The sequence below is a fragment of the Oncorhynchus gorbuscha genome, linkage group LG06 (genome assembly GCF_021184085.1).
Source record: "Oncorhynchus gorbuscha isolate QuinsamMale2020 ecotype Even-year linkage group LG06, OgorEven_v1.0, whole genome shotgun sequence".
NCBI lineage: Eukaryota > Metazoa > Chordata > Actinopteri > Salmoniformes > Salmonidae > Oncorhynchus > Oncorhynchus gorbuscha.
Genome location: NC_060178.1, coordinates 81,864,884 through 81,976,534, shown reverse-complemented (window position 1 = coordinate 81,976,534; position 111,651 = coordinate 81,864,884). Strand labels below are relative to the sequence as shown.

The 111,651-nt window shown below is 41.2% G+C and overlaps 5 protein-coding genes and 1 long non-coding RNA gene across 9 annotated transcripts; 2 read left to right on the top strand and 4 right to left on the bottom strand.

Moving 5' to 3' along the window:
• Window positions 1-16,368: 16,368 nt before the first annotated feature.
• Window positions 16,369-28,544, top strand: LOC124038414 (transmembrane protein 14A-like). Its single transcript, XM_046354270.1, has 5 exons — window positions 16,369-16,525; window positions 26,812-26,894; window positions 26,994-27,095; window positions 27,227-27,314; window positions 27,456-28,544. Exons 2-5 carry the CDS (start codon window positions 26,819-26,821, stop codon window positions 27,502-27,504), a joined length of 315 nt encoding a protein of 104 aa, XP_046210226.1. The 5' UTR covers window positions 16,369-16,525; window positions 26,812-26,818; the 3' UTR covers window positions 27,505-28,544.
• Window positions 27,593-30,262, bottom strand: LOC124038413 (glutathione S-transferase 3-like). Of its 2 annotated transcripts, none has more exons than XM_046354268.1 (7): window positions 30,109-30,262; window positions 29,585-29,688; window positions 29,364-29,415; window positions 29,142-29,274; window positions 28,876-29,017; window positions 28,592-28,717; window positions 27,593-28,091 (listed from the first exon to the last, which is right to left on the bottom strand). In XM_046354268.1, exons 2-7 carry the CDS (start codon window positions 29,669-29,671, stop codon window positions 27,963-27,965), a joined length of 669 nt encoding a protein of 222 aa, XP_046210224.1. In that variant the 5' UTR covers window positions 29,672-29,688; window positions 30,109-30,262; the 3' UTR covers window positions 27,593-27,962. The 2 variants fall into 2 exon arrangements, with proteins under 2 accessions (XP_046210224.1, XP_046210225.1); XM_046354269.1 differs by lacking the exon at window positions 30,109-30,262 and adding an exon at window positions 29,909-29,933.
• A 5,639-nt stretch (window positions 30,263-35,901) lies between these two features.
• Window positions 35,902-48,003, bottom strand: LOC124038411 (serine/threonine-protein kinase ICK-like). Of its 2 annotated transcripts, none has more exons than XM_046354264.1 (14): window positions 47,487-48,003; window positions 45,626-45,905; window positions 44,153-44,207; window positions 41,639-41,760; window positions 41,407-41,486; window positions 41,158-41,290; window positions 39,450-39,621; window positions 39,022-39,189; window positions 38,431-38,778; window positions 38,044-38,246; window positions 37,808-37,968; window positions 37,287-37,403; window positions 37,043-37,150; window positions 35,902-36,949 (listed from the first exon to the last, which is right to left on the bottom strand). In XM_046354264.1, exons 2-14 carry the CDS (start codon window positions 45,724-45,726, stop codon window positions 36,798-36,800), a joined length of 1,920 nt encoding a protein of 639 aa, XP_046210220.1. In that variant the 5' UTR covers window positions 45,727-45,905; window positions 47,487-48,003; the 3' UTR covers window positions 35,902-36,797. The 2 variants fall into 2 exon arrangements, with proteins under 2 accessions (XP_046210220.1, XP_046210221.1); XM_046354265.1 differs by having other exon boundaries at window positions 47,491-48,003.
• Window positions 48,004-49,261: 1,258 nt separating this feature from the next.
• Window positions 49,262-56,476, top strand: LOC124038412 (F-box only protein 9-like). 2 transcript variants are annotated; one of them, XM_046354267.1, is made up of 13 exons: window positions 49,274-49,630; window positions 50,608-50,685; window positions 51,290-51,424; window positions 52,768-52,825; window positions 53,251-53,338; window positions 53,458-53,585; window positions 53,872-53,986; window positions 54,184-54,302; window positions 54,510-54,600; window positions 54,693-54,788; window positions 54,916-55,009; window positions 55,668-55,828; window positions 55,989-56,476. In XM_046354267.1, the coding sequence occupies exons 1-13, from the start codon at window positions 49,628-49,630 to the stop codon at window positions 56,095-56,097; spliced, it is 1,275 nt and encodes a 424-aa protein (XP_046210223.1). In that variant the 5' UTR covers window positions 49,274-49,627; the 3' UTR covers window positions 56,098-56,476. The 2 variants fall into 2 exon arrangements, with proteins under 2 accessions (XP_046210222.1, XP_046210223.1); XM_046354266.1 differs by lacking the exons at window positions 55,668-55,828; window positions 55,989-56,476 and adding an exon at window positions 55,134-55,660 and having other exon boundaries at window positions 49,262-49,630.
• Window positions 56,477-62,434: 5,958 nt separating this feature from the next.
• Window positions 62,435-79,396, bottom strand: LOC124038410 (elongation of very long chain fatty acids protein 5-like). Its single transcript, XM_046354262.1, has 8 exons — window positions 79,244-79,396; window positions 77,974-78,038; window positions 77,370-77,557; window positions 67,961-68,038; window positions 66,610-66,781; window positions 64,232-64,356; window positions 63,732-63,866; window positions 62,435-63,526 (listed from the first exon to the last, which is right to left on the bottom strand). The coding sequence occupies exons 2-8, from the start codon at window positions 78,029-78,031 to the stop codon at window positions 63,395-63,397; spliced, it is 888 nt and encodes a 295-aa protein (XP_046210218.1). The 5' UTR covers window positions 78,032-78,038; window positions 79,244-79,396; the 3' UTR covers window positions 62,435-63,394.
• Window positions 79,397-79,819: 423 nt separating this feature from the next.
• On the bottom strand, window positions 79,820-80,373 carry LOC124037273. Its single transcript, XR_006839153.1, has 2 exons — window positions 80,315-80,373; window positions 79,820-80,183 (listed from the first exon to the last, which is right to left on the bottom strand). It is a non-coding gene; the product is annotated as an uncharacterized LOC124037273 (long non-coding RNA).
• Between the last annotated feature and the right edge of the window lie 31,278 nt (window positions 80,374-111,651).

Sequence of the window (111,651 nt, the reverse complement as noted above, 5' to 3'; positions counted from 1 at the left end):
GTTCATGTGCAAAGGATTAGTATTTAAATTGTTATTATTATCAACTCTGTAGTGACTTCTCAGGTGAACCCCACTCCCCCTTTTGTCTAAGAATGTATGCACGCATGACTGTTAGTCGCTTTGGATAAAAGCGTCTGCTAAATGGCATATATTATTATATATTATTATATTATAACAAGCCGCCATGCCGGTTTAGCCCACTAGGGCACATTCTCCTATCATTTCTTGTTACCATATTTAGTTTGTTTGTGTGTGCACTTCTGTGATTATTTAGTTAGTTAATAAATAAATGATTTAAGACAATTGATGTATGGATGACTCAGTGAAGACTGGGTTTGTGCAGATAACCAACAATTTACGACGTTTGGAATGAGACTAACGTGAGGTAAAGTAAATAATGAATTAATCAGAAGACTATTGATCAGATATGAAAATATCTGAAATGTTATATTAGGAAATTATAACTTTGTAATCTGAATATTTTCCTTGGTGCCCCGACTTCCTAGTTAATTACAGTTACATGATTAATCAGTTTGATCGCGTAATACTAATTACATAGAATCTTTGATAAAAACGATAAGTCTTCAGTTTAATGATAGCAAAGACACGACAGCTGAAACACCTGCATTTTGGAGCTGCCTTACTCAAGAAAACAAAAAAGAGACCATGTTTGTATGCGACTTTATTAACTCAATTATATATTTTTTTACATTGTTTGCAAACTGATATGTGACACGTATGAATGCCAAGATAACATGTAAAACAGGCAAGCCCCCCAAAAAAAGTTGTTTATTTTTTGGGCTAAAAATGTGGGGCTCAAAACAGTTGGGGTTGCCACTGCAAATAGGTCATGTGTCCACGATTAGTTAATAGCTACTACTTGGCCAGTGATCTAGCTAACTATATTAAAGCAATTAGCTCAATTCTGTGGTCAGTGGCTAAACTAAATTGAAAAGATTAAAAGATTTGTCCGAAAACAAACTAGTCGCCAGTTATTGTTGCCTGTGGTGTAATCATTTCTAACCAATTGGCTAATGTAGCCTCTGTGCCCATGAGCTCCCAAGTCTAGATAGCTGTGTCTTTTGGAATCCACGATTAGCTTGTTGGCTACTGCATGGCCAGTGTGAGCCAGCAGGCTACATTTCAGTCAGTAGCTATCCTTCTAAATGCGGTGGTCACAGTGGTGTAAAGTACTTAAGTAAAAAATACTTTAAAGTACTACTTAAGTAGTTAAGTAGTTCGTTGTGGTATCTGTACTTTACTATTTCTATTTTTGACTATTTTTCCTTCTACATTCCTACATTTACTCCATACATTTATCCTGACACCCAAAGTACTAGTTACATTTTGACAGGAAAATGGTCCAATTCACACACTAATCAAGAGAACATCCCTGGTCATCCCTACTGCCTGTGATCTGGCAGACTTAACTAAACTCAAATGCTTTGTTTGTAAATTACGTCTGAGTGCCCCTGACTATCTGTAAATAAAAAATTCAATTCCACCATCTGGTTTGCTTATTACGGTATAAGGACCTCTATACCAGGCGGTGTCAGAGGAAGACCCAAAAAATGGTCAAAGACTCCAGCCACCCTAGTCATAGACTGTTCCCTCTGCTACCGCACGGGAAGCGGTACCGTAGTGCAAAGTTTAGGTCCAAAATGCTTCTTAAAGCCTTCTACCCCCAAGCCATAAGACTCCTGAGCAGCTAATCAAATGACTACCCAGACTATTTGCATTGTCCCCTCCACCCCTCTGTTACACTGCTGCTACTCTCTGTTTATTATCTACGCATAGTCATTTTAACTCTACCTACATGTACATATTACCTCAATTACCTCAACTAACCTGTGCCCCCGCACATTGACTCTGTACCGGTACCCCCTGTATATAGCCTCACTACTCTTATTTTACTTCTGCTCTTTAATGATTTGTTATTTTTATTTACATTTATCTATTATTTACTTAACACTTATTTTTCTTAAAACTGCATTGTTGGTTAAGGGTTTGTAAGTAGGTATTTCACTGTAAGGTTGTATTCAGCGCATGTGACAAATACATTTTGATTTCATTTCATTTGAATCAGCTGTCACGGATCCCCTGGTCCTGATGCTCATTCTGTTCACCAGTTCTGGAGGTCTAAGTCACCAGATTTCTAGGCTTCACTGAACGGAATTCATCATCAACCCTTGACTGTCATATCTGATTACACACACCTGGTTCCCATTTCCCCTGATTAGTATGTTATATATGTGCCTTCTGTCTTTGTTGGTTATTGTTCCCATGTCCGTTGGTTGTGTGAGTACCTATGCGTTGGTGCAGCTGTTATGCTGAGACCATATGGCTACTGGTAATGCACAGGCCTGAGTAGCCTCGTTTCACTGCCAAAAATAAAATTAAAGCTTCTAGTGTTCAGCGAAACAACAACACTATGTCAAATACAGGGAGCCTAGTCAAATAATTAACAAACAATCACATTAACCGTTACTCTATCACAGGAACTGTAGCCAAACGTAGCTGCTGCTCATTCCGTTTGCTCGAAAATTGATAAATGGTTTTAAAAAATGCCCGCATCCATAGAGACACATACCAGCTCTACTGTTAGTAACATCCTGTTGACGACACAAGCTGTTCCGCTTCCACGAGCACAACCAATGCTAGCATCAGTAATTCTACACTTGTTGTTAGCCCAGCTAGCATGGACACTGACAGTTGTGAAACTGATGCAGCCAAAGAGCTGCTGCCCCCTTACCCGGGAAAGCACCGAACAACAGACAGGGACAATGGACCATCGAAGAGGTGCAAATATGATGAGAACTACCTTTATTTGGGGTTCACTTAGATTGGGAGTAGTGTTATCTGTGCAAAAGTACTATCTCACAACTCAATGAAACCTTCGCTCTTGTGCAGACATTTAGAAACAAAACATGCCAATTTGAAAAATAAGCCACAGGAGTTTTTGAGATTCGAGTAGTAAGACATGTATAAAAGCAACAGATACCATTAATAACAAGGGGCTAGAAGCGTCTTATATGGTGAGCTACCGAGTGGCTAGGACAGGCAAGCTCCATACTTATGTGGAGGATTTAATTCTTCCTGCTGTCGCAGATATGGCTGGGATGATGCTGAGGGAAAAGGCTAAAAAAAACTATACAGACAATTTCTTCATCAAACAACACTGTTTCACAACGCATCAGTGACATGTCAGGAGATGTTTTGAAACAATTGTCGCTTCGCATACAAGCCAGGGAATTCTATGCATTACAGCTAGATGAGTCAACAGATGTGGCGGGCCTGGCACAGCTCCTGGTATATGTCCGTTACATTTATGGAGGGTCAATTAAGGAAGACATCCTCTTCTGTAAACCACTGTAAACCAGGACAACATGAGAGGATATTTATTTAAGTATATTTAAGTATTAAGTATTGGACAGCTTTGTGACATCAAATGGACTTTGGTGGTCAAGATGCATTGGTATCTGTACTGATGGCAGCATCCACCGAGAGGCTCTTGCTGCCAAGGGAATGCCTGACTGCTTGAAAGACATTTTGGACACTACAGTGAAAATGGTTAACTTTGTTAAAGCAAGGCCCCTGAACTCTTGTGTATTTTCTGCAACATGCAATATTGGCAGCAAGCATGTAACGCTTTTACAACATACATTGTATAATTTTGTGTGTGCAAATTAACTAAAGCTTACAGACAATGTCAAATGTGATATAGCGAAGCACCTGAGTGAGTTTGGTGCGCAATTACGCAGGTACTTTCCCGAAACGGATGACACAAACAACTGGATTCATTTTCCCTTTCATGCCCTGCCTCCAGTTCACTTACCGATATCTGAACAAGAGAGCCTCATTGAAATTGCAAAACAGGTTCTGTGAAAATGGAATTGAATCAGAAGCCACTGCCAGATTTCTGGATAGGGCTGCGCTCAGAGTACCCTGCCTTGGCAAATTGCGCTGTTAAGACACTGATGCTCTTTGCAAACACATACCTATGTGAGAGTGGATTCTCAGCCCTCACTAGCATGAAAACTAAATACAGGCACAGACTGTGTGTGGAAATGTATTTAAGACAGACTCTCTCCAATACAACCCAACATTGCAGAATTATGTGCAGCCTTTCAAGAACACACTTCTCATGAACCTAGGATGAGTTATTCACAATATTCAATTACGTTTTATATGTAAGATGGCTAAATAAAGAGCAAAATTATTGATTATTATTATATTATTGCTAGAGCCCTGGTCCTAGGAACTCTTTGTCACATCCCGCGAGCCAGGTTGTGACAAAAACTCACACTCATTCTTATGTTTAATAAATGTATGGTCGTATACTGTGTGTGTGGCAGTCTTACAATGATGGGGGAAAAAACATTTGAGAGTGCGCTGACCCTGGTGCTAAAGGGGCTACACAGCTGGTGGTTGAATGTTTGAAGGGGTACGGTACTATTAAACGTTTGGGAACCACTGCATTTACACGTTCTGAGAAGCTTTATAATAAACTAGACAAAATAACTGTCTTTCAAACTAGATACTAATTAGTTCAAACAAGATCATTCCAAGAGTCTAAGTTTTAGTAGATTTTTTTGCCTTGGGCTTCAGGGCTTCCATATGTCTTTGTAGGAGGACTCTTATTTAGAAAATTAAATAAAACCAAGATTATGCTGCCAGCATAATATTCTGCTGCCAGGAGAACAGTAATTAAGTGATCGGTGAAAGTCCGAAGTGCATGCACAAGTTATGTGCTCACAACCATCTGCACCATTTCCTGTTCTCTCCAATTCCCCAATAGTGTGTGATTGCAGCCCACAATTTGGGGCGTTCCTTCATGTGGTTATTCCCCGACCCTTGAGCATCCCATTGGTTCCTGCATGAACACCCTCCCCTCGAGCATCCCATTGATTGGGTGGGCCTGAAGAAATTTGGGTGGGTAGAGAAACAGTTAACCTCTTGCAATTCTATACATAGACCTACATAGGGGCAACGAGAAAAATGTGCCATTTTATAGCTAATCTCATGCTATTCTACACATTTTGCCATGAGGCTGAGAGAACATTTAGCATTTTTAAAGTTAAATAAAGCTAAAATATAGGTGATAAAGTCACTATATGAGCTGTCTTGTTTGCTAAATTAACAAATGAAGTAGGCAGTGACATGGTGCATATAGCCATTGTTACACCCTGACCTTAGTTATCTTTGTTTTCTTTATTATTTTGGTTAGGTCAGGGTGTGACGAGGGTGGTATGTGTGTTTTTGTATTCTATGGGGTTTTGGTATGTCTAGGTATATGTAGGTCTATGGTGGCCTGAATTGGTTCCCAATCAGAGACAGCTGTTTATCGTTGTCTCTGATTGGGGATCCGATTTAGGTTGCCATTTTCCATTTTGGTTTTGTGGGTTATTGTCTATGTGTAGTTGCATGTCAGCACTCGGTTTAGCATAGCGTCATATTCATTTTGTTCGTTTTTTTAAGTGTTCTTCGTTAATTAAAGAAGAATGTATTCTTATCCCGCTGCGCCTTGGTCTCATCATTACAAAGAACATGACAGAATAACCCACCAAACCAGGACCAAGCAGCGTGAAAAGGAGGAACAGCGCTTAATGGGGAAATGGACCTGGGAGGAGATATTAGATGGAGCAGGACCCTGGACACAGCCGGGCGAGTATCGCCGTCCTAAGAAGGGGTTAGAGGCAGCTAAAGCGGAACGGCGATACTACGAGGATAAATACAGGAGAATAGAGGAACAGCGACGACATGAAGGTACACGGCTAGCACGGAAGCCTGAGAGGCAGCCCCAATAAATACAAAAAATTTTTTTGGGGGGGGAACAGGAGAAGATTGCATGAGTCAGATAGGAGACCTGAGCCAACTCCTCGTGGGGAGCGTGTAACTGGTCAGGCACCGTGTTATGCAGAGATGTGCAAGGTGTCTCCAGTGTGCTATTCTAGCCCGGTGCGCTCTATTCCAGCTCCTCGCATGTGCTGGGCTAGAATTGGCATCCAGCCAGGACTTATTGAGCCAGCTCTATGTTCTGGATCTCCAATGCGTCTCCACGGTCCAGTGTATCCTGTGCCTCCTCCTCATACTCGCCCTGAGGTGTGTGTCACCAGCCCAGTAACACCAGTGCCAACACCATGCACCAGGCTTCCCGTGTGCCTCCAGAGCCCAGTACGTCCTGTTCCTCCACCCCCACTCGCCTTGAGGTGCGTGTCCCCAGCCAGGTACCACCAGTTCCGGCACCACGCACCAGGCCTACAGTGCGCCTCCATGGTCCAGTACACCCTGTTCCTGCTCCTCGCACTCGCCCTGAGATGCGTGTCCCCAGCCCGCTACCACCAGTGCCGGCACCACGCACCAGGCCTACAGTGCGCCCTGTTTTAACAAGGTTTGCCTTGTTAAAAGTTCATTTGTGGAACTTCTTTCCTGCTTAATGAGTTTGAGCCAATCAATTGTGTTGTGACAAGGTGGGGGTGGTATACAGAAGATAGCCTTATTTGGAAAAAGACCAAGTCCATATTATGGTAAGAACAGCTAAAATAAGCAAAGAGAAACGACAGTCCATCATTACTTTAAGACATAAAGGTCAGTCAATCTGGAAAATTTCAAGAAGTTTTTAAGTTTCTTCAAGGCAGTCGCAAAGAACATCAAGCCCTATGATGAAACTGGCTCTCATGAGGACCCCCAGAGGAAAGGAAGATCCAGAGTTACCTCTGCGGCAGAGGATAAGTTAATTAATATAACTGAACGTCAGATTGCAGCCCAAATAAATGCTTCACAGAGTAACAGATACATCTCAATATCAACTGTTCAGAGAAGACTGCTTGAATCAGGCCTTCATGCAAAGAAACAACTACAAAAGGACACCAATAAGAAGAGACTTGCTTGGGCCAAGAAACACGAGCAGTGGACATTTGAGATTAATGGTTCCAACCGCCGTGTCTTTGTGAGACGCAGAGTAGGTGAACGGATGATCTCCACATATGTAGTTCCCACCGCGAAGCATGGAGGAAGTGTGATGGTGTGGGGGTGCTTTTCTGGTGACACTGACAGTGATTTATTTAGAATTAAAGGCACACTTAAAGCACTAAATAAACTTCAGTTGGTGCTAAATACGGCTGCTAGAATCCTGACTAGAACCAAAACATTTGATCATATTACTCTAGTGCTAGCCTCTCTACACTGGCTTCCTGTCAAAGCAAGGGCTGATTTCAAGGTTTTACTGCTAACCTACAAAGCATTACATGGGCTTGCTCCTACCTATCTCTCTGATTTGGTCCTGCCGTACATACCTACACGTACGCTAGGGTCACAAGATGCAGGCCTCCTAATTGGCCCTAGAATTTCTAAGCAAACAGCTGGAGGCAGGGCTTTCTCCTATAGAGCTCCATTTTTATGGAACGGTCTGCCTACTCATGTCAGAGACGCAAACTCGGTCTCAACCTTTAAGTCTTTACTGAAGACTCATCTCTTCAGTGGATCATATGATAGAGTGTAGTCTGGCCCAGGAGTGGAAAGGTGAACGGAAAGGCTCTGGAGCAACGAACCGCCCTTGCTGTCTCTGGCCGGTTCCCCTCTTTCCACTGAGATTCTCTGCCTCTAACCCTATTACAGGGGCTGAGTCACTGGCTTACTGGGGCTCTCTCATGCTGTCCCTGGAAGGGGTGCGTCACCTGAGTGGGTTGATTCACTGATGTGGTCATCCTGTCTGGGTTGGCGCCCCCCCCTTGGGTTGTGCCATGGCGGAGATCTTTGTGGGCTATACTTAGCCTTGTCTCAGGATGGTAAGTTGGTGGTTGAAGATATCCCTCTAGTGGTGTGGGGGCTGTGCTTTGGCAAAGTGGGTGGGGTTATATCCTTCCTGTTTGGCCCTGTCCGGGGGTGTTCTTGGATGGGGCCACAGTGTCTCCTGACCCCTCCTGTCTCAGCCTCCAGTATTTATGCTGCAGTAGTTTATGTGTCGGGGGGCTAGGGTCAGTTTGTTATATCTGGTGTACTTCTCCTGTCCTATCCGGTGTCCTGTGTGAATCTAAGTGTGCGTTCTCTAATTCTCTCTCTTTCTTTCTCTCTCTCGGAGGACCTGAGCCCTAGGACCATGCCCCAGGACTACCTGACATGATGACTCCTTGCTGTCCCCAGTCCACCTGGCCGTGCTGCTGCTCCAGTTTCAACTGACCTGAGCCCTAGGACCATGCCCCAGGACTACCTGACATGATGACTCCTTGCTGTCCCCAGTCCACCTGACCGTGCTGCTGCTCCAGTTTCAACTGTTCTGCCTTATTATTATACGACCATGCTGGTCATTTATGAACATTTGAACATCTTGGCCATGTTCTGTTATAATATCCACCCGGCACAGCCAGAAGAGGACTGGCCACCCCACATAGCCTGGTTCCTCTCTAGGTTTCTTCCTAGGTTTTGGCCTTTCTAGGGAGTTTTTCCTAGCCACCGTGCTTCTACCCCTGCATTGTTTGCTGTTTGGGGCTTTAGGCTGGGGTTTTGTACAGCACTTTGAGATATCAGCTGATGTACGAAGGGCTATATAAATAAATTTGATTTGATTTAACCAGCATGGCTACCACAACATTATGCAGTGATACACCATCCCATCTGTTTTGCACTTAGTGGGACTATCCTTTATTTTTCAACAAGAAAATGACCCAGACCACGAGAAACAAAATTATCTGGTCTGATCAAATCAAATCAAATCTTATTGGTCACACATACAGTATGGTTAGCAGATGTTTTTACGAGTGTAGCGAAATGCTTGTGCTTCTAGTTCTGACAGTGCAGCAATATCTAACATGTCAACAATTCCACAACAACTACCTAATACACAGAAATCTAAGTAAAAAATAAGAATATATACATATAAATATATGGTTGAGCGGCATAGTCAAGATGCAATTGACAGTAATATAATATAATATATGCCATCTTAGCAGACACTTTTATCCAAAGCGACTTACAGTCATGTGTGCATACATTCTACGTATGGGTGATCCCGGGAATCGAACCCACTACCCTGGCGTTACAAGCGCCATGCTCTACCAACTGAGCTACAGTCCCCCCCCAGTATATACATATGAGATGAGTAATATAAGATATGTAATTCTGGCCTGACGACTCCTTGCTGTCCCCAGTCCATCTGGCCGTGCTGCTGCTCCAGTTTCAACTGTTCTGCCTGCGGCTATGGAATCCTGACCTGTTCACCGGACATGCTACCTTGTACCAGACCTGCTGTTTAAAACTCTCAAGAGACAGAAGGAGCGGTAGAGATACTCTGAATGATTGGCTATGAAAAGCCAACTGACATCTACTCCTGAGGTGCTGACCTGTTGCACCCTCTACAACCACTGTGATTATTATTACCTGGCCCTGCTGGTCATCTATGAACATTTTAACATCTTGGCCATGTTCTGTTATAATCGACAACCCGGCACAGCCAGAAAAGGACTGGCCACCCCTCATAGCCTGTTTCTTCCTAGGTTCCAAGCCTTTCTAGGGAGTTTTTCCTAGCCACTGTGCTTCTACACCTGCATAGCTTGCTGTTTGGGGTTTTAGGCTGGGCTTCTGTACAGCACTTTGTGACATCAGCTGATGTAAGAAGGGCTATATAAATACATTTGATTTGATTTGATTTTAGCTTTATAAATACATTTGATTGAAATTGGATTGATTTAAACATTATTAAAGTGGCATTATTAAAGTGACTAGTGATCCATTTATTAAAGTGGCCAATGATTTCAAGTCTGTATGGAGGCAGTAGCCTCTCTGTGTTAGTGATGGCTGTTTAACAGTCTGATGGCCTTGAGATAAAAGCTATTGTTCAGTCTCTCGGTCCCAGCTTTGATGCACCTGTACTGACCTCGCCTTCTGGATGGTAGCAGGGTGAACAGTCAGTGGCTCGGGTGGTTGTTGTCCTTGATTATCTTTTTGGCCGTCAGGAAGCCCAGGACCAATTGCACAGGGCGGGGTTGAGACCCAGGGTACTTTGGTGTTGAATGCTAAGGTATAGTCAATGAGCTGCATTCTTACATAGGTATTCCTCTTGTCCAGATGGGATAGTGCAGTGTGATGGCGATTGCATCGTTTATGTGGACCTATTGGGGTGGGGGAGATATGAGTCTCCAGCTTCAGTGATTTTTGCAGTTTGTTCCAGTCATTGGCAGCAGAGAACTGGAAGGAAAGGTGGCCAAAGGAGGAATTGGCTTTGGGGGTGACCAGTGAAATATACCTGCTGGAGCGCATGTTACGGGTGGGTGCTGCGATGGTGACCAGTGAGCTGAGATGAGGCGGGATTTTACCTAGACTGAAAGATGACCTGGAGCCAGTGGGCTTGGCGACAAATATGAAGCGAGTGACAGCCAACGAGAGCATACAGGTTGCAGTGGTGGGTAGTATATGGGTCTTTGGTGACAAAACGGATGGCACTGTGATAGACTGCATCCAATTTGCTGAGTAGAGTGTTGGAGGCTATTTTGTAAATGACATCGCCAAAGTCAAGGATCAGTAGGATAGTCAGTTTTACGAGGGTATGTTTGGCAGCATGAGTGAAGGATAATTTGTTGAAAAATAGGAAGCCGATTCTAGATTTTATTTTGGACTGGAGATGCTTAATGTGAGTCTGAAAGGAAAGTTTACAGTCTAACCAGACACCTAGGTATTTGTAATTGTCCACATATTCAGAACCGTCCAGAGTAGTGATGCTGACGGGCGGTCAGGTGTCGGCAGCGAACAGTTGAAGAGCGTGCATTTAGTTTTACTTGCATTTAAGATCAGTTGGAGGCCATGGAAGGAGAGTTGTATGGCATTGAAGCTCGTCTGGAGGTTAGTTAACAGTGTCCAAAGAACGGCCAGAAGTATACAGAATGGTGTTGTCTGGATAGAAGTGGATCAGAGAATCACCAGCAGCAATGCGACATCAATGATATATACAGAGAAAAGTGTCAACTCGCGAATTTAATCCTGTGGCATCCCAATAGAGACTGCCAGAAGTCCGGACAACAGGCCGTCCGATTTGACACACTGAACAGCAGGGTAGGATAGATATAGTTCTGTAGCAGTTTGGGTCTAGAGTGTCTCCCCCTTTGAAGAGGTGGATGACCGCGGTAGCTTTCCAATCTTTGGGGATCTCAGACAATACGAAAGAGAGGTTGTAAAGGCTAGTAATAGGGGTTTCAACAATTGCGGCGGATCATTTTAGAAAGAGAGGATCCAGATTGTTTTGCCCGGCTGATTTGTTGGTGGCCAGATTTTGCAGCTTTTTCAGAACATCAGCTATCTGGATTTGGGTGAAGGGGAAATGGGGGAGGCTTGGGCAAGTTGCTGTGGGGGGTACAGGGCTGTTGACTGAGGTAGGGGTAGCCAGGTGGTAAGCATGGCCAGCCAAAGAGAAATGTTTATTGAAATTCTCAATTATCGTGGATTTATCGGTGGTGACAGTGTTTCCTAGCCTCAGTGCAGTGGGCAGCTGGGAGGAAGTGCTCTTATTCTCCATGGACTTTACAGTGTCCCAGAACTTTTTGGAGTTTGTGTTACAGGATGCAAATTTCTGTTTGAAAAAGCTAGCCTTTGCTTTCCTATCTGCGTGTGTATATTGGTTCCGAACTTCTCTGAAAAGTTGTATATCACGGGGGCTATTTGATGCTAATGCAGTACGCCACAGGATGTTTTTGTGCTGGTCAAGGGCAGTCAGGTCTGGAGTGAACCAAGGGCTATATCTGTTCCTGGTTCTACATTTTTTGAAAAGGACATGCTTATTTAAGATGGTGAGGAAAGCAATTTTAAAGAATAACCAGGCATCCTCTACTGACGGAATGAGGTCAATATCCATCCAGGATACCCAGGCCAGGTCGATTAGAAAGGCCTGCTCGCTGAAGTGCTTTAGGGAGCATTTGACAGTGACCGCAGACCCATTACAGACGCAGGCAATGAGACAGTGATCGCTGAGATCCTGGTTGAAGACAGCAGAGGTGTATTTGGAGGGCAGGTTGGTTAGGATGATATCTATGAGGGTGCCCGTGTTTACAGATTTAGGGTTGTACCTGGTAGTTTCATTGATCATTTGTGTGAGATTGAGGGCATCAAGCTTAGATTGTAGGATGGCCGGGGTGTTAAGCATGTCCCAGTTTAGGTCACCTAACAGCATGAGCTCTGAAGATAGTTGGGGGCAATCAATTCACATATGGTGTCAATCAATTCACATATGGTGTCAATCAATTCACATATGGTGTCCAAGGCACAGCTGGGGGCGGCCCATCAGGAAGTCCATGATCCAGTTGCAGAGGGAAGGGGTTTAGTCCCAGGGTCCTTATCTTAGTGATGAGCTTTGAGGGCACTATGGTGTTGAATGCTGAGCTGTCGTCAATGAATCTCACCTGTGGATCTGTTGGGGCGGTATGCAAGTTGAAGTGGGTCTAGGGTTTCTGGAATAATTGTGTTGATGTGAGCCATGACCAGCATTTCAAAACACTTCATAGCTACAGACGTCAGTGCTACGGGTCGGGAGTCATTTAGGCAGGTTACCTTGGTGTTCTTGGGCACAGGGGCTATGGTGGTCTGCTTGAAACATGTTAGTATTACAGACCCAGTCGGGGACAGGTTGAAAATGTCAGTGAAGACACTTGCCAGTTGGTCAGCGCATGCTCGGAGTATATGTACTGATAATGCGTCTGGTCCTGCGGCCTTGTGAATGTTGACCTGTTTAAAGGTCTTACTCACATTGGCCAAGGAGAGTGTAATCACACAGTCATCCGGAACAGCTGATGCTCTCATGCATGCTTCAGTGTTGCTTGCCTCAAAGCAAACACTACCGTTGGTAGGATACAGGAAGGATACAGTGGGGCAAAAAAGTATTTAGTCAGCCACCAATTGTGCAAGTTCTCCCACTTAAAAAGATGAGAGAGGCCTGTAATTGTCATCATAGGTACTGCAACAATGACAGACAAAATTAGAAGAAAAAAATTGCATGGAAAAAAAAATCAAGAAAATCACATTGTAGGATTTTTAATGAATTTATTTGCAAATTATGGTGAAAATTCACCACCTTGGTATGACGCCCATGAATAAGATCTGATGCAACCAATTACCTTCAGAAGTCACATAATTAGTTAAATAAAGTCCACCTGTGTGCAATCTAAGTGTCACGTGATCTCAGTATATCTATACCTGTTCTGAAAGGCCCCAGAGTCTGCAACACAACTAAGCAAGCGGCACCATGAAGATCAAGGTGCTCTCCAAACAGGTCAGGGACAAAGTTGTGGAGAAATACAGATCAGGGTTGGGTTATAAAAAAATATAAGAAACTTTGAACATCCCACAGAGCACCATTATTAAAAAATGGAAAGAATATGGCATTACAACAAACCTGCCAAGAGAGGGCCGCCCACCAAAACTCACAAACTAGGCAAGAAGGGCATTATCAGAGAGGCAATAAAGAGACCAAAGATAACCCTGAAGAAGCTGCAAAGCTCCACAGCGGAGTTTGGAGTATCTGTCCATAGGACCATCTTAAGCCATACACTCCACAGAGCTTAGCTTTATGGAAGAGTGGCCATAAAAAGCCATTGCTTAAAGAAAAACATTGGTGTTCACCAAAAGGCATGTGGGAGACCCCCGGAACATAAGAAGAAAGAAGGTACTCTGATCAGATGAGACTAAAATTGTCTGGCGCAAACCCAATCACTCTTATCACCCTGAGAACACCATCCCCACAGTGAAGCATGGTGGTGGCAGCATCATGCTGTGGGCATGTTTTTCATTGGCAGCGACTGGGAAACTGGTCAGAATTGAAGGAATGATGCATAGTGCTAAATACAGGGAAATTATTGAGGGAAACCTGTTTCAGTCTTCCAGAGATTTGAAACTGGGACGGAGGTTCACCTTCCAGCAGGTAAATGACCCTAAGCATACTGCTAAAGCAACACTCGAGTGGTTTAAGAGGAAACATTTAAATGTCTTGGAATGGCCTAGTCAAAGCCCGGACCTCATTCCAATTGAGAATCTGTGGTATGACATAAAGATTGCTGTACACCAGTGGAACCTATCCAACTTGAAGGAGCTAGAGCAGTTCTGCCTTGAAGAATGGGCAAAGATCCCAGTGGCTAGATGTGCCAAGCTTATAGAGACATACCCCAAGAGACTTGCAACTATAATTGCTGCAAAAGGTGACTCTACAAAGTATTGACTTTCAGGGGGTGAAAGTTATGCACGCACACATTTTCAGTTTTTTTGTCTTATTCCCTGTTTGTATCACAATAAAAAAATTGCTTGTTCAAAGTGGTAGGCATGTCGTGTAAATCAAATGATACAAATCCATTTTAATTCCAGGTTGTAAGGCAACAAAATAGGAAAAATGCCAAGGGGGGTGAATACTTTTGCAAGCCACTGTAGCTATGCAGCGACGCTCCCCATCTAATTTGACAGAGCTTGAAAGGATCTGCAGAGAGGAATAGGAGAAACTCCCCAAATACAGGTGTGCCAAGCTTGTGGTGTCATACCCGTGAACACTCGAGGCTGTAATCGCTGCCAAAGGTGCTTCAAAAAAGTACTGAGTAAAGGGTCTGAATACTTATGTAATTGTGATGTTTCAGTTTCTAATGTTTAATACATGTGAAAAAATGTAAAAACAAAAAGGTTTTTGATTTGTCATTGTGGGGTACTGTGTGTAGAAAGATAAGAGGAAAAAAAATATGTCATATATTTTTGAATGAGGCTGTAATGTAATAAAATGTGGAAAAAGTCAAGGGGTCTGAATGCTTTCCGAATGCACTGTATACAATATCTTTCAAACGTTTGGGGCCCTTAGAAATGTCCTTGTTTTTGAAAGAAAATCACATTTTTTGTCCATTAATATAACATGAAATTGATCAGAAATACAGTGTAGGCATTGTTAATGTTGTAAATGATTATTGTAGCTGGAAACTGCAGATTTTTAATGTAATATCTACATAGGTGTACAGAGGCCCATTATCAGCAACCATCACTTCTGTGTTCCAATGGCAAATTGTGTTAGCTGATCCAAGTTTATTATTTTAAAGGGCTAATTGATCATTAGATAACCCTTTTGCAATTATGTTAGTGTAGAAGTGTGATTTTGTTCCCTTAGATTATGCACCAAGTTGCACACAAGGATCAATTCAAATAGGCCAGGTTAAGAGGGGATGTTAATAATTTGATAATAATAATAATAATTCAGTGTGTTTTTTAAATTTAATTACAGCTGCATAGAGCTAATGTTATTCTTTGGTGTACAAACACTTTTTCATATCAATATTGTACATACATGTAATTATAAAAGTATTGTATATTTTTGGGTTTGGCCCATCGGGGGTTATCTGTATTTCCGTACCCCCTTGTTGTTCTCTTTTGCCTGACCTTTGGCTGACAAGGTATGTTGTCCTTGGCCCCGGAATTGTTCAATATAAAATCATGGTAATGTTACACAATGTACTGTTATGCTACCATAAGTTTGTTACAATGTGGATAATATAAAGAATTATGTTAACAAGTTTCAAAAAGCTCGCTAACTAGGGTATCTATTGTAACTTGTGAGTACTTGGGACAGTGTTTGAGTGAGTGTGTGCTTGCACAGGTGCCTGAGAGCTAGGACTGCGCCAAGGGTTAACATAATGTGTGTTGTCTCTTCGTGTGCAGGTATGCCTTTTATTTTGGCCGAATCATGTTCTGTATCATTTTACTTGTATTGTATGGCGTGTTGTTGTGCACTGAATGTGTGCACGCAGCTCCTGTTATTTCCTTTTGGTGCTCTTTTGCCTGACCTTCAGCTAGCAAGGTGCCTGAGAGCTAGGACTGTGCCAAGGGTTAACATAATGTGGTCTCTTCGTGTGGAGGGCAAATAAAAAATAATTAAACTAGCAGACCTCCAGTTGTGGCAGGGTCCTAATTAAAAGTACACACTGCAGAACGAACCACGCTACATTAGCACAGCTGACAACAGTTCTGCTGATTAAATAAACAATAAAACTGGCCTTTTTTTAGACTAGTTGACTATCTGGAGCATCAGCATTTGTAGGTTCGATTACAGGCTCAAAATGGCCATAAACAAAGGATTTTCTTCTGAAACACGTCAGTCTATTCTTGTTCTGAGAAATGAAGGCTATTCCATGTGAGAAATTGCCAAGAAACTGAAGATCTCGTACAACGCTGTGTAATACTCCCTTCACAGAACAGCGCAAACTAGCACTAACCAGAATAGAAAGAGGAGTGGGAGGCCCCAGTGCACAACTGAGCAAGAGGACAAGTACATTAGAGCGTCTAGTTTGAGAAACATACGCCTCACATGTCCTCAACTGTCAGCTTCATTAAATAGTAAAATGTAATATATTTTGCGAGCTTTTATTTGGAAGTTTTCCTCATTACCATATGAAAGTGACGTCATCGTTAGTGCTGCTTGCAGAATAGTCGTGATCCCTTCCTACTGCCGAACAGTAAACATTGGGACCACAAGCGTCTACGCTTTCTAGCTAATTTGTTTTACGTTTAAATGAGCAAATACCAGGTAAGTTTATTATTTTCAAATCTGAGTAGTATGCAAACATATCAAGTGGTGTTTTGTCAAGTGTTGTGTACCTTTCTGTTCGCTAGCTAGCTATTATTTTGTAGCCTAACGTTGGACTAACTGAACGTTACTCTTTGCAGTCCAAGTACCCCACATGGTGTCTTTATCATTGAGTCAGTGCCACTTTGGTTTGTTTTTTGACAATAATTTCCCACTCCGGGTTAGGTGGACGTCATATTGTATTTGTATCTCCCCTTTTCTTTGGCCTAGTATATGGATCAGACAACGTCGTTTTTATTGATCTGTTTGTAAGCGTCAGCAGAGTAGGCTACCCTGTAGTTTGTCATATTACAAAACATTATGCTGTCTCCAGTCAGTGTGTAGTAGAATTGCATGAAATGTATTTGATAAACCTAATCTATGACACTACTCGCTCCATTGAACAGTCTTTTTTTCGAACAGTGATTGAGTTATTATTAGCCTAAATTATCACTATCCAATTATAATCATCACATTAGTAATAGTAGGATATTTTACATACGTCTGCAAATGCGAGGATTCGTGGAATTACTTTATTATAATGGTGCATGTTTATGTTGAAACGTTTACTTCCTCTATCTTGGTACCCACGCGCCGCCTATGTTAAGCAACTCTCGCCCAGACATTAGTTTGCAGCTTCTGGTTTAATTTCCAAAATAAATGTCTGGAGCTTGTTGTAGAACTGCATTCGATAATGCCGTTTATACCAGTAGATGCCATAGTATATATAGGCTTGGGCCTTCAACAAATTACTTGTGTGATAATGATAAAGAAACAGAAGAGCCTTGTCTAGAATAACCACCTGAGCTGCAAAATATAAAGTAAATAAGATTTAGGCCAGGCCTATTTTATTTATTTATATTTTGTATATTTTATTTCACCATTATTTAACCATGTAGGCCAGTTGAGAACAAGTTCTCATCTACAACTGCATCCTGGCCAAGATAAAGCAAAGCAGTGCGGCAAAAACACACGTACAGTCAATAACACAATAGAAAAAATCTATATACAGTGTGTGCAAATGTAGTAAGATTAGGGAGGTAAAGCAGTAAATAGGCCATAGTGGTGAAATAATTACAGTTTAGCATTAACACTGGAATGATAGATGTGCAGATGATGATGTGCAAGTAGAGATACTGGGGTGCAAAATAGCAAACATAAATAACAATATGGGGATGAGGTACTTGGGTGGGCTATTTACAGATGGGCTGTGTACAGGTGCAATGATCAGTAAGCTTCTCTGACAGCTGATTCTTAAAAGTTATTGAGGGAGATATAAGTCTCCAGCTTCAGTGATTTTTGCAATTCCTTCCAGTCATTGGCAGCAGAGAACTGGAAGGAAAGGGGGCCAAAAGAGGAGTTGGCTTTGGGGATGACCAGTGAAATATACCTGCTGGAGTGCGTGCTACGGGTGGGTGTTGCTATGGTGACCAGTGAGCTGAAATAAGGCAGGGCTTTACCTAGCAAAGACATAGATGACCTGGAGCCAGTGGATTTGGCGACGAATATGAAGCAAAGGCTAGCCAAAGAGAACATACAGGTCGCAGTGGTGGGCAGTGTATATGGGGCTTTGGTGACAAAACGGATGGCACTGTGATAGACCGAATCCAGTTTGCTGAGTAGAGTGTTGGAGACCATTTTGTAAATTACATTGCCGAAGTCAAGGATCGATAGGTGATAAGAGAATGATGTTCTCCAGGTACATCACCCAATTTAATTATATTACTCTGTCTGCAAACCAGAATTTGTAAGATCCTGGTCGAATGAAACAGACTGAGGACCAGCTAAATGGTCAAAAAGGTTTATTCACGGAACGTTCTGAAGTCAAGAATACAAATCAATTCATTTTTATACTGACTTCTCACGCCTACACATATGCACACACATACACACAAACATACGCACACACATACACACAAACATATGCACACACATGTCCTGCTACGCACACACTGTCTGTCTCACTTCCCAGCCGACAGAGATGGTGACTTTGTCCTTGAGATGTACTCCCCGTTCTCTCCCAAATCTCTAGTCAGGTCGGCACCAAGCTCAGACAGTCTGTGTTTAAAATACCAAAAAGGCATATTGTTTTACCCTAATTCTGACTAGGACTACACATTTATTGATTATGATTTCATACATTCTAATCAATTCCATACAATTATATGTTTCAGGGCAGAATATCGATAATCATTCAATTAACAGACAATTTTTACCTATCAGTAGGATAGTCAGTTTTACGAGGGTATCAAATCAAATCAAATCAAATTTTATTTGTCACATACACATGGTTAGCAGATGGTAATGCGAGTGTAGCGAAATGCTTGTGCTTCCAGTTCCGACAATGCAGTGATAACCAACAAGTAATCTAACTAACAATTCCAAAACTACTGTCTTATACACAGTGTAAGGGGATAAGGAACATGTACATAAGGATATATGAATGAGTGATGGTACAGAGCAGCATACAGTAGATGGTATCGAGTACAGTATATACATATGAGATGAGTGTGTAGACAAAGTAAACAAAGTGGCATAGTTAAAGTGGCTAGTGATACATGTGTTACATAAGGATGCAGTCGATGATGTAGAGTACAGTATATACATATGCATATGAGATGAATAATGTAGGGTGAGTAACATTCTATAAGGTAGCATTGTTTAAAGTGGCTAGTGATATATTTACATCATTTCCCATCAATTCCCATTATTAAAATGGCTGGAGTTGGGTCAGTGTCAATGACAGTGTGTTGGCAGCAGCCACTCAGTGTTAGTGGTGGCTGTTTAACAGTCTGATGGCCTTGAGATAGAAGCTGTTTTTCAGTCTCTCGGTCCCAGCTTTGATGCACCTGTACTGACCTCGCCTTCTGGATGATAGCGGGGTGAACAGGCAGTGGTTCGGGTGGTTGATGTCCTTGATGATCTTTATGGCCTTCCTGTAACAACGGGTGGTGTAGGTGTCCTGGAGGGCAGGTAGTTTGCCCCCGGTGATGCGTTGTGCAGTCCTCACTACCCTCTGGAGAGCCTTACGGTTGAGGGCGGAGCAGTTTGTTTGGCAGCATGAGTGAAGGAGGCTTTGTTGCAAAATAGGAAGCAGATTCTAGATTTAATTTTGTATTGGAGATGCTTAATGTGGGTTTGGAAGGAGAGTTTACAGTCTAACCAGACACCTAGGTATTTGTAATTGTCCACATATTCAGAACCGTCCAGAGTAGTGATGCTGGACGGGCGGGCAGGTGCCGGCAGTGATTGGTTGCATTTAGTTTTACTTGCATTTAAGAGCAGTTGGAGGCCACGGAAGGAGTGTTGTATGGTATTGAATCTCGTCTGGAGTAGAGGTCGACCGATACCGATTTATTGGAGGACCAAAAAAAAGCTGATACAGATTAATCGGCCAATTTTTATTTATTTATTTGTAATAATGACAATTACAACAATACTGAATGAACACTTATTTTAACTTAATATAATACATCAATAAAAATCCATTAAGCCTCATAAATAATGAAACATGTTCAATTTGGTTTAACCTCTTGGTCCTACCTGGCACGCAGGTGTCCCATCTAGAGCTCTGGAAATGCAAATGCGCTACGCTAAATGCTAATAGTATTAGTTAAAACTCAAACGTTCATTAAAATACACATGCAGGGTATTGAATTAAAGCTACACTCGTTGTGAATCCAGGCAACAAGTCAGATTTTTTAAATTATTTTCGGCAAAATCATGAGAAGCTATTATCTGATAGCATGTAACACCCCAAAAGACCCGCAGGGGACGTAAACAAAATAATTAGCATATTCTGCGCTACACAAACCGCACAATAAAATATAAAACATTCATTACCTTTGACCATCTTCTTTGTTGGCACTCCTAGATGTCCCATAATCACTATTGGGTCTTTTTTCCGATTAAATCGGTCCATATATAGCCTAGATATCGATCTATGAAGACTGTGTGATAAACGGAAAAAATAGCGTTTCATAACGTAACGTCATTTTTCTAAATTCAAAAAGTCAACGATAAACTTTCACAAAACACTTCGAAATACTTTTGTAATGCAACGTTAGGTATTAGTACACGTTAATAAGCGATAAAATTAATCAGGAGGCGATGTCAATTCTGTAGGTGTCTGTTTCGAAAAAATGTCTTTGAGAGAGCTCGACCAAAACATCCGGTCGAAGACCGGAGGGAATCGATTCCCTTGATTCGGTTAGACCAAGAATCAATTGCGAATCAAATGACAAGACTCTAGACAACGTGTGGAAGCTGTAGGCACTGCAACCTCAGCCTCATTTAATTCGATTCACTTTGAACAATTCCTTGAAGTTGCGGATGGCTATTTATTTCCATTTTCAGTGATCAGATATTCCTGCACTTTTCGATGAAACGCACGTTCTGTTATAGTCACAGCCGTGATTTAACCAGTTTTATAAACGTCTGAGTGTTTTCTATCCACACATACTAATCATATGCATATACTATATTCCTGGCCTGAGTAGCAGGGCGCTGAAATGTTGCGCGATTTTTAACAGAATGTTCGAAAAGGTAGAGGGTCGACTTAACAGGTTAAAGAATGCAAAAACAAAGTGTTGGAGAAGAAAGTAAAAGTGCAATTTGTGCCATGTAAGAAAGCTAACGTTTAAGTTCCTTGCTTAGAACATGAGAACATATGAAAGTTGGTGGTTCCTTTTAACATGAGACTTCAATATTCCAAGGTAAGAGGTTTTAGGTTGTAGTTAATATAGTATTTATAGGACTATTTCCCTCTATACCATTTGTATTTCATATACCTTTGACTATTGGATGTTCTTATAGGCACTTTAGTATTGCCAGTGTAACAGTATAGCTTCCGTCCCTCTCCTCGCCCCTACCTGGGCTCGAACCAGGAACACATCGACAACAGCCACCATCGAAGTAGCGTTACCCATGCAGAGCAAGGGGAACAACTACTCGAAGTCTCAGAGTGAGTGACGTTTGAAACGCTATTAGCGTGCACCCCGCTAACTAGCTAGCCATTTCACATCGGTTACACCAGCCTAATCTCGGGAGTTGATAAGCTTGAAGTCATAAACAGCTCAATGCTTGAAGCATTGCGAAGAGCTGCTGGAAAAACGCATGAAAGTGCTGTTTGAATGAATGCTTACGAGCCTGCTGCTGTCTACCACCGCTCAATCAGACTGCTCTATCAAATATCACATCATAGACTTAATTATAATATAATAACACACAAATATGAGCCTTTGGTCATTAATATGGTCGATTCCGGAAACTATCATTTCGAAAACAAAATGTTTATTATTTCAGTGAAATACGGAACTGTTTGGTATTTTATCTAACGGGTGGCATCCCTAAGTCTAAATATTCCTGTTACATTGTACAATCTTCAATGTTATGTCATAATTTCTTAAAATTCTGGCAAATTAGTTCGCAATGAGCCAGGCTGCCCAAACTGTTGCATATACCCTGACTGCGTGCAATGAACGCAAGAGAAGTGACACAATTTCACCTGTTTAATATTGCCTGCTAACCTGGATTTCTTTTAGCTAATTATGCAGGTTTAAAAATATATACTTCTGTGTATTTATTTTAAGAAAGGCTTTGGTGTTTATGGTTAGGTACAGTCGTGCAACGATTGTGCTTTTTTCGCAAATGCGCTTTTGTTAAATCATCCCCCTGCATTGCATCGATTATATGCAAAGCAGGACACGCTAAATAAACTAGTAATATCATCAACCATGTGTAGTTAACTAGTGATTAAAAATTATCAATTTTTTAATAAGATGCGTTTAATGCTAGCTAGCAACTTACCTTGGCTTCTTACTGCATTCGCGTAACAGGCAGGCTCCTCGTGGAGTGCAATGAGAGGCAGGTGGTTAGCGCGTTGGACTAGTTAACTGTAAGGTTGCAAGATTGAATCCTGGAGCTGACCGGGTACAAATCTGCCGTTCTGCCCCTGAACAAGGCAGTTAACCTACCGTTCCTAGTTAAGAATGTGTTCTTAACTGACTTGCCTAGTTAAATAAAGGCGTTTTTTTTTTAAATAACGATTTCCAATTGTTATAGAAACTTTAAATCGGCCCTAATTAATCAGCCATTATGATTAATCAGTCGACCTCTAGTCTGGAGGTTTGTTAACACAGTGTCCAAAGAAGGGCCAGAAGTATACAGAATGGTGTTGTCTGCGTAAAGGTGGATCAGAGAATCACCAGCAGCAAGAGCGTCATCATTGATCTATACAGTCTTTTCGGCGAAAGCAGAACATATCATTATGTTAGGTCAGCAACTAGTCACAGAAAGCATTCAGACATTTTCCAACCAAAGAGGTGTCACAAAAAGCAGAAATATAGATAAAATTAATCACTAACCTTTGACGATCTTCATCAGATGACACTCCCAGGACTCAATGTTACACAATACATGTATGTTTTGTTCGATCAAGTTCATATTTATATCCAAAAACCTCAGTTTACATTGGTGCCATGTTCAGAAATGCATGTTTTACATAGAATTAAAGATAAACTTGTTCTTAATGCAACCGATGTGCCAGATTTCAAAAAAGCTTTACGGCAAAAGCACAATATTCAATCATCTGAGAACAGCGTTCAGCCACAAAAGCAAGCCATACAGTTACCCATCAAATTGTGGAGGCAACAAAAGTCATAAATAGCATTATAAATATTAACTTACCTTTGCACTCCCAGGACTCCCACTTCCATAAGAAATGTTCAATTACGTCCATAATTATGTCCAAATACCTGCGTTTTGTTCACACATTTAGTTCACTATTCCAAAGGCACATTGCGCGAGCGCAGAATCCAGACAAAAAGTCAAGAGTTCCATTACAGTTTGTAGAAACATGTCAAACGATGTTTACAATCAATTCTTAGGCTCTTCTTTTAATAAATCTTCAATAATATTCCAACCGGACAATAGCGTATTCATTACAGAGGAAAAAGAGGGAACGGCACACCCGCGTGACCGCGCAGTAATCACCTGATTGGCCTCAGCCTAGTCCACTTGTTGGAACAGCTCTTATCCGACACCCTTCCGCAATAGAAGCATCAAACAACTTTCTAAAGACTGTTGACATCTGCTGGAAGCCTTGGGAAGTGCAATCTGGCCCCATAGACACAGCATATTGGATAGGTAATCACTTAAATGAAACTACAAAACTTCAGATTTCCCACTTCCTGGTTGGATTTGTCTCAGGTTTTTGCCTGCCATATGAGTTCTGTTATACTTCACAGACATCATTCAAACAGTTTTAGAAATTTCAGAGTGTTTTCTATCCAATACTAATAATAATATGCATATATTCGCATCTGGGACAGAGTAGCAGGCAGTTTACTCTGGGCACCTTATTCATCCAAGCTACTCAATACTGCCCCCCTGTCACCAAGACGTTAATGGTCATATAATTGCATACTTTATTTTTATAGTCGCGTGGGGCTATTTTGGTGATCATGTAACCTAATGAATCACACGTTTTCCAGTATTTGGGAGCACGGACTGTAGGCCTCATATTAGGCATTTCGACTGTTATATTAAGGAATTCCACTCTATATATGCTTGTTATAGCCATTTGCGTTGTACAACCCCATCACGCAGAGGCTATATCCATTTCAATAAATGAGACAAAACTAAATATTGATTAAGTCTTGGCTGTAACCTGTCCTGAGCGAAATAGCCAAGGGGTCCCAAATGGTCAAGACTATCTATAGCCTATTCTTATTGCGAGATCTTTTTTCCCTATCAGTCACTGACGTGCTGCTTCAACTATTTTTTTCACATTTATTTAGAGGCTGTATTTAGAGGCCTGTGAGCTTGTCTCTTTGTTTTATTTGATTTAACCTTTATTAAACTTGGCAAGTCCGTTAAGAACACATTATTATGTACAATGAAGGACTACTATGACGGCCTACTATATAATAAAAACAGTTCAACACAAATAGAGTTACAAAATGATTCCGCAAGACACCAGTACCCAAAATGAAGTACCCAAAATACTCTAAATTGCAATGCCTACAAGTTGAATGACTAATTTCTTTATTTGGATAGGCCTATATTAAACATTTAATTATTAAAGTGAACACGCATGCATTTCAATAAACAAATGGATAAGACTGTTCTATTCTCTTTGATTTGGTTCCTATTGCAACTCAGACAAATGACTGAATGGATGACATACTGACTAACTGAACTGAAGGATGAAAGTAAATGTTCAAATACGTTGGAATGATGAGTTGCACGCATCATGCATGCTCTACACTTTATTTGGCTAGTAGGCAAATAGGCCTACGTTAGGGTAAAATTACTATAAACGCATGACTCCAGAAGGTCATCTTCTGAGGCTGAGGGTTGCTTTTCCTCAAGGCGCATTGTGCTGTGGTGCTGCATGGAGTTCACAAGCTCTTCAACTGGGCAGCAGTGTCACAATGGGAGGAATGGCCTATACGTAGACTGCCTAAGCTCCACTGCAACATTTAACGTCGCTTTGGATAAGAGCGTCTGCTAAATGACTTAAATGTAATGTAAATGTAACCTCCAGTACTCTGCTGCCTGTGTCTGGAACGAATTGCAAAAATCGCTGAAGTTGGAGACTTTTATCTCCCTTACCAACTTCAAACATCTGCTATCTGAGCAGCTAACCGATCGCTGCAGCTGTACATAGTCTATTGGTAAATAGCCCACCCATTTTCACCTACCTCATCCCCATACTGTTTTTATTTATTTACTTTTCTGCTCTTTTGCACACCAATATCTCTACCTGTACATGACCATCTGATCATTTATCACTCCAGTGTTAATCTGCAAAATTGTAATTATTCGCCTACCTCCTCATGCCTTTTGCACACAATGTATATAGACTCCCCTTTTTTTCTACTGTGTTATTGACTTGTTAATTGTTTACTCCATGTGTAACTCTGTGTTGTCTGTTCACACTGCTATGCTTTATCTTGGCCATGTCGCAGTTGCAAATGAGAACTTGTTCTCAACTAGCCTACCTGGTTAAATAAAGGGGAAAAAAATAAATTCAATGTCCATATGTTCATGACCCGATTCATATAAATGATGTCAAATTATTTGAAATTCATATTAACTCCTACAGAATATGCTTTAGCAAGATTTTGAGTGATGAAATAAATATCAAAATATTATATAAAAAAATATTGAGTGGCAAAGACTCCAGTGGTCATAAATAATTCATATATTCACCAAACATCTATTATAATTCTGTGTTTCATTATTCCTGGTATATACTACTGGTTAGGATTTCAGACAGAGCCCAGAGAATGGGATGGTACAATACTGAATTAGTCATATTTTGATAAGGTGCATGGATGGGGATGTCCACTTCACCCAGCGACATGCCCATGCTGTGGAGATACACCTAGCGGACTGGAACTTAACTGTTGTAGGCATAATACATCTAGTGCTATCTAGACTTGTACTGGCAAACAAATCCATTACCATAGCTACCTAAATGTGAAGTCAACTCAACAGGAGTAATAGAGAATGGAGACTTTTAACTTGAAAACGTGCAGAATACCTTTTTCCGGGTTCCCTGACTTCTGTTTTTTTTGTTTTTATTCTGCGTTATGCTTGTTCGAGTAGCACTCCTAACAGACCGTTTGGTGTACGTTTTTTGTTGGTGAGATGAAACTGCCAAAACTCTGAAAGGTATTATTGTACATCAGAATTGCAACACAAGATTTGTTCAAGCCTAAAGGTCTATAATCATTACATGGTGTTTGTATGTTCACAGATTAAATTGCACATTTACATTCCTGTAATTTTAGCAGCAAAAATAAAACATCTGACTGGCTGGTGGACCAAAAATTAAATGTTAAATGTTAAATGTTATGACCTGGTGAGTGTCTGGGTTAGTTTTCATGCACAATCTTTCACTTGAGAAATACTACAGATGATCCATTATATAGACCAGATACTGTACTGGCCGTTATAAAAATTAAAAGATATGTCTTCAAAAATGGAAGGCAGTCGGGACCATTCTAGCCAATGAGAGGGCAGATGAACAATCTGATTTTGGACCCAGATATCCCTCGCTTTGACTCTTCCTCTCTAGAAAAACTGCTCCAATGCTAGGGCATCTTTTTTTCTTGATTTTCAAGCGAAGGGCTATCTGAGCACATTCTTTCGGTTCGCCTAGTCGAAGCCAGCCGAACCGAAATATGCGGAAGCCTTAAGAAGATTTATTGATGTGTCCCAATACTCCTGTTCCACAGCACTGCAATGGCAATTGACTGGCTTGGATTTGGCTATGCTGCAGCCATAGCCCTGGGGGGATTCATGGGGTACAAGAAAAAAGGTAGGAGTTTCCAGCGAAGCATTTCAAAATACACAAAGCAACATGAATTTGTCTCATTGACCTTGTAAAGTAATATATATATTTTTTTCTTTACTACAGGTAGTGTCATGTCACTGATAGCTGGGATATTGTTTGGCAGCATGGCTGCCTATGGGGCCTTAATGATTTCATATGACCCAACCAAGACTTTCTACTCCCTCGGTAAGTATGCCTGCTTTGCTGGGATGTGTAGGTCACCAAAAACCTGAATGAAATATTATAATTTATTATTTTAGGCCTTGACATGTCTTTAAATAGCATTTCATAAATGTATAAATCTGTATTTTTTTCAGTTGCCTCAGGAGCGTTGACAATAGTGATGGGAATGAGATTCAAGAAATCTGGGAAAATAATGCCAGCTGGCATCATGACAGGACTAAGGTGAGAATCACCAAATGTGCACTATACTCAGTATTGGTTACATTTAACTTATTTTCATTGTATTTTTGACTCTGTTGGAATGTTTCAAATTAATTAACGTGTACAATCAATGAAGTTATCATATCTGGTTTCTTTATTCAGTTTGCTGATGGTCCTGCGACTTCTCTTCATGGGCGTGATTGTAATGTGATTTGAACAACACAACTGTCTAAAGTGAGACTGAAAATATCACTGCAAGGGATGAAGTTCCATTTGCACATTGTTTGTGCTTGCCAAAATTGTTTTTGTAATGATTTATTCAATGAATATGGGAACAGAAATACAGTACCATTTACTACTTGATCTGAATAAATGTTATAGCACTGAAGGTGTGACTACTTACTTAGTTTGGCAATCATGTTTAGCTGCCTCACTGTAAATAACCTAATAAATGTTTGATATAAATGATTGAATAGCTCAGAACAGACATGTAGTGTTTAATTACAGCTGATATTTTGTTTAACAGCCTTTTTTGTGTATTATTGAAAAACAAATATTTGTTCTACTTGAACAATTTGGTCCTTACTCATACATGTTACAGATTATTCCAGACTGTCATTTCTTGTATCTAATATTCACTTCAACTCTTTACATTGTTTTCGATAAGCATCAGTGCTTGAAGTTGAACACCTCATACACAGTCTTTACATATAAGTCATCTGGTTGAGGCTTTCTCTTGCTGCCTGGCTGCAGGAACTTCTGAATGGCTGGTAGGCTTTTCATCCTCCCTTGAAAAGCCTGAAAAAAAAAAAAACATTTTTACCCAATCAAGAATTAATCAAATGAAGTATCTTATGGCTCTTTTGACCTTTATTTCAAATATGCTGCTGACTATGTCCTAATTATCTCTCCTTCCTCCCAAAGTGTGCCTGGGTTCACTTCCCTTAATCGATTTGAAAGGAAATGACAGTCAAATAAATATGCCTCCACCAATCCAATGTTTTTAGATTTGTGGGAAGTAGTGAATGAGGGCATACTTGAGATTATTGGGAAACACCCAGGGTGTTGCAGCAGTACAGTACGTTTAAAAATAGACAGGGTGTTGTAGCAGTACATTTGAAACAGTATGGCCAGACTTATGTTTATCTGTATGAAAATGTGCAGCAGGTATGCAATATTCATATGCTTTTTGGGTTATGTGAACCTGTAATATGTTTTGACGAGATGCACTTAAAATGTATCAAGACTTGTCTCAACTTATTTTGTCAAGAACAAAATACATTTGTAATAAACTTTACCTTAACAACAGGGAATTTGGAGAGAATTGTAGGAAATTTCTCCTCCAACATCAAGGTGATTTCAAGTAGCTGGACATCAGCACAGCTCAACTGATAACCCACCAGGTACTGGGAGCTAGCAAGAGCCTGTAAGAAATCAGTGCACACCCTCACATTAGACAATACATGAACTTGTACAGACGTGCCAACCTTTTCATTTAGCAGACATGGTATTTCGCAATGATAATAAAACTGCTTAGGTTCAGGTTACTTTAATGAGCTCTACCCTTCCTAGCATGCAGTACCTTTTCGAACACGGGAATGTAGCGGCTTGTAGCTTTCCTCTCAATGTCCTCCAGTTTAGTTTTCTTGGCGTCAGGTGAAATGAATGGCAACATCATTATCATTTCCATCAAGTCCCTCACACCTTCAGAATACATGTCAATCCTAAAGGTAAATCAAAACCAAACCCTTAGCAGAATTACCCCCCTTTTGTAAGAACAGCTACCATTATGCCTCTAACACAGCCAAACAAGTCAATAAAAGTTATGACATTAAAATTCATACATACATGACTCGTTCTTTTAGGTCATTTCCGTAAAGATTGTATTTCCCTGCTATGTAGTTTAGGATAGCCTTGGTTTGAACCAGCTTCATTCCATCAATTTCCACCAATGGAACTTGCTCAAACATGAGTGCTCCATCTGGGGGGGAGGGGGAAGGTCCAACAATTAAACACCCTTCAACACAATGAGCATGTTATCGGAGTTATTAACACCGTGAACAAACTTACCACTCAACAGCTTTACATATTCCTCGTGCTTTGTCATATTCACTTCTTCAAACTATGGATATAAAATGTATATTTTCAGAACGACATCAGTTTAGTGATCCATCTGTGTGCATCACCTGTAGGCCTGTCCACTATTTCACTTAGGGTAGGTCTACTTGAAAATGCAAGTCCTGTAAACAGCCCACAGCCACATTTGTTTTGTATTTGTTCAGCCTACTTACCTCAACTCCAGCAACTGCTAAAAGCCATCGAATTGACTCCATTTTCCCCCTGCCATTGAAATAAGTCAACACCACTTTTCCAGACATGGTGAAATTGAAGTTTACTACAAAAAGGAAACAACCACACTCCATTACACTTTCATGTGCAAATGCAGTAATGTTGTGTTTGATACATTGCATTAGATTTAGTGTATGCAGGCAAATCCCTGTCTGTTTGCTAAAAGTAATGACAGTGTCAAATAAATTACTGTGCATTTTAATCAGACTACTTAAACTTTTTTAAATTGAACTAGGCAAGTCAGTTTAGAACAAATTCTTATTTACAAAGACGGTCTATACTGGCCAAACCCAGACAACGCTGGGCCAATTGTGCACCGCCCTATGGGACTCCCAATCACAGTCGGTTGTTATACAGCCTCCTCAACTAGAACCTATAAAGTTGAGAGAAAAAAAGCCTACAAAACATATGGTTGTCTGTTTAATTATCAACCTACAATTTTAAGATAAGTTTAAGAAGTACTGACCTTGTGTGTCGGAGAGAAGTATGAACCTGTGTGAACACCAAAAAAGTTAACTTGCAAAGTTATGTAATGCCACACCTTTGGAACTCCTTCCGGACAATCTCAGGGCTGTTCAGACTGTTGTAGCTTTTAAACCTTTCCGCTTAGACTTTGATATTGTTATACACTGTATATTTGCTTTGTTTAAAAATATATATTTTTTTACTTTTATTTTATGAACTTTGAGATTATTCTTGTATAATAAAAAGTGCTTTACAAATGGCATAAATTATTATTATAATTAATGACGTAGCAGGTGGGGACGTCTCTTCTGCACTGTTCAACAAATCCAGTAAATGTGGAGGAGGAGTTAAGATGGAGTGTCGCCTTGTTAATGGTCAACACTAGTTACCACAGCCACAACGTATTAAACCCTGACTATTTCTACAATTTCTCTTTTTAAAATGAGATTTTAAACCTCAACCACACTGCTAATCTTATACATAACCATAATTTAAGAAAGTTACTCTGTGTCGTTTACTGTGGGACAAATGAAGCATAGTGGGCAGAACAAGCAAGGAGGTGTGCAAAGCCAAGCATGAGCTGGCGAGAGACTATTGGCGCCTTGTTCCGAAGTGCGCGTGTGAACAAACTCCATTCGACCCTGCACTCTTTCTAAACACTGCATTAAGTCTGTTACAAACACAGTGCGCTGAGTAGAGTATTGGAAGCTATTTTGTAGATGACATCGCCGAAGTTGAGGATCGGTAGGATAGTCCGTTTTACTAGGTTAAGTTTGGTGGCGTGAGTGTAGGAGGCTTTGTTGCGGAATAGAAAGCCGACTCTAGATTTGATTTTAGATTGGAGATGTTTGATATGAGTCTGGAAGGACAGTTTACAGTCTAGCCAGACACCTAGGTACTTATAGATATCCACATATTCTAGGTCGGAACCATCCAGGGTGGTGATGCTAGTCGGGCGTGTGGGTGCAGGCAGCGAATGGTTGAAAAGCATGCATTTGGTTTTACTAGCGTTTAAGAGCAGTTGGAGGCCACGGAAGGAGTGTTGTATGGCATTGAAGCTCGTTTGGAGGTTAGATAGCACAGTGTCCAAGGAAGGGCCAGAAGTATACAGAATGGTGTCGTCTGCGTAGAGGTGGATCAGGGAATCGCCCGCAGCAAGAGCAACATCATTGGTATACACAGAGAAAAGAGTCGGCCCGAGAATTTAACCCTGTTGCACCCCCATAGAGACTGCCAGAGGACCGGACAACATGCCCTCCGATTTGACACACTGAACTCTGTCTGCAAAGTAGTTGGTGAACCAGGCAAGGCAGTCATTAGAAAAACCGAGGCTACTGAGTCTGCCAATAAGAATATGGTGATTGACAGAGTCGAAAGCCTTGGCCAGGTCGATGCAGACGGCTGCACAGTACTGTCTTTTATCGATGGAGGTTATGATATCGTTTAGTACCTTGAGCGTGGCTGAGGTGCACCCGTGACCGGCTCGGAAACCAGATTGCACAGTGGAGAAGGTACGGTGGGATTCGAGATGGTCAGTTATCTGTTTGTTGACTTGGCTTTCGAAGACCTTAGATAGGCAGGGCAGGATGGATATAGGTCTGTAACAGTTTGGGTCCAGGGTGTCTCTCCCTTTGAAGAGGGGGATGACTGCGGCAGCTTTCCAATCCTTGGGGATCTCAGATGATATGAAAGAGAGGTTGAACAGGCTGGTAATAGGGGTTGCGACAATGGCGGCGGATAGTTTCAGAAATAGAGTGTCCTGATTGTCAAGCCCAGCTGATTTGTACGGGTCCAGTTTTTGCAGCTTTTTCAGAACATCTGCTATCTGGATTTGGGTAAAGGAGAAGCTGGGGAGGCTTGGGCGAGTAACTGCGGGGGGGGGGGGGGGTTGTTGGCCGAGTCTGGAGTAGCCACGAGGAAGGCATGGCCAGCCGTTGAGAAATGCTTGTTGGAGTTTTCGATTATCATGGATTTATCGGTGGTGACCGTGTTCCCTAGCCTCAGTGCAGTGGGCAGCTGGGGGGGGGGGGGGGGGGGTGCTCTTGTTCTCCATGGACTTTACAGTGTCCTAGAACTTTTTGGAGTTAGAGCTACAGGATGCCAATTTCTGCTTGAAAAAGCTGGCCTTAGCTTTCCTGATTGACTGCGTGTATTGGTTCCTGACTTCCCTGAACAGTTGCATATCGCGGGGAATTAGAATTCAGTATTTCAGTCTATGATCACCAGGTGAGTGTACAAAAATATCTGAAAGTAAATTGACACATGTACCAAAAAAAAAGATGTTGATGTATTTAAATCTGAAATATTGCCAGATTGGTTTTCAATATTGTAAATTGTAACGTATCCCTTGATGGTATTTGTTAGTTCGACGTTATTCATTGTATCATAAGACATACAATAAATATATATTCAACCACAAGGGTGTACGAATGAGCTATGATTATTTTTTAAATCATAATAGAGGACTAATAATATTTCAGTGTAGATAAGGGAAGGCCTGTTTAAAATGAAAATATGCCAGCCAGACAAGCCAGTGTATGAATAAAACATATTTGCATATTAATGGAGTGGAAATTAGCTGACTTTGGGATCTGTAAGGTAAGTAACAATGTGTGTGGTGGTGGGGGGGCATTGAAATTCTTTGATTTTTTACCCTGATGCCTGTTTATGAATAGGAATGCATTCTGCCTAATTGGTAACAAATATGATGTAGGATCCTACTACGGATTTTGTTTGTAAAATCCAGATTAAATATGTCTTCATGTTTATCAAATCTGAAGGCGATTGTGGGCTAAATCAATGGCAAACAGCTGAAATGTTTAGGGTTATTCATGATCTGTGGTTAAAACAGGCTGGGGTGTTTTCGGTTCGGTTTAGTCTTATGGTTTATGCGTAAGAACGCAACTGCACTGAAATGAATAGCCTGATTCAATGGGATTCTCCTGAGTGATACATGTTTTTTTCTGTTAAGCTGTTTGGTCTATGGTCTATGTACAGACCTTTAGAGAGTCTAACTTTTTGGTATTTTGCGGTTGGCATAGCTCTAAATTGCAGAGAATTTAATAAACCAACAACGTTTTCCTGTGATGTTTGAGGCTGAACAAGATCTTCGATAGGCTAGTGGGCCTAGATTGCTTTATATCATCTGGACCATTGATTTTCCTATGGCTAAGCAAACAAGTGGTAGCGTATGTTTTTTGCCTGTCTATAACAAGGGTTAGGCCTATATCCTCACTTACCCCCTCAATTCAAACCTTGCTTTTAACCATAAAACATCGCCACAGAAATGTATAGCCTAAGGATTGCATTGTGACAGTGATTGTGTCTGTTAATCCGGTAAACTGGGAAGTGGGGAAAAAACGGGGTCAAATCATGACATCAGGGATTTTTTAGGTCAGAGAAAGATGCCAGAGTTTCTGATTGGAATTCCGAGTTGGATGACCGTTTAAAACCAAAACAATCAGTCAGCCCATTTTTTCAGAGTTCCCAGTTGTCTTGAACGCACTGAAGTTGGAAGTCAGAGATTGCCGACTTCCGAGTTGTTTTGAATGCGCCACTAGAGATGTAGGCTACCTCTTCTTTTTACCTCCAACAAAGAAGCCCTTGTTGATGTGAGAAATAGGCATATCTACACAGTAATGGTGGATGGCTACGATATCAACTAGCCTAATAGGTTTTGAATTGAGGTCAAAGCCCTATTTTAGCAAAAACATTTTTGACCTCTGTCATTGCCAACAAAGGGTATATAACAAAGTATTGAGATAAACGTTTGTTATTGACCAAATACTTATTTTCCACCATAATTTGCAAATAAATTCATAAAAAATACTACAATGTGATTTTCTGGATTTTTTTCCTCATTTTGTCTGTCATAGTTGAAGTGTACCTATGATGAAAATTACAGGCCTCTCTCATATTTTTAAGTAGGAGAACTTGCACAATTGGTAGCTGACTAAATACTTTTTTGCCCCACTGTATATGGTAGATACATGGGGCTTGAACTATGTTTTTCTGAGCAAATTCTCTATTGAATTAACATATTTGCATAAACCTTGAATTAATTAATCTTTTTTTGGGTGATATGGGGGTTGGATAATATATTTTGACATTAGAAAGAAAACCATCTCCCGACTTCACTCCTTGACTTTTCAGTCGGTTGCTTCAACCTTACCACTCAAACAAGTCCGATGTCATGGTAATGTTGGCTAGCTAAACTCATTCGTAGAAACAATTAATTAGGTCTGTCATCTCGCGCCGAACTGCGCAAGTGCAGGCAGTCAACTCAAAGACACTCCTTCGGTGTAAAGTTGTTTTTGATGAAAAGGAAATCTTGTCAGTTTTTCACTTTCACAAGTGTGAGGTTCTGTGTTATGCACTATAGCCCATTACCATATCATATGTGATTGAATATTATCTGCTGTTGGCTTGTGTGGATGTATGTGTTATGCAACATAGCTGACTTGAGACATTGTTAACAGTTTCAGGGCCATGGGCCTTTCTCGTGATGGAAAAATACAGAATAATATAAAAAACAGGAACGGTGCAATGAGTTGCGGGGGACACAAACAGAACGTAGTGTAGGTAACAAATGGTCTTTTGTTAGATAACAGGAGCCAGGTGTGTGATAACTGTATCGCGAGTATGAGCGCACAGATATTCTACACAACATGCCTGACCTCTGAAGCGCCTAGGGGGCTGGGACTAGATCGTGCGCCAACAATCAACGATAGGCTGGGTGAGTTTAAACCACGCCCAGTCTCTACTCTGTGACAGGCCGGCTCGGAAGCAGGAACTACTTCTGTCAGAGTATATTATAATAACTTGGGTCAGGAACAAGTCAGTTCTCTGTTCTACCCTGCGTGGTTACAGCGAACCCGTATATACAACATTTGCATTTACCACTTATTGCTTAGCTAATAAAAAGTACATATAGTACACAATCGGTGACTCAGTGTTATATTTATCCCGATACCAGATTCGATTGACTAGTAATAACACAAGGTCGGAGTAATAACACGTTCAAGTACTTAAGACGTTGACTCGAATCTAGGTTGTGCTGTTAGATTGAGAAAATTAACTAAGGATGAATATTTGTGTTTAGAAGTCAAAATATCATAAACATTTTAAAATGTTTTTTTTTGGTCAAGGTTGGTAGTGTGTTTTAAGATCAATTGTAGAAATTGGCAGGTTTATTAGTGTGGCAACCCAATGGGAGGACTGGAGATGTGCATGTCAGCGTAGCATCATGGGTAAGATAATAATAATAAATGCCATTTAGCAGACGCTTTTATCCAAAGCGACTTACAGTCATGTGTGCATACATTCTACGTATGGGTGGTCCCGGGGATCGAACCCACTACCCTGGCGTTACAAGCGCCATGCTCTACCAACTGAGCTACAGAAGGACCAAGATAACACATACATTGTGAATAAACATTAAATCACATTTTCTCTGACGATTTCGCGCCTACATTTCCTCAAGAGATGTCATAACACGCCGTTTTTAAATGTTAACATTTCAAAACGTAACTACAATTCGTATGGGTCTTTCTCAATATTTAAAGCAATGGGCTAACTAAATCTTATTGAATGTGAGAACAAGTGAGCCTAGGCTAGATTTTGCACATGGAGTAATGAGTAGGGTTCTATTTTAAATGCATAAGTAATTTTAAACATTTTTTTATTTAAAAAAATTCTGCCTTCCAAATTAAACTAGTTTGAAAATTCAAACATATTTTATGGGAAAGATGTTTCTGGACGATGCTTTAACAAATTAAAGCAATTAACAAAATTAGAGAGTCTATCCACCAATGAGTTTATTGAATATAAAAAAACAGAATTGATGTCAAAGACAAGACCTTACAGCTTGTCCAAAAACAGTTATCAAGAAAAGAATGTGTCATTACAATACCACAAAACATTTTTTTTGCAATGGCATTTGGTAACTAGCAGTTATGTTTGTACAATTTGGCCCAGCAGATAAACCAAGTCAACAGTATGGCCTCTCGCTCTCTCAATAAATAAAAAAGAGCCATGTAATTCAATACAAAATAATATTAATGCTAATAGTGTTAGCAATTCTGCTTGAAATAAGAACAGTTGTTTAAAAAAAAAAATGAACAATGAATAAAATCTAAAAGAATGCATCAAATACAAGTGTTTTTCTGTATTGCATTACAGAATGTTTCATGAAAGAAAGCCACCAAGATAAATATATTAAGACAAAAACAAGACAAATCGGCAACATAAAAACAGGGTTCAGCCAAAATATCACAGTGATATTTGCAATATAAAATGCATAAAGACTGGATAGGTCATTTAAACATCATGGAGGCGTTTTACAAAATCTATGGAATAAACATTCTACAAAGGCAACAAAGGGGGTGAGAAAGCGATGCAATAAACAAACCTGGTAGGGAATTTGTCACCGAACAAAATTTTAAAATAAATCTATTGCATGTGATAACACCAACTTGTTGCTGAGTGCATTTAGCCATATAATACACATACATTGAAAATGTTGTACATTGAACAATATATACACAGAATAATACAAAACCAAGATTATTGCTGTATAACACATACATACTTTGATATGAAAAACTGATGTTTTCCTTTTATAGGGAAAAGAGAATATCAGGAATACAGACATCTGTACCAGGCCATAACACAAATGCCCCAAAGAGGCCACTAGCGGTGTCCATATTTGGCAGACCAGTCTGTGCGCCCATGGATGGCCTGTACTGGGGGGCGAGACCGTAGGCCAGATGTAGTCTTGGTGGGTGACGGCACATAGGAGGCACCCACCTTACTTCTGCTTGACGACCTCCAGGTTGCATAATCTGTGACAGCAGGGACAAGCCACATTATTAAATTACTACACAGCACTAAGCCTGGGTTGACAACTGTGCATTGAGACTACAAAGATCACTCACTTGATGCTGCTGAGTCCCCTATAGGTCCAAGTTGCACTCTTTGACCGGCAGAGTCAACCTCTTTTTTGAAATGGGATGGTACATATCCACTTGGAAGTGTATTTGAACCTGCGATTGGGCCATCAAAGATAAAAGGACATTTAAGTTACATTTTTGCTGTAAACACAGACAGAAATCACCCTAGTTTATAGCACAGCCCTGTTTAGTAAGGTGACAGGACGTTGGTCCCAACCCAAACCGTTACCATGAGTGTTTCTGCTAGGAAATGTCCCTCCTACAGGAATACTGCTGCTGCCCCAGAGGTTGCTTTCACTGTAGCCTTTGTTGGAATTTATTGCCATATTCTTTTTGGTACTTAAACCTGCAGGTGAGATACGAGAGATTAGGAAGTAGAAGTTGAGAAAGTTTGCAATGTAACTTAATTCACAACAAGCTGCCGCTTGTGGCTCAACAAGACTAAATCATCATGACTCAGCAACATTAACAAATCCTTAGATTATCATTGATAAATCAAGTGATGAAAATAATGTAGTTTCACCCCGATTTAAAAATAATAATTTGTCATTCTATATCAGAGCATGTACATGCATATGTCTCTGATTTGGTAGACAAATGGCAAATAAAGCAAGTTCAAAGTCTACTGATAAAAAAGGTTCAATGCCAAATAATGAGTGACCCCATTTTATGATATACATAAGCAGTAACTAGACGTTCTTTACTGAAAATATGAATTTGTAAAGGTGGTCATGTTTTTGTATTTTCTACCTGGTAGATATCTTGACTGCTTCAAGTAATGCTGTTTGGCAGAGGCTGTCCTCAAAGGCTCCTGGTAGGACATGGCCTTGTTCAGATTCAAAGGTGCATTGTCACCTGTCGACACCTGCCCCTTAACTTTGGGGTTGCTGACATCCAAAACATTTCCGTACCTGAAAGACAAAGCAGAAATACATAAAGCCTTTATCTGAAAATATCAAACTGATAACAAATGGGGACAGTCTCACCTGCTCAAAGTCTCCTCTCTTCGTTTTTCAGTAGGAAAGTTTGTTTTGCAGAGAACACTTAGAGAGGTCAACTCTGTGTCCTCAAAGTCCTCCCAGCAGTCACCCTTTAAAAGGCCTGAGCCATGGCCCCATCGCTGGCGTCCTCCACCCTTAGGTTTCACCTGATAGCTTAAGAAGTTGGCATTGTCAGCCTCCTGGGTCAACTGGAAAAAGGAAATAGTGTATTAACGAATAAGAAAAATGGTTCAATTACATTTAATCAACTTTGCATGCCTAGCCATTGAATTGTGGAAGAATTTAACAAGGTATTCTAAAATCTAATGACATGACTACACTGATGACAAACATTCGTGCTCAGCTATCCCTGGTTGATGACCGCAAACTCACCTGGCTCGGCAAGCTCTTATCAACAATGTAAGGTAAACGGGTCAGTGGGACTCTTGCAGTCTCCTCCTGCTTCACAATGCAGTTGGGCTGCTCTCGCAGCAGCTCCGTGTGCCTCTGGTATAATGGAACCAGGGTGGGGGCTCGCTCAAACTGTTGCAGGGGCCTGGACGAGGTGAAATGTGGATTTGGGGTCACTGACTGGGGAGGGGGCACTGGTTTGAGCAGCAGTGGTTGCTGCTGCTGTGATGGTTGTGGAGGTAGAGGACCAGGCTGAGGCCTGCCCTGCTCCAGGATCTGCTGAGGAGTGCCCAACGCCTGACCCACGTAGAAGTACGAGTACCTGAGGGCCTGCAAATGGACAATAAAATGATTGATTGGTTTCCATTGAGCCCTAAGCAGGATATATTAATCAGCCAACATGCCAATAAATGTTAGAATATCTACAATTGTTTAGCTATGCAAAAGCTAACATCTATTGGTGGGTGTTAAAATAACTATTCTACAGATGCATGCATGTTCATATGGATACATTCTCAACATTTATTTTAGTACAGTTTATAACAGAGATATGCCCCAGCCAGGGAAAGCTACCTGTGCAGAGGCTGGCCTCTTCTTAGGATCCCACTGGAGTAGGTCTTTCATGAGGTGGATGGCCTCTGTACTTGCGCTGGGGATCAGACTCCTTAGATTACTGGGGACACATTGAGGCCAGCGGAAATTCATGGCTAACGACAACTGGAAGCCCTCTGGCCAGTCATTCTAGGGGAAGTGGATTAAAGCCTATTATTGAAATGCTTAAATTTCACCATTCAGAAATAAAACAGAACGTTTAAAAAATGTTGTGACAAATTAAATTATTAATTTCAAAAGCATGTCACACAAGACCAATCACATCTTCAGTGAGGTTTGATTTATGCATTTAACAACACCATGAGACATTCTACATGAAGAGGTGAGGACAGTATAATTAATAGTCAGGTTGATATACTGGATTTAACAGCCCCAGAGAACAAGGCTACCTTCTTTGGAGTTCCCAAGACTTGGCAAATTTTGAAGATGGTGTCCACTTCACTGGAGCCTGGGAACAGAGGCCTGAGGGTGTAGAGCTCTGCCATAATGCAGCCAACAGCCCACTGGTCTATAGGAGAGCTGTAGGTGGTGGACCTCAGCAGCACCTCTGGAGCTCTGTACCTGGAGATCAAATCAAAGTTTGTCACATACACAGATTAGCAGATGTTAAAGCAGGTAAAGGGCAATGCCTTTGTTCCTAACTCCAGCAGTGCAGTAAATGTCTAACAGAACCATAGTAATACACAAATAATTCCCCCCTCCCCCCCCAAAAAGAAGAAACAAATATCAGAACTAGCAATGTCAGAGTCCGAGATATACTTGGGACGTATAGACAAATAGGGAAACCTTTACTTTTTCCACATTGTTACGTTACAGCCTTGTTTCAATCTACACACAATACCCCAAAATGACAAAGCAAAAACAGGTCATTAGAAATTGTCACAAATTCATTAAAAAAGGAAATATTACATTTACATAAGAATTCAGATCCTTTCCTCAGTACTTTGCTGAAGCACCTTTGGCAGCGATTACAGCCTCAAGTCTTCTTGGGTATGATGCTACAAGCTTGGCACAACTGTATTTGGGGTGTTTCTCCCATTCTTCTCAGCAGATCCTCTCAAGCTCTGCCAGGTCTCTCCAGAGATGTTCAATTGGTTTCAAATCCAGACTCTGGCTGGGCTACTCAAGGACATTCAGAAACTTGTCCCGAGGCCACTCAGGCGTTGCCTTGGCTGTGTGCTTAAGGTTGTTGTCCTGTTGGAAGGTGAACCTTCGCCCCAGTATGAGGTCCTGAGAACTCCGGAGCAGGTTTTCATCAAGGATCTCTGTACTTTGCTCCGTTCATCTTTCCCTCGATCCGAACTAGTCTCCCAGTCACTACCGCTGGATAATATCCCCACAGCATGCTGCCACCACTATGTTTCACCGTAGGGATGGTGCCGGGTTTCCACCAGACGTGACACTTGGCCTCGGCCACCCAAAGCGTTCAATCATGGTTTCATCAGACCAGAGAATCTTGTTTGAGGAGTGGCTTCCATCTGGCCACTGTCATAAAGGCCTGATTGATGGAGGGCTGCAGAGATTGTTGTCCTTCTAGAAGGTTCTCCCATCTCCACAGAGGAACTCTGTTACTCAGCTCTAGGAAGAGTCTTGGTCGGGTCTAAACTTCTTCCATTTAAGAATGATGGAGGTCACCGTGGGTATTGTGTGTAGGTTAATGGAGGGAAAAAAATATATTTAATAGATTTTAGAATAAGGCTGTACCGTAACAAAATGTGAAAAATGTCAAGGGGTCTGAATACTTTCCGAATGCACTGTACATAAAGTGAGTAATCAATTGGTTTAAATCAAATTCAAACAGTATAATTCTGCAGGAATGCTAATCTTATCTTTGTCTAACCACAGAAACAGTTTTTAGAATAGACATTACGTAAATATTAAAGTGAACAATGTTCAATTACTATACATAGAGCAGCAGTCTAAGGTCTCAACACAAGGAAGGGAGAAAGGCTTTATAGGCTGGTTGATGCTCCACGTGAGAAAATACAAGAGGAATAATTTTGTCACAAGCCAATAAATTCAGATTGATCAGTAAAACAGAACTTGATCAATCACAAAACGGTGTCAGACACATCATATGAAGGTAACAAAATGAACCATCTTGTTGAAACATAGTCTGTGTACGGCGGCCGAGATCTTATCTCACGGGCAAGCCCAAAGTCAGCTATTTTCACCAGCTCTGGTCCCATGCACAGAAGGTTCTCAGGTTTCATATCCCTGTGAAAAAATCCTGAGGGGAAAATCATACAGCAAGCATACAAAGTAACAAGTGTACCTCATTTATAGAAAATGTGCAACTAAAAAACATCTCCATGCTAGTGTATTATTCTGATAAGTGGATCATACCATGCTTATGAATAAATGCTAATCCCTGCAGTATCTGGAACATAATATTTCGCACAGCAGATTCAGGGAACAGCCGAGACCTGTAACATGATACAAATAACAATACATGAACCATGATTTTGACCTGACATACTGAGAAAATGTATCCCCAAAGCATTGAACCCATTTCAAATAGCCTATATTTAGGCTGTGAATATTTTTATTTTAATTTTTTTATTTTAAAGTTAGTTACCTGTCTTTCATTAGTTGATACAAGTTCTCCTTCATGTATTCAAACACAAAGTACAAATGGTCATTTTCCCGTACAACCTCCTTGAGTTTGACCACATTCGCATGGTTGAGTTTCTTCAAGGACTGAAAGAAGGAACAAATTAGATGGCACCTCAGCAATCAAGAACAGGCATAAAGAAATCACCTCAATCTGTATATCATCAAAAACAGCTCTGCAACACTCCATGTAAGACTTTGATACATAAAACGTCAACACATTCAAGGCCTCACACAAACCTGCCATACAACAAAACATTTTTGTTCAAAATCAAAACATGTTTTGACAATCAAAGCACTTCTCAGTGGCCACTGGCCAGGATGTCATCGTAAATAAGAATTAGTTCTTTATCGACTCACCTGGATAAATAAAAGGTCAGATTAAAAAATATATAATAACCTATATATCATCTTGGGTACAGTGTGGGAGACAACTGGTATTTCTAAAAGTGCAGCAATTAGTGATTGTTTATGCTTTTTAATGTTAAGGAAACCAGGGCAGCTCAACAATGACATGCCACTGGGGTCTGACAATCTGGATGGAAAATTACTGAGGATAATAGCACACGATATTGCCACATCTTCAAATGAAGCCTACTAGAAAGTGTGTGCCCTCGGGCCTGGAGGGAAGCTAAAGTCATTCCATTACCCAAGAATAGTAAATCCCCCTTTACTGGCTCAAATAGCCAACCAAGCAGCCTGTTGCCAACCCTTAGTAAACTTCGGGGGGAAAAAACAGTGTTGTTTGACCAGATACAATGCTATTTCACAGTAAACAAATTGACAGCAGACTTTCAGCAAGCTTATAGGGAAGGACACTGAACAAGCACAGCACTTACACAAATGACTGATGATTGGCTGAGAGAAATTGATGAAAAAAAGATTGCGTGGGCCGTCTTGTTAGACTTCAGTGCACCTTTTGACGTTATTGATCATAGTCTACTGCTGGGAAAACTTGTGTTATGGCTTTACACGCCCAGCTATAAATGTGGATAAACAGTTACTTGTCTAACAGAACACAGAGGGTGTTCTTTAATGGAAGTCTCTCAAATATAATCCAGGTAGAATCAGGAAAACCCCAGGGTAGCTGTTTAGGCACCTTGCTTTTTTCAATCTTTACTAATGACATGCCGCTGACTTTGGCAAAGCCAGTGTCTATGTATGGGGATGACAACACCATACACGTCAGTTACTACAGCAACTGAAATTACGGCAACATTTAAAGAGCTGCAGTTAGTTTCAGAGTGGGTGGTAAGGAATAAGTTAGCCCTAAATATTTCTAAACAGAAAAACATTTTATTTGGGACAAATCATTCACTAAACCCTAAACTAAATTGTGTAATTGAGAATGCAGAAATTGAGATGACTAAACTGCTTGGAGAAACCCTGGATTGTAAACGGTCATGGTCAAAACATATTGATACAACAGTAGCTAAGATGGGGAGATAATAAAGTGCTGCTCTGCCTTAACACTATCAACAAGGCAGGTCCTACAGGCCCTTTTTGTCACACCTTGACTACTGTTCAGTCGTGTGGTCAGGAGCCACAAAAAAACGACTTAGGAAAATTGCTGTCTGTCTGAACTACTGGCACACAGCTCAGACACCCATGCATACCCCACAAGAGGTCTCTTCACAGTCCAGAACAGACTATGGGAGGCGCACAGTACTACATAGAGCCATGACTACATGGAACTCTATTCCACATCAAGTAACTGATGCAAGCAGTAAAATTAGATTTAAAAACAGATTTTTAAAAATTAACACACCTCATGGAACAGCAGGGACTGTGAAGCAACACAAACATCGGCACAGCCAAATGCACACAGACAATAACATACACATGGATTTAGTACTGTAGATATGTGGTAGATTAGGGGCCTGAGGACACAAAGTGGGTTGTGAAATCTGTGAATGTATTGTAATGTTTGAAAATGGTATAAGCTGCGTTCATTTTGCTGGACCCCAGGAAGAGTAGCTGCTGCCTTGGCAGAAGCTAATGGGGATCCATAATAAATAAGTCACAGTAAACAGGTGAAGCAGGACTCAGTTTTCCCATGCACTGGACAGTATGGAGGCAACTTTCAGCATGCCATATTTTCTTAGTAGAAGGGAAAGTCATTATGGGTCTTGGTGGTGGCACATGCTATTTACAGCTGATATTCCAACTAAGATCGCTCAGGGGCTGGATTATTCTAATATGCTGCTATGCTTCTTTGGTACCAAGCTCTAAAGTAAGGAATGAATGTCTGGCACAGGATCTAGAGTTCAAATCCAAGGGCAGTTCACAGAAGAATAACCTTCTAGATTACTTGTGCTGGTTTCTGTGGTTCTAAGCAGCGGTGGAATTTAAATAGTCATACAAAAACTGTAACAGGTGAAACAGCTGTGGTAGGTTGTATGTATTATGTTTCCATGTTTTGGAATCAATAGGTGGAGCATTTTACCCACAAGCATCATATCTGGAAAGGAGCACTTACTATGACCTCACGAAGATTCATGCATTCTTCCCATGAGTAGAACTTTCTCTTCATTCTGAAACAAATTTGCAACCATTCAGGATTAGCTTAACTTAAAGGGATATTTTGGCAATGAAGACCTTTATCTACTTTCCCAGAGTCAGAAGAACTAATGGATACCATTTATGCTAAATAGCATTAGAGCAATGACTGGAAGTCTAAGGTATCTATCTACCAGCAATAGCGATAATGCTACTTAGCAACTTCCTTGGGAAGTAAAACTGGTACCCACAAGTTCATCTTACTCCAGGGAAGTAGATAAAGGGCTTCATCGTCAAAGGACTTTATTATAATTGTAATAAAAAGGACAGACATCATAGATCCTTTTGATTATAAAACATACTGGGACTCTTAATTGAAATAAGAAGTTTGAGTCATAAGAGATGAATACGTAGTGCGTAAAATGTATGATTGAAACCACCAAACATGTTCATAACATGTAGGCCTTCTCTATTTCAATCTCAAGAAGAGAAACAACCAACATCATGGATTTACACAGCTAATAATGGCTAGTCCAACATTACTATCTGTTCCAGCTGGCAGATAGCCGCTGATACGTTGGTAGTAAGGGATACTGCATGATTCTGGCATGTTCTACCTGCCCAGAGTCAGACGAACTTGTGGATAACATTTTTATATCTCTGCATGTATGGGTATGAAGTTAGTGGTAGTTTCACGAGCCAATCCTAACTAGCGTTAGCGCAATGACAAAGTCTACAGGTACAGTAGCGTTGCTTTTACAACCAACCTTTACTTGGCAATAGGCTACTTTCTCAATTCCCAACTTGGAAGCCACCTCTGTCTTCTAAACTTCCATGGCTAGTTGCAGGTGGTTTGTGGGAATTTAGAAAATGCTCTGTTAAATAAAATAAATGTTTTGCTCCATGGTCGAAAATTTGCTGCTTACCCTAAACACTACCTACATATCAACAGCTATCCGCCAGCTGGAACAGATAGTAATGTCATACTAGCCATTGATTTATTAGCTTGGATTTATGCTGCGCGTCTGCGGCTGACCCACACACTTCCTGTCAAAGCTATAAATAGAATCCAGAGGCTTTTATGGTGCCGCCCAAAGGGTACCGTACCCACCAAGAGATGCTTTTTTTATCAGCTAAATGGGTGGGCCTGGCAGTCATCTGTGCACTTTTATTTGTCTAATACATCTGTCAGCTTAACCACACGTACTGTGGGAGTGGCCACCTGCTAATGCCATTCCTAGCAAATCACACAAGCACCGGCAGCTCATTTTACAACACGGCTTAGCAGCTACAACCACTTGTAGGCTAAAGCTCTTCAATTTCGCTACCAGAGGATAATATGTAGCCTACACTGGCTACCATCCCTTCAAGGATGGACTGGATAGGCACACAGAGATCAGACATATTTTTTTCATAATAATAATATTTCAATGACAATGTGCCCTCCACTCACTTCTTAATGGCGACTAATTCCCCTGATTCCAGGCTGCGGCAGAGGATGACTGAGCCGTAGGTGCCATCCCCGAGCTGCCTGAGAGTGGTGTATCTATTCATGGCGCTGCCCTCGCCATTGCCTTAGTGAAGATCAGATCACTATGGCCAGGAGGAACACAGAGGTGGCAGGCTTGAAGCCCCCTGCATCTGTTGAGTGTAACCAGATTTTCCTGTGACAACAGCAGTGGACCACAGGCACAGCTGTAGGACTCATGTTGTCATGGGCTTCTTGCCTCTTCCTGAGGAAAAGGGATGGGATGTCATTAGAGGAAGCCATAAAACCAGCAATGAAATCACAGAGGGAAAATATACACTTGGTAAATGCTAACTACCGTTAGCACCTAATTTAGGGATGCAAATTTCGGTCAATTTTGCTGCCGACTAACCAACCCTCAGTAACCTTAACCGGCCAACAAATATTTTTTACCCAGCAAATACTATGCATGCATACAAGGAACGGCCACTTTAAATTAAGAGCTTAATGGAAACATGCAACCATAGCAAGTCTATCATCTTACAGTCAAAATGAGCATGTTGAGCATGCAAGCTAATAGAAGCTAATAAAACGTCATTTTCAAACATTTGCCAAAAGGCAATTCGCGGGAAAACGCGGTTCTAAACAGCGCACCTAACCTGAGCGGTTCCATGTGTCAAGAGATTAAAATCTGTTAGACATTTTGAAGGAGGAGGCATCTAATAGCAACAACTATGATTAGTTGCTAATATGACTAGGATTGTGCTTTTAGCCTCTGGACAAGGAAAGAAAGTTGACATGAAAAACAATAAAACGGTAAAGAAATGCTGGTTAAAGGCATGAGGAAGTCTCTAAAATAATTGCCTCCACGTTTCTGTGGATGGATTTTGGCAAGGCTACTTTGAATCAGGATAAAACTTTATTTGAACTAAAGTTTTTTTTTAAAGCCTCAAGCTCACATTGCATAGTGGTGGGTGACAGCCTGCCTTACCGTTGATTATAGCCTATGCGCTCGAATGGCAAATGGGAGGCGCGCTTTTTTTACGAGTTGAGATGAATAAATAAATAAAAAAACACTCGTTTTAATCGTGGCCATCACAACAGTTAAACACACGATTGAATTTATAATTTGTATTTTTTAGGCAATGACTAAGTCGGCTCTATATGCGCGTGTGATAAGATACATGACCACGAACGAAACGCACCAATGTCATTCCACAAAATTATGCAAATGAACTTGGACTGTTAAGCATGACAAGCCAAATGTATTTTCGTTAAAGGTTAACATATCTAGCGCCTATTGATGAAGACATCGGTTTTCTAAACGTAAACACGCATCGCTTGCGGTACGGTTTGGAAACATAAGGAATATCTTCCATATCAGCGAGAAATAATACATAGAAAACGAAAGGTTAAATTACTAGGGTTTAGTGTTACAGTAATTAGCTATCTACCATGCTTTGAACACCTTTTTATGCGAAGAAGGCCTCCAGAAACCAGTTGCTACTGAAAACTACTGTGGGCTGCAACTTTCGATAGGACACTACTAATTACGAGTACATACTTTGAGTCTAGCTATTTCATCACTAGCTAGCTAGTGACCTAACGTTACCAAAAGACATGCATAAGATGAAGTGTAAAAAAACAAAACTGTCTGGTAAGATTTTACCATAATGTCATGTTTACATAGTTAGCAGTACTGCTAGATAACTTACTGCTACAAGAAACAAAAAAAATACTGCAGCGAGCTAACGTTAACGCGTTGGTTAGCTCGCTAACGTTAGGCACACGATCAATCTTTGATTGCTGCTGATAATGACCAAAACTAAGAGTAAAAGATGCTCACCCACTCTGTTTCAACTCGATGAACAAAGCATCGCTGAACTCCAATAGTCAACCACCCTCACATAGGCCCATCACAACAAATCACAGCTGCACGACCACCAAGGCAAAGGGTGTAGCAGATTTGCGTATTCTTCTTCAGTGGTGTTTGGCAAACAATGTTATATTACCGCCACCTACTGGTATCATGGCATTCAAACATTTTGTTTGTGCATGCCACCACCTACTGTGCGGTAGTGTGTGGTCGATGAGATTAAATTGTGACACAAAAAGAGGGAAAGTGAAAAATGCACCACCAACTAACCCTACGTCATCAAATTATCATACACCAGACCTATGGCCTGGGAGGATGGGAGTCTTTCGTTCAACACACCTTGTAACTCTTGTGATTTATGTAACATTTCTGCAGTACAGTTGATAACCATGACAATGAATGCTAAGAAGCCAACCTTACTGAAGCACAAATTCATCCTATCATCCTCTACGCTCTTCACTGCCTCAGCATCGGACACCGTCTGTTGTACTCACCCTGCCAACCTCAACCTGCCTCACACAGGGCACTTCTGATCCCCAGCAACATGGCCACCCCCACAATTGACACATCCACCGATACTACAAATTCCTTTGTCCCATGCCCTCCTGCACACTTCTCACATCTGTAAAGTGGCTGTTCCACTGGATGTCATAAGGTGAATGCACCAATTTGTAAGTCGCTCTGGATAAGAGCGTCTGCTAAATGACTTAAATGTAAAATGTAAAAATGTAAATCTCAGAATCTCCCTCCTACAGACTGCTGCAACCTGACCATGAGCTTGACATCTAAAACACCTTAGTGGGTTCAGCACAAAAGCTGTCACATAATAACTGACATATCCTAACATGACTTTGTCAGGTAAAGACTCTACTTCATAACGACAGACAGTGTCTTCTCGGTTTAACCAGGTTGGCCACAGGTTCTGCGTCACACCAAACGGCGGGCGTCACGGACACAGCGAATCTTCCATTTCAGTTGCTCCACCTCAAGACTTAACTCCACCCCAGTAATCACTCCTTTCAAAGGTGCCTGCTCCGGACAGCAACACTAAAAAAAAAAAAAATCACATGCGCCGAATACAACAGGTTACAGTGAAATGTTTACTTACAAGCCCTTAACCAACAACTCAGTTAAGAAAATCCCTAAAAAAATTAAGATAATAAAAACAAATAATTAAAGAGGAGCAGTAAATAACAATAGAGGGGCTATATACAGGGGGTACCGGTACAGAGTCAATGTGTCAGTTACAAAGAACAGTTCTCTAACATTCTCTGATTGGTGCCCATCATCACTTTAAAACATTTCTTTAACCAGGCAAGTCTTAAGAACTAATTCTTATTTACAATGACGGCCTACCCCGGACAAGCCCTAACCCGGCTCCGCACTATGGGACTCCCAATCACGGCCGGTTGTGATACAGCCTGGAAGATGCCAATTGTTGTGGAAATTCTTTCACATGACAATCAAAGTCAATATTAAATGAATCACTCTTTATTGTCAGCAAGCTGAAGAGGTCAAAGTCAAACTTAAATGCATAAGTACCGGTCTAAAGTGAGGTCTAAAAAGGGCGTTCCTTTACATGGAGACTTATATACTGCCTTCTAAACCTACATACACGTTAATAATTGGATTGGATACCACATGTGACTGGCTCCGTCTCTATTTTAACTTAAATAACATATTCTGGGCGTTCTGCCAGATGCTGCCCCCCCCTCCTTTTTAATGTTCTACACTTGGTGCTTTCAAGACAACTGGGAAATCGGAAAAGAACGATGTCAAATCATGATGTCAGTGATCTTCAGCTCGGAGTAAAACAAAGATGTCCGAGTTTACGACTTGGAATTCCGAGTTGCGTGACCATTCAAACCGATTTTCCCAGTCGGAGTTCGTTTTTCACCAGAGTTCCCAGTTGTATATTAACGCAGTGAAGTCGGAGATTTCCGAGTTCCCAGTCGTTTTGAACACAGTATAAGTACTCAGCTGTTCGAGGCAAGTCGACGAAATGGCTGCATTTCTGCGATCTCTCAAATTTCCCCGATGTGTTGTCCGTTTTTCTGACCGTGATCTGTAGACCCTCATTTGAATACGTTTACGGACAACAGAAGACCACGATGGTAGCTCAATGTCGTTTGCTATGTCTAAGCCTTGCACATAGGCAGTTATCTAGCTAGATAGGCTAACGTAGCTAGCCAGCAAGTATGGTCACTAACGTCTACTGCTTTGCTGGTGGTTGCATGACCTGTCTCGTAAATACGACGGATACGAACTAACTCGCTAGTCACCTACCGATACTTAATGTATTGGTAAATTTAAAATGACCAGGCGTCAACAGATGAATATACATACTAGCTAACTGTTTGACAAATAGAACATGGCAATGGCATGCTAAACCCTGCTTGCTTCTTTAAGTAGCCAACTCCACGATTTACGACGGAGTTGAGGGCAACTGGTCTGGGCGGACTGGAGCTCCGACGTCACATACGTTTTTATAAACATGTAAAAAACGACGGATTTCAGCAACCGAATAATAGTCTGCATTTACACATGACAGTGTCCTCTGTGTAAATTAATGCTATTTCGTGCGGAAATACATAGTTTTTTAAATCACTTTTATGTGACATAGAAACTCCAGTCCGCCGCACCAATCCATCATAAATCGTGAAGTTGAGTTTGCAATTGTTTAGTGAACGTCAACTAGCTAGTGTCATGTTGGGGATAGGTGAAGCCAAGAACGGGTGCTTGTTTGTTTGCCAGCTAGCTAGCTATTGTGGTGCCAAATTTGTTTGAATAATAGTGCTGTAGTTAACTTGTGCATGTTTTGTTGTTGCATGCTCACACCTCAAAGTAATTTAAACATTGATCACTTTTTCCTTCCTTGAATATTGGTTGGGTGTGGTTTGTTTGCCTTGTCTAACTGCTTCACTTCCATAAACACAGCTTGTATTTGGGAGAATGGGTATCAATATTTGCTGATGATTTACGCCCTATTTGTTAAAACAATCAGACACTCCACGTTTGATAGTCTGCCATGTTTAGGCCTAGTTTAAAATATATATTTTTTAACAATACGTTTATTTGTATTTTTCTGCAGGCTGAAAGCATTATCAATTCTCGTGGCATTGTAGAAGATCATGAGGGAGATAATGAAGATTCTGACTCAAACCTCCAAGTAAGATGGCCTATACAAAGGTCTAAACAATTGTCTCAGGACTGCTCTGAGTGATAATGAGGAGTTTAATAAAAATCCATATTGGCAGTTTTTTTTGTTGCCACGATAGCATACCTATACACTCAGTTATGAACAAAGTTTACGAGATTGAGGGTTATTGCATTTTGTGTGTACACAGGGATTGACATTAAAGTCTGAAATGCACTTGTCAGGTATTTTTTTGGTTGCCTGAAGATCATGATCAATTAGCTATTTACACGCAGAATTGCCATATTATATTGCCTGCCTTTCACCTGCAACTAGGGGAAGAATCAGAAAGATCAGTACTGGAATTATTTTTTATGTAGTTATCAGTAAAAACATTCTCAGAGCAGGCTCAACTTGCCAGACTGCCTTAAATTGTCTGTCTTCCACTTAAACAATGGGGAGGACCCAGAAATATCAGTTCTAGGCTCCTGGAATTCTTTGCAGTATTCTATATATATATTTTTAACCACCTGCCCAATGGGGCAACCTCAGAGCATGCTAATCTTGCAAGACTGCTCAGTTCACTTAGGGAAACCATTAATGTCAATCACTTATACACCGTTGTTCATGTGACTAGGTGGAGCTCAATGTATTCAGGGCCCAATGGATGTCTGAACTGAAGCCCAACTCTGTGTCCAATGGGGGGAACAGAGGACTGTCGTCAAGAGCTGCAGACCTGAGAAGAAAACAGGAACTGGCCCGGGAGGAAAAAGTAAGCTGTTTTGTTAGAGCCATTTACACTGAACAAAAATATAAATGCAAAACATGTAGTGTTGGTCCAATCATGAGCTGAAATAAAATATCCCAGAAATGTTCCATATGCACTAAATGTATTTCTCTAAAATTTTGCACATACATTTGTTTACATCCCTGTTGGTGAGCATTTCTCCTTTGCCAAGATAATCCATCCACCTGACAGGTGTGGCATATCAACAAGCTGATTAAACTGCATGATCATTACACAGGTGCTGGGGACAATAAAAGACCACTCTAAAATGTGCAGTTTTGTCACACAACACAATGCCACAAATGTCTCAAGTTTTGAGGGAGTGTGTAATTAGCATGCTGACTGCAAGAATGTTCACCAGAGCTGTTCCCAGATAATTTTATGTTAATTTCTTGACCATAAGCCACCTCCAGCGTAGTTTTACAGAATTTGGCAGTACGTCCAACTAGCCTCACAACCGCAGACCACGTGTAACCATGCCAGCCCAGGACCTCCATATCCAGCTTCTTCACCTGTGGGATCGCCTGAGACCAGCCACCCAGACAGCTGATGAAACTGTACCGTTGTCACTGACTTCAGTGGGCAAATGCTCAGCTTCAATGGCCACTGGCACACTGAAGAAGTGTGCTCTTTACAGATGAATCCCGATACATTTTATTGATGGCAATTTGAATGTACAGCGATACCGTGATGCGGTCCTGAGGCCCATTGTCGTGCCATTCATCCGTCACCATCACCTCATGTTTCAGCATGATAAATCACGACCCCATGTCCAACGGATCTGTACACAATTCCTGGAAGCTGAAAATGTCCCAGTTCTTCCATGGCCTGCATACTCACCAGACATATCACACATTAAGCGTGTTTTGTGATGCACTGGATCGACGTGTACGACAGCGTGTTCCAGTTCCCGACAGTATCCAGCAACTTCGCATAGCCTTTGAAAAGGAGTGGGACAACATTCCAAAGCCACAATCAACAGCCTGATCAGCTCTATGCAAAGGAGATGTCGCAATGCATGAGGCAAATGATAGTCACACCAGATGCTGACTAGTTTTCTGATTCACACCCCTACCTATTTAAAAAAAAGTTATGTGACCACCAGATTCATATCTGTATTCCCAGTCTTGTGAAATCCATAGATTAGGGCCTAATTATTTTTTTTCAATTGACTGATTTCCTTATGAACTGTAACGCAGTAAAATCTTTGAAATTGTTGCATGATGAGTTTTATATTTTTACTGTCATATTACTTTTACACCATATTTTACTGCCTGCTATCAGCATCAACTTCACTATCGTTCTCAACGTTTGTTTCTTTGTCTTAGGCCAGAGAGTTGTTCCTAAAAGCTGTTGAGGAAGAAGAAAATGGAGCTGTTTATGAAGGTATGTCTCTGAGACGAGATCTGCTACACAAAATGAAATTTGTATTTTATGGTCAAAATGATTGACCTTTAAATGTATCGTTCACCCAAATTACAAAATGACACATTGGTTTCCTTAATCAGTAAGCAGTCTATGGACAAGGTATGACCGCAATCCATGCTTTGGTTTTATTTCCCTGCAACTGTTTCCAAATGCTAATATTTTAGCATTTGGAGCATATCTCATTCAAGTCATGGTACCATTTAGAATTTTTTGCACATCATGTTTAAATCATCTTAAAGTATGATTTTAAAAGTAATTATGATTTCAAATGTTAATATTGGTACCATGATTTGAATGGGATTATTGTGTGCCTATAGTTGGGATTGGGAATAATGGTTTTACACAAAATAACAGCTAAACTTTTTCCCCTCCCTAATTTCTAGCAATTAAGTACTATCGCAGGGCAATGCAGATTGTGCCTGACATTGAGTTTAAAATCAACTACAGTCGTTCTCCTGATCCAGATGGTGGGTAAGTCTTAATATGTTGGTATGCAGTAACACTACAATGACGACTACATACTGAAAGTGTCATGCCTCTTTTCCATACAAGTTCTACCATATGAATGATACTGCATATCTGTTTCCTAGCAATGAGAAGGACATGGATGGTGAAATAGAGGATCTACTGGCCTACTTCCATCAGCAGCTCACTCTGCAAGACAACTCTCTGAAGATATGTGTTCCTGAGGTGGAGATGACTCAGATGCACATCTCAGGTAGAGTTTCTACAATAGTTAGAAAGGAACAATCCCCACATTCAATAACATTACAGTTATGTTGGCAACTCTCATGCTACCACAGTGGTTTATTAAGATGCACCAGCATAAAATGTTTCAATCCCAATGGGATCTTGGTCAGGATTGGAACCACTCAATTAGTATACTTGATTTTCTGTCTGGTTTTACTGGATTTTCTGTCTGGCCTTTACACAAACGTTGATGGACTTCTATACATTACATCATCTCTCACTGTCAGTCTGTTCCTTTGGGTTTCTGTCCACAGCCCTGCCTCCAGAGGTCTTGATATACATATTCCGCTGGGTTGTGTCCAGTGATCTGGACCTGCGTGCCCTGGAGCAGCTCTCCCTAGTCTGTAGAGGCTTCTACATTTGTGCTAGGTCAGACCAGTCATTACAAATCCAACATATTTTAAATGTACTTGCCACAAACATGGTTTTGATTCATTTTAATTCATGCTGAACTTTCTAGTGCTGTGAAAGTGTCTATACACTGTATCAAAACAGGCTCCTGAATGATGTATTGTTTTTTTTAAATGAAACAGATTGTTATGCCCTTGGTGTTGATTTCTCCTCAGGGACCCAGAAATTTGGCGTTCGGCCTGTCTAAGAGTGTGGGGCCGGAGCTGTACCAAACTGGTACCCTTCAACTCCTGGAGGGAGATGTTTCTTGAGAGGCCACGTGTGCGCTTTGATGGTAAACACTAAGGAATATTACTTATTTATCATCCTTAGAGAAAGAAAAACCCTTCTGACATATGTGGATTTGTTTCATATACTTCTCAATTTTCTCAATACCAATGCACAATTGGCATGTCTAGCAAAGGTTGCATAGCTAAAAATAGATTGGTCCCATTTGATCAGATGCTTGTTATGTTTGGTAAATTCAATGTTGACTTTGCAGGTGTTTACATCAGCAAAACGGCATACATCCGTCAGGGAGAGGAGTCCCTTGATGGATTCTACAGGGCTTGGCACCAGGTGGAGTATTACAGGTCGGTGTTTCAGTCAGTCACTGGTGTCCTTATTATGACATGCTAATGACTGTACAGTCGGACAAGACTAGCTATACTGTTTGTGTCCCCAGATATCTGCGTTTCTTCCCTGATGGCCAAGTCATGATGCTGACCACGCCTGAGGACCCACTGGTCACCGTTCCTCGTCTGCGTAGTAGGAACACCAGGTATTTAAAATGCAACATACACTGGCATCCAAGTCTGGGTAACACATTTGAGGGCAATAGTGTGTTTTTAGATGGTCACAATAGTTGGATTTGTAACATTCATGGCTTTTCTTTTCCCTCTATACAGGGTGGAGTCCATTATGTGTGGTCATTACCGTCTGTCGCAGGACACAGACAATCAAACCAAAGTCTTTGTTGTTGTCTCCAAGAGAAAAGAGGAGGTGAGTGAGAGAAGTTACAGCATTGGACAGGGATTCATTGATGTGGGAAGGTATTTGCATATTTTGTTTTCCTGTTATTTATTTACCCCTTTTTCTCCCCAATTTCATGGTATCCAATTGGTAGTTAGTCTTGTCCCATCGCTGCAACTCCCATATGGACTCGGGAGAGGCGAAGGTTGAGAACCAGCTTAACCAGGAAGCCACCCACACCAATGTATTACAGGAAACACCGTACACCTGGCAACCGTGTCAGCATGTATTGTGCCCGGCCTGCCACAGGAGTCGCAATGGGACAAGAACATCCCTGTGGGCCACACCCTCCTCTAACCCGGACAATGCTGGGCCAATTGTGCACCACTTCATGGGTCTTCCGGTCACGGCCGGCTGCGACAGAGCCTGGACTCGAACCAGGATCTCTAGTGGCACAGCTAGTGATGCAGTGCCTTAGATCACTGCGCCACTCGGGATGCCCATTTGTTTTCCTGTTATACCTTAAACCCAACAAGATAGTCAGTTTCCTTACCTATTAACTGGTGCAGGACACAGGATAGGATAAAATACTTTTTGGACTCATCATTGTTCACAGATGATTGAAGAGTGCTTTGGCTGTCCAGTTCTTACTGTCACTTATCTCTGTGTGCGTGTTCTTTCTTGACAGAAGGTGGCAGAGTACCAGAGAAACTCTCGGTTTTGCCGGCGGAACCCAGCAGCACCCGAGACGGAGCACAGCTTTCACGTGGGACTGCAGCTGTCGTCTGGCGGGCGCCAGAGCTTCAACAAGCTGAATTGGATTCACCATTCCTGCCACATCAACTACAGGTAATACCACTGGGAAGTTAAGGTTTTGATTTGACACCATTCATTCAATGAATGTCATTGCAAGAGAGAAAAGTGATTGGGAATTGAACTTTTCACTGAGTTCTCAGGTGTATCCATCTCCTAAAGCAGCATAAATGTGATTTTATTGTTGTTTTTTTAGATCCACCGGAGAAACGGTTGTCACCGCCTTCGACTTGGACCAGATGTATGCATCTTTCTTCTTTGCACGTGTGAAAAGCTACACAGCATTTTCTGAACGCCCACTGTAGGGAAGCCTAGAGAGAAGAGATAAACGTCACCACCCAACAGTTTACACAACACTTAAACTAAATGCATATTTCTCTGCCTGTTGGCTTTGGGCTGAACTATGATTTTTAATGAATGTATACCAATCAACCTGCATCTGATTCTAAACTTATTGTGTGTGCCACATAGCCATTGTGTCTATGGCTGTCACAGAAAACAAAAAATATTCTACTGATTCTTCTTTTGAAGACTGGATAGTTGTCCAGTATGATGACATAAAATGTCAATAATAGATTTTTCACCCATTTCCAACAATGAATATTATGACATTGTTTTTGTTAATTCTCTAGTAATATATTTTCTCCCATATGGTAAATCAACTGGAATAAACAAAAGTGGGAACTGTGTAGTTTTTTTTTTATCACTATAAGGCCCACAACAAAAGCAGAATACTGACGGAGTTCCTCTTACCACACCCCCAATCGTAATACAACACTCTTCCCTGTCCCGAACACGCATTTAAATTATTTCATTCTAAATCACTTTTCTTGACCAGGGCACACATAATCAATCCACTTATTGCATATTCTAGGAACCCAGGGCTGAAATGGATTTAGAGTAAAACAAATTTGATTTACTATATATTTGTATCAGATTACAAAATGTCAAATATACAAATTGTAAAGGCTCTCTTTAGTGATATTTATCTAAATGGAATTGATGAAATGCACAACCTCAAATCAGCCTACCTCTCAGATGATAATGGTGAAATGAATGGTAAAATCTCGTCTTTTCACATGACCTTTTGATAGTGTGTCCTCATAAGCGTCAAATAACATTGCCATGTTTTCCAATCCTGTTGATTTTTTAAAAAATCTTCAGAACCATCATTCTTTATAACCAATGGATCAGTCTATTGAAAAGTATTCCCCCAGGTGATAGTTTGGTCACATACCAGGGAAAATTAGCATATAAGAACAGGAAGAAATCATCTAGGATTTGTGACATGACAATCCACACAAGCTTCAAATGATGTTTACTTATGGGGTGATACGTATGTATATTTAAATAATAGGCTTACTGTATGACAGCTGACTTAATAGGAAGGTGTGAAAGATGTGTATAGGGAATATCATTGTAAATGATAATTGCAATGGGGGTGATAAGATACTAGTGCTATTTATTTAGCTAGGCAAGTCACGTAAGAACAAGTTCTTATTTACAATGACAGCCTACCCTGGTTACTGAGGAAGCAGTACTGGCTTTGACTTGTTCTAGAACAATGCCTGAAATACATCACAGAAGATACAGACAAAACATTCAGGATTTTATTATTTCCAATCTAGGACATTACAAATGCAGCAGCTTCGAGACTGGCTTTACTTGCATTGTTAGAAAGCTGAGAACATTTTTTTACAGACTACTGTAGATGCACTACTGATCTTGCAGTCCATTCACAGATTGGGAGAACATGAGAATGTTGTCATGCTGTTTCATTTGATTCCATAATTCAAACAGCTAACATAGCACTTCCACTTTTCAGTATTATGTGGCTGTAAATGTCTTTCAAAGAGAGACATCTCTACAACATAATTTGGTGATTTGGCCCCTTTTGTAATTAAGGCATATGTGGACTACAATACAACACCATAATTAAGGGAAACAGTTAAACATGTACAAACATAAGTAGCAATATCTATTAAGGAAATGCTTTAGAGAAAATGAGTCACATTCAAACGTCATGGCTTGATGTAACTTGAAGCCTGATTCAATCTGAGTGAAAACAAGGAGGCAAACACTTGTGTAAGAGAGGTGTCGGTTTAAAACAGCATGAACCATGCACATATATACAAACAATATTAAATATGATACAGAATTGTGAGTTTAGTTTGTACATTAAATGTATTTATTATTTTATGCATTCCATGGAGTTGAGGTTGAAATTCAAAGAATACAGGTAGTACCAGTAATACTAGGGTGACCTTGGGTAAACAGATACTGAGAATGTGTCATACCAGATGCTGAATTCTGAGGGTGGAGTGGACACCTTTATCTACTTCATAAATTTTCAACACAATCCATGACATTCTCAATGTGATTTTTGCTGCATAATATGTTGCGATAAAGTAGGTCATAAATATACAAACTGGGAAACATTAAATAGAATCTAAATTGCTACTGTAGAGGAATGGTCTTGTGCAGTAGCTAGGGCTCTCAATCTCAGACACCCATAACTAAAATATTACGTAGTTGCATCTGTTCACGAGAGATTAAGGCTCTCATAAAATGTCTTCGTACATAAACTATTGTTACAACAACGGCAATATCTAAAGCAAGACCTAAAATATAAATGACAATTTCTAATATTTATCGTTCACAGAATTCATTGTTCTGATCAGTGCCATTTGATGCAAATACTTTCAAATCTGATCAACAACAGACAAAGCTATTATTGCAACTGGTTTTGAGCTATAGCTCTCCTGAGTCATGAATTTACGGTGCAGGCGAACCTCTCTAAGGAGAGTTTCCATACTCACTGGATAAAGTTACTTACTGGATACATTTGACACTGTGACAGCGTTCTCTATGCACCTGGTAGTTACTTGGCTCCAGACGACGAATACATAGATCATGTTAAATAGGAGTAATTCAACTTATCACACACATGCAGAAGAATCTGACCCTAGTAACATTCCAGGGATCATTTGAGAGTGAAAGTACAGTCTTCACAGGTGTTTACCTCATTGCTGTATCTAAAACTTTAAAAGGTGCTGGACACAATGATCTCATAGCTTATATGGAATAAAAAAAGCCACCAATCCGTAAAGCCATAATGCAAAATCTAAAAGAACTAGGGGGTTTGGGGCTCCCTCACTTTCAGAAATATTATTTGGCTGCAAACATTCATAATATCATGTTTTGGATTCAGCCTCTTGACTTTAACTCCAGGGTCAATTATACAATCTAAATCCTGTATGGCCACTTCAATAAGAGCTATCGTATGCTCTCCCCTACCAGCTCCATTTGCTACCTTCATTAAAGATTACCTGGTCAGACAAACTCTCAAGATATGGAATAACCTAAGGCTGAACCTAGATATTAGTGATATTCTTGCCTACTCACCTTTAGTTTTTAGGCTATTTCCACCATCCCTTGCAGACAAAGCTTTTGATATATGGAGACAAAATGGTGTGAAATCACTCAGTGACCTCTATAAAGATGGCACCTTTGCATTATTAAAATTTCTTTCAAATACATTCAATTTTCCAAATGCCCATTTCTTTAGATACTTACAAGCATGAGATTGACCCAATATATATATATCCCACACCATTTTGGGTGACATATTCAACACAACGCCAAAATTATGCCTATCCACTGTGTATTCAAAATTATGAACTTTTGGCACTCCATGCCTACAATCAGAGAAACTTGGGAACAGGATTTAGGATTTTAAATAAAAATATATAACTGTGAGCAGCAATGAACGGGGTTCACAGGATGACAGCAAGGACAAGATCAGTTGGATAACAAAGCAAGCACTCCATCATGTAGAAACAATATCTTTACGTGCAATCATGAGTCTAAATACAAAATATGGAGTGAATCTGACATATAGTTCATTAGAAGATGATTGGAGATGATTTTCAGCATTAGCGCTACATATGTAAAGAATTAGTTGTTAAAAGTTTCCTTGTTGTTTGAGATAAACACCAAATTCAGTGTGGAACGTCCATTATAGTGATTTCAAGTTGATAGGCCAAGGTGGAGTGGATTTACAGAATTGGGCACTGATAAATGCCTAAATTGGAATGCAGTGGCTGTACATTAACATGCTATACATGACATCAGAGCTCTCGCTCTGTGCTTCACAGCGCTGTATTGGTTTTGATGGACAGCCATTCTGAGCACCTCACACGAGGGATGGAAGTTGCCCCCATTCCCACAGCTAATTGGGCAACTGTTGCAAAAATATAAATTCTTAGTGAGGAAAATGCTGTAAACTAAGAGGACTGAGACATTGAGGATTATAATAAATACCGCTTTGATGTCATACAAGCAAGTGAAACACCCATGAGTCCAAATGTGCATGTCATATTTCCGTATAATAAAACTCATGTCAAATACAGTGTCAATGTTTATGATCACTATGTTTGGTGTACAGTTACAAGATAACACGGCGTCATACCCTTGGTTGTTCTGAACAGAATTACCCCGTTTGTCTATTGTGAAGAAAATTTTCCATGGTACACACACCTGAATGCACACGTCTCCTTTTTATGCACGTTTCCCCGAATTACATTGTGAAAGCATAACACTGAAATATCGTATTTTATAACTTAGCTAGTCATGTTGGCAATAGAACAGGATCCAAATAATGCCCACCTGACCCAGACTGTGATTTATAATGGACCGTTTTTGGATTACGTATACAAACAAGGGCACTGCATTCATCCACCTCTGGCCTGCTCGCCTCCCTACCACTGAGGAAGTACAGCTCCCGCTCAGCCCAGTCAAAACTGTTCGCTGCTCTGGCCCCCCCAATGGTGGAACAAACTCCCTCACGACGCCAGGACAGCGGAGTCAATCACCACCTTCCGGAGACACCTGAAACCCCACCTCTTTAAGGAATACCTAGGATAGGATAAGTAATCCCTCTCACCCCCCCCCCCTTTAAGATTTAGATGCACTATTGTAAAGTGACTGTTCCACTGGATGTCATAAGGTGAATGCACCAATTTGTAAGTCGCTCTGGATAAGAGCGTCTGCTAAATGACTTAAATGTCAAATGTAAAAACAGTAATTGTGTGAGGGGCGGGGTTGAATTGTTGTGTTCCAAACAAAACTACAAGTGAGCTTGGTCTAGTTCCTCAATGGCACAGCTAGGAGAGCTCAAAAAAGCACCACACAGTTGTTGACTCGTCTTTGAGTCATAAAAGTGCATTGAAATTACTTAGGAACAGTGCACATTTCGGACAGGTGTGTGGCCACCTGGAGATACCAGTTAGTTCTCTCACTCAAACCCTTGTAAAAATGTTTTGTCTTATGTTGCACCTACCCCACATTTTCCAGGAATACTCTTATCATGTTCCTGAACGTATCCAGAGTTTTTTCAGATTTTGTTATCAACAAATGAGGCAAAAAGTACAGTAAATGTCAAATGCCCAAAGTCTAGTGTAATGTCTGGATTCATATTTGTGTCGGGTGAACTGTTGTGACCTCACTTTTTGGTCTAATAATGTTCCCATAATCTCAAAACTGTACCCTTTCAATTGCTACCATGGTTATGCACATGCTTTTTTTTGGAATGCATCAACACTATTTTCTATGAGTCCAAAAACCACATTTGGAGTGAATATTACTTTTAGTTCATGAGATTTCTTTATGATTATTTTAAGCGTTGCATAGTCAAAAAAGTTAATTGTTAATCGTTTCCTTATTTTCTAAGATTTCAATGACAAACTTAACATGCTTCATCATGGTAATGTCTTTGATGACCCTAAACAGTTTCATGTTGATAGTCCATTGTGAAGAGGGTTTACAAAGGATTTAAATGGACAAGTGCAATTTGATTTCCTCTCTTAACCAATCCCTTAATGTAGTTTGAGAAAAGCTAAGATATGGGCCTACATACCACATTTGGAAAATCTATCCTGACAGACCTTATGGGTCCTTGAGGCAAATTTGTTCAGCATATGAGGGTTTAAGTGAGACTGCTTGTAATAGCGCCACCTTCAGGCCAATCAGTGCAATTATTTTTTACCACGTTACTTATGGCGTATTTCTGTGTGCCAAATTAGAAAAAAAGTTCCCAATCTATGCTCAAGTTATTTGCCCATGTCAAGGGGGAAAACAATCTAAGAATAACAATAGGTTTCACAGATTTTATGTGAACCCCTAATTAACAGTTGTGAAAAAACATTTTTTTTTAAAAGCCCTTTTATATGTACCAGTCATGTTGTTACACACAAGTTACAACACAAATGCCAAGCTGTCTAAGTTCTACTCCCAAGTTGACCCAAAATGTGAACAATGCCAACATACCTCTGCAACTTATGAAAATATGTTCTGGTTGTGTGAGTGTCCAAAACTAAAAAGCTATTGGGATGCTATTTCTAATGCAATGTCCAATATAAACACAAGTATCTATAAGTCCTGACCCACTAATATCTATCTGGGACAACTGTTGGTAGTTCTGGAATAGCAAAGGTGGAAGCAAATGCCTTGGTTTACACCTGTCTGATTGCAAGAAACCTGATTTTGACCCCGAGGAAAAAGCCAAACACACCATTTTACAATCAGTGGGTTAATAGTATGTTTGCAAAGTCTCACTTTGGAGAAAATGAAATGTACACAAAGTGGATCCACAACTTTATTTTATAAGACATGGCAAACTTTTCTTTCTTTTGTTGAAACCGAAACCGGTCAGATTGATTATGTACCTGAGTTTAGATTTGTACTAGTGTGTATATACTCATGACGGGAACCTCAATAAGAGGACACAAAGAAAAGAAGAAGAAGATTGGGAAGGGAGGGTGGGAATGATACGGACACATTGTGTAAAAAAGATCACTATCTATTACTGGTATGTTAGGTAATAATGCTCAGCCATAAGTGACAATCCTGTTTGTTTTTTTAAATCTTTCCTTTCTTGTATGCAAAGCCATTTTGGAACACAAATCAGTATCTAATTATTTATGTTGATATTCTACAGCTTGTGTATTTTAATGCATTTTTTTGAAGCAACTATTTTGCATACATATAAATGATTGTATGACCTTGTGGTCAAATAAAATATATTGAGAGAAAATATATTGAGAGAAAAAAACAGATATAGTACCTTTTACAAAACAGAATCCCCAAAATATATATTTTTCCCTCTTGGACAAGCATGTAGACAAGTGCATATGTTGTGAATTAAAACATAGAAAATAAGTTATTATTTCTGTATGGGTCAAGGTTGATTAAAGCTTTGTCCCCACCACACTGAAGACAGACAAAGTTGAACATCTTGTGCAGCATTAAAAGGAAGTGGGTCTCTGGGGTTACTGTGCTGTAGTTTACTCCCTATGCTATGCTTGTTTAGAAACTCTAATGAACTTTGATTCAATATGAATAATAACAGGTTGCGGTGTGCAAAATGTTAGGAATCTCTTTCAGATAAACATGTCTTGTCTTTTGTGAATTAAGTAGCTTAGACTCTTCTAATACATTTCTTCATTAGTAATCCTCATGAAGAAATGTTTTATCCCTTCTCTCCTAGCGACATTAAATACAGTAGATATGTCCTACAGTTAGGATTGTAACAGTATTCAAGATTCAGTCCCCCCTCACTTTCCTGTGTGTAATGGTTTCTGTGGGTGTCACCCCATTCACATGGCCATTCAATGAAGCAACAGAGCCATTCTGATGATACTCCTTCTTTTGTGAAACAAGGTGTTTCTTGTAAGTCTAAAAACAGAGGGAAAGAGTCAATATATTAGGATGTGCTACAAATCTGACACCCACCCCACCAAAATGACTGACAACAATGCACTGTTATATTTAACCCAGTCACCATCATGGCAATGTAAAATACTTCATAACACCATAATTCATTAATAATAATAACAATTACAGTATGTCTAATTAATGCAAGGGTTTTATATTTGCTCACCTGAATGTAGAAGTTTGAGAAAAGGGCAATAAGTGTGACGACATAGAATATCTGGAAATACAGCCACCCTCTGGGGAAATCACATGGCCAAATGACTGCACATATCGTCTGGGACATGGTCAAAAAGAACTGAATCTAGAGAGTAAATGAGACAAAACTCAAATGACCTGTTTGTAAACTAAGTGAATATCAAAAACACATGCAGAAATAATCCAAGACAGTTTTGGAACATCTCCAAAATACATATTTCTGTAACTTAGTGCACTTAAAACACTGCTCCATCCATGGAAAACATTGCCATTGCATACAGTGCAGAAGATTATAGGGATCAGAATACACATGCTACTTTCACTCTGTACCAATGGCCCAATGGTTCCTGTGGCCTTTGTTACATTCACGAAGACCCTGAGATTGGATGAACTATACACTGGATGATTACTATGGATGTGAAAGTCCATCTCTGAGGGTTTTAAACAATACATATGGAAATGCAGGCTCACCAGCTGTACTTGTGTGATGTATTTCTTCCACCATAGATAGGGCCGCAAGGCCGGGACAGCAGAGAGCCCATAGTAAGAGTACATCAGGACATGGATGAAGCTGTTCAGGGAGGCACCAAAGTAGGCTGAGGCAGAGACATAAGATAAGGAGTAAATGTTTCATCTACATTTGCAGTGTCAGAGACTATGGGGTAGATAATTATTCTACATTAGACATCAATTCATGAGAATGATTGGCATCTCATGCCTGTTTTCTAACTTTCTTTGCATAGATGATTAATATATTACTATTCTAGGACACTGTTTGCCACAGTGAGAGGGTAAAGAAATTACAAGGTGAGGGTACAGTATATCACAGCAAAAACATGCTGTGCAGTCCTGAAATAAAAGTAGGTTCAATTCACACTTAATTCTAACAATGGATCTACTTCACTTGAAGGTTTCTCAATCACAGAATCAAGTCAAGAAAAACATGTAATCAAAGACACCTGAATGGCTACTTAGAATAATATACCATGTACAGCGCATTCTGAAAGTATTCAGACACCTTGACTTTTCCCCCATTTTGTTAGGTTACAGCCTTGTTCTAAAATTGATTAAATTGCCCCCCCCCCCCTCAATCTGCACACAATACCCCATAATGAAAAAGCAAAAATAGGTTTAGACATTTTTGCAAGTTTATAATTTTTTATTTTTTTAAAACAGAAATATCACATTTACATAAGTATTCAGACCCTTTACTCAGTACTTGGTTGAAGCACCTTTGGCAGCGATTACAGCCTTGAGTCTTCTAGAGTATTACGCTACAAGTTTGGCACACCTGTATTTGGGGAGTTTCTCCCATTTTTCTCTGCAGATCCTCTCAAGCTCTGTCAGGTTGGATGGGTAGCGTTGCTGTACAGCTATTTTCAGGTCTCTCCAGAGATGTTCGATCAGATTCAAGTCCGGGCTCTGGCTGGGCCACTCAAGGACATTTAGAGACATGTGCCAAAGCCACTCCTGTGTTGTCTTGCTGTGTGCTGAGGATCATTGTCCTGTTGGAAGGTGAACCTTTGCCCCAGTCTGAGGTCCTGAGCACTCTGGAGCAGGTTTTCATCAAGGATCTCTCTGTACTTTGCTCCATTCATCTTTCCCTTGATCCTGACTAGTCTCCCAGTCCCTGCTGCTAAAAAACATCACAACAGCTGCTGCCACCACCACCATGCTTCACTGTAGTGATGGTGCTGGGTTTCCTCCAGACGTGACGCTTGGCATTCAGGCCAAAAAGTTAAATATTGGTTTCATCAGACCAGAGAATCTTGTTTCTCATGGTCAGAGAGTCTTTTGGTGTCTTTTGGCAAACTCCAAGCAGGCTGTTATGTGCCTTTTACTGAGGAGTGGCTTCTATCTGGCCACCCTACTATAAAGGCCTGATTGGTGGAGTGCTGCTGAGATGCTTGTCCTTCTGGAAGATTCTCCCATCTCTACAGAGGAACTCTGGAGCTCTGTCAGTTACCATTGGGTTCTTGGTCACCTCCCTGACCAAGGCCCTTCTCCCCCGATTCCGCAATTTGGCCGGGCGGACAACTCTAGGGAGAGTCTTGGTGGTTCCAAACTTCTTCCATTTAAGAATGATGGAGGCCACTATGTTCTTGGGGACCTTCAATGCTGCAGAAATGTTTTTCGTACCCTTGCCCAGATCTGTGCCTTCAACCTCATGGTTTGGTTTTTGCTCTGACATTCATTGTCAACTGTGGGAACTTATATAGACAGGTGTGTGCCTTTCCAAATAATGTCCAATCAATTGAATTTACCACAGGTGGACTCCAATCAAGTTGTAGAAACATCTCAAGGATGATCAATGGAAACAGGATGCACCGGAGATAAATTTAGAATTTCATGGCAAAGGGTCTGAATACTTATGTAAATTTGCAAACATTTCTATAAAACATGTTTTTTTTTATTTTTTATTAAGGGGTATTTTGTGTAGATTGATAAGGATATATATATATATATATATATATAGAACCCAATGGTAACTGACAGAGCTGGATAAATATATATATATAGAACCCAATGGTAACTGACAGAGCTGGATAAAAGCGTAGGTATATATATATATATATATATATATATACACACATATACATATACCTACCTACGCTTTTATCCATTGTAAAATAAGCCTGTAATGTAACAAAATGTGGAAAAAGTCAAGGGGTCTGAATGCACTGTATATATGCTACTTGTCCAAGCCTATTTCAGGAATTGTGTAGAAAAGGTTCACCTAAAGCTCAGTGGATTTGACTTTAGTGGTTCTGAATGATTCATTGTGTAAACTGACTTGCTTATCCCACTGTGTTGAGGATAGAAGGGGAATATTGTGTTAGAACACTCACAGTGACCACAGGGCACCCAGTTCATGACGAACCACCAGATGTTGAGCATGCTAGCATGGTGGTAGATGTGCAGAAACGTGATCTGATGGTTGTTCTTCCGTAGGATGAAGAAGAAGGTATCCATAAACTCTATGAGCTTGGAGAAGTAGTACCACCACAGCACATTTATGATCTGAAATTAGAAAAAAAGCAAAGAATAAGAGTCAAGCTTTCAGCCAATACAATACTTTTTCTAGTCGTTCACTTTCCTGCAAGGATATACTCAATACTCATACATTGCCAGATTTGTATTTCACCCTATGATGAATGGCCAGTGAAAATCATTTGACCAGTTGTGTTGAGGGACAAAAAAATGGTCATCTGTACTGAATTAATCTTGAAATCTCTATTAAGGACAATTAAAAAATATGATCATCCACTGCTGTGACGGCAGGGACACTTTTACAAGTTTTAATCACTGTAGAACAGGGATTCTTAAACTTTATCAGTTCGAGACCCAAATTAAAAATTGACTGTCCTCCCGTGACCCAAATCGTCCTCCAACAACCCAAATTAAGAAGAAATTGTGTGTGATTATATATGTATTCTCATAAATCACAACCCACAAACTCAGGGCCTACTTTGGGTCCCGACCCATAGTTTAAGAAACCCTGCTGTAGAACTGCAATCCAATCACACATTTCACTACTGATGACAGCAGCACAGATTAAATAGATGGGAAGCCACAGGGTCAGACAGCCAACTGGGCAAAAACTGGTTGAATCCACTTTGTCTCCATGTCATTTCAACCAAAAAAAATCTATGTGATAATGTTGAATCAATGTGGAAAACTGATTGGATTTGCAAAAAGTCATCAACATAAGGGCTTTTCATATTTTTTTCACCCAACTTTTGACCTAAATCCAATGACATGGTGACATTTGTTGGTGATTTCACACTGAATTCACGTTAGTTGACAACCAAAAGTAAATCAAAACTAGACGAACTGATGTCTGTGCCCAGTTGGTTATCTGTTAGAATTTGCAGGTACTGGCTGAGGTGAAATGTACCAGTAGAATTGGAAGCAACCAGGACAAGAAAATATCAATAAAAGTAGCTCAGTACATATTGATCTGGTAATTAGTTTGTCTTTGAAGTTTGTTGTCAAGCTATTATTTGCATCTCTGGTAGTGAGCCAAAGGGTATGGAAATATCACGAAGAGAATGACCGAAAGGGTGAAGTCAAGCTGGTGTCTGGTGACAATGCATTTCTCACCTCACATACTATACACATTTTGAATCTAACAGATTGTTTTATATTAAATTCTATATAATGTGAACAGAGGGGTTACATAGAATGAGACTGCTTTACCTTGGTATCGGTTTCTCCTGCACTGTGTGTGTCTTGGCAAAAGAAGTTATAATCCCCGTGCCACACAGCAGACACCATCTGGGGACAGAGAACAAGGTGATTTAGACAAACCTAGATCGTCATGTCTTTGGCATCTTCACACAGCTTGAATCACATTAATACCTCACTGCCCTTGTATTGTAATATCACATTTATTTCATTCTTGTATTGCAAGTGTCATAAGATTTTTTTTAAACAACAAAAAAAAAAAACACTTGCGACATCAATTTGCTTTCTCCCATACAAAATCTGATAGTAAACCTGTTAGAATTTACATTGGAATTTAGGATGCTAGCTTCACATACTTGCTGCAGGCGTGGACAGTGGGCAATATTATATCTGTGGGTCATTTTGTGTCTCCTCCTCTACATTTTAGTCTCATTTACCAGAGAGAATATCAGTACCCTTTTTGTTGCCACTGCAACATTGTGACTGCATTGTTTATTGTTGTTGAGCAGTCCAGTGATTCCAGTTACTAAATGGAGGCCTTGTTCACACATTTCATCTCATTTGGGATGGATGGAAATGGCTCTGCCTTTATCCACCACTGCCTTGAATAACTGACAAAAACAAAGGGTTAAATGTAACGAGTTTAATGTCCAGATTCAGGTTCAGCTTAAAGTGTATTATTTTAGCTGTGTTATGTGCTCAAACTCCAAGCACTACTCAGGGACAGAATTAACCCCCCCCCCCCTTTTTATGTTGTACTGAAAAAAAAAAAACATTTTCTGAAGAACATTCATCTTTCCCACAGGATTTTAGTGCATTTGAATCGAGACAGGACCCAGTCCAGAACAGGACGGTAAAAAAGCAGGGCAAAGCAGAGAGCTAATTATGTTGATGACTTCGAGGCATACAGTGATATTATCCGATGATTGCGGCACCAGGAGAGTGACTGCCCTGTATGTGCCCATGGGGATGAAAGTAGAATAAGGACAGGCCTGTGATTGGCAAATGTTGTGCTCCACTACTCAACTGGGTAATCTCGTACATGCAGAGGACACATCAAATAACACAAAAGTCTCAACACAGACACTAATCACTTCAACAATGACATTCTTATGCCTGCTGTTGTTTTAAATGTAATGCTGCATGCCCACTTTTACTATGTTAGCAAAACAATTATTCACAACAATATACTGCAGACTAGAATATTTTTCCTTGACTTATAATACACCATTTATCAGTACTACACTAAAACTAAATCTTCTTTATTCTTACTATGTAATTCAAAACGAAGGATATATGGGGTAAATGTCCATATACAGTACCAGTCAAAAGTTTGGACACCAGCTCATTCAAGCATTTTTCTTTGTTTTTATTATTCTCTACATTCACTAATGGTGAAGACATCACAAATATGAACTAACACAAATGGAATAATGTAGTAATCAAAAAAAATGTTAAACCAATGTTATTTTTATACTTTAGATTCATATGGCGGCGCACAATTGGCCCAGTGTAATCCGGGTTTGGCCAGGGACGGCCGTCATTTTAAATAAGAATTTGTTCTTAACTGACTTGCCTGTTAAATAAAATGTTAAATTCTTCAAAGTAGCCACCCTTTGCCTTGATGACAGCTTTGCACAATCTTGGCACTCTCTCAACCAGCTTCACCTGGAAGGCTATTCCAACAGTCTTGAGGGAGTTCCCACATATATTGAGCACTTGTTGTCTGCTTTTCCTTCACTCTGCGGTCAAACTCATCCCAAACCATCTCAATTGGGTTGAGGTCGGGTGATTGTGGAGGCCAGGTCCTCTGATGGAGCACTGCATCACTCTCCGTCTTGGTCAAATAGCCCCTACACAGACTGGAGGTGTTGGGCCATTGTCCTGCTGAAAAACAAATGATAGTGGGACTAAGTGCAAACCAGATGGGATGGCGTATCACTGCAGAATGCTGTGGTAGCCATGCTGGATAAGTGTGCCTTGGATTCGAAATAAATCACTGACAGTGTCACCAGAAAATGACCACCACACCATCACACCTCCTCCATGCTTCACGGTGGAAACCACACACGTGGAGATCATCCATTCACCTACTCTGCGTCTCACAAAGACAAGTCGGTTGGAACCAAAAATCTCAAATTTGGACTCATCAGACAAAAGGACAGATTTCCACCAGTCTAATGTCCATTGATTGTGTTTCTTGTCCCAAGCAAGTCTCCTTAGTATTGTTGTCCTTTAGTAATGGTTTCTTTGCAGCAATTCTACCACGAAGGCCTGATTCACGCAGTCTCCTCTGAATGGTGTTGAGATGGGTCTGTTACTTGAACTCTGGGAAGCATTTATTTGGATTGCAATTTCTGAGGCTGGTAACTCTAATGAACTTATCCTCTGCAGCAGATGTAACTGGGTCTTCCTTTCCTGTGGCGGTCCTCATGAGAGCCAGTTTCATGGTTTTTTAGAGCTTGATGGTTTTTGCGACTGCACTTGATGAAACTTAAAGTAATGATGGACTGTTGTTGCTCTTTGCTTATTTGAGCAGTTCTTGCCATAATATGGATTTGGTCTTTTACCAGATAGCCCTATCTTCTGTATACCCTCCTAGCTTGTCACAACACAACTGATTGGCTCAAACGCATTAAGAAGGAAAGGAATTCCACAAATGAACTTTTAACAAGGCACACCAGTTAATTGAAACGCATTCTAGGTGACTGCCTCATGAAGCTGGTTGAGAGAATTCCAAGAGTGTGCAAAGCTGTCATCAAGGCAAAGGGTGGCTAGTTTGAAGAATCTCAAATATGTTTTGATTTGTTTAACACATGATTCAATGTGTTATTTCATAGTCTTCACTATTATTCTCTCTTTATGTGTATTCAGACCTTGAAGTTCAGCATGATGATGGCATTCTAATTACCCGCTATTCGTTTGGGGTGGAGATCGATTTCATGAAGGTTTTTTTTTCACCATTATTTAACCAGGTAGGCCAGCTGAGAACAAGCTTTCATTTACAACTGCAACCTGGCCAAGATAGAGCAAAGCAGTGCGACACAAAGAACACAGAAGGAGTGTTGTATGGCATTGAAGCTCATCTGGAGGTTTGTTAACACAGTGTCCAAAGAAGAGACAGAAGTGTTCAGAATGGTGTTGTCTGTGTAGAGGTGGATCAGAGAATCACCAGCAGCAAGAGCGACATCAATGATATTTTCAGAGAAAAGAGTCAGCCCGAGAATTGATCCCTGTGGCTCCCCCATAGAGACTGCTAAAGGTCCGGACAACAGGCCCTCCGATTTGACACACTGAACTCTGTCTGAGAAGTAGTTGGTGAACCAGTCGAGGCAGTCATTTGAGAAGCCAAGGCTATTGAGTCTGCAGATAAGAATACGGTGATTGACAGAGTCGAAAGCCTTGGCCGGGTCGATGAAGACGGCTGCACAGTACAGTCTTCTATCGATGGTGGTTATGATATCGTTTAGGACCATGAGCGTGGGTGAGGTGCACACATGACCAGCTCGGAAACCAGATTTGCATAACGGAGAAGGTACGGTGGGATTCAAAATGGTCGGTGATCTGTTTGTTAACTTGGCTTTTGGATACCTTAGAGAAGCAGAGTAGAATAGATATAGGTCTGTAACAGTTTGGGTATAGAGTGTCACCCCCTTTGAAGAGGGGGATGACCGCTGCAGCTTTCCAATCTTTAGGGATCTCAGACGATACGAAAGAGAGGTTGAACAGGCTAGTAATAGGGGTGGCAACAATTGCAGCAGATAATTTTAGAAAGAGAGGGTCCAGATTGTCTAGCCCAGCTAATTTATAGGGGTCCAGATTTTACAGCTCTTTCAGAACATCAGCTATCTGATGGATTGGGATGAAGGAGAAATGGGGGAGGGAGGCTTGGGTAAGTTGCTCTTGGGGGTGTAGAGCTGTTGACCAGTGTAGAGGTAGCCAGGTGAAAAGCATGGTCAGCCGTAGAAAAATGCTTATTGAAATTCTTGATTATCGTAGATTTATCGGTGGTCACAGTGTTTCCTAGCCTCAGTGCAGTGGCAGCTGGGAGGAGGTGCTCTTAATCTCCATGGACTTTACAGTGTCCCAGAACTTTTTGGAGTTTGTGCTACAGGATGCAAATTTCTGTTTGTAAAAGCTAGCCTTTGCTTTCCTAAATGCCTGTGTATATTTGTTTTTAACTTCCCTGAAAAGTTGCATATCGCGGGGGCTATTTGATTCTAATGCAGTAAGCCACAGGATGTTTTTGTGCTGGTCAAGGGCAGTCAGGTCTGGAGTGAACCAAGGGCTATATCTGTTCTTAGTTCTGCATTTTTTGAATGGGGCGTGCTTGTTTAAGATGGTGAGGAAAGCACTTTTAAAGAGCAACCAGGCATCCTCTACTTACGGAAAGAGGTCAACATCCTTACAGGATACCCGGGCCAGGTCGATTAGAAAGGCCTGTTCGCTGAAGTGCTTTAGGGAGCGTTTGACAGTGATGAGGGGTGGTCGTTTGACCGCAGACCCATTATGGACGCAGGCAATGAGTGATCGCTGAGATCCTGGTAGAAAACAGCAGATATGTATTTAGAGGGCAGGTTGGTCAGGATGATATCGATGAGGGTGCCCGTGTTTACGAATTTAGGGTTGTACCTGGTAGGTTCCATGATAATTTGTGTGTGATTGAGGGCATCTCGCTTAGATTGTAGGACGGCTGAGTTTAGGTCATCTAACAGTACGAACTCTGAAGATAAACGGGGGACAATTAATTCACATATGGTGTGCAGGGCACAGCTTGGGGCTGAGGGGGGTCTATAACAAGTGGCAACAGTGAGAGACTTATTTCTGGAAAGGTGGATTTTTAAAAGTAGTAGCTCAAACTTTTTTGGGCACAGACCTCAATAGCATGACAGAACTCTGCAGGCTAACTCCACCCCCTTTGGCAGTTCTATCTTGGTGGAAAATGTTGTAGTTGAGGATGGAAATTTCTGAATTTTTGGTGGCCTTCCTAAGCCAGGATTCAGACACGGCTAGGACATCAGTGGTGGCGCAGTGTGCTAAAGCAGTGAATAAAACTTAGAGAAGAGGCTTCTGATGTTAACATGCATGAAACCACGGCTTTTACGGTTATAATCAACAAATGATAGCGCCTGGGGGATAGGAATGGAACTGGGGGCTACAGGGCCTGGGTTAACCTCTACACCTGAGGAACAGAGGAGTAGGATAAGGCTAAAGGCTATAAGAACTGGTTGTCTAGGGCGTTGGGGACAGGGAATAAAATGAGCATATTTCTGGGCGTGGTAGAATAGATTCAAGGTGTAATGTACAGACAAGGGTATGGTAGAATGTGAGTACAGTGGAGGTAAACCTAGGCATTGAGTGACGATGAGAGAGGTTTCATCTCTGGAGGGACAAGTGTGTGGTGGAGGTGTGTCTACAGATTTGCACTATTATGTCCTGGACTTAATTCCCTAATTAAGTATTTAAGTCCACTACCGTTACAATCCAAGAAACCACGAATAAGGTCCAGCAACCTGTCGGTTCCAAGTGGAAAAAGCATGTACTTTATTTATCTTATGATCCTTCTGTAGCTCAGTTGGTAGAGCATGGCGCTTGTAACGCCAGGGTAGTGGGTTCGATTCCCGGGACCACCCATACGTAGAAAAAAAAAAAGCGTCTGCTAAATGGCATATATTATATTATATATTATTTCTCCCGATAGGAATAACGCAATTCTTTATGCACTGTAATTTACATTTTGATACGAGTAGGTAAATTAGTAATCCATTTGGATAAGGGAATTGAAAAGCATTTTTTTTATGACATTAACATTCATTGACACTAATTAAATTGTTCTGGAGCTGAGTGCAGACCAACCCATAACAGTTTGAACCCGACGCATGGCGCAATACTTTGCCGTGTCATCACACAGATCAATGGTTAGTGCAGACAATAGACGAGAGTATAGCCTACTATTGTATACTATTTTCTTCTATTATAATTCTATGTCAAATCAAATGTTATTTTTCACATCTGCCGAATACAACTGGTGCAGACTTTACAGTGAAACGCTTGCTTACGAGCCTTTCCCAACAACGCAGAGTTTAAAAATAAAAATAGTAACACAAGAAGAATAAATCTACACAAGAATGGAGCTTTCAACAGGGAGTACCAGATCAATGTGCAGAGGTATGAGGTATTTGAAGTAGATACTGTATGTACACGAAGGAAGGGTAAAGTGACTAGGCATCAGAATAGATAATAATAAGAGTAAAATAAAGAACTGAGTAGCAGCAGCAAATTATGAGTGTAAAAGTGCATGTGTGTGTATGTGTGATTTTGGTGTGTCTTTGCATGTTGTGTGTGTGTGTGTGTGTGTGTGTGTGTGTGTGTGTGTGTGTGTGTGTGTGTGTGTGTGTGTGTGTGTGTGTGTGTGTGTGTGTGTGTGTGTGTGTGTGTGTGTGTGTGTGTGTGTGTGTGTGTGTGTGTGTGGGTGAATGTAAACTAACCGTCCAAAATTATCATGGGTTGAAAAACTGAATGTGGCCATTTTCAGAATTAATCAAACCAGTTCTTTTTTTGTGTGTAAAGGCTCTACAAATGCATTTTTTATGATTCATAAATACATTCCTAACCTTAAATAATATACAAGATCAGAATATTTTTAAATCTAACAATTGTTTCTGAAACTGAGACAAATATGCATACATTTAGATGGCTTTCTCTCATTGTTGCCTAATATTCTGAACCCGTTCTCTCTATATATTCTAGTGAGTCTGTTGACAATTCTTAAAAGGTACACTGTATTTAAAGGAATAACTTAAGATAAATGTACTGAAAACGCTATTGAATGTAATGCTGTTATGGTCTAATGGTCTAATGTTGTTATGGTCTAATGTTGTTATGGTCTAATGGTCTAATGTTGTTATCGTAGAATGTATGCACACATGACTGTAAGTCGCTTTGGATAAAAGCGTCTGCTAAATGGCATATATTAAAACTCCACAACAAAATCTGTTGGCCAGCAAGTTGGAGGGTTTTCAGCGGTTTAATAAAATGTATTCACAGCGTGCAAGGTAGCCACACCTGCAGAATGAGTTACGCGACTGAATAAGGTAAGTCTGAAAACCAAAAATACTGAGAAAGCATAAGAAATGCATGTGTAGGAAAGGTGTGCGTAGGAAAGGCGCACATTTCCTAAGTCAGCCCCTTGGTTGTTTGCTATTCAGTATGGTTATTTTAAGAAACATCACATTGTGAAAATGCTATTTCTAAGTGCCAGGTGACAACAACAAGCAACAACTTAGTATTTAAAAAAAAAATTTCGTGGTATCCAATTGGTAGCTACAGTGCGTCCTCCGAAACACAACCCAACCCACACTGCTTTTTGACACGATGCCCACTTAACCCAGAAGCCAGCTAAACATATGTGATGGAGGAAACACTGTGCCCTTGGCGACCGTGTCAGAGTGCACCTGCTGGCCAAACCCTCCCCTAAACCGAAAGACGCTGGGACAATTGTGCACCTCCCCATGGGTCTCCCGTTCGCGGCTGGCAGAGCCTGGACTCGAACCCAGAATCTCTAGTGGCATAGCTAGCACTGCGATGCAGTGTCTTAGACCACTACGCCACTCGGGACACCTAAATACATCGGATTTAAATTGGGTGGCATTGATTTCAGAGGACTAAAAGCAGGGGTAATGTCAGAATCAGCAAGTTTAATTATTTACACAGCATAGGCACAGCCAATCTTTTTATGTAATGCAAACCAAATTGGGCCAATTTGGCCACGGTGGTATGAACGGAAAAGACTTTAGACTTAGACAGGTGGAGAACAGACTTTGTCCCTCATTTGTATAACTACAGTGCATTCGGAAAGTATTCATACCCATGTACTTTTTCCACATTTTGTTAGGTTACATCCTTATTCTAAAATTGGTTAAATAGTCCCCCCCCAATCTCAGGCCAAATAGTTCAATCTTGGTTTCATCAGACCAGAGAATCTTGTTTCTCATGGTCTGAGAGTCTTTAGGTACCTTTTGGCAAACTCCAAGTGGGCTGTCGTGTGCATTTTACTGAGGAGTGGCTTGCTTCTGGCCACTCTACCATAAAGGCCTGATTGGTGGAGTTCTGCAGAGATGATTGTCTTTCTGGAAGTTTCTCCCATCTCCACAGAATAACTCTGGAGCTCTGTCAGAGGGACCATCTGGAGGAAACCTGGCACCATCCCAAGGTGAAGCATGGTGGTGGCAGCATCATGATGTGGGGATGTTTTTCAGCATCTGGGAGACTAGTCAGGATCCAGGGAAAGATGAATGGAGCAAAGTACAGAGAGATCCTTGATGAAAACCTGCTCCAGAGCTCTCAGGACCTCAGACTGGCACAAAAGTTCACCTTCCAAGAGGAAGGCACACAGCCAAGACAACGCAGGAGTGGCTTCGGGACAGGTCCCTGAATGTACTTGAGTGGCCCAGCCAGAGCCCGTACTTGAGTGGCCCAGCCAGAGCCCATATCTAACATCTCTGGAAAGATCTGAAAATAACTGTGCAGGGACGCTCCCCATGCGACCTGACAGACCTTGAGGATTTGCAGAGAATAATAGAAAAAAACTCCCCAAATGCATGTGTGCCAAGCATGTAGCGTCATACCAAAGAAAAGGCTGTAATCGCAGCCAAAGGTGCTTCATCAAAGTACTGACTAAAGGGTCTGAATACTTATGTAAATGTGATATTTCTGTTTTTTATATTTGATAAATTTGCTAAAATTTTACATTTAAAAAAATGTTTTTGCTTTGTCATTATGGGGTATTGTGTGTGTGTAGATTGATGGGGGGGGACGGGACTATTTAATCCATTTTAGAATAAGGCTGTAACATAAAACAAAATGTGGAACAATTCAAAGGGTCTGAATACACTGTATATCTGAATACACTGAATATCATGACATTTCGAGGCTGATTACACTACAGAAAGTATTGGCGATAATGAGATCAACTACTAGCATAGACATCCACAGAGGATACAGACAGTTTATCAGTACATCATGTCAACCATTTCAGAATTAGAAGTTACAACTTCAACTTTCTAATAATAGCAGCAGGTTTTCAGAAACAATTGAGGGCTGTGTTGATGTTGGGTGAGAGATTTGTTTGTGTTAACAATGATCCTGTCAGAGACCAGCTGTGCCCCACCCACTCCCCCACAAGCATTGTCTTCTGGGGTGGCTTCAGTGCAAGACACCATTTTTGTCTAATCAGAATCGCAATTTCCCTAATCCTCACAGAATCCTTCAACAAAATTAGCCAAATAAAACAATCATTTAGACACGCCTACCAGTCACCCGATCCTCTCACTTCCCCTTATCCGCCTACAGTGTTGCATTGCGATGATACCAACACCTCCTTCGGATGTCTATCAGTTCAGATCAGGAGTAGCCTGCCTACCTCATAGAACATATAGAAGGACAAGATCGTGAGGCCCAGATTGTAGACCAAGAGGAGACCCCGGCAAGACACCGGCTGTCTGTGTCTCATGTACTTGGGCCCCATCCATACGATCAGCAGGTACATGACTGTTAGTGCAAAGGTTGGAGGGTAGTTGTCCAGAAGCAGCCATCCCTGTACCCGCTCATCTGAAATACATGGACAGAACAACCTGATCTAACAGTGTAAGATGCTCCTTCTTTTCTGCACGCTATTCCCATATTTACTGTATTTCCTTTCCAGTGAGATAGAGAGCATAGAGAGGAGTAGTTACATTGCAGGATAGGCATATTGGTTGAAGGGGGTAAAAGGATACAATACAGTTTGAGTGAGAATTGGCTGTGACTACAAAGCATGTTCGTTTAACTCCAGGAAAGGTTGCTCTAGAATCATGGTGGTGCAAAAAGACCTGGTGTATTCCACTGCATGTATTAACACACAATGCAAACATTTCGTGAGGAGATAGTGTCATAATTAATTGTATGTTAATAATTAAGCATTTATTCATATGATAATTCCTAAACTGTCATTTAAAATTGCGTAATGAAACAGTAATAACACTTACCTCTGGGACCCATCCATGAGTCTATGTACATGTTTAGTTTATAATTAAAAGTCTCCATTTCTGACCTAAATAGACAGATGAAAGAGGAGAGAGTACCAAGTCACACATTGCAGCTCATCGCCAGAGCCATAGTTATACATTCTGAAAGACCTGAAATGTATGGTAAACTACCACTTTAGTATAAATAAAATACCATATTCAAGCAGCACTGCTGGAATGTGACTGAGTAAATCAGCGTACCTGTGTTGACAAAATATGTTTATCTTAAATTACACACAGCAGCTTACGGGAAACCAAAGCTTGGTTCATTGTACCAGAGGTACGATCATTTGGCACAACCAACTTTGGACTGAAAGAACACGCAAAGATGCTAGTCTGCTTTCTGCTTAGGCAAGCTATAAAGTCCATTTCAGAAGGTTAAGATTTAAGCGATAGACCGACTACGGGCCCAATGCAATTGGCAGTCAATGTGACAAAAGTGTAATGCATTGCCATTCATAAGACGATAACGTCAAGTTCATCAAAAGCTATAGAATCTGGTTACTTTTTGACCACTCTTAGATATTTTTCATCATTCGGATATTTCCTTTATAATTATTATGGTGCTGGAGTAGCTGTTCAAGCAGTCCCAAACGGATACAAATACAAACATCAACATTTAAATTACTCTTGCAAGATCATTTATGGGTCAGAGGTTAATAATGACCTCTCTTCATTGTAAGTGATACTTGCATTTATTACTGACTTGTCTCCAAATGTTGTCTTTTAATCTAAACAGCACCTAAACATCTTGTATAAAGTTCGCTAATAAAATCAAAGCAAAAAGTAAATAAAACAGAGAGCATCATAGCCTAATAGCGCATCAACTTATAGCAGGAAAGTTGGATAGCCTATGTCTGCTGTGCTGGATCAGGATGTAGTTGACCATAACCTCACTACTGTTTAAATGTAGCCGTGTAGCCAAAGCCTGTATTACTATTACAATGTTGTCGTTAACAAAAAGTACAATTTTGTCTAAATCAGCTGCCCAAATCCGGACACATATGGCAAATAACAATCGCAATCGTTCGCATCAGAGGCCACCACCTAATCATCAATTGTTTTACATAGCCTAGCTAGAGGACCTAGTTGGTGAGACATGAACTATGAAACCGCTTCTTAAATTATATTATCAAATGTATCAATTATGTAAATATTGTTAGCATATCCACAACTCAATGAAAACGAAGACCATCTTATTCCAAACCACATTCCAGCTCATGAAACGTACCCCTGGAAGATGCGTAGCCTTGGCTGACGGGTCCTAAGCACAAATGTGGAGACTCGTCAGTCAGTGAAACAGCGGGTGAAACACAGGGCGCGTCGAGCAGATCACTTTTGTCAGGTCAACGCCTTGTGAAGTGTGTTGCATTGTGGGAATAAAAATGTTCCGATTTCCGACTACAGATGACGACTGCATGAACTTTACAAAAATCATGTGATCAAAGGTCATGAAGTTATGACTTCAGTCGACTGCACATTTCTGCAGTTGCTCTTCGCCACTTTATCATGCAGTCATCACCTGCATTATGGGAGGCTCTATTGTCAACCAATCATTAGGGTGTTCTTTTTTGACCCATGCAAGACTTGACTGAAACAGGAACTAACTTTGCCGCAATTCATGCATAGAGTGGATATGTACAATTGAATATGACATTTGACGCTCGATTCAATTCCAAGGGATTTATTGGCATGGGAAACATGTTTACATTGCCAAAGCAAGTGGAATAGATAATAAACAATCTGAAATCAACAGTAAACATTACACTCACAAAAGTGTCAAAATAGAGACATGTCAAATGTTATATTACTGGCAAATAATTTAAGTACAAAAGGGACAACAAATAGACAGACTTTCAGTCTCTCTCACATCAAATGAATAGTACAATGTACACGCATACACTCGCCAGCCAGTTTATTAGCTACACCACCAATTTCACAAAAATGTATGGCTCCTACAGACAGTGGGTCACATGGCCATGGCTTGCTATATAAAGCGGGCATACAAGCATCAAGGCATTCAGTTACTGTTCAATTGAAGTTAAAAGGGGCAAAACGAGTGACCTAAACAACTTTGAGCGTGGTATGATCGTTGGTGACGGGCGCGCCGGATCCAGTATCTCAGAAACGGCCGCCCATCTGGGATTTTCATGGCAGTGTCTTGGGGTTTACTGAGAATGGAGCGACAAACAAAAAGCATCCAGTCAGTGGCAATCCTGTAAGCGAAAACAGCTCGTTGATGAGAAAGGTCAAAGAAGAATGGCAAGAATCGTGGAAGCTAACAGGTGGGCCATAAACAGACAATTAACGGCGCGGTACAACAGTGGTGTGCAGAACGGCATCTCAGAAGGCACAACTCGTCGATCCTTGTCACGGATGGGCTGTTGCAGCAGACGACCACACCGGGTTCCACTCCTACCAGCTAAAAACAAGAAGAAGCGGCTACAGTGGGCACATGATCACCAACACTGGACAATTGAGGAGCGGAAAAACATTGCCTGGAACATGGCAGCGCACGTTTACTGTGAACAGTTAGTTTCAGACAGTGGTCTAGTAGGCTACTGTGGCTATTTCATCATAATGTAGGCTTTCCAGAGAGGCCTACCATCAAAAACTACAGAGAAAATGCATCCCATAACATTTTAACATGGACATAGCTTTTCTATAATTCAGCCTACAGTAGCAGCCAATGTGTGGTGTTCAATTTAGGTCTACATTCCATGAGACTTTTGAGAGAAAAAACATGCAGGGCTTGACATTAACCTGTTTATCCACTTCTCCTCCAGACAAGGAGGAGACTGAAAATGTTGTTGTGGTGTTTGATACAAGAAATAACTTCACAAAATAAAATGTGTTATTATTCCCATAGCATTGTCAGACAAATTATGCTACCTTCTGCCTATTGGCTACTTAATTTATTCAAGCATGTCTCAAAATACAACACTGCCACTTTAAGACAAAAAAGCTATTTACCCCACTCTTTCAAAGATGTCTAGAAATGTACATGTTTTGTGCTCTTGTAGGAAGCCATATCTGCCCCATTGCTCACTACAAATGATCTATAACTGGACTAATAACTCACCAACTATCAAAGGATATGAACAAATGTGCCCACATGGCTACATGCAGCTCTCACTTTGATCTCAAAACAAGCCATCTACTCACTACCGCTCATGCAGTAAAGGAAGTACAGCTGAAATTTTGAATGGCACAGATCGATCTATGGCAATGGCCTATTTGCATATAGGCCTATTACAGCTCTGATTGGTTATGTCGCACCGGTCTGTGTATAGAGTATGGGCTGAGTCGTGTGTCAATCTAGTAGAATCCTACTCTGATCCATTCTGCCTACAACATCTCTTGCATAGTTAGTTTTGCATAGTTAATTTTGTGTAGGTATGTTGCATTAAAATTGGCTAATGTTGCGTTGATTCGATCACAAATCCTACTGTAAAGTGAAATGTTGATTGTGTTAACTAAGGGAGAAAACTAGAAAGTTGAGTGAACTTCAAGCTATGCTTCTCTGCACAGGCTGATATGTATTCTGCACGCAGTCCAGGGGGAACAATGCCAGTTTAGAGGGAACATTGCTGACATGTTGCACTGCGCTTTGCTGTTGGAAAACCTACTTTCGACTGTGGCAGATGCACCTGCCATGTTTTCACTCTTCGATTTTCGTCTGCAGTCTGTTGCTTTCGCCTTACTCAAACGAGCCTATGTTTTTTTTTCCATGACCTATGTGCAATGCAAGGAAGTGAAGACTCTTCCATCACAAACGGAATCTCTTCGCCAAACCCCTTCCCACCTTCGGCGAATTTCACCCGTGTTTATAATGGCCAAAAAGCAATTTTTGGTTTTCATGAATTTTACAATACAGCCAAGTTTGACTTTGTGGCTGTTGAATCTAATGGAAACCATGTATCATCTGCACATGGGTTTGAAAATCACCGCACCAGTTTAAACACTGCCTAATCCGAATTCTTCAAAAAATCAATGACGAAAATCACACATAATTCTACATTACCAACGACAGATTCTCCCCGTGTCATCTGTCGACGAGAGTCTGACAACGAGAAATTAGCCAGAAAGTGATTTCACCATCTGCTGATGTTGGCGTGCCACAGAGAGACATGTTCATTATAAATGCCCAAATGCACATTTACACATGCCAAAGACCTATTCTTTTTTAGACTATTTGTTTATTTAATAATATGTGTGCACTATTTTACGTGTAACTTTATTTGCCAATGACGGTTGCGCGACATTTTTTAAATGCAGAATCCGGGGAATTGTCCTATGTACGGACAAGGTTACTCTTGGTTTTTTTTTTAAAAAATCCTGGATTTATAAAAAGTAACAAGAAAATGAAACAAATAGCCTCTGCCCCAAGACATTGGCCGATCATGTGCAGAGATGTCACCCCATTCACATATCGTCAGTGGAAACCAATCAAATCACTGCATCACTCATGGGCTATGCAGAGCAGAGCTCAGTAGCAGCTGGTATGGCAATAGGGTCTGGCCATAGAGAACGATGGAGGCTTTTTCGCGATTGAGTGCTTCCACCACTTTAATGTAGTCAACTGGGAGGGACTTCCAACGTCATTGGCTGACCCCGTTGGAGTCAACCGGGTCATCATGAGGGATCAGCCAATCGTGAATAAGAAAATCAACTACTTTATGGAAATAGCCTCAATGGCTCGGCAGGTAGCCTAGTGGCTAGAGCATTGGGCCAGTGACCAAAAGGTTACCCGATCACATCCCTGAGCTGACAAGGTAAAGATATGTTGTTCTTCCCCTGAACAAGGCAGTTAACCCACTGTTCCCCGGTAGGTCGCCATTGTAAACAATAATTTGTTCTTAACTGACTTGCCTAGTTTTAAAAAATGTTTTATGTTGTCACAGCTGCTTCGTGCTCACCAGTTTGTAGTCCAAAACCCCAGAAAAGAGTCACTCCTGGTTTGTTCAGCTATTCCTATATTGAAAGAAAAGGGTTTTGGGATAAATGCAAAAGAAAAAAGGGCTGAGTTTAACACAGGCTTAGGAGATCATATACGTTTTGTTCTATGAGATAATATCAGTCAGATAATTCATCAAGGTCATTTTATGTGCTTTTTGATTACATAAATGCTTAATAAAAAATAAAAATGAAGTGATGTTAGCTGATGAAGATTATCTCATATAACAAAACATCAGATCTCCTTAACCTGTGTTTACCACATACCTTATTTGGGGTGTTTATGCAAAATAAACTACAGAGAACTCAGGAGTTAGTGCCTACAAAAATATGCCATTACCATTGCTCTCTATAATTGCGTAAATACAAAGAGGATTCCTCTATCTATCTCTATGGGTCTGGCTCCAGCAGAGATCTGTATAGCCTGATCTATCTTGTATCACCCATTCAATGGTGAGAGATTCTTGCACAAGCAACCATTGACAATTTAGTGATGGGCATTCCAACTCTTTTCAGTGAGCCGGCTCGTTCGGCTCAGCTCACCAAAAAGAGCCGCCAAAAAGAGCCGTCTCGTTTGACTCCAAAACAGTTCTTTAAAATGATTATATATATATTTTTCAAGTCAAACAGTTTGCGATAGTTTCACTATGATTGGTGTTAAAACAATTCTAATTAAATTATTATATGAAATCATACTCTACCTTAACCACAATGTATTTAAAAATGCATTGGTTTGTTATGAAAAAGAATGCCATTAAACATTTGTATTTAAAGTATAACCTTTTAAACAAAGTGCATATAAATCTAACCATTCAAAATTAATACAATCTGAACAGCATAATAGAATATTGCACCATATCAAAGAAAAATAAATAACAATTTGCAAAACTGCAGCATCCCACAAATTGAAATAACGGTAAAAAAGAAGGATGTTATTACACATGTGCATTTAAAATATAACTTTTTAAATTGTATATAAACAAAGTGCATATAGATGTAACAATTCAAAATGTATTCAATCTGAACAACATAAAATAATATTGCACCTAATCAAAGAAATGCAACTGTTCAGGGAAGTCAGGAACCAATACACGCAGTCAGTCAGGAAAGCAAAGGCCAGCTTTTTCAAGCAGAAATGTACATCCTGTAGCTCCAACTCCAAAAACTTCTGGGACACTGTAAAGTCCATGGAGAACAAGAGCACCTCCTCCCAGCTGCCCACTGCACTGAGGCTAGGTAACACGGTCACCACCGATAAATGCATGATAATCGAAAACTTCAAAAAAGCATTTCTCAACGGCTGGCCATGCCTTCCTCCTGGCTACTCCAACCTCGGCCAACAGCTCCGCCCCCCTCCTTGTTCTGAAAGAGCTGCAAAACCCGGACCCATACATATCAGCTGGGCTTGACAATCTGGACCCTCTATTTCGGAAACTATCCTCCGCCATTGTCGCAACCCCTATTACCAGCCTGTTCAACCTCTCTTTCATATCGTCTGAGATCCCCAAGGATTGGAAAGCTGCCGCGGTCATCCCCCTCTTCAAAGGAGGAGACACCCTGGACCCAAACTGTTACAGATCTATATCCTTCCTGCCATGCCCATCTAAGATCTTCGAAAGCCAAGTCAACAAACAGATCACTGACCATGTCGAATCCCACCGTACCTTCTCCGCTGTGCAATCTGGTTTCCGAGCCGGTCACGGGTGCACCTCAGCCACGCTCAAGGTACTAAACGATATAACCGCCATCGATAAAAGACAGTACTGTGCAGCCGTCTTCATCGACCTGGCCAAGGCCAAGGCTTTCGACTCTGTCAATCACCATATTCTTATCTGCAGACTCAGTAGCTTCGGTTTTTCTAATGACTGCCTTGCCTGGTTCACCAACTACTTTGCAGACAGTGTTCGGTGTGTCAAATCGGAGGGCATGTTGTCCGGTCCTCTGGCAGTCTCTGTGGGGGTGCCACAGGGTTCAATTCTCGGGCCGACTCTTTCTCTGTATATACCAATGATGTTGCTCTTGCTGTGGGCGATTCCCTGATCCACCTCTATGCAGACGACACCATTCTGTATACTTCTGGACCTTCCTTGGACACTGTGCTATCGAACCTCCAAATGAGCTTCAATGCCATACAACACTCGTTCCGTGGCCTCCAACTGCTCTTAACCGCTAGTAAAACCAAATGCATGCTTTTCAACCGTTCACTGCCTGCACCCGCACGCACGCCCGACTAGCATCACCACCCTGGATGGTTCCGACCTAGAATATGTGGACATCTATAAGTATCTAGGTGTCTGGCTAGACTGTAAACTCTCCTTCCAGACTCATATCAAACATCTCCAATCTAAAATCAAATCTAGAGTCGGCTTTCTATTTCGCAACAAAGCCTCCTTCACTCACACCGCCAAACTTACCCTAGTAAAACTGACTATCCTACCGATCCTCGACTTTGGCGATGTCATCTACAAAATAGCTTCCAATGCTCTACTCAGCAAACTGGATGCAGTTTATCACAGTGCCATCCGTTTTGTTACTAAAGCACCTTATACTACCCACCACTGCGACCTGTATGCTCTCGTCGGCTGGCCCTCGCTACATATTCGTCGCCAGACCCACTGGCTCCAGGTCATCTACAAGTCCATGCTAGGTAAAGCTCCGCCTTATCTCAGTTTACTGGTCACGATGGCAACACCCACCCGTAGCACGCGCTCCAGCAGGTGTATCTCACTGATCATCCCTAAAGCCAATGCCTCATTTGGCCACCTTTCCTTCCAGTTCTCTGCTGCCTGTGACTGGAACGAATTGCAAAAATCGCTGAAGTTGGAGACTTATCTCCCTCACCAGCTTTAAACATCTGCTATCTAAGCAGCTAACCGATCGCTGCAGCTGTACATAGTCCACCGGTAGATAGCCCACCCAATTTACCTACCTCATCCCCATACTGTTTTTATTTATTTACTTTTCTGCTCTTTTGCACACCAGTATCTCTTCCTGCACATGACCATCTGATCATTTATCACTCCAGTGTTAATCTGCTAAATTGTAATTATTCACCTACCTCCTCATGCCTTTTGCACCCAATGTATATAGACTTTCTTTTTTTCCTACTGTGTTATTGACTTGTTTATTGTTTACTCCATGTGTAACTCTGTGTTGTTGTCTGTTCACACTGCTATGCTTTATCTTGGCCAGGTCACAGTTGTAAATGAGAACTTGTTCTCAACTAGCCTACCTGGTTAAATAAAGGTGAAATAAATAAAAAAATTCAGGGCGGGATACAAATGTAAAATGTTCTTTGTATAAAATAAATCACTGCACTTGACTCACACAGCCTCAGTCACTTACTCACCTTGTCCACCGTGTTTGTGCCTCTCTGTGACATAAGCTAAACATCTAGGTGGCTAGCTCATCATGTCTCAGTCTAAACTGTACACTCAAAAATACAGAAAGGAGTGGGAATTAAACCCTGAATTCAAAGCCTGGTTGAAGCCGTTTATTGGAGATGATACACTGGCATACTGCCTGTTTTGTATGGCTGATTTCTACGCCAAACTTAGTGATGTAAAAAAACACATGACAACTCGAAAACATACTCAAATGGCAAAGCCCTATAACAGTTCCACCCAAAACAGGCTGCCATTTATGGTTAAAAATTGACTCTGCAAAAAAGGCTGAGGCCACCATGACATTAGCTATCGCTGAACACTGTTCCATGCTGGCATGTGATCACATTGGAGAAGCATGTAGAGCTGCTTTCTCAGACTCCACTGCTGCTACCCACTTCAAAGTGCACAGAAATTATTAATGGTGTTCTAGCACCATACTTTCTGAAAAAGTTGGTTGCAAATGTGGGTGACCAGCGTTTCAGCCTCCTCCTCGATGAGTCTACGGATGTAAGTGTTTCTAAATACCTGGAGGTTGTGATAAGGTACTTTAGTGTGTCGTGGAAATTTCCTCTATTTACCAAATCATGGGAGCAAACCACACACACACGTTAGAGTTAGTTATCAAAGTCCATCTTTAATTATATGAGCTCTATCACAATCCTGTGACTCTCAGGCAATTCAGTGTCTAACCATGAAATCTCTGAGAGCCCCCCTGCATTGCAACTGCCATCCTTTAATAGCAAAGAACACACATAGTCAGACAGCATAGACATAATAAATCGTTCAGCTTTGTCTCCTTACTCAAACCCCAGAACCATAAACCAATCCTCCATATCAACAGGCATATATCAAATTGTCATTTAGATACAACCAACTCTAAATACAACCAATCCTGGACAAGCTCACGGAGACACACTGAACTGGCACACAGACATTGTGGAGTCAAGAGATATGTTTACACATGATGACACGTTGACCTCTCCCCTCTCTGTGGCCCATGCAACTTAGTCTTGACATAGAACAGATAACTGCAACCCCGCCACAGTATTATACAAAAATACCATTCTGTTGAGAAGTAACTTACACACATTTGATGAATATAAAACATCTTACATATGTTACCAACAAATTATGAATCTTCCACGACAAGTGACACCAAGCAGACAATTGTATCAACATTTATGAGGCTTGTTGAGTTGGAGGAAAGAGATGCCAAATCTATAGCCCGTGCTGTTGTGGCTTTCCTCGAGAAGTGTTGTCTTAAAAAAGAGAAACTCCTGGGGATAGGGACTGACAATGCCTCTGTTATGATGGGGATTAACAATGGGGTCCATAAAGTGCTGAAGGAAGAGTATGGCCTCAAATATCTTGTTCTTATTTGCTGTGTGTGCCACTCTTTCCAGCTTGCTATAAGTTATGTTTCTAATGACACCATCCCCGTAGTGTGGAGTACTTGGTACGAGAGACTTATAACTGGTTTTCAGTGTCTTCAAAGCTCAGGGAGGCCTCCAAGGCCAGATTTAAAAAGAATATGTTTTTATTTATTTATTTAACCTTTATTCAAACAGGTAGACAAGTTGAGAACAAGTTCTCATTTACAACTGCGACCTGGCCAAGATAAAGCTAAGCAGTTTGACACATAACAACACAGAGTTACACATGGAGTAAAACAAACATACAGTATAAAAATAAGTCTGTATACAATGTGAGCAAATGAGGTGAGATAAGGGAGGTAAAGGTGTGCAAAGTAGAATACTGGGGTGCAAAGGAGCAAAATAAATAAATACATAAGGGTAAGAGGTAGATGCTTGGGCTATTTATAGATGGGCTATGTACAGGTGCAGTGATCTGTTAGCTGCTCTGACAGCTGGCACTTAAGTGAGGGAGATAAGTGTTTCCAGTTTCAGAGATTTTTGCTGTTCATTCCAGACATTGGCAGCCAAGAACTGGAAGGAGAGGCGACCAAAGGAGGAATTGGCTTTGGGGATGACAAGGCCATATATAAGACCATCAACTGTGGGGAGAAACCTTTACAGATATTCAAGGTGTGTGCCACACGTTGGCTCTCCATTGAACCCACGGTTTCACGCATTTTGGACCAGTGGTAGGAGCTTAGGCTATATTTTGCAGTGACCAAGTCCAGTGAACACTGCTACATGGCTGAGGTTTTATACTCCATGTACAGTGATCCTCAAAACATATTGTATCTGACTTTTCTGAAGTTAGTGCTGGGTGAGGTACAGTTGGCCATCAAGACTTTTGAGGGAGAGCAAGTAGATCATCTTAAGCTACTTGACAGCTTGGTTAGCCTGATCAAATCTGTGAGCAGCAGGGTGCTGAATCTACTGGCAAATGTTGATGTCCTCAAAGGGCCAATAGATGGATATATCAGTCCCAAACCGTACCTTAGTTACCTTTTTGAGTCAAAGGCAGCTGAGCTCCACCTTGCGCCTGAGGATGAAAACATTGTCCGAAAGCAGCGTGTAGCCTTCACCATCTCCCTCACTAATGAGTTGAGGGTGAGACTGCCGGACAACATCGAAGCATTGCAGTACATGTCAGTTTTCAATGTGGAGGAAACTCTAAAGCACAAAAAGAGCCCTGGAGAAATAGAAAAAAATAGCCAAGCTCCTTGGCTACTCCCCTGCAGAGATAAACAAGCTTGTCCAGCAATGGCGTGCCATCCATCTTAATAAATGGAATGAGACAAAAAACACACTGGGCTTCTGGAGTGAGATTTCAGGGATGCAGCTGATATCAACCCGTTTCAAGAACTTGCCATGGCTGCTGTGTCTGTGTTGTCCTTGCCACACTCAAATGCTGAAGTCGAGAGAGTATTCAGCCAGATGAGTGTGGTAAAAAGCAAACTTAGAAATCGGATGTCCTTGCAGACCCTAAACTCCATCCTGTATATTCTATATGGACTTAAGCTGCCTGGTGAGGCTTGCTATGAGCACCAGCTGCCTGATAATGTTTTGCAGCTTTTTGGCACATCAGCTGCTTACTCATTTAAGTCAGCTCCCTCAGTTGCTGAACCTACCATAGAGAGCCTTGACCAAAATGACGACGACACACTCTTTCTGTGAGCCAGCACAGCCTGGGTGTGTGTGGAGGGGGGTCTGGAAAAAAAACAATTCACCTGAATTAAGGCCAGACTAGTTATCTTAATTTTCTCACATTGCCATTGACAGTTTTTTTGATTGTCTGTTTTTGGTCCATTTAGATTGTTAAATGTAGATTGTATACAACAACAAAAAATATGGTTAGAAAATGGTAGGCGTGAACACCATGGTTATCGAAGGCTTGAAAAAGACTGTGGAGGTTGCATGTGGTGAAATTAATGATGTGAAAACGAGAGTGGCAAAAGTTGAAAAAAATGTGGAAAGGGTGTAAAAGAATAACAATGTCTACCATAGACGTCTCACTGATCTGGAACAATACACAAGAAAATGGAACCTGAGACTCTACGGCTTGCCAGAGGTGGAGAATGAAGATGTGCGAGGAGAGGCTATCCGTATCTGCCAAGAAGTTTTGCCTGCAGAGAAGAACAAAGTTGGTGATACCATCGACGTTGTACATCGCTTCGGCAAGAAGCAACAGCAAAGCGATTCAAGACCCAGGGGTATCATCATCCTATTCACTACCAGATTCTACAGGGATGCTGTCTGGAAAGCTGCTAGGAAGAACGCCTTCCTTCAGAGCCATGGTATTTCGCCGAGCATCTCAGCCCGGAAGACATAGAAAGAAGGAACAAGTTGTGGCCAACGATAAAGATAGCACGAAGTGAGGGGAAGGCTGCTTACTTCGTCGGAGGACGAGGTTTCATCAACGGTTCAGAAATCCATATTCCTCCCTAAAATCTCACCAGAAGGAACAGGTTGATGGTTTCAGCCATGGTATTCTCATTTTCCTTATGTTGTTTACCTAACAAGTATCAGGTGACTATTTTAAAGGAATACTCAGGTATTTCAATTCATTAGTTTGTTCTTGTATGACCAGAAGTCCTATTTTGTTTATAAACTTACGAAGAAGATTGAAAGCTGAATTTATGTTTTATGTATACAGTAACTAAGATACTGTTTTAAATGGCATACAGGTCAGCTCTGACTTTACACGGTTATTGTTCTATTTAGTTATTAATACTTATTTCCAAAAAAGGTCTTAGGAACGTTTATATGTAAAACATTTTGTTATTCAATTATTTTATGATCAGTTTTCATATGTACTTAAAATAGTAGGTACCCTTTTATTTAAATTATTATTTGTTTGATTTCTCAGAATAGTTCCTGATTACACTAAAGAGGGTTTTTAGTCTCTCTTACTACAAGAACCCTTGGTTTGGTCTTGAACATAATTTCCAGTTGAGTTGCATTTCAAAAGTTATGGAATAAGCTATTTTCACTTTAAATGGACTTAAATGGTGCAGATCTCGGTTCCTTATCGTTTACATTCACTGCTCCTACGTCTTTGACTCATCCTACTACAGTTTATACTTTTATATAATCTTTGTTGTTTTGTCTTTGTCTATATTATCTCTTAATGCTAGGGGGTTACGAAACAGTGTGAAGCGCAAGGCCTTATTTTTATTTGCTAAACAATTTCGAAAATATTTTTGCTTTTTTCAATAGTCTCACTCAATTTCTGCTGATGCCAACTTCTGGAGGTCACAGTGGGGCAACGATATTTGGCTTTCCCATGGATCTCAACGCTCTGCTGGTGTCAATACAATGAAAAATACCTTTGGTGGTAATATTCTACACTCGGAATGTGACCCCTTTGATCACTTTATTTGTCTTGTGATCAGTTACAATGACATTACACTCATTACTGTAAACTTCTACGGGTACAACACCAACCATGAGAATGATGAGTTGCTTGAATCTATAGAGAAACATATACTTCATTGGTTATCTAAATTTCCCAATTCGTTATTATTGATAGGAGGGGACTTTAACATTACAATAGATAATTCAACTGATAGATGGCCCCCAGGTAGGCCAACCAATCAGAATTTGCGTTTAATACTTTTTATGGAAAAGTTTGATCTTACTGATATATGGAGAGAGAGGTTTCCGGCCGACAGATCATTCACTTGGAGTAACAAAACAGGCTCCAGACAATCCAGAATAGATTTTTGACTTATATCCAAATGTATTGAAAGTGAGTGTGTTACTACAAATATTTGTACTACTCCCCTCACAGACCATAAGGCTATTTACATTGATATCAAAATATTTACCCCTGATACAAACCTTGGTAGAGCATCCTACTGGAAGCTAAATAGCTCATTATTAAATAATGATATAGTTACATTTGAGGTTAAAGATCTGCTCTCACACTTTTGGGAAAGGGCTTGTGAAGAAAAATCTTATTGCAAGAACTGGGAGCTCTTTAAATTTGAGGTGTCCAAATATCTTAGAAAATATGGTAGTAATCTTGCTAAGACCAGAAGAGCTGAGGAGGAAAAGGTGATCATTAAGATAACTTCCCTTTCTCAGAGGTCCCCAGCCGACCTCTTGGGGGAGGAGAAGATGGAACTAATTGAGTTACAAAATAAACTGGATAATATATATAAATTAAAAGCAGAAGGAGCCTTCATTAGATCTAGGAAAAAATGGATTGAGTAGGGAGAACAGAATTCATCCTATTTCTTTAGACTTGAGAAATTTCACTCTAAAAATAACACTATCCATAAGTTAAACATTGATGGTGTTATTACAGATGACCAAAAATTAATCGCTAAATACTGCAGCAATTTTTACAGAAAATTGTATAGCTCTACGTACTGTCAGGAATCCACAGATATGTTTTTTAACTCACTGAATAATGTTCACTCTATCAGTGATATAGAATCTAAACAGTGTGATGAACCCATCAAAGTTGAAGAGATTATAGAGTCTATCAAACATCTAAAGAACAATAAATCACCAGGTATTGATGGAATTACATCAGAATTTTACAAATTATTTTCTGAACAAGTAGCTCCCTTCCTATTCGAAGTCTTTTTTAGAGAGTATTAAAAACAATGTTCTCCCTCCTACAATGAGTCAGGGGTTAATAACACTGATACCTAAGCCTAAAAAAGAAGTGCTGCTCATCGATAACTGGCGTCCAATTTGTCTTCTTAATAATGACTATAAGATATTAGCCTCACTACTTGCAAAAAGAATTAAAGAAGTTCTGGATGCAATCATTGATGAAACACAGTCTGGCTTCATGAGGAACAGACATATTTCTAACAATGTCAGACTAGTATTAGACGTACTTGACTACTCAGACCTAATAACTGAGGATAGCTTCATATTATTTTTAGATTTTTATAAAGCATTTGACACAGTAGAGCATCAGTTTCTCTTCCACTCCCTTGAGAGACTTGGCTTTGGGGATTTTTTCTGTAAGGCTATTAAGACTCTCTATGCAAATGGTAACAGCTCTATCAAATTGAAATATGGCACCTCACCTAGATTTGAGTTAAAGAGAGGAATTAGGCAAGGTTGTCCTATCTCTCCGTACCTGTTTTTATTAATCACCCAACTTCTTGCAAATTCTTTAAATAATAGTCCTGTACAAGGTATTTCCATAGCTGGTAAAGAAATTATTATAAGCCAGCTGGCTGACGATACTACACTTTTTCTGAAAGACGCTAACCAAATTCCCATATCGATCAATGTGATACAATCCTTTTCCAAAGCGTCTGGTCTATATCTTAACATTAAGAAATGTGAACTCATGGCTGTCAAAGATTGTGTGACACCTTCATATTATGGTATTCCAGTAAAAGAAGAACTTACATATTTAGGCATAACCATTACAAAGGATCAGAAGTCTAGAGGCTTACTAAATTTTAACCCTCTTATTTAAAAAACCCAGAAGAAACTAAATCAATGGCTACAGAGGGACTTATCTTTAAAAGGTAGAGTCCTAATAACCAAGGCTGAAGGTATCTCTAGACTAACATATTATGCTCTATCTTTATATCTTGACCGTAAAATAAGCAAGGAGATAGACCAGATGCTTTTCAACTTTCTTTGGAGAAACCGTACCCATTACATTAGGAAAACTGTTGTAATGAACACTTATGAGAATGGTGGACTGAATTTTCTGGATTTTACTACTTTAAATAATACTTTCAAGATCAATTGGATAAAACAATTCCTAAGAAGACCCACTTCTATCTGGAATTTTATTCCTCATCGTGTCTTCTCTACTTTTGGTGGCCTTAACTTCATGTTGATTTGCAATTATAATATTGACAAAGTTCCAGTGAAACTTTCTGCTTTTCATCGGCAGGTTTTCTTGTCATGGTCCTTAATTTATAAACACAATTTGTCTCCACACAGATATTATATATGGAATAATCGGGATATATTGTATAAAAATACCTCTCTGTTTTTAGAATATTGGTTCAGAAATAATATCCTATTGGTTAGCCAACTGGTAAATGCAGAGGGTCTTTTACTCAGTTATAAAGAATTCTTATCACTTTACAAGGTCCCTGTAACACCTAAATGTTTTTGCAATTGTTTTAGATGCCATTCCCTCAGGTGTTGCCATGTTATTCAGGAACATGTCAAGACCTGACCCTCAGAGCCTACCTTCTATTGACCCTGTTGACTCATCAGTAGGAAAGATTTGTTTCTCTTTTGGTCCATTCAACAACAGAGCGATACGATCCTTGTTTCAGCAGGATGTTGTATCTATACCTTATGTCATGCCTTATTGGAATGGATTTATTGATAATATCTGTTGGAAAAAAGTTTGGATGTTGCCACAAACATACCTACTTGTTAACAAAATTAAGGAAGTTTCCTTTAAAATTATTCATAAATATTATCCTGCCAACCACTATATGAAGAAGTTTAAGGAAAACATCAACTCAAATTGCTCCTTTTGTAATGACCACCCAGAAACAGTTGTGCATCTTTTTTTGGCATTGTATGCATGTAAGAAAACTGCGGCAAGACATCAGTAGGTTTATAATTGAACACATTTATGAAGATTTTACACTATTGTGGAGAAATTTACTGTTTGGATTGTTTACATACAATAGAAATAAGCGGAATCATTTTTATGTAATTAATTTTATTATTCTTTTGGCCAAATTTCATATACACAAATGTAAATTTACAAAAAAACACATTTTCGTATCCTACAAAAAAGAAATTGAACTGTATTTTAAGACGGTTAAATGCTCTACTAACAAAAAAGCTGTTAGAATTGTAAGTATATATGCATGTCCCTTAAGGTCCTTGTGTAATTGTAATGTGATATTGTACCCCCTAGCTCGATTGTCCATTGTTTGTAATCTATGTGTGCTTGTGTTCCCTCATGTGCTTTATGTATTGATTTGTTGTTTATAAAAAATAAAATAAAAAGGACAGTCAACAGCTACTTTCTTGACTGAGGAGTTGGCAACACTGCGCAGGGGGGGAGAAGGGGCAGGGGTTGGAGAAGTCAATGAGAGACGTTAGTTTCGCTCGTTATCCATTTTCTCAAAATGTAAAGGCACAACCTAGATTCGAGCCAAAGTCTTAAGTAGTTGTTAGTAGTTACAAACTGACACGTTTTCATTTTTGTCAAAAACAACTTTAAATCGAAGGAGTGCCTTTGATTTGACAGCTTGCGCAGTTCGGCGAGAGATGACCACAAGAGCCGACGACGTGTTTCTGCACATGAGTTTAGCTAGCCAATGTTGCCATGTCATCGCCTGCAAGTGTGATCGGGGATTTATATTGGAGAAGCAGTTTCTGCCTTTCTTCATACTGGACTGTCTTTGACATTATTATTATTATTAGTAGTAGTAGTAGTATTGAAATTGTAGTGCTCAGTGGCACAGCATTATGGGTAATGCGTTCATTACCCCTTACAAGCAATGTCAATCAGGGTTGCCAGGTTGCATGGAAAATGACCTATTTGTGTGTGGGTATTTTTGGAGTAGATGGGGGTAGGAATAGGGGGAGGCATTCTCATGTTGACAGATTCATCAATAAATAGGCCACAGAGGAACTTCAAAAATAAAAATATGTTTGGTGTAAATGTTTCTGGTGCAACTGTATGGTAGTTGAGGCTCTTAGACGGCTGTGTGCAACCATAGAGTATAAAGCCTGACTGGACTAGGATCAGTTAAGCCAGGGATGTTCATACAGTTTGTGGGCCAATTGCGGCCCACGAGTAGTTTTAAAACGGCCTGCAACATTTATGAAATTATATTAAATGGGGGCATGCAAGAGAAAGTAACACACATATATATATATATTTTTTTTTACCAGTAATATGTAATATAACTTGTTATGGTACATAGAGATGTGGGTGGAAATCTGTGAAGATGGCCTCATATTGTTTTTTTAGACTCATTAGGGAGAATCTTGCATGAGGTACCCGAGAACCAGTGTAGGCTCCTCAGAGGAGAAAGGGGAGGACCATCCTCCTCAGAGAATTTCAGAAAAATGTAAATTGTGAGACATTCAAAAAGTTTTTAGATAAGACTATACTAAACATATTCACATGTCACCAAATAATTGATTAAAACAAACAGCTGGCTTCTGTCCTCTGGGTAAATTGATGTCAATACAAAACCTAGGAGGCTCATGGTTCTCACCCCCTTCCATAGACTAACACAGTAATTATGACAAGTTCCGGAGGACGTCCTCCAATCTATCAGAGTTCTTGCAGCAAAAACTGTCATGTTGTCCACCCGATCAGAGACGTAATCTAGTACTGAAACATAATCTACTACTAGATAGCACTGCAGTGCATAAAACTGAGTGAGTAGTTGACTCATAGAGAGAAAGACAATAGCTTAACAGTTTTGAAAAAATCTTTCTTCCAGAGAGAAAGAGAGAGAGCTAGCTATATTTTGTACTATATATTTCTTCACTTTCACTTACTTAGCTAGCTATTTTAGCCTACTCAAACACCTGGCCAAAACAGAGAGGGATGCTATATTATCTAGTTGGCTACGGCTATCCAACACTGGAACTCTTCAAAGTCAATGTAAGCTTTTGGTTTTATAGATTTATTGCCACTGGGGCCTACCAGTGTAACTGCTAAACTGCTTGCTGCTGACCTTATACTGTACTGCATGACTGTAGCAGGTATACTAAAGCGTTAGTTCTAGTAACTATGTTGACTATGACGTGACAACGATGTAGGTTGTGTGTGGCTATTAGCAGTTATGATATGAAGGTTTGGCTTGGAAATGTTTTAATGCCTGGCCACATACAGCTGGTGTGTTGTGCACTGGGAAGAGAAAATGTGAGAGGAGGAGAGCGTGTAGATAGATGCGAGAAGGAAATATATATCCAAGGAGATGTTTGTATGTCATTGCTATCAACGTCTGTTTGTATGTGGTTGGGTGATTGTGGAGGCCAGGTCAACTGATGCAGCACTCCATTACGCTCCTTCTTGGTCAAATAGCCCTTACACCGCCTGGAGGTGTGTTGGTCAATGTCCTGTTGAAAAACAAATGATAGTCCCACTAAGCGCAAACCAGATGGGATGGCGTATCGCTGCAGAATGCTGTGGTAGCCATGCTGGTTAAATGTGCCTTGGATTTGAAATAAATCACAGACAGTGTCACCAGCAAAGCACCCCCACACCATCACACCATCACACCTCCTCCTCAATGCTTCAGGGTGGGAACCAAACATACGGAGATAATCCATTCACCTACTCTGCATCTCACAAAGACACAGCGGTTGGAACCAAAAATCTGTAATTTGGACTCAAAGGACAGATTTCCACTGGTCTATTTTCCATTGCTTGGTGGTTCTTGGCCCAAGCCAGTCTCTTCTTCTTCTTGGTGTCCTTTAGTAGTGGTTTCTTTGCAACAATTCGAACATGAAGGCCTGAATTGAATTGGCCCACCCAATCTACCTACCTCATCCCCATACTGTTTTTATTTTATTTAACTTTCTGCTTTTTTGCACACCAGTATCTCTACTTGCACATCATCATCATCTGCTCATTTATCACTCCAGTGTTAATTTGTTAAATTGTAATTATTTGCTCCTATGGTCTATTTATGGATACAACGAATGGATACAACGTTCCATCTTGAGTTGATGGGTAGGCTGCAGTCTGGGATCTAGGAATAATGGTAATTTCAAGTATCGAACGATTGATTCCTTTTTTGAATAATATAATGTATAAATGTACACCAAGGTAATTATTTGTCATGCCTCTTCTAAGCAGTATCTGATGGTGAAAGGGGTCTCAGCAGGGCTAGGCAACCAGGGAAGACCGGTAGGTGACAGCACTGACGTGAACTCTTACAGATGCAACACTTTATTCTGTCTGTGCAGCAAACACTGGACACGCCCAAAGCTTCAAAGACTGTAATGGGGCGGAAGGGTAGCTTAGTGGTTAGAGCGTTGGACTTGTAAACGAAAGGTTGCACGTTCAAATCCCTGAGCTGACAAGGTACAAGTCTGTCGTTCTGCCCCTGAACAGGCAGTTAAACCCACTGTTCCTAGGCCGTCATTGAAAATAAGATTTTGTTCTTAACTGACTTGCCTAGTAAAATAAATTTTAAAAGGCAGTCTGACAAACCTCAAGTTGATTTCCAACCGGTATCAAGGGTTGATAGAGGCTTTTCCCAATGACACAAAACATGTAAAAAAAAATGTGAGGAAGACCTGGGAGGCAATATTGATGAGGATGAATCATGTTTGAATGCCCAGTCATGTTGATGTAATCTCAGACATAAATTACTGCAGTTTAAGGTCATCTATGGAACACACTTTATGCCAGTGAAACTGAATATCATGCACTCAGAAATGTAATTCCTCTGCTGGAGGTGGGGGACATTTGCATATGTTATGCTCTTGTGGAGGCAGGCTGAATTCTGGAAAAGAGTATGTTCTTTTATCTCAGCAGGTCTACAGAGTCTCCCTTTTCCATGTTTTGTTTGCTTGGAAATGTTGAAGAAACTGTGTAACCTGTCATTTTTAGCAGCTAAGAAATGCATTAATTGGACGGTTGGTTATCATCCCACAATGTCACAATGGATGGCAGAAATGTCAAGTTATGCATTACTTAATTTGATTTATTACAAGATTAAGGTATACTGTGCAACTTTCATAAGGTCTGGATGCCTTATTTGGAATACTGTCCAACGACATAAGTCTGTATTTTCCTCCCGAGTGGCGCAGTGGTCTAAGGCACTGCATCGCAGTGCTAGCGGTGCCATTAGAGATCCTGGTTTGAGTCCAGGCTCTGTCGCAGCCGGCCACAACAGTGAGGCAGCACAAAATTGGCCCAGCATCTGGTTTAGGGGAAGGCTTGGCCGGAAGGGATGCTCTTGTCCTATCGCGCACTAGCGACTCCTGTGGTGGGCCAGGCGCAATGCAAGCTGACATGGTCGCTAGGTGTACAGTGTTTCCTCCAACACATTGGTGAGGCTGGCTTCCGGGTTAAGCTGGGCCTGGTGTCAAGAAACAGTGTGGCTTGGCTGGGTTGTGTTTCGGAGGACGCACGGCTCTCGACCTTCGCCTCTCCCGCATCCGTACAGGAGTTGCAGTGAAGGGACAAGACTGTAACTACCAATTGGATAGCATGAAATTGGAGAAAAAAGGGGGTATAAAAAAAGACAAAATAAATAGGTCTGTATTGAAAACATTCCCAAGTCAGGGGAGATGCCTATTTAGGCAATTCCTAGTTGCTGGGCTGCTCAGTCCTGGTCCTGGGGGTCTGCCGTACTGTTGATTATCACTCTGGCCTTGGCCTAACACACCTGACACCAATAATGAATGTTTCACTAAGATCCTTAAGCTGAGTGGGGTGTGTTGGCTTGGGGCACTGCAGGGCGGTTGACCCCTAGGGGCAGGAAGGGGCGAACCAGCTATATTGTGTGCAAATGAAAAGAGCTCTACAGTACCATTGTACTAATTGAGGAGAATTAGAACAACCCTACAATTATTTTTAATCCTCTATCTTTTGACACATTCATGAAAATAGTCATGGCCTCGAAACCGTCAAGCTACATACTGGATCCTATTCCAATTAAACTCAACTCCTGAAAGAGCTACTTCCTGTGCTTGGCCCTCCTATGTTGAACATAATTTTTTCCGACTTCCGGGTTGGAGCGAGCGGTCGCATCGACACATCGCTCCGCAGGTAGTATAACTTTTTCATTACATTTCATTACATTTCATTATAGCACAACGGTTTGATTTGTCTAAATCTTAGCAATTTCTTAGTTAGCTAGCTACATAGCCGTCTTTGTATCAAAGATAATTGCGTAATTATCGTATTTTGCCGTCCTAACGTAGTCTTCACTAGCCAGCTAGCTAACGTCCACCGATTAGCTGCACTGGAGAAACTATTACACTCAACTGAACGACTTGATTAGTGTAGTGTTAGCTAGCTACATAGCTGTCTTTGCTGTCTTCGTATTCAAGATAATTGTGTAGTTTAGAGTGTGTAGTCTTAGAGTGATTATCTTAATTTACCGAGGTTAGCTAGCCAGCTATTTGTCGTCCTTAACGTAGGAGACTCTGCTAGCTAGCCAACAGCTAGCCAGCGTCTTCTGAATAGACTCAACAACCCGGTCGCATTCACAGGTAGTATCACATTTTCATTTTATTTCATTACAGTATAACGGTTTGATTTGTTTGATCGTAGCTAGCTACATAGCTAGCTACATAGCCGTCTTTGTATCAAAGATAATTGTGTAGTCTAGAGCGACTTTCTATGTTAGCTAGCCAGCTATTGTCGTTCTTTTAACGCAACGTAACGTAAACAACACTACTAGCTAGCCAGCTAGCCCCCGAAAAGCAGCACTGTCGAAACTATTACACTCAACGGAACGACTTGATTAGTGTAGTGTCAACAACACACCCACTGCCAGCTAGCCTACTTCAGCAGTACTGTATCATTTTCATAATTTTAGTCAATAAGATTCTTGCTACGTAAGCTTAACTTTCTGAACATTCGAGACGTGTAGTCCACTTGTCATTCCAATCTCCTTTGCATTAGTGTAGCCTCTTCTGTAGCCTGTCAACTATGTGTCTGTCTATCCCTGTTCTCTCCTCTCTGCACAGACCATACAAACGCTCCACACCGCGTGGCCGCGGCCACCCTAATCTGGTGGTCCCAGCGCGCACGACCCACGTGGAGTTCCAGGTCTCCGGTAGCCTCTGGAACTGCCGATCTGCGGCCAACAAGGCAGAGTTCATCTCAGCCTATGCCTCCCTCCAGTCCCTCGACTTCTTGGCACTGACGGAAACATGGATCACCACAGACAACACTGCTACTCCTACTGCTCTCTCTTCGTCCGCCCACGTGTTCTCGCACACCCCGAGAGCTTCTGGTCAGCGGGGTGGTGGCACCGGGATCCTCATCTCTCCCAAGTGGTCATTCTCTCTTTCTTCCCTTACCCATCTGTCTATCGCCTCCTTTGAATTCCATGCTGTCACAGTTACCAGCCCTTTCAAGCTTAACATCCTTATCATTTATCGCCCTCCAGGTTCCCTCGGAGAGTTCATCAATGAGCTTGATGCCTTGATAAGCTCCTTTCCTGAGGACGGCTCACCTCTCACAGTTCTGGGCGACTTTAACCTCCCCACGTCTACCTTTGACTCATTCCTCTCTGCCTCCTTCTTTCCATTCCTCTCCTCCTTTGACCTCACCCTCTCACCTTCCCCCCCTACTCACAAGGCAGGCAATACGCTCGACCTCATCTTTACTAGATGCTGTACTTCCACTAACCTCATTGCAACTCCCCTCCAAGTCTCCGACCACTACCTTGTATCCTTTTCCCTCTCGCTCTCATCCAACACCTCCCACACTGCCCCTACTCGGATGGTATCGCGCCGTCCCAACCTTCGCTCTCTCTCCCCCGCTACTCTCTCCTCTTCCATTCTATCATCTCTTCCCTCTGCTCAAACCTTCTCCAACCTATCTCCTGATTCTGCCTCCTCAACCCTCCTCTCCTCCCTCTCTGCATCCTTTGACTCTCTATGTCCCCTATCCTCCAGGTCGGCTCGGTCCTCCCCTCCCGCTCCGTGGCTCGATGACTCACTGCGAGCTCACAGAACAGGGCTCCGGGCAGCCGAGCGGAAATGGAGGAAAACTCGCCTCCCTGCGGACCTGGCATCCTTTCACTCCCTCCTCTCTACATTTTCCTCCTCTGCCTCTGATGCTAAAGCCACTTTCTACCACTCTAAATTCCAAGCATCTGCCTCTAACCCTAGGAAGCTCTTTGCCACCTTCTCCTCCCTCCTGAATCCTCCTCCCCCCCCTCCTCCCTCTCTGCAGATCACTTCGTCAACCATTTTGAAAAGAAGGTCGACGACATCCGATCCTCGTTTGCTAAGTCAAACGACACCGCTGGTTCTGCTCACACTGCCCTACCCTGTGCTCTGACCTCTTTCTCCCCTCTCTCTCCAGATGAAATCTCGAGTCTTGTGACGGCCGGCCGCCCAACAACCTGCCCGCTTGACCCTATCCCCTCCTCTCTTCTCCAGACCATTTCCGGAGACCTTCTTCCTTACCTCACCTCGCTCATCAACTCATCCCTGACCGCTGGCTACGTCCCTTCTGTCTTCAAGAGAGCGAGAGTTGCACCCCTTCTGAAAAAACCTACACTCGATCCCTCCGATGTCAACAATTACAGACCAGTATCCCTTCTTTCTTTTCTCTCCAAAACTCTTGAACGTGCCGTCCTTGGCCAGCTCTCCCGCTATCTCTCTCTGAATGACCTTCTTGATCCAAATCAGTCAGGTTTCAAGACTAGTCATTCAACTGAGACTGCTCTCCTCTGTATCACGGAGGCGCTCCGCACTGCTAAAGCTAACTCTCTCTCCTCTGCTCTCATCCTTCTAGATCTATCGGCTGCCTTCGATACTGTGAACCATCAGATCCTCCTCTCCACCCTCTCCGAGTTGGGCATCCCGGCGCGGCCCACGCTTGGATTGCGTCCTACCTGACAGGTCGCTCCTACCAGGTGGCGTGGCGAGAATCTGTCTCCTCACCACGCGCTCTCACCACTGGTGTCCCCCAGGGCTCTGTTCTAGGCCCTCTCCTATTCTCGCTATACACCAAGTCACTTGGCTCTGTCATAACCTCACATGGTCTCTCCTATCATTGCTATGCAGACGACACACAATTAATCTTCTCCTTTCCCCCTTCTGATGACCAGGTGGCGAATCGCATCTCTGCATGTCTGGCAGACATATCAGTGTGGATGACGGATCACCACCTCAAGCTGAACCTCGGCAAGACGGAGCTGCTCTTCCTCCCGGGGAAGGACTGCCCGTTCCATGATCTCGCCATCACGGTTGACAACTCCATTGTGTCCTCCTCCCAGAGCACTAAGAACCTTGGCGTGATCCTGGACAACCCCCTCTCGTTCTCAACCAACATCAAGGCGGTGGCCCGTTCCTGTAGGTTCATGCTCTACAACATCCGCAGAGTACGACCCTGCCTCACACAGGAAGCGGCGCAGGTCCTAATCCAGGCACTTGTCATCTCCCGTCTGGATTACTGCAACTCGCTGTTGGCTGGGCTCCCTGCCTGTGCCATTAAACCCCTTCAACTCATCCAGAACGCCGCAGCCCGTCTGGTGTTCAACCTTCCCAAGTTCTCTCACGTCACCCCGCTCCTCCGTTCTCTCCACTGGCTTCCAATTGAAGCTCGCATCCGCTACAAGACCATGGTGCTTGCCTACGGAGCTGTGAGGGGAACGGCACCTCAGTACCTCCAGGCTCTGATCAGGCCCTACACCCAAACAAGGGCACTGCGTTCATCCACCTCTGGCCTGCTCGCCTCCCTACCACTGAGGAAGTACAGCTCCCGCTCAGCCCAGTCAAAACTGTTCGCTGCTCTGGCCCCCCAATGGTGGAACAAACTCCCTCACGACGCCAGGACAGCGGAGTCAATCACCACCTTCCGGAGACACCTGAAACCCCACCTCTTTAAGGAATACCTAGGATAGGATAAGTAATCCCTCTCACCCCCCCTTTAAGATTTAGATGCACTATTGTAAAGTGACTGTTCCACTCGATGTCATAAGGTGAATGCACCAATTTGTAAGTCGCTCTGGATAAGAGCGTCTGCTAAATGACTTAAATGTAAATGTAATAATAAATAGCTCCCTATCCACCGGATGTGTATCAAACTCACAAAAAGTGTCAGTAATAAAGCCTTTCTTGAAAAACCAAACCTTGACCCGGGAAAAACAAATATAAATGAAAATCAGCCTGTATCGAATCTCCCATTCCTCTCAAAAAATGTTGAAAAAACTACTGCACAGCAACTCACTGCCTTCCTGAGGACAAATGTATCCGAAATGCTTCAGTCTGATTTTAGACCCCATCATAGCATTGAGACTGCACTCATGCAGGTTGTAAATGACCTCTTAATGGCGTCACACCATGGATCTGCATCTGTCCCTGTGCTCCTAGACCTTAATATCACTATATTCTTTTGGAGAGATTGCCTGGTTTAGATCTTATCTGTTGGAAAGATACCAGTTCATCTCTGTTGGTGGTTTGTCATCTGGCAAATCAATTGAAGTTTCGGTGTTCTTCAAGGTTCCGTTTTAGGACCACTATTGTTTTCACTATATTCTACCTCTTAATGATGCCATTCGGAAACACAATGTCAACTTTCACTGCTATGTGGACGACACACAGCTGTACATTTCAATAAAACATGGTGAAGCCCCAAAATGTCCTACCCTGCAAGCCTGTGTTTCAGACATAAGGAAGTGGAGGATGGCAAATGTGTTTCTTTTAAACTCGGACAAAACAGAGATGCTCGTTCTAGGTCCCAAGAAACAAAGATCTTCTGTTGAATCTGACAATTAGTCTTGATGATTTTACAGTTGTCTCAAATAAAACTGTGAAGGACCTCGGTGTTACTCTGGACCCTGATCTCTCTTCTGACAAACATATCAAGAATATTTCAAGTACAGCTTTTTTCCATCTTTGTAACATTGCAAAAATCAGAAATAGTTTTTTCAAAAAAGTATGCAGGAAATCTAATACATGCTTTTGTCACTTCCATATTGGACTACTGCAATGCTCTAGTCTAAGGCTACCCGAATAAAGTAATACATAAACTTCAGTTAGTGCTAAACACGGCTGCTAGAATCCTGACTAGAACCATTAAAAATATATATATTACTCCAGTGCTAGCCTCTCTACATTGGCTTCCAGTTAAGGCTAGGGCTGATTTCAAGGTTTTATTACTAACCTATGAGGCATTACATGGGCTTGCTCCTACCTATCTCTCCGATTTGGTCCTGCCGTGCATACCTACACGTACGCTACGGTCACAAGACGCAGGCCCCCTTATTGTCCCTAGAATTCCTAAGCAAACAGCTGGAGGCAGGGCTTTCTCCTATAGAGCTCCATTTTTATGGAATGGTCTGCCTATCCATGTGGGTGACGCAGACTCTGTCTCAAACTTTAAGTCATTACTGAAGACTTATCTCTTCAGTAGGTCCTATGATTGAGTGTAGTCGAGCCCAGGGGTGAGAAGGTGAACGGCAAGGCATTGGAGGAACAAACCGCCCTTGCTGTCTCTGCCAAGCTGGCTCCCCTCTCTCCACTGAGATTCTCTGCCTCTGACTCTATTACGGGGGCAGAGTCACTGGCTTACTAGTGCTCTTCCATGCAGTCCCTAGGAGGGGTCCATCACTTGAGTGGGTTGAGTCACAGACATGATCTTCCTGTCCAGTTTTGCAGGCTCGTGTGGTAGAGGAGATCTTTCTGGGCTATACTTAGCCTTGTCTCAGGGTAGTAAGTTGGTGGTCTGTTGATATCCCTCTAGTGGTGTGGGGGCTGTGCTTTGGCAAAGTGGGTGGGGTTATATCCTGCCTGGTTGGTTATCGTTGGAAGGGGACAGTGTCCCCCGACCCACCCTGCAGTATCTATGCTGCAATAGTCTGTGCCGGGGGGCTAGGGTCAGGCTTATCTGGTGTCCTGTGGGAATTTAAGTATGCTCCCTCTAGTCGTCTTTCTCTCCTTCTCCTCCCCGTGGACCTGAGCACTAGCATCATGCCTCAGAACTACCTGGCTTGATGTCTCCTGGCTGTCCCAGTCCACCTGGTCGTGCTGCTGCTCCAGTTTCAACTGTTCTGCCTGCGGCTAGGGAACCCTGACCTGTTCACCAGACGTGCTGGTTTTGACTCTCTCTCCCCCTGCACCTGCTGTCTCAAACTCTAAATGCTTCGCTATGAAAAGCCAAATTACATTTACTGAGTTACTGAGTTACCTGTTGCACCCTCTACAACCACTGTGATTATTATTTGACCCTGCTGGTCATCTATGAACGTTTGAACATCTTGAATAATCTGGCCTTAAATGGCCATGTACATTTAAAATCTCCACCCGGCACAGCCAGAAGAGGACTGGACACCCCACAGAGCATGGTTCCTTTCTAGATGTCTTCCTAGGTTCCTGCCTTTCTCGGGAGTTTTTCTTAGCCACGTGCTTCTACATCTGCATTGCTTGCTGTTTGTGGTTTTAGGCTGGGCTTCTGTATAGCACTTTGTGACATCTGCTGATATAAAAAGGGCTTTATAAATACATTTAAATGATTGATTAGGCCTATAATATGAATTAAATTGATCTCTAATTATTGGGACAGTGAAAGACTTGTTCTTTTGGCTCTATACTCCAAACGTTTGGATTTGAAATCAAACAATGACAATGAATTTCAAGTGCAGACTGTCAGCTTTCATTTGAGGGTATTATCATCCATTTCAGATGAACCGTTTATAAATTACAGCATTTTTTGTATATAGTCCCCCCCATTTTAGGGGAGCAAAAGGATTGGGACAACTCACTTGTATGTGTATTAAAGAACTTGGTCCCACGTTAATAGCACGCAATGACTGCATCAAGCTTCTGACTCTGACTTGTTGGATGCATTTACTCTTTGTTTTGGTTGTGTTTCAAATAACTTTGTGCCCAATATAAATTTATGGTAAATCATGTCATTTTGGAATCCCTTTTATTTTGCAAATAATAATGTTTCTAAACACGTCTACATTAATGTGGATGCTACCATGATTACGGATAATCCTGAATGAATCTTGAATAAAGAGGAGAAAGTTAGACGCACAAATATCATACCCCCAAGACATAACCTCCCACCATTACAATAACAGAGGTGGTTAGCATTTTTAGTGGGGTATGATATTTGTGCATCTATAACGTTCACACTAGTCATTATTCATGATTCATTCAGGATTATCCATAATCATGGTAGCATCCACATTCATGTAGAATGTAGAAGTTACAATACAAATGATCCCAAAATGACCCCAAAAGGGTCAAATACATTTTGTAGAAATGCAGGAAATTAGCTTTAGATGCCCAAAAAATTCTGAGGGAGGAACCCCAGACCCCCCCGCCAGTTTAGGTCCCCCCACTACTAAAACCAAAGTTGCCCCCCCCCCCCCCTCCCCTGTATAGATTACATTGATTTTATCATTGGCAAATTGGCTTAGTCTCATAGTGAGGAGCCTGTAGAATGTAGCTAGCTTCCTAAACAGTTTGGGAAAACCAAACTACAAAACTAGCTAGCCAGCTATGAGTAATGGTAGCTAGCTACGTTAGCTTGCTAATGTAGGTATATTAATAGCTTTAGGTTGGTTGTTTTTAATCTCAACTTCAAGATTTCCACTAAGGACGGTGCCTCTCCGACCATCACTCTCCCTCGCTTGGGCAAGGGACATTTAAGGTACAGTCGGATGTGACGATGTAAAACCTCACTGAAGTGCCGAGGGTTTAGGGCCTAGTGCTGTCTACTTTGAGTTTGGACTGCAGCCCCGGTTGCCTCAGCACGCATAATCTGCAGCTGGATCCTTCTAGTGGGGAAGAAGGTCAAACTCTAGTGTGTAGGTAACTAAACATGAAGAAATACATTTTTTATTTTAAAAGTATGTTTTGTATATGGCGTAATATTTATTTTGTCATTTAGCAGAAACTCTTTGGAGCCGAGTAGGTGAAAAATCTGTCTGTGCCCTTGAGCAAGGCAATAAACCCTAACTGCTTCTGTATGTTTTGTATATGGCTTATATATATATTTTTTTGTCATTAAGCAGCAACTCTTATCCAGAGTGACTTACAGAAGCAATTAGGGTTAAGTGCCTTGCTCAAGAGCACAGACAGATTTTTCACCTACTCGGCTCAGGGTTCAAAAGAGCGACCACTCGGTTATTGACTCAACGCTCTTAAAAACTAGGCTACGACCCGCCCATATCTACACATCAAATGCACAAAGTTCAACTGCAGTAACATACCATAGCCTACTTGACCTGCTCTCTGGAAACTTCAAAGCCTGAAAAAAAACCATTAAGTTTGAATTGCTTGCCTTACAAAAAATGTCAGCATCTTTAAAAACATTTTGGTTATGAAAAATATGGCCGGGGCCAAATCGTTGAACATCAGCACTATGATAGCAGGGGCAGACTGGGACAAGAATTTGGCCCTGGCATTTTATCCGCACCAGCCCATGATTTGGTCAGACCCAAATGATGAGTAGACCTAATCATCTTATAAAGTCATTCATAGTGCTTTATTAAGAAATGTAATACTGGACTACTGAGGTATTCAATAAATAAATTATTCTAACACATCCAAGCAGAAATGCATGATTCAAGATATTTTGATGTGCAACCTAATCCAATGATTGTCATGTATTTCGGGTTGACAATTACACTATAGGTTGCTATATTGTACTGTCAAAATAGGACTCCAGAATTTCCTGATAGTTTTTGTTCAAAAAAGATTAATTACAAATCTTTATGTGCATTAATATCATAGGCTAATTAATTTGGGGTTCAACACCTGAGGAATTGGAGACTCAATACACTAGAACTCTAAAATATGTTGAAATGTGCTGCGCCATATCAAATATCTTGGTTGTAAAATAGTTGCTATTGAGCTGAATATTGAGAGTTAAGAAATAAAGATTATATCTACAGAAAGCCGAGACCCTCTTCTCATCAACGGGGACAAAGCTTCCAAAGCGGTGTTTTTCCTACAATTGTATTTTGAAATGTTATACGATCAGAACAAATGTTTCTCTCGCGCGCATGGGGTAGAGGAGTGGCTTTCGCTTCACAGCCACAGGCCCCAGCAAAACAGGGACAGGGGCAGTGCAGTTTCAATACGGAAATAAGGAAAATGCACTTTACTGTTTGACCAAATCCTGGTTTCAGCTGCCCAAAATTGACTTTTGAATGAGGTGACAATGTAGAATGTGCTCCACCTGCGTTTATAGGCAAACTACCTGCCCTCCAGGACACCTACACCACCCGATGTCACAGGTAGGCCAAAAAGATCAAGTACATCAACTACCCAAGCCACTGCCTGTTCATCCCGCTATCATCCAGAAGTTGTGGTCAGTACAGGTGCATCAAAGCTAAGACCGAGAGATAGAAGTGGTTTTTAATCTCAAAGCCATCAGACTGTTAAACAGCCATCACTAACATTGAGTGGCTGCTGTCAACATACTGACTCATCTCGAGCCACTTTAGTAATGAAAAATTGGATGTAACAAATGTATCACTAGCCACTTTATATGTTTACATACCCTACATTACTCATCTCTTCTGGATATACTGTACTCTATACCATCTACTGCCTATGCCGTTCAGCCATCGCTCATCCATATATTTTATGTACATATTCTTTACACTTGTGTATCATCAAATCAAAATAAAATCAAACCAAATGTATTTATATAGCCCTTCGTACATCAGCTGATATCTCAAAGTGCTGTACAGAAACCCAGCCTAAAACTCCAAACAGCAAGCAATGCAGGTGTTGAAGCACGTTGGCTAGGAAAAGCTCCCTAGAAAGGCCAAAACCTAGGAAGAAACCTAGAGATGAACCAGGCTATGAGGGGTGGCCAGTCCACTTCTGGCTGTGCCGGGTGGAGATTATAACAGAACATGGCCAAGATGTTCAAATGTTCATAAATTACCAGCATGGTCAAATAATAGGTCTGGGACAGGTAGCATGTCCGGTGAACAGGTCAGGATTCCATAGCCGCAGGCAGAATAGTTGAAACTGGAGCAGCAGCGCGACTAGGTGGACTGGGGACAGCAAGGAGTCATCATGCCAGGTAGTCCTGAGGCATGGTCCTCGGGCTCAGGTGCTCCGAGAGAGAGAAAGAAAGAGTAAGAGAGAATTAGAGAGAGCATACTTATATTCACACAGGACACCGGATAAGACAGGAGAAGTACTCCAGATATAACAAACTGACCCTAGCCCCCGACACATAAACTACTGCAACATAAATACTGGAGGCTGAGACAGGAGGGATTCAGGAGACACTGTGGCCCCATCCGATGATACCCCCCGGACAGGGCCAAACAGGAAGGATATAACACCACCCACTTTGCCAAAGCACAGCCCCCACACCACTAGAGTGATATCTTGAACCACCAACTTACCATCCTGAGACAAGGCCGAGTATAGCCCACAAAGTTCTCCGCCACTGCACAACCCAGATTCGATATAGAGCGATAGTTTTATATATTTTCTGGGTCAAGGTTTGGCTTTTTCAAGAGAGGCTTTATTGCTGCCACTTTTAGTGAGTTTGGTACACATCTGGTGGATAGAGAGCCGTTTATTATGTTCAACATAGGAGGGTCCTCTGTAGCTCAGTTGGTAGAGCATGGCACTTGTAACGCCAGGGTAGTGGGTTCAATCCCCGGGACCACCCATACGTAGAATGTATGCACACATGACTGTAAGTCGCTTGGATAAAAGCGTCTGCTAAAAATGGCATATATATATATAGGGTCCATATAGTTGGAATAGGGTCCAGTACGCAGCTTGAAGGTTTAGAGGCCATGATTATTTTCATCGTCTCAAGAGATATAGTACTAAAACACTTGAGTGTCTCTCTTGATCCTAGGCCCTGGCATAGTTGTGCAGACTCAGGACAACTGAGCTTTGAAGGAATACGCAGATTTAAAGAGGAGTCCGTAATTTGCTTTCTAATAATCATGATCTTTTCCTCAAAGACGTTCATGAATTTATTACTGCTGAAGTGAAAGCCATCCTCACTTGGGGAATGCTGCTTTGTAGTTAGCTTTGCGACAGTATCAAAAAGACATTTCGGATTGTTCTTATTTTCCTCAATTAAGTTGCAAAAATAGGATGTTCGAGCAGCAGTAAGGGCTCTTCGATACTGCACGGTACTGTCTTTCCAAGCTAGTCGGAAGACTTCCAGTTTGGTGTGGCGCCAATTCATTCCAATTTTCTGGAAGCTTGCCTCAAGAGCTCGGGTATTTTCTGTATACCAGGGAGCTAGTTTCTTATGAGAAATGTTTTTAGTTTTTAGGGGCGCAACTGCATCTAGGGTATTGCGCAAGGTTAAATTGAGTTCCTCAGGTGGTTAACTGATTTTTCTCCTCTGACGTCCTTGGGTAGACAGATGGAGTCTGGAGGGGCATCAAGGAATCGATGAATTTATAGCACGACTTTTGATGCTCCTTGGTTGGGGTCTGAGCAGATTATTTGTTGCAATTGCAAACATAATAAAATGGTGGTCCGATAGTCCAGGATTATGAGGAAAAACATTAAGATCCACAACATTTATTCCATGGGACAAAACTAGGTCCAGAGTATGACTGTGACAGTGAGTAGGTCCAGAGACATGTTGGACAAAACCCAGAGTCGATGATTGCTCCGAAAGCCTTTTGGAGTGGGTCTGTGGACTTTTCCATGTGAATATTAAAGTCAGCAAAAATTTGAATATTATCGGCTATGACTTCAAGGTCCGATAGGAATTCAGGGAACTCTATGAGGAACGCTGTATATGGCCCAAGAGGTCTGTAAACAGTAGCTATAAAAAGTGATTGAGTAGGCTGCATAGATTTTATGACTAGAAGCTCAAAAGACGCAAACGTCTTGTATAAGGTAGTTGTGAAATTGTTAGATTACTTGTTAGATATTACTGCATGGTCGGAACTAGAAGCACAAGCATTTCGCTACACTCGCATTAACATCTGCTAACCATGTTTGTGAGATAAAATTGTATATATTGGACCAGCTAATCTGGCATTTGCCAGATTGCCAATCCGCCCCTGTGTGATAGGATGGAGACTTGCTTAACTAGACTAAAAGTTGCCACTTTTATGCTATTCAAGCGTAGGCCTATATTTGTAGGGCGTGGAACATAATTCTTTATATATATGCACTGATTTTTTAAATGTTTATGGGCAGATTTGATCCATCTTTAATATGTAACGTATAAAAGATGTTTACATTGATAAGATTGGTTCCTTTGGAGCGTTATGCCATTCAACAGTAATGTACATTTGGTA

What these genes read in the sequence shown, in the direction of transcription:
- LOC124038412 (XM_046354266.1), top strand. An exon ending in ATTCTGACTCAAACCTCCAA is followed by an intron (nt 50,686 to 51,289) that starts GTAAGATGGCCT and finishes TCATGTGACTAG; the next exon opens with GTGGAGCTCAATGTATTCAG. An exon ending in AAATGGAGCTGTTTATGAAG is followed by an intron (nt 52,826 to 53,250) that starts GTATGTCTCTGA and finishes CCTAATTTCTAG; the next exon opens with CAATTAAGTACTATCGCAGG.
- LOC124038410 (XM_046354262.1), bottom strand. Translation starts at nt 78,031, where the DNA reads ATGGAGACTTTTAATTATAAACTAAACATGTACATAGACTCATGGATG. An exon ending in ACATCACACAAGTACAGCTG is followed by an intron (nt 63,867 to 64,231) that starts GTGAGCCTGCAT and finishes TTTACTCTCTAG; the next exon opens with ATTCAGTTCTTTTTGACCAT. An exon ending in TCTCAAACTTCTACATTCAG is followed by an intron (nt 63,527 to 63,731) that starts GTGAGCAAATAT and finishes CTCTGTTTTTAG; the next exon opens with ACTTACAAGAAACACCTTGT.
- LOC124038414 (XM_046354270.1), top strand. Translation starts at nt 26,819, where the DNA reads ATGGCAATTGACTGGCTTGGATTTGGCTATGCTGCAGCCATAGCCCTG. An exon ending in CAAGACTTTCTACTCCCTCG is followed by an intron (nt 27,096 to 27,226) that starts GTAAGTATGCCT and finishes TATTTTTTTCAG; the next exon opens with TTGCCTCAGGAGCGTTGACA. An exon ending in GGCATCATGACAGGACTAAG is followed by an intron (nt 27,315 to 27,455) that starts GTGAGAATCACC and finishes TTCTTTATTCAG; the next exon opens with TTTGCTGATGGTCCTGCGAC.
- LOC124038413 (XM_046354268.1), bottom strand. Translation starts at nt 29,671, where the DNA reads ATGTCTGGAAAAGTGGTGTTGACTTATTTCAATGGCAGGGGGAAAATG. An exon ending in GACCTAAAAGAACGAGTCAT is followed by an intron (nt 29,018 to 29,141) that starts GTATGTATGAAT and finishes ATTTACCTTTAG; the next exon opens with GATTGACATGTATTCTGAAG. An exon ending in ACATTCCCGTGTTCGAAAAG is followed by an intron (nt 28,718 to 28,875) that starts GTACTGCATGCT and finishes GATTTCTTACAG; the next exon opens with GCTCTTGCTAGCTCCCAGTA.
- LOC124038411 (XM_046354264.1), bottom strand. Translation starts at nt 45,726, where the DNA reads ATGAATAGATACACCACTCTCAGGCAGCTCGGGGATGGCACCTACGGC. An exon ending in GAATTAGTCGCCATTAAGAA is followed by an intron (nt 44,208 to 45,625) that starts GTGAGTGGAGGG and finishes AATTTGTTTCAG; the next exon opens with AATGAAGAGAAAGTTCTACT. An exon ending in GACTATGTTTCAACAAGATG is followed by an intron (nt 39,622 to 41,157) that starts GTTCATTTTGTT and finishes TTTGATCTCCAG; the next exon opens with GTACAGAGCTCCAGAGGTGC.